The 144,179-nt window shown below is 38.5% G+C and overlaps 1 protein-coding gene across 6 annotated transcripts; it reads right to left on the bottom strand.

Moving 5' to 3' along the window:
* Positions 1-34,468: 34,468 nt before the first annotated feature.
* On the bottom strand, positions 34,469-114,749 carry LOC132322601 (transducin-like enhancer protein 1). 6 transcript variants are annotated; one of them, XM_059837204.1, is made up of 21 exons: positions 113,458-114,749; positions 113,038-113,237; positions 112,773-112,873; positions 111,141-111,204; positions 111,002-111,046; positions 92,822-92,884; positions 91,901-92,005; positions 72,749-72,953; positions 71,988-72,004; positions 65,230-65,346; positions 62,136-62,189; positions 60,367-60,519; positions 59,406-59,550; positions 58,519-58,709; positions 57,012-57,088; positions 49,310-49,559; positions 47,418-47,665; positions 45,540-45,687; positions 44,986-45,136; positions 44,488-44,564; positions 34,469-44,322 (listed from the first exon to the last, which is right to left on the bottom strand). In XM_059837204.1, the coding sequence occupies exons 2-21, from the start codon at positions 113,050-113,052 to the stop codon at positions 44,215-44,217; spliced, it is 2,334 nt and encodes a 777-aa protein (XP_059693187.1). In that variant the 5' UTR covers positions 113,053-113,237; positions 113,458-114,749; the 3' UTR covers positions 34,469-44,214. The 6 variants fall into 6 exon arrangements, with proteins under 6 accessions (XP_059693187.1, XP_059693186.1, XP_059693188.1 ...); XM_059837203.1 differs by lacking the exon at positions 113,038-113,237 and having other exon boundaries at positions 113,458-114,748; XM_059837205.1 differs by lacking the exon at positions 113,038-113,237 and having other exon boundaries at positions 91,931-92,005; positions 113,458-114,747.
* Between the last annotated feature and the right edge of the window lie 29,430 nt (positions 114,750-144,179).

The following is a 144,179-nucleotide window of genomic DNA, read 5'->3' as shown; positions in this document are numbered from 1 at the left end:
GTACAAAATTCAAAGGCTGTTTTGCTTTTATTTGAACAACGAAAGAAAAGCTGCTCGTTAATACAGCTGCCAAAAAACCAGCAAGAGTGCTGACACAAACCCCCCAAACTCTGACTTGTTCAAAACAGCTAAGTATTTACTCGCTCATTTGTAGTCCAATTTTTAATCAGGTAGCTGCTTGATTAATCCAGGCAGTTCAAATTGCAAAGGCAGCTGGTGCTAATATATACATAAGTAGATGATATGCTGGTTGCATTTCTTCCAGTAAATTGTTTAAAATCAAAAACTCACAGGTTTTTACACTCTCAGGAAAAACAATTTTATGAAAAAATAAGAGTCTAATGATTGACCCTGACTCTTCTCAAGCATGCACTTTATTGCTATGTGGACTGCAAATTTTGGTGTGATAACATAATTTGCAGCAATACTGGAGCAAAAGCTATTTTTAAAAGCATAACTTTTCTTGTAAAACAATCGGCTTTTTGAGATTCCTTGCTAAAACAAGTAAACAAAACCAGAAAAAGCAGAAAACATAATGTTATGAGACATACCAGGAACATAAAAAATTCTGCTAAGCTAACAGATACTGTTAAGCATAACAATTTGGCCAAGGTGATTTTTGAGGATAAGTAGGATTGATAGCACTCAGCACAATTTGGTGTAATAATGCTACTAAGCCAAATACAAGCCCAGTACTGTTAGGTTTTAGTCTGACAAACATGAACCTGTTGAAGATAAATTGTAAATTTAGTGGCTCATAGGTGGGCAAACCTGGTACCTGTCAGGCACAGACAACAGATTGATCTGCAGGATTAGTCCCAGTTGAAAAAAGAACAAAACTGAGGAGGCAGTTCCCAAAAAAAAGAACACAGTGTCCTGTGGCTCTTTAATTTACAGGGAAGTGCCTAGGTGAGAAAATGACGAGGTGTGTAAAAGCAAGAGGGAAAACAGCAGGCAACAATGACTAAGGAGCAGAGACCAATAGACTTGATAGAGACTTTATGAAACACTTTGCATCCATGGGACAGGATGGCAAGAGGAAGGCAGAGACAAGGGTGTAGAAGTGATTTGAGTAAGATTTATGAGCACCCCAAGAAACATTATTTGGATCTAAAAGAGCGGGCAAAGGGCTTGAATCTCATGGCCTGAAAGAGGCTAAAAGTTAGATACAGTTGAAAAGCCACTGAATTGGTTTCTCCAAGTGCAACCAGTAATTCAAAGGAATTAAGTATTTTAATTCTTTCACTGCTGTATCCTAAACCATCACCATAAGCAACATTCCCAAATAAAAAGCAAAGCAACTCAGCACAAAACCAGCCAGAAGGCTGCTGTATGTAGTCCCAATTGGTTGGTGCAGCTCGATTTCCAGTCCAGGCCTTATGTCCAGGCAATTACATTATTCCCAACTAGAGTGAAAAGACTGAAATAAGGACCACCATGACTGCTATTTTTTTCCCCCGTGTCTTCCTCTAAAACAGAGTTGGCTACAATGACTGAGAGAATGGCTGAAGCTTAGACAGGCTGAGTCTGCAGCTATGAAGACAATACATTTCTGCCACACAATGATTGCAAGATGACTTGCTGTGTTGGACATTTCTAAGAGGTTACATATGGGCACAATTGTTGTGCAATCTGGAATGTGACTTTGAATTAAGCAGGAATGTACTTTACTAAAAAGTAAGAACTGCATACAGCTCATCATCTGAGTTCCAACTCCCTGATTTGCAAGTCTGAGATCTCCACTCAGAGGCAGATGCTTGTGTACCTCTATCCAAAAAGACACGCAACACTGCACTTGCCCTTGCCTGCTTTTGCCATAACATATATTCAGGCATCTATCAGAGTTCTTCTTAGTAGACTGATACAAGGCTACAATCTTTAAAAAATCCAGTAAAGAAGACTTAAACCAACAAGACATTAGTCATAAGACAACAAATCCTAAGAGGATTGGAGAATTAGAAATTTACAGGGACAAGATCTTGGAAATGAGCAAAAAGAATATGTACAGTAAAAATTAGACTGGAAAATGCTTATATGAAGAGGGAATGTTGTTACAAGAATCAAACTTGAAAGCAGCTTGCCTGTTGATGCAGTCAATAAGTATGATAGGAATGACAGAGAAAACAAACACAATCAGTCTAGATTTAAGTGTTTAATAGTAACTCCTGTTAAAAAACAGGCTCCAGCTTGGCCTCAGTTGGAGACAAGGAAAAGAAAATAAAGTTTCTGTATTCTAGAGGGGTTTGAGCTTAATGGAACTAATTTTTGTCATGGGAAGAAGTAATATCTATCCTAAAAATCAGCCACCTTCTCCACTAATTTTTCTATCTAACACAACTCAAACTCTCAGTGCCTTCCTGAACTATAATTAAATCCATGCACTAATTTCTTCCTGTGAGAAAACTGTCTTCTTTCTAATGTTTACATGCAAGCCTAGTGTCTCCTGTTGTTCTAACCCTCCAGATAATTCCTGTGCTATATTCCATCTCCCATGGCTTATGTCTGCTACCTTTCTGAAAGATTTGCCAAGCTTAGTACCCTCTCAGGAAGCTATAGCATCTCTCATGTCTCCCACTCACCAAATTCTTACTTTCCTCTCCTTCTTTCTACTGTTCCATCCACAACATTGTCAAAAGCCTATGCATTTTGGTTGGGCTTGTGGTGTTTTAATTTTGATTGTTCGTTTTGGTCTTTTGAGAAAAAACTCCAACATATTATTAACAATTATCAGTTATGCTGCATATTGTACACATGAAAGTGAGATCTAGAGTGGTCTGGAACTTGACAGTTTGACTGATTAGGCTATTCCTGTTTTAGGTGATTGTGAAGTCGCACTGATTTACAAACAGAAATCAAAATCAGACCTTACTCTGCAGACAGACATTGAAAAAACTCCAGTAGGTGGATTTTTGTCAATATTGTTACTTTTCCTTAATTTGTTTTTTGCTATTGGATGTCCTTGGCTCCTGCCTAGCAACACATTAGAGTGCAAATCTATACCCTGAATACCAGCATTCTACCATAGCTTATCTTTTCTTTGGACTAAGGTCAGATAAAGAGCCAGGTCCACATGATCTAGTCTTCTAAAGTCAAATATCACATCACATAAACAAAAAAATAATTAGAAAAAAAATGTAGAGATACAGAAGTTTTCATCTCTGTCAAAAACTTATTTCTCTTCACTGTTAATCTTACTGTCTTCTGAACCAAAAAGCTAAGAAACTTGGACAATTTGAGAACAAATTTTACAAGTAAGCATTCGTTTTTCCTTTCTGTTTTTTGGTGGTTTTAAATTTTTTTGTTTTGTTTTGTTTTTTTTGTTTTTGCTCCATTTTAAAATATCTCTGTTTTGCAGACAAAGCTTTCAGTCCAAGTATATACTCCAGGACACTAAAGTACTCATGTTCACCTTCCTTGTATACATAAACCTTTCCTATATATGTAAACTATCATTTATACTAGGTGTGTTGACAAGCTTCAAAAAACAAGGGAAAAATATTTGTCCATTTTCATCTTAACTAAGAAGAGCACCTCTTTCCTTCCAAGACCTCATTCTGGTGAACATCAGAGACAGACAATGCAGCATGAACATCCAGTGACAAGTTTCCTCAACAATTACATTTTCTTCCCTTGTACACAATCCCAATGTTATTAAATGTTTGCAGACCGTTCACTGCAGGAGACATGGGCACAGCCAATTCAGACTGAAGCCTGGAACAGGGATAAGCACTGAAATTCTGGAACTCACCTAACAGCCCAGGGTCTGGAGCCAGGGCCAGAATACAAGCCAAGGCTGAAGCCAAAGACAGGAACCAAACAAGCTGCCAAGAGGCAGGACCTGGAGCCAGGGTATGATCCAAGGGTTGTGAGCCAAAGCCAAGATACAAGTCAAAGGTCAGGAACAGATGCCAGGGACTTGGATCAACAACAGGCTTCAACCATTCAACAGCTGAAGAGAAAATACAGACACCACTTTAATGCCCAGCAGCTAACTACATGGGATGGCCACGAATGTGACTGTGCTGCTTAAAAGCATCAGCCCTCTCTCACCCAAAAATTTCTACCAGACTCCCACTAGCACTGTGCTCAAGCCAAAGCCAGTAGTCCAGACTCAAATAAATTGCAAACTATTGCATCACAGCTAAGTGGTGGGGTACAAGCTAATTTCTGAAAGTGGCATCACAATTTACTTGCCTCCACAGCCCTGAGTCAGCTTGATAACATAGTTCATTGCACATGTCACATGCATGTGGTGCTGTATCCTTGTGCCTTTGGCAGGGTAAGTGAGAGCATCCACTACTGACAGGAGATGGGATCCCTAGATGACTGGAGATTGGAGCACAGAAAAGTTACAGGTACACAACTACTTTTGAGGAGAGTTTTATCAAAAACTTGTTGCTATAAAAACAGATATTTCAATAAAGCCAGATGGCAATCTGGTCCTTTTTTCAATAATCAGACTGTCCTACTCACTCAAACAAAATTTAGGAAAAAAGACAATGTGTAAATACATCCTTGGGTGCTGACATAGACAAATAGCCACAGCATCGTAATTAATTCACTTCCTCCATAAACTCTGAAAAGTCTTAAATGAGAATTAGATGTTTTAGAAATCAAAGTAGGAGAACAGTGTGAGCTACCTTATCACAATCTTTGGCTAACTGGAGGAAAAGAAAACCATTGCAAAAGTAATTGCATGCAAGCTGTAGATGTAACAAGAGTGGCTTATCTAACAAGTCAGAAAACAAGCCCTAGTGTTGGAGGAATGAACTAAGACAGATAATCAGAGCTGGTTGCACTGATGCCTCCAAAGCTTATTCAATTACAATGAGAAGCACTGATAAAATAGTGTTGTCTAATTTTCCCTGATTAAATACCTGACATTTCCCCAGACTTCATCCTCTCTGTATCATTTGAAATAAGTTTTAATGAGATACATATATATTCCTTTAAATCAGCCTTCAGTTTTTATTTTTCTAGATGCAAAATTTCAGCCTTTGTAGCAAGAAACAAGTTGTATATTATCAGCATCTGAAATCATTATGAGCCATGGTCTTCACACTCTTCATATTTGTATTAAACGTCCTGCTGACCCAGGTGAGGTAAATGACTGCTTATGAAAGCAAAAGGTGATGTTTTTCACTCCATTTTCTTTACAAATAGTTTTTAAATGCATGAAAAGGTGAAATAAGTTTGTTTTAGAGATTATGTTAGTTTCTACAGTAGCTCCTTAGGCAGGAGGTAGGAGATAGGGTTGTGCAAGATATTATTCTTAAATAGGTAGGATAAGGGAAAAAAAAGTAGAATTATTCACGTTTTGAAATATGTTAGAAAATAAAATTAATTTGGCATATAAATCAAATAATGGCTGTTTCTCTTGTCTGCTAAAAAAACCCAAAACATACTTCTCAGACTTCAGACCATTTAAAACTTTAGGTTTTCATGTGGCTGTGCTCACTGGAAAATTAGCACATACTCTAAGACAAGTTTTCTCAGTGAAAGAAGCTGTGAAATTATTGCAGAGAGGTTTCCAGCTAAAATGTGTGGGGTGAGGGGCAGAAGGGAAAGACAGACCCCCTCTTTAAATTTTTTTTTTTTTTTGGTGAGACTATGCTGAGAAGATGGTTGTAATTCTTCTCACCAAAGAAGCAATACTGCTCAGATACCATTACTGAAGCCCCTTTCTTTTCTGTCCTTGAAGGTCTGTATCTTTCTACTTAAAAGCTGAAAAAATGTCTACTCTCAGTAGAGGCAATACCAAAAATGATCACGCATTTGTTACATAGGTGTCAAGCATCTCCTGAACAGCACTGTTAGAACGTTTCTGCAGACAAAAGAAAACTCTACGTGTTGACAGGGACGAGTCCTGTGGAGTGCTAATACACTTTAGAACAGCTAGAAAGGATTTACTTAGGCCACCCATAAAGCGAAAAAGGGCAAAAGTAGCTTTTATCTTGTCATTTAGCCTGAGGTCTAAAAATACTTCCTGACAAGGTTATGACACATGTTCTACAAGCAGAAGCTCACTTCTCTACAGGGGAAGTACCTGGCTGTTATTAAAGCTGGATGGATTGTTAACAACACAGCTGCCCCTGTAATTTCAACAGCTGCCTGGAGGATTCATCAGGTATCTCTTCACTTAAACATCAGCAAGTGCCTGGAGGCAAAACCATATGGGATGAAAAGGCTCTCCCAGTAAAGTAATTTCTTACTTGTAAATCCTACTAATTTATGACCCTGTGTTAATTCCTCAAGCTCTTTGAAGAACTATTACATAAATCTTTTTAACTGCATTATCATCTCTTGCACACAAATCATAATTTATTCTAAGGACTTCAAAGGTCATCAGTTATCCTGACTGCAACTCCAGACTGACACAGCAATCCATTAAAAACAGAGATTTTTACCAACAAAGTTTTCCACTTTAAATTGCCAGATGACTGAAACTGTTAAGAGGTCACTTTCAGACAAATAGTCATCGTATTTTTATCATCTTTAAAATCCTCTGTTAAATTCTGCAGTTTATTAAGACACCAGCCATCTTCCCCATGGCCTCTATTATTCAAGAATTATTCAACACCCTCATTATGATATGTAAATGTATATTTGACCTTGATGAGTTCCATCCTCAGTATTATCCCAAACAAACTCTTAGAATGGAGCACACATCAAAGAATAAGCTCCTGCTTTGTAAATATATTCAGAAAAAAGGCATCCTTTTTAATGTATTTCAAGCAACATTTCTTTGGTGTTCAAAAAATATCTTCCTGTTTCATATCTGTTTATACCCCTGTTTTCAATATGCTTTCTGTATCAAAAGGGCAATATGTCTGTAAAAATATTTTGAGTGTTTATCATAAAAAGTCCAACACACCTCCAGAGGAACTGGAAAAATGTAACAATAAAAAAAAAAAAACCCAAACAACAACAACCACCAACCAGAAAAACCCAAAAATGAAAAAAAAACCCACCCAAAAAACCAACAACAAAAAACCACCAAACAAACAGAACCAAAAACCTAAACAACAACACCTCCCCCCCCCCCCCAAATTAAAAAGGCTTGAAAGCAAATCAAACAAAGAGGGATTTACCTAATGGAAAAGGCAGCTGTAATGGCTGAACTATCTTTATCAGTATTCTAACAAATAACACCTCCTGTGCTTTAAATATTTAATGTGAAATCCATGGATTTATATAGCTTACAAAATGCCAGAGGCTTATTATCTTTACAGATTGCATGACAGGAATATTCATATAATTTGATTCCACTTTTTAAGACAACAGGAATTCCTCCAGGTGCTAATAGTAGATAACTTGTGTGCTGCTTCAATAATCTACTAATTATAGAATCCCTCAGGTAGAACAATGTCATTAATCTGATTAAATTATTTATATTCTGGAAAGCAAAATCTTATTAGGTCCTTGGCATTTGACTGTGTATATTATGCAGCTGTCTTTGCAGTTTATGGTGTGGAGAAAAAATATCTATATTTTACCTAAACATCAACATAGCTGGAAAAGGACCAGAGTCTCTTATATCCTAACTTACATTGCTGTTCATAAATTCCAGAGCATACCCTTCATTGCATAGGTTGTCCATTTAGAGCACTATAACACTTCTGATAATGAAGGTTTGTTGTAGGCATTTATTAGGCACCTAGTCTTCTCAGGAGCAAAATAACAATAGGCATGGATGGATTCTCATCCACCCACTAGATGGTAAGCATGCTAACACTAGTGAAATTATCGGACACTCTAATGTAAGATCAGGATCAACCAATGGTCAGAATTAAAGTGAGGGTTTTAGTTTTCTACTAAATATAGCAGGACCAACAAAAGCAACATATGTTTGCAGAAAGCAGAGTCTGATCTCACTTCAGGAACTATGATTTTAAAACAGGAGGGAGCGTAGGGGATTGAGAGCTGGTATTAACTTGCAACTTAGCACATAATAATGACACTGAAACGAGATTAATTTTGAGTTAGGGAAAACAGAAATTTTGATTAGTTCTTGCAGCAGATAAGATACTTTTTGCAGCAAGCATCATCACATCACATGGGATAGATAATGTGGTTTTTTATAGAGAAGCAAAAATTTCCACTGTCATCTCTGTACACCATTGTGCAAATATCTAACTTCTGTCCTGCCACATGCCTCCATTTGCATCTTATCTTTCTAGATTTGCATGACAATTAAAAAAGTGAAACCAACATAGACATGTTCCCATAGTAAAGCAATAAAAACAATAGTAGATTTTTTTGTGATTTAAATATTAATATATTTAGAGATTTCTCAAGGATGTGGTTTGTTGTTGCAAACTGCTATATCAGACAACTTACACGTACAATAGTTTACTGAATAATATAAAGCTGTTTCAGTAGATCATTATTCTGGTAACATTTATTTACATTTAACATAAATTCACATCCATTTGCAGCTACAGACAAGCTTAAATGTTAGTAGTATCCCTTCAAGCAAAAGATTGCTGTTCTGCTTTTATGAAAAACACCAACTAATGATCATTTGTCTTCTTGCCCTTCTAAACTTCCAGAATATTTAAGTAAAAAATAAACTGTATAGAAGAAGTTGAGAACACCAGTGTCCCATTTGATGCCTATTAAAATAGATGATCTAACTGTTCCTTCTTGCTTTAAAAATATATGAACTTTTACATTTCAGATTTTGCCAAGAATTCAGTTTTGATATTGGAAATAACTTATACAGTACATACTGTATGTAGGCAGCCACTCTAAATATTGTAAAGCATTATTATAAAACATTGCAAGTCCTAACATTACTGAATAAAGTAGAGGGTTTTATTCCTTCATATGAATTACCAAGGATTCCTGCCAGTGCATTACTGTCCATCTATCAAATTTCTGAAAAGGGATTAGAAGAAGCATCTTCACATATTCAGCTGACTCTTCTGGCAAAAAATAGTTTCAGTTTGTGAGTCATCTCACTTTCTGGCAATGATAACTCAAAAAAAAGTGTGATAACATATTTCACCTCTGTACTACGCAAATCTGGTCCTATAAAATGTAGGATGTTCATCACAGCAAAAGTGAGAAAGAGTCCTCTTCACCCTTCTGTAGCAACTCCTGCAATGTGTAATAGCAAAAAGTCCCCTTGCATAAAACACAGTCTTTCTCTCAGTCCAAATTCACTCTTAGCTGATCTCGCACAGTAAAACTGAGATTAAATAACCATCAACCATTTGTACCACAAGAAAGTTCAGTGCTCTTTTTATCAACAAGTTTCTAATGTGTGCCTTTAGAACAGACTTTCCCAGGGGAAGGCAGTTTGCATGGGCCAGATCTGAATGACAGCACGCTCCTGTTGATTATCACCATGTTGGTAGACTTCCTTAAAATCTCTTAAAGTGACATAAATGCCCATTTTTGAGACACGTCCACTTGAGTGATTGCCAGAGGAAATTTACAAGCCATCCTGAAAAATGCTGAAGTGATGAGTCTTCCATCTGCCTTAAATCACAGGGGTACTGAGCATGTTCCCACAATCAGTTCACTGCTCAGTTGGACAACATTCTCAAGGTCTGATGCTTTCTTAGGCTTAAGAAAGTTCTCTGCAAAGAATGAGATATGTAGATACAAGCACATTTTTTTGTGACCATCCTCACCATTCCTCAGGCCAAGTATGTCTGATTCATGTTTGCTAGATAGGGCATGTATCTGTTAAATAGCCAAGTTTATAGAGAAGAGAAAAAGCATGCAATATCTCAACTTCAAGTTTAAATAAAAGTTTAGCAGATACTCTTGTTTTCCTAGATCCACTAGCCATCAAATCCCAAAGAAATGACTTTTTTCCACCTCTAAGATGTTATATCACACTTCAGAAGAAAAATCTAGAATCAGAAGGCACTAAAACCAGCATTAGTTCCTATATCTGTTAGTGGGAAGGAGAAGATTATAAGAAATTACAGAATCACCTGTAGATAATGCTGCCACATTATTCATAGTTCTCAGTGCAAAAAGGTTTTTGGCTTAAGCTATCATGCCTTCTTATCTAATGTGAATGGCTCTCTTTCAGTATTTTATAGGAAAGATAACATACTTCACCAGGAAGATAAGTACAAGAATCCTGTTATTTCAAAAAAATCCTAAGGCTTCATTTACAAAATTAAATTTGCTTTTGCCCTACACGAAGGACTGTTTCTGCTTATCCTCAAAAAAAAAACCAAAAACAAAAAAACCCCAAAAAACCAAACAAACAAAACAAGAAAATACTTAAAATACCTAATAATAGAAGTTTTGAAATATTTAATTAATATGTAAAATTATTTTTCTTTCACTACAATTTAAGTAGGTCTTAAGCTCTCATGCATGTGTATTCCATTACTGAAAGTTAAACTGCAAAAAGCACATCAATAGTTCTTCTCACCTGAATGCAAATAGAAGTGCTAACAGACCTCCTAAGACACCAAAATCTGAAGGAATGCAAGACAGAATTGCACAAGACAGGACTAACAGATAATCTATTTTAACCTGCAGAAGCTTCTCTAGCTCCAGTACACTACAATACAAAACTCTTGCACAGCTGAGAGGTCTCCTGGGATGAGAGATGGGAAAGAGAGACTGGACAGAATGAGGCATCACAACGCCTTATCGAAACTGGATTTCAGGTGTCAACCTTTAGTGAGAAATCTCTGATCTTCTGGCTGTCCATGATGTTACTTCTGTGGTGGTGACAAGAAAGCTAAGCACTCAAAAACATCTGCCTGGCCAGAAATACCCACAGTATTAAATGTCTAATCTCAATGGGTATTACAGTTGCATTCTTTGTAGGAGGATAAAGGTTACTCTTTTGCTTTTTTTTCTATATCACTATGTACTTGACTATGGTTTCATGGTTGCCATTATTTTTTGGCTGATTAAATAATTGTCTGTGTAAATGGAGGATATATAGAGTTGTGAATTTTTAAAAATAACTATTCTTACAACATCAGCAACAAGTACAAAATTCTTGTTCCTCCTATTCATTAAAAATTACAACCTCAGGTACAAAATCATTCACATTTTAGTTGCTGAAAAAAAAAATAAAATCTCATTCTCAGAGTTTAAATATGCTCAGACAGGTCTGGTGCCTCCAGCAAAATGACACCTGATGTCCTTTGTGGTATTTAACAACAATATCAGCAAGTGTGAATGAATGCATTAGATGTCTGACTATCCTTTTTGTTTCCATCATTCTTAAGACTTCTTTTCCATCCAGTAAAACAATAATATCAGCATCACTCAGATTCACCCTTGGCTTTGTGCGGGTTTTTTAATACATAATGAATAGTCCCTGTCATCTTCATTCTCTTGATTAAACTGGTGTGAAACTCATTAAAACAACAAGTACTAAAGAACACTGTCATCTCAGACACCTATAACCCATTGCCTAAGAATCCACCGGGTTATAAATTCGATGACCATTTACAATAAAAATCATCATGCCACAGAACTACGGAATTCATGTAATTCAGAGACAATACATCACAATATGAATTGTAAGTGTATTTGTGTATGGTGGGTAAGATAGGGACACTTAATTTAGTTCTAAAAACTCATCTCAAATGTATATTTTTATTACTTGATTTAGTCCTCACATGCTAGCTGAATGCAATGTTTATTAGGTTTTGGGAAAAGAAGGGCTAGTCAGCCGTGTCTGCCAAAGGAAAAAGAAAATTCTATAGAAGTAGAAATGTGGACTGTGTATATTCTTATTACTTTTTCTGTCTCTAGCTTTCATGGTTGTATGATCAACTATTTATAAATATTGTCTTTTCTCAGAATGCCTTCAGCAACATGTAAATACAATTTTAATGTTACAATTCATTATTGGTGCTTCAGATGATTAAGCAATACTCTAAGCCCCAACTCATCTTGGGTTGCTCAGAAATATCTGTGTTGTGTATACAACATAGAATTGTTCAGGTTAGAAAAACCTTTAAGATTGTCATGTTCAACTATTTTGCCAGCACTACCAGGTTTGCCACTAAACGATGTTCCTAAGTACCATGTCTATAAGTCTTTTAAATATCCCCGGGGGTGGTGACTCAGCCACCTACCTGGGCAGCCTGTTCCTGTTGTTTGACAACCCTTTTGGTGAAGGAATTTTTCCTGATATCCAATTTAAAACTTCCCTGGGGCAACTTGGGTCCATTATCTCTCATCTAGTTGCTTCCTACTTGAGAGTAGAGACTGCCCCCAGCTCACTACACCCTCCTTTCAGGTGGTTTTAGAGAGTGATAAGATTTCATGTCAGTCTCCTTTTCTCCAGACTCAACAATCCCAGCTCCCTCAGCCACTCCTCACAGGACTTGTGCTCCAGACCCTTCGCCAGCTCAGTTGTTCTGCCCGGAACACACTTCACCATCTCAATGTCTTCCTTGTCATGAGAGGCTCTAAACGCTCACGGTGTGGCCTCACCTGTGCTGGGTACAGAGTAGCAATCCTTTCCCTAGTCCTGCTAGTCACATAATTTTTAATCCAAGATGCTGCTGACCTTTTTGGCCACCTGGGCACACACAATGAATCATGTTCAACTCTGTCTGAAAGCATCCCCAGATTCTTTTCCCCCAGGCAATTTTTCAGCCACTCTGCCTGAAATATGTAGGGCTGCCTGGGGCTGTTGTGACTCAAGTGCAGAATCCCACACTTGCCTTGCTGAATCTCATACTGTTGTTCTCAGTCTCAGGCCAGCACCTCTGCAGGGCCTTCCTACACTGCAGCAGGTCCACAGTCCCACCCAACTTCATGTCATCTTCAAGCTGACTGAAGGGGCACTCATCCAGGTTGTTGATAAAGATGTTAAACAGAACTGGCCCCAACACTGTGCTCTCAGAAATCCCACTGGTAACTGGCCACCAACAGGATGCGGCACCATTCACCAACCCTCTCTGGGCCAGAGGGTTTTTAACTCAGTGAAGAGCACACTGGCCTAAGCCATGAGCAGCCAATTTCTCCGCAACAGTGCTGTGGGAAACTGTATCAATGACTTAAATAAAGTCCATGCAGTCACATCCACATAAACATGGCTCAGTGGGTGCTTTCACCAGCTCCCTCAGTACCCTCAAGTGGATCTATTCTGGCCCTATAGATTTGGGAGTGTGGGCAAGCAGGTTGCTGACCATTTCTTCCTGGACTGTGGGACCTTCATTTCCCCATCCCTGTCTTCCAGCTTGAGGGGCTGGGTACCCTAACTAGACAAAGAAAGCATTACAAGCCTTAGCCTTTTTTTCCATCTTTAGTTGCTGACATGGTATTGGCATGGTCTTCCTACATGGAATCCTGTAAAAGCTGATCACCCTGTGCTACAACCAAACATAAAGGCTACACTTCACCACATGAGTTATTTTCTAGTACTTCAATTGAAGTGAAGAAGCATAAATAAGGATAGTAAACAAAGCTCAGATAAGAAGTGAGGTTTAATTCTCTGACATTACTGTCCCCAATGGTGCATTATTACCACTTAAAATAGGTGTAATTCAGTCTAATTCAAATCGTGCTCAGAATTTGCATATTAGGGACAGGCCTAAATCGTCTCTAAAAAATATAATGTGCCATGTATCTTTATGTCTAGTATTCATCACATTAATGTACACTATTTTTCAGGAGTATCTGCACTGTTTGGGATAATTTCTGAATGAAGACTGTATGGTAGGTCTGTCTAGTTCAGAAATTTCCTGATAAATGTTCTGCTCCATAAACCACCGCAAGGCCTAAAAGTTTTATTTCTGCTTATTAAAACTGACGGCCATTTCTGAACACTACTCAATATCCACCCAAAGAACTAGAGAATGGAGCTCCCAGCCTTAAGACCTCCCTGAATTCTCACTGAATGTACTGACCAAAGTCTTACTTCCTGGAATGGAAAAATATGATCCTCTTCCCTCCGAATTATTAAAACTTTGAAATTACAGGGTTTTCAGGCAAATATATGGGAAAAGGAATATCAGTTCTTTGCTAGTGTGTGTGTGTTCTAGTGTGTGTACCAGTGTGTGTCTGTGTAACCAGGCAAGCAGGCAATGCCACTGCTGGCACAAGGAAGGAGAGCCGAAATCCCAGGGAAGGCTCTTCCCGCTCTTTGAGCACTTTGGGTGCGGTTCCGGTGGCAGCCGGCAGGGGGCGCTGCTGGCTCCCGGCGGGCCGGGCGGGCGCGGTGATTCCCCCGCACCTGCAGGGGGCGCTGTGCGCGGGCCCGCCAAGGCTCCCTCACGCCGTAATGGCTGCTCAGGCGAGGGGAGATGGCTTCCCTTGCAAACTCATCGGGAGCAGGAAGTCTCAGTGCCACTCTGGGTCATGACCTGGACTGTAGCAGGAACCTTGGAGCAATGGGCTGGAGCAACAGAGGAGAACACATCCAAGGGCAGCAAATCAAAGGGTAGCAATAATCGGCACAGCAGCAGAAACAGTGGCCAGGTAGACCCTGGGGAGCGAGGGTGGAACTAAAGTTTAGTGAAAACCTCAGTGCAGCAGCAGGAAACCATGGGGGCCAGACATGAGGGGAAGTCAAGCTAAGTGCAGCAAACGACCCCAGGACTGTGTCAGGAAACAGCAGGGGCGAGCAGGTCCAGTTGGGCAGCAATGAACCTTGGTGTCACTCACTGGCAACTGGCAGCAATGGTGAAGGTGGGCAGGCCCAGTCGAGCAGCAGCTGATGTCAGCAGCCAGTAGAAACAAAAAAAAGAAATAGACAGGTCCTGGGATCAAACCACAGCTCAGCCCTGTCAAGGGAAGGACAGGCACCCGCTCCCACCACCACACGTGGCTTCTGTCCCCTCTGAATGCAGAGAGGAGAAAGGGCTGAGCCCAGCCCAACCCACAGCCAAGTCTTGTTTAGACCTCGATATCTCATGATGTCACTGCACCTCCCAAGAGAAACCCACCAGCCAGAGAGCTCACTCCCCAGCTAAGAGACTGCTGCAACCATGTCCTTCCCCCACTACTTCCCCAGCACCATCTCAGTGAAATTTGAAGATGCTTAGCCATGGTTTTGTCTCTTAATACTGTCTGTTCATCATCTCCAGGGCAACAAATGGGAAGAAAAATTCCCTGAGAGAAAGAAAAAAAAGAAAAAGCCTAACCCCCAACACAAAGACATTTACTTTGCCATTCTGTAGGAAAGTTTGGAATTTGTGTTTCTTGTTTCAGAAAGCTAGAATTTTGACTTTTGGACCAGCTTTACCATCTTATGCCTGAAGTAGTCAAATCATAATCATAAGAAAATGAACACCATGAAGGAGTATTTTCTGTGCAGTTCACCTTCCTGTAGTCTCCTGTGGGTCCATTTGGTGTCCTTGCCATTAGAATTTTAATATAGCAGTCAGATCACACCCTTGCCATATTCTTCCTTCTAAAGACTGCCTGAATGATGAAGGCAGGTAAGATGTGAGTAGGCAACTGTTGCAAGGGGGAACTGGGACCTGTTGGCCAGTCACCATGTGTGCAAATGCAGAGGCAGGTTTTGCACAGGCAAGTTGGCTCAAGCAAGGCCAGCAGCAGCACCAGCTACAGCTCAGGCACGCAGCACTGAGTTTGCCAGCAGCACCATAGACCGGGGGGACCTGCAGAAGGTTTGCACAGCTCAGCTCTCAGAAGAAGGAAATATCTAGCTCATCTGGCTATACTACTGATTGCCCCTTGGCAAAAGGAGAGCACCCTTCCTTAAGGCTTTCCACAGCTGCTCACAAAAATCTGATGAAATCAGTACACTAACCTTGACAAGGGGTATTTTTGGCAGCAGTCACCTCATGCATGGGGTCACCTTGCTGTGGGGCAGAGACACCCATTTACATACTCTGGTCCCAGTTTATTCACCGCAAAAGAAAAGCATTATGCTGCTCAACTACTGCTTGTCCCTTGTACAACCAAGAGGGGACAAGACAGCTGCCAACTGGCAGTAACCTGATTTACATCCAGTGGTGGACATGAGTAGGAGATGAGAAGATGCAGGGTAACTAGATTCAGTCATAAGATAATTTTGGTGTTTTTGATCATATGTCTGTGATGGGCATTACTCAGAGGTACAAGCCATGCCAAAAGGAGAGAGATCAAGATTATTGCAAAGCCCCAAACAATAAAAATAAATCCATGCTTGAGGAGGGAGATGCACACATTTAATCCTTGCCTAGACATGACTCATCAGTACTCCTCACTCCATGCAGCCTGAGGAGCTACCCCAGAGCTTCCCTCCCTCTCCCTCATTTACAAACCATGATGGCCATGGATTTACAGCTATGTCACTTTCCCTGCACACAGACAGGCATATTGTGCATAGAAATTCAAGGACTACTGTTAAATAACTTTTTGTCAGCAAATAGGGATGCAATCGGATTAGCTTTCACTGCCTGACCTTACAGCCACACTACCCACCACTTAGAAACATTGCTTCATTTTCATCATAACATTGATGCAACAAGGAATTATTATAACCATTTTATAGAGACACAGAGTGATTAAGCTGTTTGCTCACAGTCAGCAGCAGATTCAACAGCCAAAGTCACAAAATTTAAAATCCCACAACTTGAAAAGTACAGAGTTATTCCGTCATCTGTTTCCTTGATTACTTTAATGCTACATGAGAGAGTTTCCATGGATGGTCATCTCCCACTGCTTTCTGAACTTAGTGACCATTTCCCAGATTTGCAAATAATGGAATAAGAGACAGAAGACATTATAGGACAGGTTTATCTTTAAGCTTAAGAACAACATCCAGATTAATGCACAATAAAACCTCAGGGGATTATGCAAATAAGTACCACATTGCATACATTAAGCAGAAAGTAAAACAGCCTAGTACAAAGGAAAAATACTTCAAAACTACAGCTATGGTCAAAGAACTGCAAATATATTTATTTAGAAGTTTCTACTGGAAATCTTAATGAGAGATCTTGGCCACAGTGGACAGAGCCTCCTAGGTGGAGTCTTCATGCTCCTCTGGCCTTTAAAAGCAACTGTATTACCATTGCTTCAAATTCTCCCACCTTTCACTCCTGCCCTTGACAGTACATGTAGTTCTGTAAGACATTTCCCAGATGCCAACTGACTGTATAACTTCCCTCTTAAAAGAGCTAATTTAAGTACTAAGACATCTAGTTTCCAAACAGAACCTTAACCCTGAAAGAGGTATTTCTTAAAGAGAAAGGTGTAAAAATTCAGCCAGAAAGTTGCTTTTCCAGATATACAGCGCCTAACTTGAAGACTTCTGCTGTTATATCACATCAAACGAAAAACACTTCCTTCCGTTCACTTAACAATTAGAAACTATGTGAAATGAGAAGAAGCTACACATGAGCTACACAATTTCAAAGTATGTGTAAGGTAAGAAAAAGAGTTTCAATGCTCTTTTCCTGCCTTATACTGCGTACAGAATTTTTAAATCCAAATAATTTTCCTTTTATTTTTAAGGGGCTAAACTTCTGCTTTGTTTCAATGTAACAAGTTCTTTGGAATGTTATTAAAAGTTTGCACCATTTCTAATTGTTGCATAGCTACATGATAGAAAAATAATCTTTTGACCATTTATAAATTTTTCCTGCCCCTCTGCTCTACTCTGGTGAGATCTCACCTGGAGTGCTGTATCAGCTCTGGGATTCCCTGCAAAGGAATGACATGGATCTATTGGAATGAGTCCAGAGGAGGCCACCAAGATGACTAGAGGGATAGAGCATCTCTCCTATGAGGAAAGGCTAAGACAATTGAGATTATTCAGCCTGGAGAAAAGAAGACTTCAGTGTGACTTAATTGTGCCAAGGAAGCTGGACAGGGGCTTTTTGCAAGAGAATGTAGAGAACAGGACAAGGAGGAATGGCTCCACACTGAAAGTGAGCAGGTTTAGATCAGATATTAGGAAAAAGAAAATTACTGTAAGGGTGGTGAAGCAATGGAAGAGGTTGCCCAAAGAAGCTGTGGATGTGTTATCTCTGGAAATATTTGAAGCCAGGCTGGATGGAGCTTTGAACCACCTGTTCTGGTGGAAGGTGTCTGTACCCATGACAGGGGCATTGGAACTTTAAGGTCTCTTCCAAACTAAGATATTCTATTATATAATAAGTAAATTATACTGATAGATCTATAATTTTTACATACTTACTATTGCACTTGGTTTGTATAATATGGAGGTATTTCATTTAAACATTGGGGTACAGTGAATAGTGTTGGGTGAACTTTAATGCAGAGAGTTTAGCCTGGCTGATCTCTAGTGATTCATGAAGATAAGCTCATTATAATTTCAATAAAGAAACCATATCTCACACAAAGGAACAAAAACCAAAGGAAGATATAGTGGAGTGTCAGGGAAAATTGCTGTAAGTATGCAGAATAACTGCATCATATGCTTCAGAGGAAAAAAAAGAGAGCAAAGAAAAAATACTTTTCTCTATTAAAAACCCCCACAATTTTTAGGATATTTTTAGGGGTTAAAAGCTAGAGAAAAAAAAAAAAAGAGAAAAAGATAGATAGAAAGAAAAGAGATAGAGATAAATAATCTATTTCAAGGCTAAGTGAAGTTTTGGCAAATAGGATAAAGATTAATTATCTCCCTGCTTTATCATAGTTATTCTCTATGCAGACAGCTTTTAATTGTTTGTGATCTAGAACCCAGAAACCTTTTTCTGTGTCTAAATATCTACAGAGAGCAGCAGTTTCTGGAAAAATACTTCACAATGGAATAACCTAGAAAGAACAATGGAAAAGATATCATAATCACTGCCCTTTTAGTGAAGATTCTTATATTGCTTTTGCTGGGAGATGAAAAATATCAGTATATGAGGTTTATGATGTGAAAGGAATCCCTATTTTTGCACAGTTTCACTATTCCAAATGAGCCCCTCTTAGTTTATCATACACATCCCCCTTATAAGCTTCATTCTTTTGCTGTATGAAAGAGCTTTCTCCGTACTCTTTTCCAGCAGTTATGCACAAACCATGTTTTACCCTCCAAACCCAACACAGTATTACTGAGACCCTGCCTGGTAGTTTACAGACTGCTCACACACCTCTTGTCTTTCTCTTTTTGCCCACCATCCTGTCCTTGTTCTGCAGCTGCATGATATTACCACCACCCCAAGCACCTTTTGCTGCCTGTCATATAAGGACCTTTCACCTTCTTGGAGTCACTAGTACTAGCAAGGTACTTGTTTGTTCAGTGATTCCTCAGGATGTGGTTGACATTTTGTACTTTATTCTAATTTGACATGAGATTTTACATTATTTTAACACCTTCCACATGGAAATCCCATAGATAAAAGTCATTTGAAGATAATGCACTTTCGCTTTTTCTGTCTCTCTAATTTTTAAATGAAGATTTCCAAATCTCTGCAATTGTCATTGCTTTCACTATATACTGATGGGGCCACCTTTCAGCACTATTGTGTACAGAACTTCCCACTCAAACCAAAAAAGGATATCATTCTAATAACATGTCATCTTAAGAACAGTTATCTCTTCCTCCCCCCAGACTGGCTTCCTCTTCCCATCAGGATCTTTTGTGTCCATGACATAGACTTGTCAGGAAAATCTCATTAAAGTGATGCTCAAAAATGAAGTTGTGCTAATGAATAGGTCTTGGTGCTTGAGTATTAGCTTATTTCTTTTCCCATGGAGCAACCCACCAAATCTTACCCTACAGTTTCCTTCTCTTTGTCTGGAGAATAAGAAATGCTTGCAGATTTCAAACATATGCAAAGCATTTTTGCCCTAACCTCTTTTAAAACAAGCATTCATCATTTAATCTTGAATCATTAATGCAACATTTTTATTTTTCAGGTAAAAGCAGCCTGAGATGCCCAGGTAAAAGCAGACTGAGATGTTGTAACCATAGACCTCAGATGTCCTTAGGAAATTCAAAATGCTTTACTAAGCTGTTCTCAGTTTCAGGATTGTGGGTGTTTGGAATTAGCACTTGTCACATTTATCGTATGTTAGAGTTGGTACAAATGCATCACCATGACATTTTAACAAGCTGCCACTATAGATTAGCACTACCTAGCTTTTACATGGCATTTTAGATGTGAATCTCAAGCACAATACAGAAGATGGTAAGCAACGTTGCTGTCATTAAGCAGACAAATAAGAGTGAGAGACAGTATGGTTAATAAGACTGCAAGAGGCTGCTCACGAAAGCCATTCCTGACAACTTACACAGGGTCAGTAACAACCTGAGCCAGAATAATCTGTCCCTGCCTGTCAGCAAAACTTCAGAAACAACTTGGAGATATGGGTTCAAAGAGTAGGGTTTCCATGCCACGCTATGGAACTTGAGCCCTTGATGCTGCAAAAGAGTAAGGGCAAGGCACAAGGCACCTTGCAAGGCTCCACTTCCACAGGATGGCCTTCTCTGAAGATGTATTCTCAGTTGCTTTTTCCCCAGGAGAGCTTTTTCTGTTCTAGCATGCTCCAGTGCCATATTTTCAGACTCTATTCAAACCAGATCCTACTGCTGAAACCACTTGAAACCTTCCCAAATTATACATGAAAAGCATGTATAAAGAAACTAATCAAAACATGCTTCCATATGAAAATGTCAGCAACCATCTAAAACTGCAATGTATTTCTTTAGCAGATGATTAAAAACAAGCTGGCTCTTAGCCAGCCACTCTGCTCTGCTGTGCTGTACCATGTCTTCCTTCACTAAAGAACATCGAAGCTTTTTTTACTGATCTCTAACATTGATAAAAAACAAGTTAGGCAGCAGACAGAATAAAGGAAAAAAACATGTTCAAACACCTTTTTGATAGAATAAAACAAAGGTAGTTTACGCCAGTTTAGAAACCAGGTGGCAAAAATAGCAAACTCCTAGCTTTTAAAAGACAAAAGTTTTTAAAAGATTTATTTTAAAATATCCATGGGAAAAGTCTTTGGCTTGAATAAACAAAATTCCAACTACATGGTTCAAGAAAGAAATCTGTGAAGCAGAGCTAGATATCCAAAGCTGAGTTTCTTGGTTACTTCCAGAAGGAAGCAGATGCATAACATGCATAGAGAACCATGCTTAAGCGTCTCTGAATCTCTTTCTGTATGACATAAAGTTTTAATACTACTCAGAAGACATCTCAGAGAGGTAAGGCACTAACACTGTTTACACCTGTGTGTGCCTCAGCACCACATCTTCTGTCTCAGTGACAACTAAACATTTGCCAGTGTTGGCAAAGGGATTGGTGTGACACACCATAAGTTTTCTGCTGTTTATCCTCTCTTTGTGGATCTTTTTCAACACTTTGAAGAGTGGATTCATGCTACTTCAGCTATATTATATGGTTTAAAAGCAACTGGAATGAGAATAAATTGCAATTTGCGTACCTTGAGTGCAGCACTCAAAACAGAAAAGCACTTTGAGACCTACTTTTGAATTGTTGGACTTGCATGGCAACTTCAAGCTTCAAAAGAGGACTTATATTTTCCATTTTAAATTATTTAAAGTATTATGAAGAAAGGGGCAAGATGGAGATAAACTTTCAAGGGGTAAGAACAAAATTTTAAAAATACGTTTCATAATCATATTACATGGGGCTTCTAATTTGAAGATTTCCTGTCCATATTCTTCCTGTAGATAAATCTTCCCAGTTAAACCATGTTTGCTTGTGATGCATTACTTGTATTACGAGTGGTTGTATTTCCTCCAGAATCCCCATAATGAAACCTGGTAAGAAATTTTAAGCACTAGGAAAAAGAGGAACCTGAGGACACAGAAGACTGAGGCATCAGAATCAGAAAGAACAGAAGGAATTCTATTTTCAACAACAGAAATAATTTTTCTATGGAAAAGATAACATGATTCTTGAAAAGAAACCAGATTTTCAATTAGCCTTAGTTACAACCCCCCTTTTCATTGGTAGAGAGGCAGCAGATATTCTAATTGAATTTCTGTAGTTAATCATTACAACAACAAATAAATTATCCAGTTAGATAGTGATATAAAAATAATACACACTTCTAAAGGAATTACTTTTCAAATGAGCTGATTAGTATTTTTCTTTTACTACAACTTTCAATTTGCTGGCCTCACAAATACTGCACACTGAGAGAAAATGATGAATTTTAATGTCCAAGCCATTCTGTCCCAACCTTGATATTTATTGTATATACACACAAGGGTATGAATGAAATGGAATAATTCACTAAATCAAACTTATATTTGTAGACAGTGTATTATATTAAGCAGTAGCTGTAGAAATAGTAAAGATACCTATTGATATTTCTAGGAATTGGTAAGTTTATGCATTTGTGCATTTGCATCTTCCTGGGTGAAGGGCTTTTTGTTTTGATTTAATAATGCAATTTATTTTTTTCAAAATGAAGAAACTGGCAATAATACCATAGTTTTTGGTTAAGAAAGGAACTCTGTATTGGTTAGAGGAAGAGCTGAAAATAAACAAAAGATAAAAGCAAGAATGTGATATTCGAAACCTTTAATGGTACATAAGGGGGTACTCAAACCATCCCAGTCAACTTTATTTTTTTTAAAAAAAAGGGAATGGAAAAAAGAACAAAAGTATTCACAAGGACAGCGTAGGACTATTTATTTCAGCAAACACGGGTATTCACAGGCATCTTATTCCCTGAGCCAATATTTGGAAAACACTGTATTCTAGAAGCAATTTCTGAAGCCCTCTACATCTTAGCAAGAGAGAAGATGGTAAGGAAATTTCAGTCAGTATTATGACCTATATAAAAGAAATACAGTAAGTAAAATTACTAAAATGATACCCTAGGGATTACTATACAGAATAGATGTTAGATTTTTTTGTCTTAAAAGGATGCTGGTTAAGAAAAAGTGGTTTCAAGCTCACAGGGTAGCATTCATGCTACTTTCTCAGTTACAAGCTTCATTTTTGTTTCTAATCTAAATCTTGTTCTATAGATATGCTCAATTTTTCATTCCTAGTTTCTTCTTTGAAATATCAAGGCTGTTTTCCTCCTTCTCAATTTTTTTTACCTATCAGGTTCTTCAGATCTTATTAGAGATCGTCAGAAAGCAATTATTTTTCTGCTGAACTGAAAGTTGGAAACATTATTCAATAGAGAAATGACAAATTTACTCTTCAACACAAAATTTAAAAAAATGAAATTAAACCATATGTATGTGCAGTTTGTTTGTCAAAAGAAGCTTTTTTCCTGAGCTTTCTTTAAAAAAAAATTCAGTGCATGCTTTCCATTGAAGACTGGCCTTTCAAAAAATTCAAAACTTTTCTATCCTAAAAATCCTCAGTGCACAAGAGACTAAAAAAGTTTCAATACACAAAAGACTAAAAAAAGAAGATAACACAAATCCCACAAAAAACCCACATAAATAAAAAACTTGCCTTTTTGAGAACATAACCATCTAAAAGAACAAAGTGGCCGACATCACTCTCCTTCAGTTTCTCCCCACTGCCTGCATAAAGAAATCTAGTCCTCTGCCTAGTGTCTTTCTTCTTCTCTCTCTCTCTTCCCATAGTCTTTCTTTTCCAAAGCCATTCAGTTCTAGTTCAAACCTGTTTAACCAAAGATTAGGGCAGGCAAAGATTATGTGCAGGAAGTCACATCTGGGGCTCACTCCCTCCAGAAACATAGATAGGATAAGGCAACCCTCTTTCATCTTCAAAATTATTTTCAAAACCATAACATTTAGATGGAAATGAAGATGGGTGGCAATGATAGGGGTGACCCTTTATTCATATTTTCTCCCTTTTTAAGCCCTTACCCAACCTTGCGGAGGGAAGCATATGCGTAAGGAAGCTTTGTGACATATGCCTATGCTCTCTGGGTTGGCAGTGGCTCAAAACCAACGCAATCACCAAAAGTGGAAGACATTGTATTTTGGTTTCCTGGCCTCTGGGAAGGGGTGCTCGGCAGGACTCTGATAATTTCCATGACCCCTACTCCTTGGCCATTTTCAGGCAAGGAGTAGGGGATGTGGAAATGCCCCATTTTCCTCTTTGCAGAAAAGAAGTTTCTATATCTGGGAACTTCTTCCTGTTCCATCATCTCCCACTGTAGCAGTAGTTACATATTGAGTATATTAAAAACAATTTTCATGTTGATGTGGCACCCTCCTAGCTAGCTTTCACATATTACTAAATACAGCCCATCAGGTCATTTCTGCATTTGTTGTACAAATGAAATTTTCATATGTATTTTCATTATTTAAAAAGCTTGTGTATTTCTGGTGTTACTTAGCCTTGGTTTTGTCAAATGCACCTAAAATAATATACACAATCCCTATCACATCCTTGTTCCCCAATTATCACACATTTAATTCACAATAACAGTTCTTGCCTTTTGCCTTATGTTATCTTCAAAGAGCAGTAGAGGCGCAATTAGCAAAATCTTGTGAAAGCAGAGCCATACCCATTCAGCTTTGGAAAAACAGAGCTAAAGTTGTACTGTTGTGATTCAGCTTCCATTCTGGAAGCTGACAGCTGTGTAAGATGCTTTTCAGCACTGAGAACAAGGATTTCCCCTCCTCTCTCGTACTGAGTAACCTGGAGATGTAATTTATGATGAATTCACACGCAAAATGGTCAGTGGTTCAGTACAAGCCAAGCATAAGCAGACACATTTCTAAACCCATCCGTCATGCTGCTTACACAATCTGTTGATCCATTGAACAAATATATGTTGAAAGATTAGGCGGGAGTTGACTGCCATTCAGTAAAATAAATGTGGACTAGACTAATTTTCTGCCTGACTTGACACTTAAGGATTTGCATTAAAGGGGAAGGCGAGGGAATTCCAGACACCTAGATTTTTGGAATGAGATTACCCTTCCAAGAATCTCACACAGAGGTCTCTACCAGCCCTCTTTCACATACCGAATTGTCTGGTTTTTGAATAAAACTGCTAGGCAAGCAATGAACTGGTACTAAAGGAGCACTAATTCTGGCTATTCAGGTTTTTTTCCTTGGCAGAGAGAAAAAAAAAACCAGAAGGATGAAGTTGTATGGTGTACAGTTGTAAGTTAAAAGTGCTAGCTGTGCTGTCATGGTCTTTGTTATACTGTTGTTGCACAACAGAATTGCAGAAAACTGAAGATCATTAACTGAGGAAAAGCACTCATGCTGCCTAGGGCCATCCCCTAGCATGCACTAAACCTTGTCTTTACTCAGCTTATTTTTGGTGACAGTCCCTCTAAACCCAACAGCTTTCCTAGAGGAAGACTCATTGGTTTTTGTCAGAAAAGTCCTTCACCAAAAGATATACTGGTTTTTGGAAATTGTGTCCAAAGACTGCATTTAAATCATGACTTGTTGAGATTAGAAGTAGTGTCTAGAGGGAAATAAGCTTGTTTTATGATTCAGGTTTCCCAGGAGACTTGGGAAATACTGGCATCCCCAGTAAGAAGGGCTACTGAAAGTTTAGGTGAGTGAGCTGACAAGAGCTCCAACAGGCATAAACCACCTCAGGTAATTCATCATCACAAAGCATCACCTTTTCTGAAAAATAAACAAACAAACAAAAAAAAACCCAAACAAAAAGAAATCCAACAAAATAAGAAAGTTTCTCATGTGTTTTTATACAATTCCGAAATGCAATTATGAATATTTCCACTAGGTCTTCAACAGATCCCTTAAGAAATATTGAAAATAAAATAGATACAGCTGTTTTGTCAGGCAGACCAGGCTTTTAAACACATAGCACAGAAAAATGTGCGATAAAATGCCAGATTCACTGCAGTTCATGACGGCATTTCTACAAGTTTGAATGACTGTATGTTTTCAAAAGCTTACCCAAAACCCCCTCCATCTTTCCATTGTGAGCCCAAAGTTTGAATCCCACATGATTCTGGGAATGTGTCTTACTGCAATGATTCCAGCAACTTGTACCAGGTGTCTGTCTTGTGGGCTGCTAGGTCTCCTGGTAGCATCTCAGAGCCTTTTATCCCATGATACCTGAAATGCATTTGTAAAGTTTTTGGAACAGGTGATAATTTTCTAAGCATCTTGATTCCAACCTCTAACTCTTTCTGCATTCTCACACAAGACAAAATTTGCCAGGCTGGATATGAATATCATCACACAACACCTTGTTGCACAATACTCTTTTGAACCAACACCTTTGCTACTTTACAAATAAAAACACCTTGCAAGCATCAGTGGTTGCTTCTCTTGTGTTATAAAAAAGCTACCCCTTCCATTTATTTCTTTTGTTTTCCGGTAAAAAACCACAAAACGTTGCAGTGCTTAACCTGGTCTAACACTCCACTTTTCTGCCAGTTTGTTTAATTTACTCTAAAGCAGATCCTATAGTCTTTAGCACAAGATGTCATTTCAGTTTGCTTGTTTCAACGAGTGGAGCCTAATGAAATGCTGATTCCTACTGGACACTACAATACTGAAAGCAGCATGTCAGCAAAATAAGCAAGCCCATTGTTCCAGGTACAGCAAACACTGTCCAAACATTACTATGGTTGATTGCATCTCACTGACTCTCATGTGCAAGCACTAGTCTCTGAATACTAAAGTTCAAGTTCACTGCAGGGATGGAAGCATCTTAGAAAACAGAAAAGGCTTAACTTAATAATCACCTAATCCATATGATAAAAACTACAGGCATACTCATTCATCAGTGCTAGTAGTTTGGGGTTTTTTTGGGGGTCTTTTATTCAGATGGAATTTTTTCCTCTACTAGTAGTAGCTATTAGAGTGTCTTTAAGATTTAATTCTACCAGAATCAATTCACATAAAAACATTTTATTTAGTTCCTCAGAATTACTTCAGCTTTAGCCTAGTTTTAAACTAGATTAAATAAGATTAAATTAAAAATAAATTCTTAAATAAGAACCTCTGTCTCAAATTTTGGGTACTTTCGGCAAATCTTTGAAATAGTTAAGAAGGAAATCCAAAATAACAAAAAGGTATAGGAAGAAAGAGTCTGAAAGATGTCTGGGTAAAGACATCTATCTTATTTAGGACCTATGATTCTTATTCAATAAACTGATCCAGCCATAGGTAGGAACAAGGCAGCAGCATTGGCTGAATATTTTATAATTACCGCTGAATAGCATTCAAACATCTAGATTAATCCCAGACAAAACACAATGTATTAGCTGTCTCTAGATACCCTAAGCCAATAATTCAGTGTTGTACACTGGTGTACTTAAAAAAAAAAAATAGAAAAGGGAAAGAAAACCTAGATGAGAAAAAGTGTGGGGGTGGGGGGAGAAAAAGATTAGTTGAATAGTTTAAATCCCTCAAAAATAAAATAATCGGGCGCTTGAGATTAGTTTGGCGGACCAAGGCTTTTTAACCTAGCTGCTAAAATTATACTAGAAAAGAAAGCTACAATATGGTTCTAATGAATTCACTGGAGACAGTTTGCATTTTAAAGAAAACATAAACTTGACCATCTGGATTAAGTTATGGCAGATTGCTGAGTATTTTTCTTCTTCCAGTCCCACGTTTATGACTAGCAACATCATATTTGGCACAGCAGTAATCTGTGATAGGCTCCATGGCTCTTTTGAAAGCCTGCTGGTACCTGCTCCAAAATTATGTAATCGAATGGGAATCATCATGATAAATGTCAAACAAGGAAAATTTGGTAGCTTCCTTTCCTTCAGACAGACAGTATTATTCCTCTTTCTTTTCATGATGTAATAACATATACTCAGCAAGTACCATTTACAGACACTCAAATCAGTGTATGAGGCCATTAGTGTCTAAAATGAGTATTTTGTGCACATGTGAATACATACACACAAGATTAGCTCCTGACCATATGATATATGTTATTCATGAGCTCCTAGGAGTGCAAAATATGCCAAGTTCAGAATAACTTCTTTGAATTTGTCACTCTTTCTCCATTCTCCTCAAGATAGATGGATGTTCCACTTTTTCTCCCTACTCCCCTGAAAGGAGGAACAGACAAGCTATATTTGTTATATTAGGGTTAGCAAACAACAATGCAGAAACCAACAACTAAAAGTACACAGACAGCACATAGGAAATCCTGAACTAGGAGAAAGTGTTCAACAGCTACTGAAGTAGCCCAGTTCTCCATTCAGCACAGTGTACTTGCTCTTCAAAAAGCACAACAAAATTATATACAACTGATACCCAGGTCATGCTCACCTCTAAAAACTTTTAAACTTTCTGCCCTGGAAATGAATTTACCAGCTTCTAAACCCAAGAATTTTACAACCATTTTTTAAAACAAAGATTGATGTTTCAAACACGCTTGATAATTAAACACACATTTAATTAATTATAAATTAATATTTGCAAGGATAACAAAATGAAATCCTGTTTGAAAGACAGGAAGTGGAGACTTGGAGTTTTTTCTCAAAGAGAAAACTCCCATAGTGAATTAAAATACCAGACCTGGCAAAGGGTAAGCAGTGGCAAGAAGAATGTATTTACTATGTCTTGGGAACACAGAACAGGTCGCCCCTGATTTCTGTTTGCGCTGCAGTGAACCTTGAATCTCCTGGAGCAATTTGTTCACCTGTGTCTGCAAGCTACATTACTCACTGTGTTTCATCTCGTAGGGCACATTTTGCATTAGCACCAATATCCTCACATAGTTTTTGTTCTATGATTATTACACTGGGAAAAGAGTATTTCTGGAATTTTAGAAATAGTATTGCAGGAATTTTAATTTACACTTGACAGCTAGCAAACATAATCTGTACATCTCAATGCCATTGTAGAGTGTATGGTGGACGAGAACACGGTGGATTTTATAATAGCTGAAGCAACAAATAGATGAATAAGGAGCAGAAAAGAAGGTCTCTTCGGATCTCCTCTGGTCCATCATACTGTGCCCTGGACACCTGTGCACATCAGACAGCACCAACAGGAGTGATCAGTACTCCAAGCTCTTCTCCATTAAGCATGCCTGGAGGAAGATGACCATGAAAACACTGCTATCCTTTTGATTCTACAGTTTGTATTATTATCACTAGCCAAGCTCATTCCAGTGTTCCAAGCTCATTTCAATGTTCCTGTGACTACTCAAGTAATATAAAGACCTTTTATGACAACTTGATCACACTAAGAGCTTTCTAGTGCTTTTGCAGTTCATCTGCAAAAGAATAAGGCCTTCTCCATAAAGTCAATGCTGCATGCAAGTGCTGCATTTGAAGTTAAGGTAGAGTCATCTCAGCTGCTTCATGGGAGGGAGTGATTTAGAAACAGAAGAATTTTAATAGTTCTCAAGGATGGAAACCACAGTGGCATTTTTAAGATAAAAATTCCTTTTTCATATAACGAAAGGGGAAAAAAACATAACTTGATTTTACAGCCCACTCAAGACTGAGTCATAACCATGGAGGAGTTAAAATTACCAATTTTTTCCCCTATTCAAGAGAAAGAATGGTCCACAAATCATTTTTCCCCATCAAGCTGTTTCTATCGGACAGGACAAGGCACATCTCTTTGATCTGCACAGCAAATGAAAAAGAGGCAGTAGTCCAATAGCATTTTGAAAAACCAAAAAAGAAACTCAAGCAAAAAATCCTCCCCAAAAAGCAGAGAAGCCATAATGTGAATATCTAGGCACTGAAAAATGTTATCCAGAAAACATTTAGTATCTCTATTCTTAGAGTTAAGCAAAATCCAACTGGACAAGTCTTAACTATCTCAGCTTTGAAAAGGAGCTGGCAGGAGGTGAGAAGCCTTTAAGATAAACATCTACATAAGGATTATGTTTCCTCCTTGGTTTTGTTGAAGTAATGAATAGACACAAGGGAGCAAGAACAGTATATGGACATAGGGGCCTACACTAAGTAAATGAGGTCGTTTTATGGGACAAATACAAGAGAATTGGCTGAAAATTAACTACATTTTAGCAAAGGCCAGCATTGATGTATAATAGAGGAGACCTACAGTGGCTGTGAAATGTGTCATCCTCCCATTGGTGGAGCAAGTAGGTCTAGAGAGAAAGGCTTTTTTTCCAGTCAGTTGTTTGGTTTGGTTGTGGTGGTTTTGTTGCGGTTTTCTCCCAGCAAATTTCCTGCTGGATGCCTGAATTGGTAGTTATGAGACGACCTCCCTCCACCCACAGCAGGAATCAAGCACATATTGATTGCACAAAATGACATTCATTGCAAAGCTAGCAGAAATGACAAGAAACCTCCTCCTGCCAGTACAAACAGATATTACCCACTGGTGCTTCCTTAGCTGCCAACATCCAGCAGATTGAGATTTAAAACTGTTTTAAACTAGTTTCGTCTAAAGAGGTTAGTCCTAATTTACCCATTCATGCAGAATAGTCCAGCAGCCCAACCCAACAAACTCACCACACGGATTCCTCAGAACTGGATATTTTGCTTATGTGCAATCCCAAGACAAATAAACATCAAGGAGAAAAAAGAGTAGAAGAGTTACAGATGTTAGAGAGGTCCTTCAAATCACCAATTAGAGACACTGGAAAAAGGAAACACTTCCTTTTAAAAGCTCAAAACTGAAGCAGAAAATAAATCAGTGAAAGTAAGATCAAATTAAAGCTGTTCTTCTAGAAGGGAAAAGCTGATTGCTGTGAAATACTCAGAGAATTGCTCAGAGCTGAAGCTGCTTTTATTGTTTAATTTCTGTTTTCTTTCATTTTACTTTTGTAATATGAATTTCTTCACATTGGAGTAGCAGCAAACTACCTCCCAAGGAGCTGGACAGACAGTCAAATAGCTGGCAATGTTTTCCTTTTGATTTAATGTCTTGCTCGAGGCATATTTTCAGGCTTTGGATGAAAGCATGGGAAATTGCTATTATAAGTCTTTGACTTTTAAAAGCAGTGTAGTGGGGAAGGCACTGCTATAGTACATATTGTGAAACGTTTCAAAGCAACATGGCAGAACACTATTCTGTCACGACACATGAGCATAACGACTCACATAAATATAAAACCCACTTCCAAGGATTTCTATGGTAGTAGACTTAGAAAAGCTACAATAATTTTGAACAATACCTCTGGTTTTCTGAATTATTTGCCAGATTTCAAAAAATTAAAGAGCAAAGAATTTTCAGTAAGATTCCCAAAGGATATTTTTTTTAGTCTTGGAGTAAATGCCATACAATGTTCAGCACTTAGTGACATGGGCCTGTATTACATCAAAACAGGAGCTTGTAATGTCATGCTATAGTTATGTCATGCTAAAAAAGGAAGAGCCTTCCTCTGCGCAAGTACCTGATCTGTTTCTTGCTGTATATATCCAGGTTTCAACATCTCCAGCTTGACTGATCAAGAGTTAATAATCAACATACTTGCTCTGGGTGTTTTCAGTCTTTCCTGGATATTGTGTTCCTGGACAGGAAGGTGAAATTCCTTACAAGTAAGATGCTTTCCTGGGAACAGAGAGGACCCCGGTGGTATTTATGTACAGCTTGTTTTAATTAGAACAATTGCAAGCAAGCTGTCTCAAGCAAGAATGCTGAAATCTCTGCCACAAGCACATTATACTTTAACCTGGTTGGTAGCCATTGCCTGGTTGGATAAGACTATTTCTCAGGGACTTATCAAACACACAGATAAACATTTGCTTGGTTATTTGCTCTTCCACTGCCCTGCCCTCTCCTGAGGTTAGTAAGAAAAACTCAGAACGCTCCAGCTTTGCCACATTTTGTTAAACACAAATGTAACATTCTTCCCGAATACCCTCAATCAAGTAAAAAGTCTTGGCTTACCTTTTTGATGTTGCATCTTCATTGCTGATCAAGTGTGCTATTTCTAATGTATCTCCATTTCTTCTGTAAATGGAAATCTTCCCTGCTGGCAGAAAAACAATGTTCTTTTCTGATCCAGCCACAGCTACCTTCTTTTCCAGTAAAAAAGTCCCACATGAAGTCCTTTGCCCTGGCTGGAGAAATGCAGAAGAGCCAGGGTGTGCAATTCCTTCCCCTCAGGCACTTTGAATCTACTGCACAGCAGCTTGCTGCAGGGAGGTGATGGAGATGAGAAGTTCACTATTAAATTAGTGGACACTCCCCAGATGGAAGTGGCTATGATCAGCCAAAGACTTGGTGTCACCCCACAAACCTTTTCACTCCTGGGCTTTTTTCTTCACTTGTCCGTGGATCATCTTGGACAAGCCCAGACCCCCAAAAATACTTGATGATGGGGGACTGTAAGTTATTTATTTAGAAATTTTGGGGTTTATCCTCATCCAAGAGATTTGATCCCATTTTCCCACTGCTGGCACTCTCCTCTCTTGAATTTCTCCCAGCAGTGCTTCTCCCAGCAGTCCTCAGACACTGGTCCCTCTCCTGCACCTCCCCATCCCTCAGCTTCTGAATTGCCCAGCATTCCAGCCCCAGCTCTATCTCTAGCAGCACCGGGGCTGCCTGGGCAAAACGGAGGCCAAACTACAGACACCACCCTGTGTGCACACTGTTGGTTACATTTCTCCATGCCCAACTTTATGAGGGGTCCACCAGAACATTGGCACCTCTCCTCCTTCAGACCTTTGCTAGCCCTATCTTGGAGGGCCACTGGTCTCTCCCAACTTATGGTCCAGTTGTTTCTAAGGGAGGCTTTGGCCTTCATCTTCATTCCCTCCACCCTATTTCAACCTACCCCCACACCATCCCAGCATGAAAAGCCTTTAGAAGGGCTGTAGTTATGCTATATGCTTTCTTAGTGCCTTTTTATAGCAAAAAAAATTGAATCTTTGACGGAATATAAAATGAAAGTGTTGGGAGAGTTCATAGAAATAAAAGCTTTTTTGCTAAATGAACCAAGTAATTTTGGATTTTTTTTCAGATTCTTCAGAGAAAATGGTGGGGACTCGGTTTTCTCTCAGCTAGAGTATCAGAAAGGGATGGTGCAGGAGAAAGGATATTATCACAGAGTTTAGGAATACTCAGACACAATTTCTTCATAAAAATTAAACACCCAGTAAATGCCATTGATGAAGAACTTGAAAAAAAGTTGTGAATTGTTTCAATGAATAATCATGAATATGATGCTGTGTACAATGAAAAGTTAAAAAAAAAGGTAAAAATTTTTGCTGGGGCTAGAAAAAATGACACTAGCAAAAAAATAAATGTTCACCAGCATACTGCAGTAAATTAAGACCATTTCATGGTTCTGCACTTGGAATATTGGGAATTTGAACAGAAATGGTTAAGAAAAAGCTGTATTTTCCTAGTGTGGCAAGTGAGAAGCATTACCTAGGAAGGCATAATTAAAATATAAAATCAGACTAAAGAACTTGGATTTTGTTTTTTCTGATGTGTTATTGGCAGTAATAATGCATTATGAAAAACAAGGTCTGACCAAAGCTGGACTGACCAAAACTTAGATTGACAATAAACTCTCTTTGAACTAACTACAGGAAAAGGAAGCAAGCACAGTTTAGTGTGCTGTCTTTTGCTGGAGCTCATCAAGTGTTACAGGATAAAGGGTGCTATTTATGGTTCTTTTCCAGTCATTAAGTGTTGGCCGAGAACTGGTTTGTCAGAAGCTGATTTTTTCCCCCCTGCCAGTCCTCCTTTAAAACAACCAACTGTCCAGAGCAGCTTTTGGTGCACTCCAAATTCCTCACAGCCAAGTCTGAATTTTGGTTCTTTCCATAGAAAAGCAAGAGCTTGAAGCTTTGAATTTATGGAAAGAAAGCTTCTGCCTTTCATACAGAATGATTAGTTACCTCCTTGCTCTGTGTAGAATAACAGGCTTGCCCTCAGAGTATGCATGCAGGTAACAGTGTGCATAGTGCCATCAGCCAGAAGAAATGAAATTCTGAATACAGCATCACCCAATTTAGTTTGTCTGTTTGTTACAAGAGGCAAATTCAGTGATAGCCAGGGAAGATTTTCTGTGTCCTTAAAATGTTCTTTGCTCATCCAATATATGTATTGAACTATACAAAAAACCCAGTTTGTTACTAAATGGCAAGGTTTATTTTGAGAATGCAATTAATATGTAATACCTTGGAAGATGAACAGCTATTGTAAATACAGAATAAAGGCTCAAGCACCACAGCTCTTCTGTTCCTGTTATTTGTGATCTACAAGAAAAGACACGCAGCACTAAACTGCATAACTTCCATAAAAGGTGCTATAACTAATTTAGAAAACCAATGCCTCAAAGAATTAGTATTTCAGACTGACATATGTGTGCATTCAGGAGCATAAGAATTCAAAACAGCAGTCCAGAGAGCCCCACGACATGAAGTTCTCTTGATCCCCTTCAGCTTGCTTTGAACTATGTGCAATACCTTTTTTGCCTCTGCCTCAGCTCCATAAGGCAGGACACTAATTTTCTCTAATCAGCGGTGTGAGTGTTCGTAAGCCCTGCTAGCTCATTTACAACAGTGGACACTAATACAACAGGAAATGAACCTATTGGTTTCACTTAGATCCCTGGGCAGCTGCCAGTTACCAAGAGATCTTGTCTGAGTTTGAAAACAGCAATGCTCTTGATTGCAAAATGATTTTTTCCCTGCTGCTGCCGCCCTCCTCATACTCGCTTCTGATCAATACACCATTCTGATTCACAATCACATCTTCCTCAGGAGGCTTTGAATCAACTAAATACAATTGCAAGCTCAAAGAAAATACTGACATTTATTTTTATGTTTCAGAAAAACCTAACTATACATACCCCCTCTCTCAGAATTCACAGAAAAGTTGAGTCTTTTATTGAAAGGCCCTATAAAACTGAGGTAAAGTACAAATTAGAAAGGTAGCTGTAGTAGAAATGACAGAGGATGAAACTCATTGTATATCACATCATAAAGAACACATGGGAATTGGTTTAAACACAACAGAAGTGAGCTTCCTAGCAGCAAGGAATTTAATGCTAAAATCTTGATAAGCAATGTGTATCCCATGACTTTTTACAGTTCACAGTTACAGAACAAATCTGGTCCTTTTCATTGTAACTGCTCCAAAATCAAATGTATAATATGTATATACAAATAGAATTAAATAGCCAAGAAGTTCCTAGTCTGACCAAGACTCGACTGAGCAGAGGTACCTATTTACTTTTTTTCCAATTAGCTTCATAAATTACCTTTCAGCTTTGTCACTAAACCTTTGAATTGGATATGTACTAACATCATTTAAATACATAATGGGGTTTTTGCCCATCTATACAATGAAATTTGTGTATAAGGCTCCAAAATGTCTTCTCCCACCTTCCAGGGGGAATGAGCTTGGGAGCAGCAAAACCTACTGCTCATACTTAGGCTTCCTGGAACAGGCTGACTGCAAGCATAGCTAGGATAATAATTCCTTCCCTCCTTCAACCACACATAATACAGTCTTTATTCAGCAAAGTCGTTTCACGCCATGCCAAAGGTCATCTTTTGCTGTATTAATAGCTGCTCTGGGAGGATCAGTGTTGTGCTATCCTACATTTTTTCCCGGGTCTGGAGATGCAATTTCCTACAATCTGCAGGCAATTTCCCACCAATTTTCTTGGGGAGCTAATAGGCTGTGACAGGAGATGGAGCTAGCTAGCAGCAGGCGGCTTCAGAAAAGACAAATTGCATCTCTGCCACCTAACTGGGCAATCTAGAAAGACAGAGTTTATAGCTTTGTAGTGTTATTGGGCCCCATGCTAACAGTAAATTGTTCAAGCTGCTATCTGAATTTCATATTCTTTTCCTTCCGAATTGTTACCACCACATATCACTTTGTTGCACTTTTTCTATGAATGACAGACACAGATCATGTGTGACTACTAGTTTAACTGCCTTTTAACTAGATAAGCCCTGCTAAACAACATCCACATCAGAAACAGAGAAATATACAGTGTCTCTATCAAATAGAGATATTTTGATTATTTTCATATTTGTTAAGGTTCAAAGCAGACACCTATGGAAAGGGATTAATTTTTAAGCTAAATTCAAAGGAAACAGATGGAGCAAACTATGGCAACATTAAAACCAAGCACACCTACTGTGGTAATAAAGTACCACTGATATATATAGTACAAAACGAAAGCAATAAAAAACCCCCAAATATAACTGGTAATTTCTCCCTCTACTCTAGCAGGTTTTGAAACCTAAGAAGTTAACCTGAGCAGTCAAATCAGTTCAAAACCATCCATGCAACGATTTACCGTGCAGATTTAAATTTAGTAAGACTAGTAAAGCTCTAAGAACGTATTGTCATATCCACTTCGCTAGAAATGAAACTGATTTAAAGCTGCTCACCTAAGATTACAAAAAAATTTAACAACTAAAGAAAATTATTTAAAGGCACATTGCACTAGCAACTATTGCAAGTGGTATCTGTCACTGTACTTCCCCTTACTGTTATAGCTAACCCAGGGGATAAATACTGTAAACACATTTTATTACAGAACCCTGTATATCTGTATGTTTTCTTCAAAATATAGAAGAACAAATTTCTGAAGGCATGGAGGTTATTAAAAACAACTAACAATAGCAATGAAATTATTATAATTAGCAAAATTTGCAAGGTTAATATTTTTCCTCTTCCCCCCTGCCCAAGAATAAATTAGGTAGAGTAAAAACAATCCCATCTAAATTATTGCTGTCCACTGGGAGACAAAATTAGTATTGAGATGTATAAAATTTTACTCTAATTCAACCCTAAGGATTTTTTTTAATTACTTAAGTAATGAAAAAATGTAAAATTACAGTGAACAAAGTGTTGAAATATTCTAACATGCATTTTGAAATTCTCACATTAAAACCACTTGTCATTAATATCCCCATTTCATAATTGTGGTTTTTAATAAGTTACAGCTAGATAAAATACTGAAGAACCAGGAAGAATTATAAATAGAATACCAGGTCAATAATTTGTACTCAACAAAGAAGAGTATCTACATAAACAAATAAAAAAAAGCAATGAAAACCATTCAAAATCCAGAAGTATTTCCTTTAACAGATTCACTGATAAAAATACAAGAGTATCAGGACTTGAAAATCTTGGATTTGACAAATGAAAATCAATGATTTATCTATACAAGTCTATAAACTTCTTGAAGTACACATTCAAAAATTCAAATATATCATATATTTGTGAATATTCACTCAACTGCTGTCAGAAATACACATCTCACATATCTAACAATCAGAAAGACAGAGAAAAATTAGAAGCATTATGTATGTATAACTCATTAAAATATCTCTAGAGATCTAATGTATATCCGGGAGGAAACACAAAGGAGCACGGTAGTAAACTGATTTCTGTATGAAAAAGGAAACTTATTCCAGTAAGTAAATTTAATGTGGTCACAAAACTTGAATCGCTCCCAAGTTTTGTTGCATGTATGGCATGCTAAGCAAAAACCAGGTGGACATTAAGGACATTTACATACCTAACAAAAGTGTTTGGCTGATTCATCAACAATTAGAAAATACTTCGAATTTGCAAAGCCATCAGATTGTATATTTATTTGAAATTTAATTTTTAAAAAATCATGTCCAACAGCAAAAAAACCCCAATAGCAGACTATTTTTTAAGAATAAAGGGCATCTTTGCTGCTCTGCAAAACTTTATGCTACAGCAAACCACAAAATAAGAGTTATTAGCTTATCATAATTGCAGACAGGTTTTAAAGTAAGGGGTAATCCACTGTGGATCACTGAAGGAAATGTGACAAAGACTGTGAAATGAGCAGATGGATTTTATTTTAAACAAATCAGGCTCACTACCAGGAAAGTAACAAGGATTTCTCAGTTTCCAACTGCTGTGGGTTAACTTTCATTTATGACCCCTTCATTCTGCTTGTTAACTTTTTTTAACTGCCATTAAAATCAGTGCTCAAAGGAAAAACAGCATTTATTGTTTGCAGTTACAGGCTATCATCTCCATTTTCTATGTTAATGACAGAGTATACAAAAGGGATAATGATAACAGTATGTTTGATTGCTTAGTCTCCAGACTATGTGTTATCTTCACCTCAAACTCATTTTTGGCAGAAAACAGGGTTTTGAAACAGGGTTTGAGAGATACCTTTGTGCTGTGAACACAGCAAAGGCAATCCTTGCCAAGCTGTACACAATAGAAACATTGAGTTCCTTGCAGCATCTCTTCTATGAATCAATATAACCTTACAAAATATGGGCAAAATCACATGTGAAATTATAGGACAGAAAAAATCTCATAATTTTATGTTTTACCTCAGAAGCCATTACAGAACTTTTTCTAGGAAGAGTCAACTGTGCCAAACCAGGAATTCCATAAACAATAAAAGTATGAGTATAGAATAATGCAGCTATCTTATATCTGAGTGCTTTCTTTAGTAAGGGAAATCATTACAGCAGACACTGCCCAATATAATTATGCAGCTATCCACTAAAATATTCAATCAGATTTTCCTGTGTATTATATATCATTAGCAGGCAACTAAATTCTTACAAATGCATAGTAGAGCATAGAGCCAGAAAGAACATGGACTGTTGTTCAGCTTCTCGGAGTGAACTGTGAGACCCAGATCTAAGAAATATAGGGGGGAAACCCCAAACAACCCAACCCCCCAAAAAACACTGCTCAGATTTAAAAATGGTAACTAACATTTGTCCCCACAACAGACATTTTTTGGTATTCAGTTTTCTGAGCAGCACTTTTAGCCTCAAAGAAATAGAAATCCATCACTCTCAAGAATTAATGTATCATAGAAGCAGTAGGTTCTTTGCGTCTTCAACAACATTCTGCCCTCTGAAGACTATTATTCATTCTTCTGATTTCCCTTCATGTTTTCTTGTTGTATTCAATTCAAAGTTTTTAAAGTAATGTCAGAAGAAAAAAAGAAATAAATCAACAGAAAATAGTGAAAAACCACAAACCAAACGAAGAAAAAAAACCCAAGCCCACCCATGTGCTTAGAATATGTTCAAAACACATATTTTTCTGATTTAGAAGATGTTTCAGTGAGTGTTTGAGCTCTCCCATATAGCTGAACAGAAATCCTGGGTAAATTTCTCAGAAATGTCAGTAAGATAGACCCATAGGACAGATTTTTCAAGCACCCAGTTCTTACATGTCTGGTTTCCTTAGCAAAATCTACCACACAGCACTAAGCACTTAAACTGCAGTGGGACATTTGGGAGCATGTTGCTGAAAATGGGATTATCAAGTGCTTGGAAGCAGATCTTGAGCTACAGAAATAAAAGGTAATGGTAAATGTTGAGAACTGGCTGAGTTAACTCCCTTTCCTCTTAGGATGAGATGTCTACATATTTATGGATATCAAAGAAATGTCCACTCCCAGTTCAAACACACAACTCAGGTGTCCTTGAATAACTGCAGAAACATTTGAACAACTTTACAGAGAAACAGACATCAGTGAACTCTCTGACTGAAATCTCATTCTAGGTGAATTGCATAGTTGGCATGTTAGATTACACCTACAACGTATGTGCTTCTATGTTCTCATTTTCCCTTGTCCTGCAGTGTGACTAGGTGTCCAAGGTGACTCATGGTGTCCTCATTTGTGTCAGCAATAGTGTGTCTAGCAGGAATAGAGCTGGGATTTTCCTTGTCCCTGTCCCTGGTGCACTGTCCCTGCACCTCAAATCCTGTGTTCTGTTTTAGGCCACTCATTACAAGGACATTGAGGTGTGTTCAGAGGAGAGCAAAGAAGCTGGTGAAAGGTCTGGAGCACAAGTCTTTTAAGGAGTGGCTGAGGGAGCTGGGATTGTTTAGACTGGAGAAAAGGGGAGACTTCATCACTCTACAACTCCCTGAAATGAGGTTGTAGCAGGTTGGGTGTCACTTGGCCTCTCCTCTCAGCCACAGGACAAGAGGACACAGCTTCAAGCTGAGCCAGGGGAGGTTCAGGTTGGACCTGAGAATTTCCTCAAGGATAATATTGTCAAGCATTGGAGCAGGCTGCCCAGGGAGGTAGTAGAGTCATCCATCCCACAGGTGTTCAAGAAATGACTGGATGCAGCACATAATGCTTTTGTTTAGTTTACACATAATGTTCAGTCAAAGGTTGGACTAGATCATCTTGGAGGGCTTTTCTAACTGAAGTGATACTGCCCATGAATTTCCCTGCCATAACTCTCCTGCATTCTGGTGTTTGTCAGGTTCAACTCTGAGTTACTTCACCTTGCCCATCATGTAATGAAGTATGTCTGTCTGGCAGGACAGAATGAATTGGCTGAAGTCTTACATAGACCTACATTCTCAAATTCTTTCTGTGTGCTTGTGGTAGGAGAAAAAACCAAAATCCTTCAAAGAGACAGCAGAGCTGGAGTCAGTCCAGATTATCCAGTGAAGTTATTTAAGGGTAAACACTTTATCAGTAGTGCGAAATCAGAAGTCTGTACTCCTCCTTAGCCCAAAAACTTCAAAATCCACCTTTCTTAATTAACAGAATGGTGGAATTTCCCCATCAACTCAAAATTGCACCAATATAATAGAAAATATGAAAGACTATTTTAACTAGACTACATAATCCCATGGGCTCCTAAGTGGGCCAGTCATTCCACAAAATTACAAACAAACAAAAAACCCTATCAAGAATTAAACACCAAAACAAAAAATCAGTTTGTCAACTGAGTTAAAGCTACTTTAGTAACTTAGAAGCTACGGAAATTCTAGTTGTATCACCAATGCAAAAATGTAAGCCAAATCTAGGGTCAATCATTCATACATAGAAGTATGTATGAGACTAGATGACAGATTCTACATTGATGTTTATATTAAAAAATAACACTTAACAGTCTGTGAAAATGATGCTCATTCAGTGCTCTCTCTTTTCTTTAAAGGAACAAAAGCCTTTGAAATGCCAAATGAGTTAGAAAGAACTAACGTAGATGATAACTCTCTCTCAAGATACCAGTGGCTTGTGGGCTAACATGGGGAACTACCATTGCTTGGAATTACAATCAAAAAGAAAGTCTGACACACTGACAAACACATTGTGTGGAATGAAATCATTACTTTCTGCACAATTGATTTATGAAGGGTTATACCAAGTGCACATATACAAAATATACATATTAAAGCTGACAAAGGATTTTGCTCAGTTGAACTGGTATTACCACAAATCCCCTCTTCATCAGTTATTGTTTGCACTGACATCCACAATGTCTTTTGTAAGGACTCCCTGCTTCTATCCAGAACTGGCATTTGCCAGAGTGGCATTGAGACATCTCTGAATACTGAAGGCCACCCAGCACACAAAGACTGTCTCAAAAGGGGCTAACCAAAGGAATCTTTTAGGACTGTGTTTAAGTTGACCCCCCACAAAAAAAAAATGAATTACCTATACAATAGTTACTCGTGCACAGAAGGATATCTGGATCTCTTGCCCACATGGTTTTCCCAGCGCCTTTTCAGTTACTGCTGATCTTGGTTAGTCTGTTACTTCATTCAATAAGCAATTATTTCCACCCACTACTTTACACAGGGCTACAAGCTTAAAACTTAAAAAAGTTTTAAGCTTCACAAGTTTTACATCTTTCAGGTGATTGTGTAGACAGACATGCTAGGAGTTCAGCAAATCTATCTTGTCATTAAAAATTATATCTGCAAGTAGAATATGCTTTACTGACAAATGAAAAGACTCACAATTTTATAAACATTAAGTGAAATCTGAAACAACAAATGGAGAGAAGTACTCTTCCACAAGTATGGATGATGCATCCACAAGCTTTAAGATGTATCCACTAATTTTCAGACCCAAGGCTTAAAGATATGGGGGAAAAAAGGAATTAATTTCTTAATTACAATCAAGAAATACATGGTACAAATATGATTAAATTTGTACACATAAATTTCTGATTCCAGAACTGCTCTGACATACTGTACATTCTAGAAGCCAAGAAAATAAAGTGTTTTATGATTTTCCTGATGCTATGATTTTGAGCCTCCTGATTGACAAGTGATCTTACTAGCAAGCCCTATGCCACAACATATAGCAGACCAATTACACTTGTAGGGTTTTTTTATATTGACTTCAGAGAACAACAAAAGGATGCCTATAAAATAAAAGCGAAGGTGATACCAGTTTGACAAAAATCCAAAAGGTCCTACCTAAAGTAAATTTCCCAATGCTGCTAAGGCCAAAGATTACTGCCAGAGCCAGATGTTCAGAGAAATTTCAATATGAAAATGTAAAAATCAAGTAGTCTTGTAAATACTCTTGTTTTAAAACTTTCCCTTTTAAAAATGGCATAGCACTTCCCAGTATTTCAGTGTAGCAACTATAGTTCATACTTTGAAAAGCCTGATGATTCTGCTTTTTGCCCCACTACGTCTAAAGTAACATAACTCGCATCTAAACTCATCTGTCATTTTCATACAGATACAAATTAACAACTTTTCAATCAACAAAGATATATATGGATACATATTGATAAAATGCTAATTTTAAAGGTCTAGGAGACCAGATTATCCTGAATGGGAAATATTTTGCATTCTGAATGGAATATTGATACGTTAAGACAATTACAGTTTTAGATGCCACAATTTAGTTTCAGTAAAATGGTCATGTAAATCAAAAGGAAAACCTGTGTCTCTTCAGACTAGAAATTTAGATAAAATTTGCTCCCAGACAAAAAATTACTCATCCAATCAATACATCTGTCAGTCAAGCTTGTTTCTTCTTAGCGACATGTCTTTGAAAGAGCAGGGACATAGGCCATTGTCAAATGCAAGCAAAATGAGAAAGCAGCTCTTCTTCTGTCTGCCAGTTTGTGTAATCTAAATTAATTGTTCAAAAATATCCTGTTCATCTGTACTCTCCATTAGCAACCAAATTACAGAATGTAGGAAATGTATGCTCTCACCAGTGCAACAGCAACGTTTGCTGTCTAGCACACAGTGGTAGAACACATTAGACTGAAAAAATAATAGTTAAATAAAGTGAACACATTCTTTTCTCATCCATTGCTCTTGAGTACACCAAGAAAACTTGAAGATGCATAGCTTTGGTAACTGGCTGCTTATCATGGCTCTTCACAGATGTCACACAATGATGCGACAATGTAAAGGATTCAAAGATTGCTCAGCATGAATACATAGAGCCTACAGGCCGGCATAACATGGGACACTCAGGAAAATTAATTCTAATTAATTTGTAGAGTGGATTAGTTAAAAATCAAATTATTCCTTTGTCAATATTCTCACAAGAAATTAAGAAGCGAGTTTAACTTAGTTTAGGTTAATTCTCTTCACTTGCAACCCTGCAAGTATTTAACATCTTTAAGCAATCCCCTGTAAACTCACACTTTTGGTAATTTAGTTAAATTTACCTGAGTATCTAAGTATAGACAAGACTTTAAAAAGGAAATGGTCATTAACCACCACTTCTCTGTAAAACATGAAGGATGAAACTTATCTAATCACAGACATCCTCACATAACAAATAAAGGCTCTGATGTACTTAGTTGAAATGTAGTCTTATGTGAATTCTGTTCAGCTGGGGGGAAAAAAAGGACAGGGAAGTCACCTCCCCTTCCAGAGAAATGACCAAATGAGTTATGATCAGGCACATATTACTGTATCTGCCAAAGAACATATACATGGGACATAAGAATAAACTTAAACTGCACAGCTTTATGAAATGTTCAATTTTTATATTTACACTATAATTAGTACAAAACTGCCTTTAAGTTTTCTGTAGAACAAGACAATATCTACTGGACTTGATATCCTCATATGTCAAATCAACTACTTTGAAGTATGATAAAGAAATCTAAGAACAGTTATAAAGAATAAGACACCATTTTCAAACTATACATAGTGTTTGCTTTTGTTTCTAAAAAGGTACTTATATCCCCAAAAGGTTTTTAATTTTAAATAAGCAGGGCAAGCAGGGAGGGGGCAAGGGGGAAGACTGGTTGTTGGTACTAAAGCCTTTACTGTAGTAAACTAAATATATTTACAATTTATACAAATGTTTGACCTTCAACAAAAATACAAAAACATATCACAAGATGCAAAACCAGGAAACAAGTTCATCTGAGACACTGCTGCTCTACCCAGGACAGAATGTAATTTGAACTGCAAGGAACAGAAAGGTATTTATCCCCCATATTCAGGCAATGAGAAAAATTTGCATGAGGTCACAAAAAGAAAAAAATAAAAGGCTCCAACATTCTTCAGTAGACTTGGCTTTTAAAAATTATGTCAAAAACCTAGGCTACATTTGTCCATCTTGCCTCTGTGCTCCGTCTGGTCCATGTAGCCAATACTTGGTTGCTGGATGATGCCTTCTATTTTGAAAAATCGGAGCAGTTTCATGGCAAGGTCTGGAACCTCAATGCTTTTGCTTCCTTTCAAAAATTCAAAACCCTTCTACTTCTACAAACAATTTTGGCCCAGTTCAACCTCTGAAAGAATATCCCCGTCATATTTTTCAGTAGATAACTTCATAGACTGTAGCCTTTTTGTCTCCAGAGCCAGTGACTATGTACTTATCATCCACAGAGATGTCACAGCTAAGCACTGATGAAGATTCTTTGGACTAGAAGAAAAATAGAAATATATTACATCATTAAAAAAAAAGTCTGTTTACCCTCATTTCATCATCTCATTCTATGTAGATCACATATGTGAAGATATCTGAATCCACTCCTGGAACTCTGCATGTTTTATTTTTTTTTTTCATTAAAATCAACATCATCCTCACCTGGAAGATACTGGCTCCATAAGGAGTTCTCCATGCATTAAGAAGGTTATCTTTCCCAGTACTCACAAACCATTTACCTAGAATATAAACCAGAAGGATTACAGAAACATGAAAGAGACATCTGACAAACTTTGGGTTTTCAATTCACATCAATGAAATCTGTTAACTAATTGCCCTTATAAAAGCTCTTACTACAAATCAATACAGTACTTTTGCTTACAATCAGTGTGGATGCTCAGCACGTTTGCAGTGTGTTACATACTAGGAAATCCCTAAACTTCAAACAGAAATAGCTTTTTACACATGAATCAATCCTCACAGCAGCCTCTAGACAAACAGATGGTTGTTTGTAGATAAGGGCATTTGAATTCATGAAGCAGAGACATTTATGCATTACTTAAGAAACTGAGATGTAATAACTCATGACTATGAAATAACTAATCAGCAAAACATGAATTAAGAGCCCTGACCTCTAGTTCTATGTTCAGGGCAACTTACCACAGTAAGCAAACTTGAGTGACAATACACAGCTCTCATGAAGGTGCAGTTGATACTTGTCTGGTTTATTTACATGTAGCACTTCGACATTGCTACTCTCCATTCCCACAGCCAGCCATTCACCAGTAGGACAATAACCAAGGGAAAATATCTGAAAATTATACCATATTTATATATTTTAATATGTTTTTCCCTATAGATAATTTTTTCTGCAGTTAAAATTATTTGGGAAAGGGGAAGAGAGAGAGAGAGAGAGAGAGATAAAGGCAGATTTACATAGTTCAACAGAAAAACTGCAGTTCAAAATTTGAGTAATTAAATAACCCCTGTTTTTACATATTAACTTAGAAAAATAGGAGAAGAGTAGTGTCAGGCCATCATTTTCTTCTGTAATCTAAGCACATAAAAAAGCTTCAAAATATTGTGTTGAGAGCAGCCAAAAGGAAGAGCGGGAACAACCTGCCACAGTTCTACTGGGCTCAGCCTTACCTTTGATCCTAAGGGTTTCCTTCCCACCCCACATATTGCCACAAGCTGTAGGAAAATCCAGTTACCTGTGATGTGAAGTCATGCTGTTGTAGCTGTCTCCCTTCTCTCAAGTCCCAGGATCTGACAGTGTTATCCAAACCTCCTGTCCAGAGCTTGGTACCATCATTAGAAATGTCAATACAGCTGGCTCCATCTGTGTGGCCCTGGAATTGCCTGATAAAACAAACCAGATTGAATAATGATTTCCTGCCAGAGCTCAAGGTAAACACTGTTGTGGTGTTAGTTTTGGACTCTGTACATGTGTCATCTGTTCTGTGTCTGACGATGAGCAAGAATCAGCCCCTCCCTCTCACTGAGCATTAAATACCATTATTAAAAAAACCATTTTCCAGGTGCTAGAGAAATTATCTGCATCACGGTTAGCTAAATAAAGTCAAATATTTCTTATCAGGTTTTGAAAAAAGAAAACAAAACAACAAAACCGACCAAAAACCCATACCCACTTGGGAGAATATTAAAGCCCAGTAACTACAGTTAAAACCACCAAGGATAACTCAGATAAAATCGAAGTTGTCAGAGAATAAAACCTCCAATTTCAGAAAACAGCTTCTGTATTTTTCTTTGGCTGCAAGTCAAGAAGATAAATAACAAGCAGATATACTAATAGAATGGGATCCAGATAAAGATCCAGATAGTTAAACACAAGCATTTCTGAGTCACAAAGTTGCATTCTCTGTGGCAGGAGATTAGAAAAATCTAAATGGAGCAGTTTGTTTTATAACCATCTCATTAGGAAATCTCAGCTTTCAACAACCAGAAGGTCATCTCAAGTTTTTCTTAATCCTTTGGCTAAAGCATTCTGAAGCTCCTGCATTTTTCATCAGCAATTAGCTTTAGAAAAGTCCTGTGCCTCACTCAGTGTGAAAGGTGGAGGACGGGTGGGGAAAAGACAGCTAAAAGACCTTCCTTGTGAAGGAAAGGTATGAATCACCAAGAGCTGCCACAGAAAGGCCACACGGCATATTTTGTTTAGCAGCTCTGGTCTCAAAATTCCATGTGCTATCAACCAGCAAGAACAGCATGCAAGTGGTGGGAACACATACAGCAAACATTTTAAAAGCAAGACATTCACAGATGTGTATAGATGCAGCAGAGTGCAACTTTACAGGGACTAAGCATGCACATGACAAAGTGAAAATTTTATATAACTAAAATTGTATTTATTGATCGTAAGTTCAACAGAAAGTAAAATTTGCATGCACATTAACATGACTGTCTATGTAATTTTCAGCTAATTATACAGAAGTTTAACTGAAACACAGTAGACTAAGCATATTCTTTAGTTTTTGTGTTCAGAACTTTCAAGGTATCATGGCCTTTTCCAAATTTGACCCATTCTTCTCAAAATATTGTAAACCATCACTACTTTGGTAAGCCTGAACTAAATTTATCTTATAGTAAGCCCCCCTTCCTTCCTAAAGAACTGAGAGGATCCAGCCTTTCAACCACTTTAATAAGATTAATTTTACTACTTATCCTTGCTAAATAAGAATTGAAAATACTCTTTTTTTACTTAACAAGGCTTAAGACAAAGGAAAGGAACAAACCTCAAAGTGTTCCCTAGAAGGCATGTTCAGCCCATACCAGCAACAAACCAGCAAGAATGCTGCCTGTAGAAACCTGCAGACCAATCCCAAATAATAGAGACCTGCAGGAGCTTTTACACTGATTACAGCAGGTTATGGACAAACCCTGAAAGCTTATCTTCCGAGACTAGGCTGAAACTACCAAAACTAGTTTCTGCCTGACTTGGGTGTAAACCACTCCTCTGAATAAGAGACACTATTTACTTTGCTGTTATAAACCCTATTCAGGGAGATAAATATTTATGTAGCTGTCCAAAGAGAAACTTCTATTAAAATTTTCTGTAAACAACGACTCACCTGACCAATGTCTGGTTATGCAGGTCCCACACTGCAATGTTCCCATCACTGCAGCAGGAAAAGCACACCTTGGAGTCAGGGCTGATAGCCAGAGCATAGCAGGCAGGTGCTGAGGATGTCAGCTCTGCTTTTATACGAGGAGTTGGAGCTGCCAGGTCCCATATGGATAATGTGCTGGCTTCCCCGCCAACTATGAGGGTGCATCCATCGGGCAGCAATTTACAGGAGCGGATGTAGTTATCTCTGTTCTGTACAACACAAATCACCTCAGTTACGTGCCTGCCAGTAATGACCACTAATATAATTCTGGCTGCATCAAAGTTTCAAGCAGTTTGGTACTTTTTCCATTACCAAAGTACTGAAGAGGCGCCAGCAGATCTTAAAAGGTTGGAAACACCTACTTCTCATCACTAATTAGAAACTGCAGCTGCAGAAATTAAAACTGCAGACTCCTGTTGCCACTGTCTACTCTGTTTCAAATGTGACAAATGGCAAGTTTTCTATCTCATTACACAAAACCAGAGCCAAAATAAACTTGCTTTTCTGCAAATGTACTCCATCAGTGAAGGCCACCAACAATAGAAATATTAAAGCAAATGACCTTTCATTTGGCATTTAACAGCCCTATATGAAAATGTTGTTCCAGTCTCAAGCGCTTCAGATTTTTGAATTTTTCTTTCAAACACTATTTCGCATTCGCAGTGGTAAAGTTGAAAGATTAAGGATTCCTGTATTGGTCCTGTATTTATGTTGGTCCTTTGCTGTTCAACGTGATATATTGATCTCTCGTTCATGATGTTTTTGTTGATTTGAGAGGTACTGTGGGGGAATTAGTGACAGAAGACACTTCTGCCTTTCCTTATTACAACCTTGCTTGACTGGCAACAGTTTTTTTACAAAAAATTGATCATTAAGATGTGTAACTTAAGACAGAAAAAACCACTGCAATAATTAGTTAACAGCATTCCTACTATGAGATATTTTTTTAATTTGCAGCAAAGGAGCAGTAAGTAGGGCAGTGAAAATGTTGACTTAATCAGTCATTACTGCACCCTGACTTAATTGAAGGCTCTTCATCCAGACAGACATACCTGCCACAGAACAGAATATCTATTCAACTTCACTATTACTACTCAGCAATTACAAAATGATAGCAGTAAAGAAAGGATAAAGGGTAAAAAACCTCACCACATTTAATTGGATCTACACTGTAGCTAGAATTTTCATTCACAATACATATTGCTGTGCTTGACAATATTAAGTCTTCTCAGTTAGCACTGCACAAACCTCTACGCTGCTTCTAGTGAGAAGCATCTCTTATTGAGCCATCACTTTTGTTAACTCTTCACCTATACTAGCGCACCCAGTCCCTTTTGTATCCTGCACATGTGAAAATAACTGGCCTATATGTATAACTAGTGGATGATGAACAAAAATCATAGCAAAACTTTAAGTGACCTTTGGTACTATGTCATGTTATTCCAGTATGTGGTTGCTATCATCTTACAGAAATGATGTTTTCACTCCTTGTGTGAGTGAAAGACCTAGGAAGGTTCTCTGCAGCCCTGCATAAGACAAGCTACATTCCTTTTAAACTCATATACAAAAATCATCACTATAACTAGAAAGGGAAAAAAATATTATGCTTTATTCAAAACATGACATACGCGTTCTATTCAGAAATCTGATCTGTTATTTGACTCTTAGTGATAATTATCACTAAACAAAGCAGCACTATTCTCTGCAACACCGTTATGTATTGAAAAAAAAAAGACACCAGGAAACAGATCTGCCTGCTATTTCCTTCTAATATGAACAAAATCCAAAGAAGGACTTTTTTTTTGAGTCTCTAGGGAGAAGTTACCCTTGTGCATAAATTCCTGTTCACCTACCAGGCAGTCCAGTTGAGAGACAGGGCTCTTGTTGCCAGGCTGACTGATGTCCCAAACCTTGACACACCCCTTCCCACCCGTGTACACGTGTCTCGTGGGGTTGCTGATGGTAACTGCACACACAACTTCGCCGTGGTTCAGGGTGTTGATCTGACGGGCATGGCGAGGGATTCCTGGGCCGATGAGGGCATCAGGAGGGAAAGGAACTGGCTGCATCTGACCATCTGCAGTAACATGAAAGGAGTAGGCTCTTTTGGGGAAGGGAAAGAGAGAAGACAAAACAATTTAAAAAATCAGCCATTACAAAACTACAGTGTGAGAAAAACACAGTACTTTTAATTTTAGTTCTTTGCCAATCATCTCACAAAAAAAAGAGCTATAGTGCCAAGTAATGCAGGCAGATGAAACCTCAGATGGAGACAAAGATTCACAATAGAAATTTTCAGCATGACTCAGCTTAAATATTTGTGTAATGGGAAAGCAGGTTAAATTCCACCCTTAACTCTACAGACCAAGGTCATGGCTGCTATCCCTCAGACACTTAGATAATCAAAAGACCTTTCAGCCCCTGGTTTCTAGCTAGCAGCTGCAAGTCTCATCCCCACAAGCACTACCCCAGCAGTCCCTCACCAGGCCCTACTCATCCTTCCATAAGGCTTGCACCTGTTGCCTTGCAGTAACACAAGACAAAGTTTTGCTTGATTCCCGCACCTCACATCTGTAACATCACTGCCTGTGCTCATATACCCCTCTTTCCAGCTGGTAAGTAGTGCTTTAGAAAACAGAAACACTGAAAATAGAAACACAGAGTGGTTGCACACAGATTTAGTGAAAAAGCTGATATCATCTTCTTGTAATTATATTTCCTTGAATAACCTGAAAGGCTCAGTTTTCCAGGTACTTTTTGGTACTAAAAAATACCTTTTATGGGTATTCATTGAATGATTTCCAGTTTGTGGAAACTGAGGGTTGAGGAAGTGACATTCTAGCACTGAATAAAAACATTCCTCAGGGAAAGGACATGAAATTATTTTTTCACAGTCACTGAAAAGTAAGTCAGCTCTGCTCAAGGACAAGGGCACAAATACCAACTAATAAAGGTTTCAGGTGCAGGGGGGTTCTTTGTTTGCTTATTTTAACTACTAATGAAAATGCTAATGTAAAAGGCTGGTTTTTGCTACACTAGTGAGTTACTTCTGTTTTAAGTGCATTCACAGCTCATGCTTTTGATGCTGTTGTTACATCAACAACATCCTTCAAGAGGCCAAAGTGGATAAAAAACGGTGAGAGATGAGTATTCTTTTTTTATTTTTTTTCCACTAATAAGATGCATCTCCCTACTGAAACATTTATTTCTCTAATATATTCTTTTGTTCAGAACTTCCCTTTCTTTTCCAAATCTACTTTCTTCCTCAGAAATCTTCAATCACTGTAGTTCAACTATTAATATCCCATCCATCTTCCAAGAGCCCAACAATAGATATTTCTATTAAATCTTTTGTCCTGAATAATAAGCTAGTATTTTCAAGGTATATTATTACATGTTTTCAAGTATCACACAGTTTGAAATGAAGGAACAAGGAAGATGCCTGGTTCTGGAACAGACATTACAGATCAACTGAATCTGCTCAGCTCCTGGGCATAAGATATTCCTTTGGAAATCCATAAGGAGAGATGAAAGAACTCCACAGCTCTTTCATACAGAAACTAAGACTGGAAACAGTCAATCTATGCAATATCACAGTTTTTTCTTAAGTGAAGGTAAAAACTAGTTAATAGTAACTGCTCTTAAACAGAGGAGAAATGAGTAGTACATATGTATGCAATTCCTGTTGCATACATATGAACAAACTCATTCATGTGTCATGGTTGGGTGTATAAGCAGAAAGCTTACTCAGAGAGGACACAGAAACAGAGAACGAGCAAGTGCAAAAGAGGACATCTCTTTTGGCACAGAAATGTCAGGAATGCGAAATGTAAGGTAAGAAAGGAAGTGCAATGTTCACTCCCTTAGGTGTACACAAGTCACACAGAATAGCAAGTGTATTTTGTCCCACGGGACCCTTTCTGGCTTTTTCTACAAAGAATTACAGTAATGATAAAGGCTTAACTAGAAACCCATTCCTTTCTGTGAAGAAAAAGAGCGACAAGATTGTAGGTAGGTCCTACAAATCCCTCCTTTGACTCCCAAAGTAGGTATTTGCTAAACAGATCAGACACAGGGCAGGAGAGGAAGCAGAACAGGAGTGGCAACAAGGCTGTTTGAGGCTGAACTGCTCAGGTTCATCTACAGAATCCAACAGAAGAGTCACAGCATTAACACACTGAAAAGCTCTTCCCCATCCTGGGCTCCAGATCAAAGTCAGTTGCAGAGTATTTGTTAGCATTAAGTGTACACAGAACTGCAGAACTTTGAAGTTTCAGCCCGCCCTTGCTTTTATCACGGACTGAAGCAAAACAATTAAGCACGTATTAGGCAATTCTTTCCAGCATGTTCAAGATTAATAATCTACTTGTCATGACTTTTTTTTAATCTGAAGGTTATAGCTTAAATGTTCTGTTCAATTCAAAATACCTAAATAATTAGTGTTTTGAAATGCTTAGGTGCATACACAGAGCTCCTCAGCTCTTGCTGAGAAGGGGTGTGAGGAAGACAACAGAAACATTTTTCAAGTACTTCCTGTTTACTGTAGAACTGTAGTGACTCTCATGCTTTAAAAAATCAGAGGCCTACCCACTGTATTTTTTAATCATGTAGAATTTTACCACTATGTCAATGTTTAAAGTGGGGCTATACTAATCATAGAAGCAGTCCCTCTTTTTTTAGCATTTGCTTCTAAGACTGGTTGATCAGAACACAGGATGACTGAGTTTGATGGCCTAACAACCAGACCAGTTTCTTACAAGCCAAGACATCTTTTTCTACAGTGCAACCTATCTTCAATCTACTGTAGAAAGGAATGGCTATACTTTGCCAAATCCCTCTGCCAAGACAAGCACAAAAAACAGTAAATGTTCCTGTCTGCTTGAAGATATGTCTCATGTAATGCTGACATCACCACTGCCAGCATACTTACTGTATGGTAGCCCAGCGACTGTCTCTGCTAGGTATAATGGTGTAACTTTTGTTACACAGTACCTTTTAACCTTGAAAAGGCTTGCATGGTTTACCAGGCTGACACATCAGACACTCCCTGGACAAGGAAAAGTGTCTGTCTCCCAAAGAATGCAGGACTGGAGACAGCAGGAGTGCAAATGACTACGTGCAGCTCAAAAGCTGCAGCCCTTGGCTTCCTCTTCATCATGAGAGAGATCCTGCTACTTCTGGGAAGGACTGTACTTATAGTTCCCCACCTACAGAAGATTCAATTTTTAGTGCACTAGACATATTCACAGGCCTCAATTCTCAAAAATTACAAAAATTTTCATTATCTAACCTTAAAGGAGTCAACAACTAGCAAAATCTTGAGTTCCCTAAAGCTCAGGATTTCTTAACAGGCACCACTTGACCACCCATTTTTCTTTTAGAACTGACCATGTATGCTAGAAACTGCTGCTTAGTCTCATGACTAGCACAGTTTTCTGTCTCGCTCATAACATTCTGTCTGTAAAAAAGATGGCTATCCTACCATGGACTCCATGATTATCCCTCTTTGGTCAAAGGAGAGTCCTTCCTCGTGTTGGGCTAACAATGAACAAAATTATCGAATTAAAATGCAATTAAAATTTAACATAAAATAAGCTAAGTACATATCAACTAATACATATTAACAGAATATTATGACAAGAACAATTTCAAGACAAACGTCTGTGCTTTTGCTTAGAAGAGTTCTGAGAAATAGTATACTTATATTATTTCTGAATAATGGAAATAGTCTTCTGAATTACTGCATCCAGAAACTTCTCTCACGTGTGTCAAAGCAGCACTGAGAACCTTCAGAGTTCCTATGCATAGCAAAATGGCTAAGTGATACTAACACAAACCAGTTTCTCAGCTTAACTCTCAAATTCCCAAAGAAGTATACAGCAAGTATCATCTGACATGCTGAGGAGAGTTCAGGATAATTAATTTACTACCCAAGAATACAGCAAATTACCTAAACTACCTGCCAGCTACTCTAAGTATTCAGACTGATGTACAAATGCACACAATTCCTGCCTACTAAAGTAACGTCTTAAAAAACCCCTCACAAACTTCCACTTCATCCCTTCAATTCAAGCAGACTTCTTTAACTAGCAGAACAATACCCCCAACAGCAAAACACAAAAGCAAAAAGTTCCTTCCATTCATGACCGCATTTCATTTTCAGCTTTCCTTTGGACTCCAGCTCATTTTTAATTGTAGTTATCACAAGAAACACTGAATATCTGAGTGTTTTGTTTCATCATACAAAACAAAATGCCAAGAAATAAGGATAGACATGTTTGTACAGAAATGACTGAATTTTCATCTTCATACATGTCACCAAATGATTCTATTTAGAGATAGATGTCAGGGATCCACATAGGCCTTATTCTCCTATAATACAGTAAAATTAGCCTTCCTTTACAATACCTCTCATGGTACATTCACTGTGAAAGTATGAAGATCTGAAGAACAGAACAGAACTGAAATCAAGCAATTCCAAAAGAGTACAGTGTTCCTCTCCACAAACACGGTGAAAAGTCAACTTATAAGTAGAAGGAGGAAGATTTAACATTTACCACGTTAAGTTCCCTTTCCTACTAAAATAAGAAACATATATTTTCAGCTCTTTTCACTGTCCAGCAAAACATGCTGAGAAATATATTTGTTCTCAATACTACCATTAATTCAGAATTTTAGACACCAGGGAAGCAGTATTGTGGACATAAATCTTACCACTAATCTTGAAACTCTGTATTTAGTCCAACATCCAGATATTAGAAGGCATGGTTCACATAAACCAGAAACCCCTAAGAATGTTATTTCAGCAGCTATAGAATACTAAAAGCTAAGTACTTGTTAGAATTTTTTTTTTTTTGCTTTGCATAATTATTAGAGCAACATACCAAAAACTTACAGTCCAGGGCATATTTAAATGCATCAGAACAAAAGCATTCAGGACTCAGACACCACATGTTCACGTCCAAGTGGGTTTTTAACAGGCTACACATTTTTCTAACAAGAAGGTCATTAACAGACCTCAGAATATACAAGGCTTAAAAAAAACTGGGTGCTATCAGAAGTGTCTGTCCTTTAGAAAGAAGGGAACATAATTTTCTCTTGGGTGAAAAAACAGCGTAAGAATAACCATTGATAAAAAATGTGCAGCCCAAAGCACACACACGAGTGGGGATTCAATAATTCAGTTAAAAAATTGTCTGTACCACTTGCAACAAGACTCACTAAAACTTCACATCTAATAAAACAAATTCAATGGGTCACCATATCGGAAATCAAGAGAAAGGCTGACTTTGAAAATAAACAAGGCATACATCACCAGTCTGCACGACTGTATCTGCTCTCTACATAAACTACAGGAGAAAAACCTGAAGTAGGTGAGATACTTGTAAATGCTGCAGGTAGCAGACAGCATCTAGCCAATCAAGACTAGAACATGAGATTTTATAGCTGTCAATGGAAAGACAATTCCATGAGTTTATGGAAATTTTAGACTTGCTTCACTAAGATAGGCAAAGAAGTAATTTTAGAAGAAATGTACAAGTAACATGACCACAAAAACTCCCAAACATTGCAGGAAGCATTAAATGAAGTGGCGACTAGGGAGTATGTGTCAAAGTAGGCAGTATATGAAGCAGTGTGAATAAAGTGGTGAAAACATTAAAAAAAACCAAGCAACCCTCGCAGTTTCCCCCTGCCACACACAGTAATTTAGCTAAATTACCAGGATACAAAGTAGAGCAGTATACATATGCTGTCCTTGAACAGCGTAACAACTAGAACTCAGCCACAGAAAACTTCAAAATTTCTGAACAAAAATAGGCTTCACTAGATTACAATATAAAATATTGCCAGGCAATGAAATATGTTACTGAAAGCTTATGAACACACTTGTTTAGAAGTAAAATCTTAGCGCCACTCAATTATGCAATTTTTAAAATAATTTAATTTAAGTATGCCTAATTTTATGAAAGTCGGCAAGACTGTGTCTGAGTTTTGAGTACAAAGCCTAATTCCTACTGCACTAAATTTAAATACACCACATTTGATACACAACACCAACTCACTGGGCCCTCACTTCACCAATCTTGTCAACACACCACCAACTTTAAGTTCAACCAAGATTTAACATGTTTCTCACACTGTCAACAGATAGCTAAGCCTGTTCCCAGCAGCATAGTGGATAACCACACAAACATATTCAGGATGGCTTTCCAAACTTATTCTGCTGCTTTCCTATTGTTATAGGAAAATATCAGAATAAAACATACATTTTTTTTGGCCTGTAATCTGGTATCCTTTCAAGGATGTTTGCAAGATTGACACTAGAACTTATCACTAGTCCAAAATGAAAGCAAACAGAAATAAGTATATAGTTTTCACCACAGCCTGTCTGACAACTTAGCATCCTAAAAGTAATAGTTTCTAAATATTTCCTGAAACTGCAAAAGGAAAAATTAAAGGTAGATTGATAAATAGACATTATGAAACATGAACATCCTGCACAGAAAGTCCAATGTGTTAAATAAGTTTCAAAATTATGTAAGTAGCTAGGCAGAGAAAAACTACTCTAATTGCAAGTTCCTGTTGAATGAGAAGTCAGGACTGACTGCCAAGTGTGAACAGAGAACAGGTTCTAACAGAGCGTTGAAAAAACTGTTAGGAGTTCTCTCTGCCTCATTCTCTCCAGAAAAACAGCTGAGTTAAATTTGCCCTGTTACTACCTGCATAGACTACTTGTTCAGAAATACCTAAACATAAATTGTGTATTTTCAGAGGTCATACACGCTTATGAGTCTACTGCATTGGTTAAGTTCAGGGTCAATGGTCTACCAAAGCCAAATTACTGAAACCTTTCATGTATGCTGCTGAACTTATTTATTGAAACATTAATAAGTCACATCATCACAGAACCATTTTACTCAGTAACTGCTTCACCAATAACCAAAACTTTAAAATAAAAATACTTATTGTGGAATAACATAGTAAAAAATACTTATTGTGGAAAATACTTACTGTTCCACAACCTGCTTCATCATCCTTTTGCTCTCCAGCTGCACTCACACAAAACTTCTAAATAGCTTGTTCCATTATGCAAAATGTGTGTAATCTGTTGCTAAAGTAACTGCTCCAGATACCTACTGTCATCAGTTGCAGACTCCCATGCCTGATAAAACAAGTGCCAGACAAGGAGTCTGCAAGTTTGTAATACACATTTATCCTGGTATAGTGCAAATTTTAATTTCAACATATCTAACACATTTTACCACTATTTACTGTTTAGTTTGTCATCCCCTTAACTTCCCCCAGAAAAAATGAAATTAAAAAAACCTTAACATATACCTTCACAACCTGGAAATAGGTATATACACACCTGTTTTGGAATACAACAACCACCATTTGAGAACTTTTATGCTGCAGATTTTACCTAGAGAAGTCTAAAACACCCTCTTAAAAACAACCAGACACTATCCCCTTTGAAATCCCTGTTCACTGAGAAATATAACTTCATTCCCTCTAAATATTGCAGATATTATCAAAATGTTAAAAGTTACTTACGGTTTTCCCCCAGGAATCCCTGCTAGATTTGGAGGAATTCCAGGTACTCTCATGTGAGGAGGAGGATCAAACCCAACCTGACAACAAAAAGTGAATTAATTTCACGCTTGGAATTTCTCATCCATTTGTCAGCAAGTCTCTTTTCCCCACTCCCAAGATCCCATGCATTTAACCAAAAGGTGGCTTTTACCCACAGTATTGGATAACTGCATGACCCTCCACTGGGGGGCAAAGCCCAGACCTTTTCCCTGAGCATTCTTTTGATAGAAGCACTCAGACGAAAGCAGAAAATAATTTATTGTGCATTCACACACTGAGCATTACCCAGCAGTCCTGGTTAGGAGGGAGAGTCCTGCGTTAGCCCTGGAATCAGAGTCCATGTCAGCAACAAGCTATGCCAGTGCTTTTCACTCCTGAGAGAGCTAGCACGTACTCAGGCTGGCACAGTGTGGTGCTGGAAAGTAGCTCTGGTCCCCAGCTAGGATCTCAATGCCTCCACAGCATTCTGTGTGGGCACAGCAGCTGAGAGATCTCTCAAGACACATTGTGGGGTGCAAACAAGCTCGACCTCAGCTTAAAAAAAGCAACATACTGCAATTCCACTGAATTTTTCTATCTTGATTATGTTTATCAAATAATCCAAGCAGAAAATGCTGATTAAAAAGACTTAAGTTTTTCTTCTGAACATTATACTAGAATAAACATTGTTATTGCTTTAAAAGGAGGGTGTAGACTATTTAAAATTTGCACATTTTCACACAAAAGCCCTATTTACCAGTTTGAAAAAAGTGGTCACAGAAACATTAATGAGAAGTTGACAAGCATAAATCCAACTTTGCAAATTTGCAAGTAGGTAAGTTTGTCTATGCAGAAAGCTGCCATCAAGCTCATGTTTACAGAATCAGGCCCCTAGGTTATACTGTGTGACAGCCACTATAACTACCAGGTTCCATTTACTTACTACACCCACAACAGCAACTATTCTTAACACACCTGATCTCAGAGCTCCAAAATAGGTACTGACCAATTTCTCAGGTTGATTTCCACAAAAAAAAAACCCCAAAAAACAGGGACAGAGACCCAGACAAAAAAAACTTTACATGCTTCATGATTAATTTATTATGTCTATATGGAATACAAATGTGGTTCAGCAACAAAAAAGCAAATGCCCACAGCTACAGTGAAATACTTTGTGTGTCCCCAAACAACTTTTTCATTTACAGCAGCACAAAAAATTTTTTTGGCCTTTATTCATCAGTTAAAGCCCTGATGAAGGTGAAGGACAAAGAAAATAGACATTAATACACTGAAATTCTTTGTTTTCAAGGTGCAAATTTGTTTCTTCAGCCACACAGCAAAGTGAAGCAAGCGGTGAAGCATGCAGTGAAGCTGTCAAGCCTCTGGCACTGTTATGAGTTGGGAATTCTGCAGTGCTAAATGAAGCATGCAGCTTTTCTCAGTGAACCACAACCCACAGGACTGAGATTGCATGCAACGTATGGCCTACCATAGGAGATCTTCCATAGGCAACCACGGCAGCTGCAGCAGCAGCAGCACTCATCTGGGGTGACATATTGTGCAGACTGGCATAGGCTGCCCCTGGACTGGTTAACTCTCCATTCATGCCAGCATGAGGTACCATTCCAAAAGGAGCAGGGTATGGTCCTGGTACTGCCAACGGTGTCCGCAAACCTGCAGCTACAGAATAATGGAATTAGGTGGGTTTATTTATGTGTTCCTGCATACAGGAAGGAAGCCCCTTTTTTTCTCCCCTAAAACACATTACCTTCCCCTCTCACATGCTGTCAAGAAACATTGCCATAATCTGTCAGTACCACCAGCTCTTTTCAGTGTAAATAAGATCTACTGAAGTCTGAACTTGCTGATTACTTCTAGCAATCTCTTCTAGCATTACCTATTTCCATTTCTGTAATATTCCCCTGTTTACATTAATCTCTTCTTTGCCAAATTAAGCAGTAAAGCTGACAGACATGGTTTACACAGCTCATGTCTGAAGCAACTGTGTGTACCAGCCTGAACAGCAAAAGTAAACTTCCCCCAGCATTTGTCAAGCTGTGCACTGCAGCAAATATTAGTAGACTCAGACAAAGACTGTAGAAGAGATTCCATGCAGAATAAGTACCAGAAACTTCTGAGAAGTCTTTTTATATTACATTCAGTCTCTGGATTATTTGCAAAAAAAGATAAAGACAAAAGTAAACAAAGAAGACTAAGAGACAGAAAGATATTCAGACTCCTGATAATCCAAACATCTGCTTCTCATCAAGCCCTCTCTTGATATCAAGAACAAAGCAATATATTTAGTTAGCAGTCACATGTGTAAAAAAAAGATTAATTCTGGAACCATAAAAAGCCATGAGGTAATGCATTTACCAGCTTGGTTAACCAGAGGGTCCATTGTTGGAGGTTTGCCAAGGCCTGGACGGAGTCCTGGAGTTGCACTAGTGCCTGGGGTTGGCACATCACCTCGAGGAGTTGGTGTGCTGGATTTCAGAACAGGCGTGCTGGCTTTTTCATGCTGGTATCATTAAACAAATTAAATGAGTATTATTTTTAATCCAGGCCATATTATACAATTTATCACAACAGCAGCTGGGATGCTGGGCACCTACTACCTAGTCCCTCAGCCAATTTTCATAAATCCACACAATGCTGACAACATTAACTCGTGAGAGAGAAATGTTGACCTTTTTGATTCCTGCCAAAATTAAAATAAGAAACGTAGAAAGTTATTTCCCCTCTTCTACTGACATATAAAAAGGAATGCTTGAGCTCATTTTTTTCTTCAGGAAAATACAGTATGCATTACTAAACCACTTCAGTTTGAAACCATTAATATCTCAATCATTATTTGACACAGAAAATCTAACTGCAAAACCAAAATACAATCATAGTTGATAGTATCAAAAAAAAAAAAAAAAACCCATCACAGAGAGAATCAAATTATTAGGGATACTACAAGAAAAAGTCTCCAAGGAATAACAGCCTATTTAGAAGAGTTTAACAAAAAAGCCTGAAGAATTTCTTAGTCACTACATACATGCCATGTAAAACCATAAGTTATTGCTTCCAAAAAAACCACCAAGCCAATGCTTTTCTGTCAAATTTGCAACTCATTTGACAGAAATGTAGGAAATACAAGAAATCAAAAAAGGGGAGAAAATACTGCTGAGGAAGAAAGCTCAATGATACTTAAAAGATCAGGGAAAAACAGAAGGCAATTTCAGCCTCAAATGTTTAATGAGAGGCAATCTGTGCCACAAGTAGTTGCAGAAGGGTGAAGAGTCAGATTTTACAAGAAAGAAGACTAGCTGGACCACTGACTGCTACCTACCAGACCCATTTCCTTGGATTTGAGGGAAGTGGAACTTCCTGAAGAGGCTGTAGATGCTGGGCTGCTGGAGGCATCCTTCTTCAGTAGGCGGGCTTTATCGATGCCGTTTTCGCGCGGTGAATGAGTGGGACTTGCCCGCGGGGAAGAAGGATCCTAAAACAAAGGGAAGGGAAGAACAGCATAGAACTGTGTCATAAACTGGTACACAAACACCACTAAGGAGTCTATGGGGGAAAAAACCAAAAAACCCCACCAAACTAGAAGAATTTAAACAGTAAGTGCAAATGACAAGATGTTTTGTTATCTTTGTAGAAAAAAGCTGAAATCCCTTCATCAACCTAGAGAAGTACGTAAAGTCATATAATAAGCAATCTGTTTTTATTTTACACCACATGTAATCATAAATTGTTTTCAAGCACCAAGCTTGCAAAGCATTCCTAAGTACAAACTAAAGCAAGTGTGGCAAATGTGGTAGGAGCAAGGAAGACCAACAGAAACTGCAGTAACTTGACACAGTTTTTATCACATACGTTCTCCGTGCTCTGTTAGTTGCAATAAACATTTCAATAATCTCTTATAGGTGATAAAGACCTTGCTTATGTCTACCTTCAGAAGAAGAGGCAGACTCATGCCTTCACAGATTTCACGGACTATTTTGAGCTGGAAGAGACCCACAAGGATCATTGAGTCCAGCTCTTAAGTGGAATGGCCCATACAGGGATCTTTATATGCCATAATAGCTGTCACATTTTTGCTAAACACCATCTGTAATTGCTTTGCCACTTACATCTACAGAAAAACTGAAATCACCTCTCAGGTGATTATTTTTCTCTGTTCCAGAGGCACTCTCTGCATTTACTTTAACTTGAAATAGCCAGCTCCATGAGTTACAATGCTATCAGAGCTCTGCAGGTTCTCCACGCTCCTCTGGCTCATAAGAATAGCACCAGGGAGAAATCACACCTCACAAAAGGGCACTAAGTCTACTGACTGATTATTAAGCAGTTTCATTGTAAGCCAACCTTCTGAAAGGATTACTAAAATCACTAGTTGGACACCCATTTTTCTACTTGGCTGACATCGTTTGGGCACCTCGGGCTACTGAGGGCACTTCTCTCCCTACCAGCTTCTCTCCATGTGCTTTTCACAGACCTGAAGAACTTCATTACCATATTCAGGCTTCCTAAATCTCTGTGTTCTATGAAACAAAAGATGAAGAAAAGGGAGCACCCATCCCTTTACCTTGATGCCATTACCAAATCTCAGCCCTAGAGAAAAAAAAGTGTCTACAATCTTGTAAAAGTATCTACAATCTTGTAAATGGATCTACAATCTTGTAACCTAACTTCATTCTAGAAAAACAGCATTTCTGGAAAATGTAATGTAGGAGATTAAAATACAAGCAATTTTTAAGTTAATTTTTAAATAACAATCCTACTATGAAATACAACATTAGATGTCTTCGTTTTTCATTCAAAGACAGGAGTTTGAAAGCCTCAGCCTTCCACATGCAGTTCCCTCTACACTACAGAGCAGCTGTGAAGTGTCAGAATGTTAACAGTGGAGAGTACAGACCTGGACAAAGTAGCAGAAGGAAAAACTGAGAAAGCAAGCAGATAAATCTCAGAGGAAGACTTAGTACTAATAAAAAGGAGAAGGAGTGAATATTTTAACATATCCACAGAGGATTATTTTTCTTCTAACAACTAAATGTACTTTTCCTTTCACCTTTGGGCAAACGTCAAGACTACAAAAATGAAAAAAGTTACCTCATTGGATACATCTACAACCAAGTTATCGTCACTCTTGTCCCCATCACTGTCCTATTAAAAATAAATAAATATAGTGTTCATTTCAATTAGTACAATAAGAGCCCAGACAGAAAGACTACGCATCTACTCAGACATTTTTTGTTTTTCCTAAACAAAAAACAAACAGTCTTTCAGTAAGTTATTAGCAGTAGGGAGAATAATTAAAAAAGAAACACAACACCTTATTTCTGCTATAATAGCAAAACCCAAGTAAGGTAGAACTAGTTTAAAATGGGGATCTCACCATCAGTGTAAGATGGTCCAAAACCCCTCCTTTATTACCATCATAAACAGTGTTATTGCTTCTCCTAAAAGGGAAAGGTACTCTGTTCATACACTAATATTGTGTTACTTTAGAGAAAGTTCTGTTTGTGCATGCCTGGAAAAACACCAAAAAAACAGATCTCGGGAAAATAGAGCTTTTTGGCATGTTTGGTGAATCATCTTCCTTAAAGTGATAGTACCATTTTTCCTCTTCTCAGAAAGGCAAGTATTGAAATCAAAACTTCTGGGAAGAAAAAACTTCAGAAATGCCAAGGAATTTCAACATTTCTGCCCAAGGAAAGCAAAATACTTGGATGTTTCTAAACAGAAATTTTCTACTGCAGCTTGTCATACTGCATTTTGACTATTTCACTTTGATTGATGTTCACCTGAGCTGGTCTACTAATGATTGCTTTTACTGTAGTGCCTCCTGATCCCTCTCTCCAACAGAGGCCAGGATGCCCCAGCAGACACATTCTGATACAGAGGTCTAGTGATTTCCACAGCACCCCAGAGTGTTTCAATCAGAAGGCAAGTCTTGACTCAAAATCAAACAAAGAAATGAAGTGAATGTCAAAAGTTTAAATTTTTGTGGGAAGCAGTTTGACATTTCCAATAAAAGTACTTTTAGTTAAAAAGCTTCTACACAAACAAACCAGACGTACAAGATTGCTCAACTATCCTCCATCTCTTGCTTTCAAAGTGTCTGAGCTTTCACACATAAAACCAAACACTTTCTCTCATTTCAGGCCACAATGCTTTATAAAAACAAAACCAAGCCACCCAAAACCAACCAATCAACCAAAAAAACCCCCAAAAATCAAGCTGAAAAATACTTCCAAACCAACAGGTAGTTTCAACCCTTCCCTTCTGCTAACAGCTGAATCTTGCTCCAAGAAATACCAGAAACATATTCGGGATCCTAGAGCGCTGCTGGACACAGAATGGTCACTCTATTTGCTACTCAGGGAGCTATCTAATCAACAGGTGAAAACAAAGGACATGGAAGCTGTAGCTCGGTTTATCTGCCACCTCTTGAGAAGCATGAAGCACCCAGAGTGCTAGAACAGGTGGGAGAATGTGGGAGAATGCGGGAGAAGGGATACTTCTTTGCCAGAAACGCCCCTCTGGAGGAGGACAAAATTAGTTGCAAAGCAATGTTTAAGTGAACCCTAGCAGCTCTGTCATCTTAATAAATAGGAACTTCCTGGGACTATCAAAGGCATCTCCAGTAACTTCAAGTAGTATCAGAAGAGTCTCTTCACTAATAAATTCATGCAGTGAAACTACGTAGGTACTAAAATGAAAATTAGTCAAAAGTTAAAAAGGGGAAAAAAATTCACTTTTTATTCATATTCCAAAAGCTACAGGTCCTACAACTCATTTATGTCCCTTTTGACAAGAGCAGTATTTCCTTGTCCCTACGAGGGATTAATCTAAAACGAGCTCAAAATCAGCAGATCTGTATTTGCTTGATTGGTGGACCTTCCAAAAAAATAATCTTCAAGATCAGAACAAATCTGTAACTTTCCAATATCCTTGCTTTGCTCCATTTTTAAACCTGATGCTGCCTTTAGCTGTAAAATCCATTTCAAACAAACAGAGGGCAGAATCATACTTAAAATGTGGATTAAAAACTGCTTCTACTGTGCAACAGCATCCTTTACATTTCTCTATGGTAGAAACACAAGAAAAACTAGTAAGTTAAGCTTTTCCTTCCTTTTATATCAAGCATAGCTTAAGAATGCTTAATCTCCAAATATTAAAAATGAAAAATGCCAATAGAGTATCAAACCCTTAAAGCTGAGGGAGTAACATGGGGAAATTTTCCAAACCCTTCTGTAATCAAAACATTATTATTAGAAAGTGGTGAAAATACAACTTGTAAAACCATTAACAGCACTAAAATATCTAATAGCTGCTCAAAGACATTATTCAAATGGAGAGAAATTAAAATTACCCTACCAAATACTGAGAAAATAAAATGGCACATAATTTTCTCTTGAGTTTCAGTAACCAAGAACTAATTAGTGATCTGAATCACATAAACCAGACAATTTGCCACATTATTGCTGTATCAAAGTACAGTATGTTCTAATAGATTTAAATTTTGCTTTTTGGTACTTTCTCACACCAGTCCTACTTTCTTAGACCTGTTTAAGTACCATCCTGTGTTTTGGCTGAGAATTTAGACTTGAAGTCAAAAGCCTATGTGAACCTTCTGATGTTCATGTACATTGTTGTACTGAAGTGTCTCTTTAAAACAAAGCAACAAGCAAGCTAGTTAAAAATGCAGAACACAAAACTCTGAACTTTCAATATTTCAATTTGCTTTCTGCTGAAATTGCCTTATCAGCCAGAAGTAAAATTCAGTAAGTTGGTACAGCTTGACGGCATATGCAATTTGTAATGGTAATTATAACTCAGCATGGTAATAACTACTTATCATTAAAATTTACCAAACTCCTCTCAATACCAAAATCCTCCATTTCAAGCAAACCTGCAGTTTCTAGGAGTCCAGAAAGAATGTCACTCAAACTCTGAAAAATGCTCCAATGAGCACATGTGAATCCCAAACAGCTACTCCTATTGAGGACTATTACTTCACAATGTCCCAAACTACTGAGTCACTACTCTTTCCAAAATTTGAATCTTGTGCCTCTCTGGCACATATATCTATGTACTACTTCAGCTGTAGGAAAGTTGCCTTGGTCTTCACAGCTCTTTTACTCCTCATACAAGCACAGTATGTGCAAATAAATAATTTCCTTGACATAGATTTGCTTACATAGTGGCTGGAATCCTTATCATCCACCTTTCTCTTTTTGATGTCATTGGCATATTCAGGGCCATTCCTGCGTTTATCTGTGCTTCGCAGACTGTCAGGGACCAACAGAGAATTACTCTGTAAAGACAAAAAAACAAGGTCAATCAAAGATTCCTTTCAGGATTCCTCCATATATTCCTAAAAACTCAAATTGATGTGATGGATGTTTTAGAAATGTGATACATACTTAGTCTTTCAATTCAATTTAATTTGAAGCAAAGTCCTCCAGACAAACATATACAGCTCCACTCATTCTAAAAAACTTGGCTTTTCATTGTTCAACTTATCAAAAGTTTAATTCACTTGTCAGTCACCATCTATTTAACTAATTAATTCAACTGAATTTATTGTTTAGGAGAAGAGGAAGGCTTGCAGTTTATTCATGAGCAAGTAACAACGATTTTATTGTCTTTTTAATGTTCAGACTACATATAATAAAAGAGATTTACTACACAATCTGATTGATCAGCCACTTTTCGAACATCATAAATAGATGAGGCTTTGGTACCCATGCCTGTAGGTGTGGACAGATAAACAGCAGCTTGCCTTTAATACCTAAAATAACAAGTATGTGCTGAATACGGTTATGCAGTAATCAACTGTCAGCTGGAGTAAACTCCAATTGGATTGCTTGAACAAATGTATTGCAAACAAACATCAAATATTTTTACTTCCAGAATAACATTCACTACTAGTGTGAAATTAAGGCTAAAGTGTTGCTTAATCAGACTTGATCTGAAAAACTGAGGCCAACACAGCCAAACAAAAGACAAAAGCAAAGACTAATCTTTTCCTCAAACTACATGGACTGCTTTCATTCATGCTAAGTTATGCTAAGTACAAACTGTTGACCCAAAGAGCATTTTAGACATTTTTCAGTCACATGACAATTTGATATGCTTGTGATTCCCGATTCTCATCTCCATCTCAGTTCCAGCTAAAGCATTAAAATGTGTTACAATGAGTTCTTTTAAGTGCAGGATTAGCATATGCAAGAGGGCAATTTGTTCACTGATGTGTTAATGCTGTGAACAATACTGAATGGGTTGAGAAAAAAATCTCCTTTCACAAAGACCTGGTAAGCCTAGATCCTAAAAGCCAAGTACATGCTTAGATAAATAAATATAGGCTCACATAAATATATAAGTAAACAAGCGTTTACATCCATACACATATATCTCTCAAGAGAGAAGTCTAATACCGACACGAACTTCAGTGTAAGCCCTCAAAGGACATATTTAAATCTACCCAGGAGACATTTACTTATATCATAAACTTATACAAATAGCCAGTGAACTGTGCACTGAATAGCTTCCCCTTTAAAACCTGAAGACATCAAGATAGTTTTGCTCAGACACAAATGTTTAGCCCCAAGGAGAAGGACAAGGAAACAGGGTACATAAGGCAGTCTGAATCCTCTTTTTCCTAATTCAGAAGCTGCACTTTAAAGCCAACTCTAAGCTCTTTTATTCATGACTATTCAAGCTAAACAAATGCCAAAGGGCTTACATAAAGCATATAGGAGGGTCTATTGAAATTCAGTATAAAGAAGCTCAAAATAATGTCTTTACCGAAATGTTTTGTGGCTAAAAGGTGGGCTTGTTGGATCATTGAACTAATTGCCTTGACAAATACATTCGGAATTTAACCCCTTATCTCCTCCCAAATGCACACAAATTCAGGGATTCAACTGACTTATTTTCAGAAGTTGGACAAGAATTTTTAATTTGGCTGTAATTTTTAAAAAATAATTCTACAGAAATGTTCAGCTGGGATAGCTCTTCAATAATGATTCAGCTTATGAAAAAAGGGCAACAATGTGTGTGTGTGTGTGTGTGTGTGTATATATACACACACACACATATACATCTATATGCATAGTTTATATCATAAAGAGAAACTGCACAGCACCAAATTTAATTTTGTATTAATTTCAACAGTTTAGATACATGACTGAGGATACGCCTTTCATACTTAAGAGTTCAGTTTATTAAGGATTACCAATGCAACATTTACAAATCATGAAGCTCAGATCAGAGGAAGTGGTCAAAATCAGTTTCATGTGTTTTCCTGTCAGAATTATCAGACCGCATAAATTCTGAACAGGAAATTTGTGACCCTAAAGCAACTCTGCTGCCAGCAAAAGTTAAATACTGAAACCACCAGAAGAAAAATGCGAAACAAAAACCTAGTCCTGATGCACAGAAAGAATGTAAGTTCCCTACTAGGAATATAATGCACGTTTTTCAAATGCACCTCTTTGACTGCCACACTGCTCCCCACAGGAGCCACCTCTAAACCTCAACTATGTGTGCTAGAGGTGCAGGCTGAGAGTACCTCATTTATCCCATTACCCCACTTATAACACAGCACAGACAATTCACAGAGAATAGTACACAGAGAACTGACAACTGACTTTATATGCTGATCATTACATCAATTAAATAACAGTATTTGCATTACATCTGTGCAAATGGTTGAACTGCAACTGGTCCCAGTTAAGACGTTCTCTAGTGCTGGGCTCCCTAGTACTCTTGCTCCCCTTTTCCCCAAAGATGTGCCATGGCTTGCTCTGTGCTTGGCCATTCCCTGACTCGCTGTGCATCCATGCCAAGGACAGCCACCAGCCATCACAGCCAGCTACCACAGCTAACAACTTGGGCTTGCCTGCTGTGCTCAGTAGAGCCTCTGTGTTTATTTTATTTAGCCATGCATGGGACCTCTGCCCTGCTGCTGCACCACACACGAGTGCTATCTACAGATATGCACAAATAGACAGGAACAGGAGCAATTCCTTGCTGAGTAGGCAAAACAGGATCAAGTCTAACAACTACACCCAAAACATCAGTTGCTCTTTGTCAGGACTCACTGGAAGATGGACTTTAATATCCCCCAAATGGGCAAAAGAAGATTGCACTCAAAGCTATTCTACTCCAGAATCACTAACTTCAATTTGTTCAATATACTTATTGCAAACATGCATGTCAAAAACCCAAAAGCTGACTTCTGAAATCAGTAGGTTTTAAGACAAATTACTCCTGATGGAAAGCTAGTTGACCTCACCTTTTTTTTAAGCATCATTTTAATTTACGTTGATTTTACAATCAGAAGACATTAACAAGGAATAAATGGATTTCAATATTTTTGAGCTACTGTTTGTCAAAACCAAGGTATCCATAAAAAATTTTACCAGACCATCTCAACCCCATTGCCCTTTGTCATCAACCTTATGCTGCCTTCTATCAGCTACAAACTAAACTGTAACATAGCAATCCAGAGCTGTTACATTTGAGCAACCTCTGGAACCATTCTTTCTTCAAAAAGTCCAAGAAACATACTTGTGGTATGCTGATCAGTACCACAGACTTCTGTGTAACAACTTTTATGAATTTCTTCCCCTCATTAAAAGAATTAAAACACAAAACAAAAACAGCTTGCCCATAATATCTTCCAAAAAGAAGCACTCAGTTGTTCATGCCCACCTTCTCCACGACTGGGAGGTGAAGAATAGCATAGAGAGCTCAGGGCACAGAATATTTCTCAACTGTAGGAAAAGAGCATTTGCTTTACAAAACAATAGCAATATTTACGCTTAACAATGAAGGCAAAAAAAAATGTCTGGAAAAATGTATGAATACTTCCTAGGCCTTAGAAAATAAGCTCAGTATTTTTCATGAGGACTAACGATAAATGCCAACTAAAGTAAATCCTAAGTACACAATGAAGCAAGATTTCACTGTCTGAAAATTACTACTGTTATAACAGAGCACATCAAAAAAACATTTGCATTTCTGTGCTGGCAAAACAGGATGCTAGCATAGAGGGAAGACAAGTGATAAATGAACACCTACAACGAGTTTGAAAAGTGCTGTAAGCATGTTTCCTAAAGAAAAAAAAAGTGGACATCAAAGTTCTTTTCTATTGATATCTCCCAAAGCTTTCAGTTTCAGTTGCAAAATTTGCTTCCTTTGCCTGGCTTCACTACCTGCAGCCAGAATTTGCCACATTAGAAGGGATGCCTGCATTTGCACAATAACACAAGCCCAGTTTGGGATGGTTAAGAGATAAATCAGCCAAAACCCACCAGCCATTACCGAGGTAGGCATGCAATTTAAATCTGACAACATAGTTTTAGCATTCATTAATAGTATACTTCTTTAGGAAGTATACTATTATTACTAACTTATATGTTACTCATTACACAAACATGCATTTACCAAAAAACTTTTCTTCGTTTTTCTTTCTGGAACTTGAGCTAATATATAAAAGAAAAAAGTAGCCCTTGCTATTTAAATATAACAAAAGTAGTTAAACTGGTCAAAATAAAAAATAATGAAACCATGTCTGTACACTTCTTTATAAATACAAGAATTTCACTAATTTTGGTGTATTTCTACACATACAATACATAATAGCTCATTACTGCTTATCTAAGGAGACTTTAAAAATATAAATCCACATCTAATTGTAAAATGAATATAGTCGAATCTGTCACAGTATGCTTTAAATTAAAGTTGTGTCACAAAAACTTAATTTAAAACCCCATAGACAGGCGCTAAATTTTAGCTTTTTAAACTGACATTTTGAGGTTTTAGCTTCTACTGATAGTGCTTGAAGCTCATGCTAGACATATTTGATGGAAATCATTCTGTAGAACTGCACAGTAGTACCAAACACCATGGTGGATTTAGCTAACTTACAAACTTCCTGGGGTTGGTGTCTTGGATGATGAAAGCATGCCTGTCAGGATTTTTAGCAGCACCATTACTTTTAAAATGTTATTCTGAAAATCAAGTTGATTTTATCTTGATGACCCAGATGTTATAAAGTGATTTCAACCACACATAACAACCAAACAGACCTGCTGCTACCCCTTGTGTACTTGGGACCCATTTCCTATTATTCTTAAAACTATATTTTACGTTCAAAGAAAATTCCATTAAAAATACAAGAGAATTAGAGAAGTTTGAAGAGCCCATAATTCCCAGCTGATCCTTTTAGCCACAGAGTTGAACTTAACTATCTCTTGGATTATTCTTTCATTGAAGGTGCCCTTTACTGTTAAGATTTTGAGGTAACAATGCATTTAACCAATTTTAAGTTCAAGTTCACCTGTATTCAGCAATTGAAGTTTAAGTTAGCTGTGCAGTATAATCCTGCACTGAGACCAAAAACAAACTAGAATGACCATAATGTAGTATTCAAAACTCAAAAGATCCACATGGCAAAATTCCTTTATGATATAAAGCCTCAGATTATTTAGAAGTTAATTTTTATGCTGGCTGATAAAAACAGTCTGCTTCAGGTAATAAGCAAGTAATCATCAGTTAGATATATGGATACAGAAGCAACCGCAGCAACAATTTTACATAGTTTAAGTAAAATTTACATCTACAGTAAACTAAGAAAGTGATCCTGCAACTCTCTCACAACCCAAAAGTGAGGTTTAATTTTTGATCGTTTTCCTTCCATAGGCAAGAACTATTCTCAGCTGCAAGATTAATTGAGAGTCCAAATTTCACAATGCTAAGCACCTGACTTTAAATTCAAACCCTCGACCAAAATTACTTAAAATTAAAATTAATTAAACCAAACTGCATGACAGACAGGGCAGGGGAAGCTGGGACCAGGACAAGGACCTGAAACATAACAATCAAATCAAAACACAGAGCCATCACTAGCTGGGGATTCCTGCAGTCAACTAACAGCACTCAAAGAAGTATGTCCCACATAGAGCAAAAAGTCCTTAATAAGTCAGAGACTTCATAAAAACCCAACTTAAAATTATTTCTGCAGATACACTGTCATTAATAACATTAGGCAAGCTGAAATGAATGCTTCTTGCTTAGTAAACTAAAAGACTGCTGCAAAAGATATGCAAATAGTTTGCAGTAAATAACTGTCAAGCAAGCCTTCTACATATATTAAATAAGCAGCAATAAAAGTCAGAAGTTAGTACTGCACAGCTGTCTGTCAAATAATTTTTCCTATTCTTGTCTTTTGCAATTGAGAAAAGGCACAAAATAGAGCTCAAATTCACCTCTGACGTAAACAAACAGAACGAGCTTTGTTACTTGAATTAAGTTGCACATGACCATCTCTAACAGATTAATACAGCAATATCACTTAAACAAAACAGCATGAAAAGCAGCAAGCAGTTCTTTAGAGGGATTTTCAGGCAAGGCCAATTCTATAACAGCTTATGTCTACAGGGAAAAAAAGTATTGCTGTTGGAGTTATACTTGAAGCACAAATTAAGCAGTAATGACATTAGTATGGCTTAAACAGATGCTGTTAAAAAAATCCCCTAGGGCCAAACACCATCATGACACATTTAAAATTCTCACATTTAAATTTCTCACCTGTTCTCCAACTCTAATTCCTGAAAATCCAGAGACTAAAAATCTTAACTCTGGACTAAAAATGCTGTATTTGCAACTTTCTTTTTGATTTGCAGCTTCGTGTCCACTTTCTGCCTTCAACAAGCAAACTAAAGTTCAAGTTTACCTAAAAGTGTTCTGCTCATAAACAATACTTCTTCATACAATCCATCAAACAAATGATCTGGTGTTCTGCATAAACCAAGACATAGCTTAACAGAAAACACATACACCTTGTATCATGAAAATAACTAAAGGAGGACAAAACAAACAAACAGCACATCATCTGATTATTACATTGTTGGAAATTGAAACATTAGCAGGAATGTTGGTACTTACTGTGCCTGGCTCTCTGTCTGCTCCCGCAGTAACCAAGAAATGGACAGACATGCCCGTTCAGACACAGAGGCAAGAACAGAAATAAAAAAGGGGGGAAAAAAATTAGAACACAAGCCACAAACAGTTTTAAAATGGCTTTTATTTATAGAAGTCATTGCACATTCCTAATACAGTGATTTCCTGAAAATTACAGTATTTTGTAAACATGATTTACAGTTTAACCATACACAAAGCCTAGTTTTATTTCATGACAGAATAAATTATTTTCTTTTCAAAAATTAGTCAAGTGCAATTTTGCCCAATATTTAACTGAGTACTAGAATTTAAGCTTATGAAACTAAAGTAACAGATGCAATCATCTAAATCTTTTGTTTGAACACATTCACTTCAAAATTTAACTTCTTGTTCCCCCTACCTTCCCACCCACCCATTTAACAACATTACTTTGTTTGAAAAAAATCACCATTATGCAGTTTAACAATTTTCCACAATATGGTGCAGGCCACTGCTATTACAACTAAGCATTTACCAGGATGTCAAAAGGCCCTGCAAAGTATAGAGCAGGTGACACCTAGTGATCCCCTTTAAAATACTGAAAAATTCCAAGCTGAATTTTTCTTCAGTGGTTTATATGCAGACATTTTAAAGTTTGCCAACAGTTTTTTTTCGTTCTATATAACTTGAATTCTTTAGAGATGCACATAATTTGCGGCAATGCGCATATTTGACAATGTCCTAATCAGGCCTGCCATGCCTCTCACCTCTGTGGTGGTCTGCATCGTGATGCTTCTTGTCATCTTTTATTGCCAAGTGAGACTGCCCACCCAAAGCACTGGAGAGGGCAAGAAGGCCAGCACTGCTTCCAAGTGGAGGGATTCCCGGAGGCTGAAGTCCTGATGGATGCGGCGTTAGAGGCACTGGAGGTCCATGGCCATGGGAGAGATGCTGAGCCTGCAACTGCTGCTGCTGTTCCCAGTGGTATCATCATCCCCAGAAGAAAAACGTACAGCACACAGTTTGGGAAGGATAAGGCAGAAATTTGGTTAATTATTGAGAATCTGTAGTCAATTTATTTGTTTCCTCTTAATCTAGCCCCTCCCCTTTCACCCACCACACTATATACACTGCACTGTATCATGCTGTCTGAAGACAATTCTGATCACATCCCAGAAAAGCTAGCTGGATACTTATTTTGCAGCCTGACACATAGATTCAGCAATTATAGGTTGTTTCAGGTGGCTACTGCCTGCCACAGCATCTCTGGCAACAAAGAGCAGCAGCAGAAGAACCAAACACCTTTCCCTTTCTAAAGAAAGTCATATCACTGCTCTGAAAGAAGATGGGAAGATTGATTTTAACTCACATCCCTATCTTCCCCAAGTTTGGAAGCAGCAAGTACCTTTCTATCCTGAATATTAAAGAATGTAGAAGATAAAATTAATTTCATATTTAGTAAAGTTTAATTTGCATTTTATTCTAGCCAAGGTTTTTAAGGGAAAGAGGGGAAATTATTCATGACTTAAGACTGTTTAGGAGCTAGCTTTGAGCTGAAAATCCAGCTATTTTAGATAGCATTGAATTCTCAACAAGAAACATGGTATTAATGAACACCTCCACCCTGTTTTAAAAGGAGCTTGCAAGATCAAAATCATAGTGAGTGGACGTATAACCCTGTAACCAATCTGCTAAAATAATCTGTAAATAATTTTAGAAACAGAGTTTTTACATTAGAATGTCTTCCCCATAGTTTAAATATTAAGATATTTTCTAGTTAAAGCTTCCACATGGTTTAATTAATGTTTACCAATTTAATTGGCCTAAAATGCTAAGCATAGGGTTTTTGTTTTTTTTTTTAATGAAGCTTCAAAAGCACCTTTAGCTTAGTCATAGCTCCCATAATCTGCTCCAGGTTAACAGGTATTCTGCCTCTTTCTCCTGACTCCTTGTGTCTGGACATGTGACTAGAAGACAGAACAATCCTCTCCAACCCTGGCCACTCTCCACTCTCCCTCTGCTCAAGGCAGATACCAGGAAAAAGCCAGAGTGCCATCCAATTCATGAGATAGAAAAGGAGACAAATAAACATCCTGTCTGAACGGGATGAACTCAATTTTGGCCAGGTGAATGCTAGTGGTCCTGTAATAGCACGCAAAATTTTTACAGTACTGCTGGCAGATACTGAAGTCATACCTGGACTGCAGCTTACAATATTTCATGCATTGCACCAAAAAAACCTCAAAATAATACAGAAATATTTAATCTGTTTCTTTTCAAGACAACCTTTCAGAAATACCTGTATAACATCTACTGGCATATGAATGAACTTATTTATTACTGTTTATATATATATTACTACTGAACTCCTACACTTTTACTTCTCATAACCCCATCCCAAGACTTGCCTTGAGCTGTTTATAAAATTATGCAGACACAGGGGCTGACATTCAAGAACTCTGTACCACACTTGCTAATTTTTCACTTTTATGCTGTCCCAGCTGTCATGCAGCATTCATTTACTTATTTCAAATTACAAGACAATATTTAAATTTACCACAATCCATTTAGTCAATTCTCTAAAGCCCCATGTTTACCAAATCCTTCTCACACCACATACCAGGAATTTATTTTTGAATGCTGCATAAAAAGCTGTGCTAGTCTACTCTTCAAAACGTACATCTGATCATCACCCTTTTCAGTATGTTTAGAAAACAAGGTAAAAAGAAAACTTATTATTCTTCTTCTAATTTAATGTGCTTACAAAAGGCAACATTTTGAAGGAAGCATTAGGAATCATTTTGATTTTAAAGTAGTTAACACAGTAGACCACTTTCTACAATATCAATCAGTTTTTGCTAGTGAAGCTACACTTAACTGAAGAACTATCAGTAAGGAGCACTGTAAGGTCTGACAGGTCTACAGAGGTTTGGTTGGGGGTTTTGCTTGTTTTTTGAATCCAGCCTTTTAAGAACAATCCCTCTCCACACAGACTTTAATGAGACTTCAGTAGTTTCCACATTTCCTCAAAGTAGGTGATAATCTGGTATTTTGGCAGTGTCTCTCAGAGATGGTGATTTAGTCACCTCCTTCCTCATTGACCACTTCAGCCAGGCCAGTCATCTGCACTCTAGCTCTGAGGCAACTTCAGTCAGCAGTACTGTGCAGCTTTGTTGGCATCGGTCTTACTTGTCCCCAGCTGCACTATCACCCCACATTACCTAGTGTTATGTGCAACTGTCTAAGAATAAAAAGTGATTTATTTCTTCCAAACTTGTTTCATAGCGAAAAGCCTCCTCCCTTCTCCAGCAATAAACTCAAACTAGCTTCTTTTGCAGAGACACCACGGGAAGGTTGAAACAGGGAACAGGAGTTAAATTGTTTCCATTCTAACCCCTACCATTTGGGAAGTGTATGAAGATAACCCTTATTCATCTCTCTCCTGCTTGGTTTAATTAGCAAACAAGTTAACTCAATTTCAGGAAGCACAGGTTAACATTTTAAGAAATGTCAGGGGCATGTTACCTACCATTTCCCTGGCTCCGGTTTGTAGCCTACATACCACACATTATGAAAGTCTGAGAAATGAGGAACAGATTAATGCTCTATAAAAGGTTCTGAAGCTGAGAGTGGAAGGGTTGTGCTCTGTGCTCTCTGGTGGTATTGCACACAGTGGGAGCAATGGGCAAGGTGTGGTGTGAGAGCTGCAAGTGCATTGCAAAGCTGCTCTGCACGTTTTTGTAGCTTTGCAAATGGTTACTTACAGGCATGGTACACAAAGATCTGTAAATATGGCACTACATGAAACTGACTTAAAACTGAAATCCTGATCATGGTCTTTTAAGCCACCAAAGTTATGTCATGATTTCATTTTTATTGTCTGATGTTCATTGCTGTTCAGGGCTTTAATATACTGATTTATTGCTTATGTGTTATTTATTCATAACAGGTTTGAAGTTCTCCCTAAGAGACATAGGATCATCCATATAGATGATGCTTTCCAGAAGTTCATATTCTTTTATTTAAAAAACTTAAATTTTTAAAAGCATATTCTATTATCTTTGTAGAAGGGATAAAAGGAATATGTGCTGCACACAAAGGAAGAAAATAAAGACCAGGGAGAGGGATAACAGCAATGTTCACCAGATGCATTTAGCAACTAAACATTTGCCATAGTAGATCCTACAAACAATTATGTTATGCATATAATCACTTTCCCATCACTTCAAAGACACTAATGCCTGCTCTGTAACCTTTTAAGAGCTTAGCAGCAGTGAGATATAAAACGGAGTAGGCTGGCAGCAGTATCATGGTCTACTAGGCATGTTCATTAGCAGTTAATTAAAAACTAGACATCTGCCATAAGAAATGTGCTCAAAAAAGGATGAGTAACAGGTCTGTCTTAGTACCAATTATTATCATTACTTGCAGAGCAAAGGCTGTGTCCACTTTCAGAGGAAAGTGGGAAGGTAGAGAAGAGTGCAATGATGCATACTTAACTGACTGCACTTAAGATAATTAGCCACAGCAGTGATTTTAAAAATATCTGTAGTTCACCCACCATTTTGGTGCAAACCCAGAAGTTCTCCATATTTGCAAAGGGAGAAAAGGAATTACAAACTCATATTACTGTACTGTTTACATGTAGGTTTTATTGCCTCAGATTTTTATTTCCCAGTGTCTCCATAACTAAACCATAAAGACCCAAAAACTCAGCATATAATAAACAGCATTACTCTCTCTGACCAAGCATGTCCTAACAATTTTAAAGGTAACACAGCTTTTTATCTCCCACATTTTAGGAAAAGTCTAGCTATGAAGAGATCTTTAATCAAGACTTAAAATGTGGAATTACATTTTCAATCTCCGACAAGGACTTCCAAAGACAGAGTTAGTATGTCTTTGTGAAACAGAGCTCCTATAATTAAACAGTGATAGGTCTCCCTTAGGCTCCTTGCTCATAAAGGTAGAGAACAAGCTCTTACAATCCCACTCCTCACCAGCAGCTCTGGTGAGGTCTCAAACACCTGGTTTTACTTTGACACCTTTTTCACCTAAATATATGGGTTTTAATCCTTATCATTACGCACTTAGAGCATTCCTCTGCTCTTAAACAGATGTATGATGTACTCTTCTGTGTCTCTTGAATTAAAAATTCAGATGTGATTATAAATGAACAGTGGTAAAAAGATTATGCTTTGTCTCAGACTACAAGAGCTGTCTTCTCTTATGCTTTTCTAAATAAACACAGGAAAAAAAACCACAGAAACATAAACACAGAAAAATTTTTCCAAAATCTTTTCAGTACTACTATCAGTACTACTTATCAGTAATACTATCAACAGTTGCCTCCAAGTTCCATAGAGGTGTTCTGAAAAAATATCTGCAAAACACAAGTGATTTAGGGACCTAAAACGTAAAGGACGCTATTTCATGTCAACTTTTGTAAAACAGAAGAAACATGATTTTGTTAAACTCAAGCAGACAGAAAGACATGAGAGAAAAACACATATTACTGTGTTCAGTTTCATTATCATATTCACTTCCTTTCCAAAGGAACATCTTCCGGTCTTTCATTTGCTTCCTTGAATTTCTTAAGGAAATAAGAGTCTGCATCAAATATCTGCACCCAACAAGCACAAGAGGGACACTGTCTGAGCACATACAGATAGTTGATCAAGGAATAACCTTTTCCCTCACTGTTTAGAAATATTCTTAAAACCAGTATTGCAAATATAACCTTTCAAAAAAGGAAGTAACTCAAGACTATGCTCCTTTCACATTCCATTTTTTCCCTCATCCTAAAAAAACCAAAAGCCCTGTATGTACAACCCGCAGTCAAATTTGGCAGGAGGAAACTCAATAGACACTCTAAGCTGTGAATTAATACTTACATTTGAATTTCTGTAAGTACTTTCCAAAGAGTATTTCAGCTATAGGGAAGAACACATTTCAGGACAACAAACAATCACTTGGAAGAACATATTCACATTCTTCTACAAAAGTGACTACACTCATGGACATGGGAACAGTAAAAGATACCATCTGCTTAAGGCTTCTGGCATGTCTTCAATATGGCCCCTCACAAAATTCTTGCCACTCAAAGAAATAGTGCATTGAGGGATGATGGATTATTACATGGATGAGGAACTGGATGGATGACTGCATCTGAAGAGACAACGAAACTTAACCCAAAGAATCAATGGCTTCACACCTCTGTGGAAAACAGTGTGCGGTGTCCCTCAGGAGTGCAAAATGCGACCAACATTGCTCAACACCTTCATCAACAACACAGGAAATGGGACTGAAAAAACTGTGCCTTCTGCAAGTCTGCAGATGACACCAAGCCGTGCAGTGCAATTGATTCACTTAAGGGAAGAGGTGACATCAAGATGGACTTTGACAGGCCTAAGAAGTGGGACCATCTTAGGAGGTTCTGAAGAGGTTCAAGGCCAAATGCAATGTCTGGCACTGACTTGTGACAATTCCTAGACTGGGGGGGATGAAGGGCTTGGGAATGGCCCTGCTGAAAAGGACTGGAGGGTGCTAAAAGATAAATCACTGGATTACTGCATCTGAAGCCCAGAAAGCCAACTGTATCCTAGGCTGCATCAAAAGAATTTGGCCAGCAGGTCAAAGGAAGTGGTTCTGTTCCTTTTCTTCCCTCTACATCATGAGAGGCTTACTGGAGTATCATGCCCTGCTTTGGGGTCTACAGTGCAAGAAAGACATTAACCTGCTACAGCAGTTTCAAAGAAGGCCCACAGAAATGATCCGAGAGGGCTGGAACACCTTTCCTAAGAAGAAAAGACAAAGTTGGGGTTGTTCAGCCTGAAGGCTCCAGGAACACCTTACTGTGATCTTTATACACAAAGCGGGTCCATAAGAAAATGGAAAGAGACTTTTTACCAGGGCCTGTAGCTACAGAACAAGAGGCTGTGGTTTTACACTGAAAGGTGATAGGTTTACATTGGACACAATGACAAAACTTTTATTTTGTGTGTGGTGAGACACTGGATGCCCCATCTCTAGAAGTGCTCAAAGTCAAGGCTGGATGGGATTTTGAGCAACCTGTCTCGTGGAAGGCATTCCTGTCCCCTTGGCAGAGGAGTTTGGTTTGATCTTTGAACGTTTCTTCTAATGCAAACCTTTCTATCATAGGTAAACAGATTTATTTATGAAATACCAAATATGCACTGCTTACTGCTCTATTTCCCAATTTTGCTCTGGCAGCAGCTGTCATGTTTCCTTCTTGATGCTTCTACATGTTTACTTTTCCTTGATAATATCACCACACAAAGAGTGTTAAAAGTCCCCACAAGACACTTCCTTCTGACCTATTTCAGCCCTAATCTTCAGTACCACTGCAGCAATTTACAAAACTAAGGTCTGAGTTTGATTTCTTTTGCTGACTGTACACAACTGTGAAGAGTGGCTGATACACCAGACAGCTGAGGTAACATTCACAGACAGCTCAGCAGGCAGGAAAAATGGACTCACAGGAATCTCATGATGTTCAACAAGGGCAAGTGCAATAACCTGCACCAGGAGAAACAATACCATAAACTCATATATGTTGGAATCCACACAGCTAGGAAGCAGCCTTGCAGAAAAGGCTTCCATACCAAAATGTGCATGAGCCAGCAGCAAGCTCCCTTGTGGAAAAGCAGGAAAATGGCATCTTAGGCTGCATTAGACAAAGTATTGCAGCAGGTCTAGGGAGGGGATCCTTCTCTACTTACCACTGTGGGAACTACAGCTGGATTACTATTACCTGTCCTGTTCTGGGTTTCTCCTTACATGAGACATGAACAAAACAGAGAGCATCTAACAACATGTCTAGAAATGGCTTAATAGTCCCATGTCTCTCAACCCCTCCTCATATGACATACCCCAGTCCCTTACCCTTATAGTCCATCACCAATGATGGCCCAGTGAAAGCCAAGAGGCAATGGGTGCAGACTAACACAGAGGAAGTTCTTGAACATTAGAACACACTCATTTCTGTCCGAGCCCTTGCACAGGCTACCCAAGGTGCTTTGGAGTTTCCATCTTTGAACATACTCAAAAGCTGTATGGACATGGTCCTGCATAACTAGCCCTAGGTGATCTTGTCTAAGCAGGGGCAAGTAGATCAGATTACCTCCAGTGGTCTCTTGCAACCTTACCAATTTTATGATTTGCAGACTGCAGAATCACAGAACGCCTGAGGCTTCAAGGGACCAGAGGGGGACATCTGGTCCAACCTCCCTACTCAAGCCAGGTCATACCAGAGCATGTGGCACAGGATTGTGTCTATGTAGTTCTTGAATATCTCCAGTGAGGGAGACTCCAAAACCTCTCTGGACAATTTGTTTCAGCACTAGGTCACCCACAAAGTAAAGAAGTTCATCCTTATATTCAAATGGAGCTTTCACGGCATCAGTTTGTGACAGCGGCCTCTTGTCCTATTGCTCAGCACCACCGAACAGAGTCTGGATCCATCCACTGACACCCTCCCTTCAGATACTGATAGACAATGATGAGGACATCATTTTCATCTCAATCATCTCTTCTTGAGGCTGAACAGGCCCAAGTTTGTAAGCCTTTCTTGGTAAGTGAGATGGTCCAGTTCCTTAATCAACTTTGTAGCTCCCTGCTAGTGACAGGCCTGCCACGAGACCATGTGCTAATTCTCACTGCTTACTGTTTTCTCCCTGTTTAAACAAGTTTTAGAAAAGTAAGTCAGGTACTACTATAATTTCCTAATTTTCTAACTACTTACTTTGAAATATTTATTTTGGTCCATTTTCCTTGCTTCCTCATCTTCTAAATCCTTTATTATGACAGGAAAAAAGCCACACTCTCTGACAGTAAACAACCTCTAGACTGCCCACCACGGCATGCCTAGCTAATGAGCCAAGAATGTGGGTTTGTAGAAGTTTGAAAACTATCCTTATGTGCAAAAGCCACATTGCCTAATGTGGGAAGAGAATGCCCTTTCGGAAACAAAGAATAGTGTCTTCGACAAGTCTCTTCCATCTATAAACCACATGAAATGTGATTGTACTATAGAAATTTAAGTCCATAAAAGGACAACACTGGCAAAAGCTAGTCAAAGCCGTATATTTCACACATACAGAATTTGTGCGGCAGTGGCATGATTATGTAAAGGCCTAACTGTCTCATGGGTAAAATCCTCTTCCTTTTTCATGCTTTATTAAAGGAGATATAGGGTACTGTCTTAAAGGAGGTATAGGGCAGTGTCTTGGGGTCTTCACAGTGATTTTCTACTCCCATAAAAAAAGCAAATGAAACCCCAGAACCTTAGTGGGAAGAGAATTTATGTCAGAAAGCAAATATCCAAGAAAATATCAGAAAGAAGATGTAAGTTAACTCAAGTCTGTTAAATTTCTGAACAGAAAGCTCTTCAAAGTTTTTCCCATTTCCTGTTTTTGCTTGTTCAAACAACGCAAACCACATTAATAAGCACCAATTGCACAACAACATTTTTAAGCAGTAAAGGGTTGCATAAATTGTCTCTCATAAAACAGAAAACTGATGCTATACTGGGATTAAAGCAGCTTGCCACATACATCCCCCAAACAGTCCTTTTTTCACAAGTTTCAGCTCTAAGATAAGACATGAGACAGAGAAGCTGTATTTCAGTGCCCCACTGTAAGTACTCCACTGTAAGTAAGCTCTTGTGTCACTAACTATTGAAATAAAAAAAAAAAAAAAAGATACAGAAGGGCCAGCAACATGCTCAAAGGAGTGCATGAACCTACTTCAAAACAACATGAAGCCCAACTGGAAGCCTGTACCCCAAGACTCAAAATGACCCCGCTATTGTTTAACTTGCTTATCAGTGACTCGGACAAAGGGACAGACACCTCCTCAGCAGGTCACTGATGACACAGAGATGGAGCAGTGGCCATACCCCAGAGTGCAACCTTTCGGAAGGGCCTCAAAAGGGTGGAGAAATGGGCAGAGAGGAATCTTCTGAAACTTAACAAGGGCAAATGTAGGGTCCTGCACTTGGGGAGGAATCACCCCAAGCACCAGCACAGGCTGGGAGTGGATCTGCTGGAAAGCAGCTCTGCAGAGAAGAGCCTGAGGGTCCTGGTGGACAGCAAGCTGTCCATGAGCCAGCAGTGTGTCCTGGTGGCCAAGAAAGCCAATGGTGCCCTGGGGTGCACTGGGAAGAGCAGTGCCAGCAGGCTGGGGGAGGTGATCCAGCCCTTCTACTAAGCCCTAGTAAAGCCTTCACCTGGTGAAGTTATTAAGGTGATTTGGGAAGTGGAACACCTCTCATATGAGGAAAGGCTGAGAGAGCTGGGCCTGTTCAGCCTCAAGAAGAGACGACAGATGGGTGCTCATCAGTGTCTGTCAGTATCTGAAGGGAGGGTGTCAGTGGATGGATCCAGGCTCTGCTCAGGGGTGCTGAGCAATAGGACAAAAGGCAGTGGGCACAAACTGATGCACATGAAATTCAACTTGAACACAAGGAAGAACTTCTTTACTGTGCAGATGACTGAGCACTGGCACAGGTTGCCAAGAAAGGTTTTGGAGTCTCCCTCAAGGGAGATATTGAAGAACCATCTGGACACAGTACTGTGCCATGTGCTCTGAGATGACCTGGCTTGAGCAGGGAGGCTGGACCAGATGTCCCCCTGCAGTCCCTTCCAACCTTACCCATTCTTTGATTCTGTACATATGTATTCTTTGGCTTGCATTCTGTAATATTTTCTACTTTTACGAGAAATTTCGAACTTTTCAACATGAAGAGAAAAACAACATTCTTCCAACAACAGAAAGGCCTGGGCTGCTCTTAATTACATGGCCAGTACATACACAGTACTTTTGCTGAATCACAGGATCCCCCCACACCTAAATTTTAATACTGTAATTTACAGAACTAAGAAACAGATCTTCAATCTTCCCAATGTAATTAAAAAATATTTAAAAATTAACATTCAAGGGTAATTTATTAATCTTTGATTAGTTTCCACATCACCATTGTATGTGGCAAGGGATAAAGGACTCTTATCTTTCCCTTTGTACAAATCTGAGCAGCAACTCTTATGGTCTCTGGCCTTCCTGTCTTATTGTAAACAGCTAGGTTTCACTGCCTTTCCTCCTGGCATCTTTGAGGGCAAGCCCAGGCACCATAATTAGAAAGATACGAGATAATACACTTCAGATCACTTTTGTAAACAGTAAATGACAGGTGTGGGTGGCCCCTCCCAAATCATTTCCCACCACGCCCAGTGAATAAGCCCATTGGCTGTTTTCTACTAAAGACCAGCAATGAAATATTTAACAAATTTTTAGTGATAATTCTTAAACGGCAGGATTTCCCATTATCATATGGGGAATAATCATATAGCACTGCCAGCAGGACTGGCATTTTCACCGGAGTGAGCACAAGGAAGGTCTGCACTAGCAGCCTCTCTGGGCTGGGGAGCCTGAGTGGATCATCCCACCACACGCAGGCAGAGCCCTGCAGCAAGGATGCAGGGCATCGCCAGCAGATGGAATTCTTCCAGTTCAGTGACATCTTCTCCCCAAAGTGCAACACTCCCCTACCATAGCTGCACCCACACAAAGGCTTTTGCCAACATTAAAGGGTTTTCTTCCTTCCCCTGTGCTTTTAGGCAATGCAAGTCAAGGTAAAACTCTGTAGGTTGTACTACACGCAGACCCAGAAGCACAAGCAGAGCAACACAAGCAGCCCACAAACTTAAGAAGCCCTTTTGCTTGTCTAACCTTTTTTGTATGTACAAACACACCATACTTCATATGACATATATACAGTATTTTACATCTTAATGTATCACTAACATATTGCTACACACAACTCTTACTATATATGTACTGTGTATGTTACATATATTGAGTGTTTATACTTCTATGTAAAAAGGTAGCTCTTCGGTGTGTTTGTACGTACAAAAAATGCGTATTCCAGGGCTCATTTAGAATAATTCCTGTCTCAAACACTTCATAGCAAAAGATACCCCAAAAAAACAAATAGAACTGAATCACAAGACCATGTTTTTAAGGGTTCTTGTATTAATTATGTTATTTACCTTGTTTTTAACTTAGATAAAAATTTTGTTGATGGTTTCTCTTTTTATTTCTTAGCCTAAATTCTGAAGAAATAAGGGATAAACAGCAAAGCCAAAGGCAACCAGAAGAGAGGGACTACCCCAATGGAAGAGCCAGACAACCTTTTGTAAAAAACAGATGCCACAGGACAGGAAGGGTAGAGTCAGAGTCACCACAGAAAAAATGATCCTTACTCAGGAAGACATGTCTCCTCCAAAGGACTTCCCAGAATCTAAAACAAAGTAACAAATTCAGAACCACAGCCTAAAAATGGCAGAAGATGACCTTAAAATCTCCTGGTCCAGACAAGACAAATGCTGGTTCTCTGAAACCATTCATGTTCCTCCATCACTGTCAGTGTAAGTAAGTCAGTTCAAGAACAAAGCTTTTCTTTAATTTTAGACAAGTACACGTTGCCTTCTCTGAAGGCTCAGATGCAAGCCTGAAGTCTGTAGAATGAAGCTGTCAGCACACACTGCTTCTGCTCTGCAGAAACTGCCAGCACATTTCATTTCTGCGGCAATCATAAATTCTTGCTATTACTCACCTCCTAACCTCAAATCTAGTATTTGCCTTTTTAGCTACTGTTAGCATACCACCACCATCCAACAACACTTCAAAAGCATGCTCCTACTGCACAGTTGCCAAAAACAACTAGCTCAAGCATGCACCAATTTGGAAATGACTTACAGATATTACTCTAGAGGGTTTTATTACTGACGTATGATTATCTTAAAAAGTATTTATTTTCCTTCCAGGCTCTTTTAGTCTCCAGAAATTTAACTCTTGCTGAACATGACAGAAATTATTAAGCAGCAAGGCTTTTTGTAAATTAAAATACACAAGTTACATAGAGAATTTGAAATTATACTCACTATCCTTTTGTCCTGGCCACTACTAACTACAAAAACATTTCAGAGACACCAACAAGTGAAGAATATGACAGTCATAAGAAAAGCAGTGCACCAATCTTTATTCTGTGTTCTAAGCTAAGACCAGAAGCTTGAATGTTTGCTCTACATTCCATAACAACTTTGACACACCAAACAACAACTACTTCTGAACATGCATTTAAGCACTTTTGCTAATTCTTGCTTTTACTTCCTCACAACTGCTGCATGTACGTACTCAGTCTGAAAAGCCAGTTAGCCAGCACCTTTATAAATAGTATGAGATACTGTTTCAGGCAGTTGAGTATTAATTTCAGGCAATTAACTGTTATACAAGATAGTGACCTTGGTAGTTCAGCAAGTACTCTGAAAAATTAAAAAATAATGCAGTTACTAGAGAGCAGAAATTCTGCAATTGAAAGAAACTCTTATGCATATTGAAGAGTTACTGTGGGAAAACACTGTGGAAAAAACACATCTTTGTCGTGCCTTTAAGATGTCCTAAAGTTATCCTAACTGCCTATGCTAGCCTCTCTCTATTCAAGAGTAAGGAAAGCAAGCTTCTTGTCTAGTCCTCCCACACAGTCCCTATCTCAAGTCTGTCTTGCTCTTCTTCCATGAAAAACACAGCAATCAGGTTGCTGTTTTCTTCTACAAGTCCCATGTTTAATATTTACAGTACTTGTGTCCCCCTTTTCTTCCTCCACCTGCATCTTCCTCTGTGCCTTCCTACTCTCAAGTGACCCCATTATTGACACTGGCACCTAGTTAGAGGTGTGTTTTGCCTGTGCACTCCACATCACTCCCAGTGGCAATTAGTTCACCTCTGTTTATCAGCGTTTCCTTCTCAAAATCTGTATGGTTCATTCTTTGCACCACTTTTACTGCAAAGCAGGCCAACCTGCAGCTCTACATTGTTCAACATACTAACTCCCAACAACTTTCTCTACTCATACTCATGCTGGGATGGGACAGCTCCATGGACATAACCATCCTTCGTCCTTACTCAACTAAATTCTTTACATTTCATGTCTCCTCATATGCAGTCCAAGCTGAATTTTTCTTGTCTGCACCAACCAATTCAGCTCTCCCACCCAACTCCTCCCTCCTCCCAACATACCACATTTCCAATGGCTTTCCAGACAAGTACTGAAGGTTACATCATATTTTATCTCAGGCTACTCACTCTTTATCTACTCCAATTCCCCCACATATCTCACTAAGTATGAAAGCAAAGCAGACATTTGTAAGAGAGAAAAATTATGTACATCTCTTCATTTTGTCTCCTTTTACTTGGAAACTTCATTTTTATGAATACCATCCACTTTACCACTATGTTCAAAGCACACAAGCTATTCTGCTTATACACTTGAATCAAGAGAGGTGAGTTAAATCACTTTGTTGAGGAAGTAGTACTTCCCTCTAGGATTAAATAACTTACCCTCTGTGCCAATTACATATATGAATTCATACGCATACTGCTCCAACCACATTCTGCAAATTCTTGCTTTCAACTGCACTATTCCAGCACTTGTATCCAACTTCAGCCCCTTATATTTCACCAAAACCATTCTTTCTAACCTAGCCAAACCAAATAATTTGGAGCCAAGTACACAAAATGAATCAATCAACTCTTCAATATCAAAACCTTCTATCTAACCCTTCCTGAAACCACATGCTCCAATTAGACTTCTTTTTTTCACAATTATCATAAACACATTTTACCACCAAAATTACTTCACCTCTGCTGAGAAACAGATCAGTTTTGAGATCTATAGCATTCATAGTGTACACATTATATCCCCAACACACTCAATAAAAGGAATCTAGCAAGAGGTACCAACTCACATTTGGTACCCCACATGTTGTCCTGTAAGAATCTGCCTTCTCTCTGCATTCACATTTGCAGCTGCATATCTCCAGCTTTTAGAAACTAGTTAGCAATGTTTTTGTTCAACTGTCATACTTTCACTCCTTTCCCAAAAGCTCTTCGGCTTCACAAATCTGCAGCTGTATACTTGGTCTCACTTTTGACTTGCAGTTTAGATACTAGATCTTGATGTGAGCCACCTGAAGTTCTTTTGTTTTTCTTTTTGGGCAAGAACCAAGGCGAAGCTTTTTCCATTCAACTCACATGAAGCCTTGGAAGACAAAGGAGGTCTGGCCTGCCACTCAATTCCATTTGACTTTTGGATGCAATTTTGCCCTCTCCAAAATTACTGAGAATACCTTCTTCTGCAGAAGATTGTCTTGTTTAGATACTACCTTCCTTGTTTAGATACTACCTTCCTCTATGTTGCTGCTTCAAGATTCTTCATTTCCCATCAGTCCACAGAGAGTGGGTGTGTGGGGGTGAAATGTCAAGAGGAAATCAAGTTTGATTAATACCATTCTTTCATATTTTACCTACCTTCTCCCAGATTTTCCTTTTTGAGTAGGTCAAGCTACCAATATCAATACCACCTCCATATTTTTCCTCCAAGCGCAGTGGCACTAATAGTAAAAATCTGACCATTGTTTGGGGACTGGTATTTTGAGAACATTCAGTATCATGCTGACAAGTACCTTCCTCCCTTGCTTTCTACTTTAAACTGATAAACTAAGTTGAGAGCCTTTCTATTCTAAAAGTAACTACCATGAATCCTAGGATAAAACTAAGGTTTCTATATGTTCTAAAATATGAAGAATAACGCAGGATGTTGCTACACAACAGAGCTCCTATTGCAGAGTTCAGTAATTTAGACTTGCAGTTATGGAGTTTATGCTAAAAGTGAGGAGAGTGTCTTGTGCTTACTAGATCTCATTTTATTTAATTTAAAAGAACTAGGCAATTTCCCCTCCCTCAGCACATAATGCAGATCATGCCTGAGAAGGATCTAAAGTAATGCTACAGCTGCTTAGCTCTTCCCCTGCACTAAATTCTGCATTCATTTCTGCTCTAGTCTGTATTTCTATTTTATAATGAAACATACAGCCTAGTTATTTATAGGCTTTCTAAGGATTAACTACACACTCATAAGAATAAACCCTCAAGAGGTTAACCTCATCCTCTTAAGCTTCACACACTACAATCCCAGAGATAGCTGGCAACCACAGCCAAGAGAGAAAAAATAATCCCACATCTTGCTAATCCTTTAGCCAATCACCTCATGCAACAGTGGAGAGGCCTCTCGGAGGCCAACAACTCAATCTGTCTCGGGAGAACTGTCAGTCCAAAAGACACACATTTCACTAAATCATAGGCAACACACCTCAACAGGAAAAACAAGACATACCTGGCTTCTCAGTGGTATGCTGAAATCATACATCAAAAATACTGCGCTGAAGAAAGTTTCCTGTTTGCTGCTCGTATTTCTCATTCAGATATTTGCATATTTGACTCATAAAACTAGTTTATTGATTGGAAAGTAAATCTAATCTTCCATTGTTCACACCTAGACATACCAATTTAACTGTCACTTATACTCCCTAACATGAACCTGTTATTTTCTAGACACATCTCACAAAAACAATCCCACAAAAAAACAAGCAAACAGTGAAACAAAACACAAAAAAACCCAAGCCACCCACAAAAAAGCCAAAACAAGCCTTTAAGTTATAATAATAGTCTAGCTAATTCTTTCATACCATGATCTAGAGTCTTCCTTAACTGCAGAAGTGGGCACTGCCTGCAGCTGCAGCAAGGCCAAGGAGTTAATGGGGGCACTTATACTTTTAGTTAGGGTTTCTGCTTTGTTCATTATTTATCTAGCAAAATTGCTACTTCGTTCTACTCTAATATAATAAATATTAAATGGTGCTATTTTTACAAAAAATTGAAAGGAGATTGTTTAGCCACATGGCTAACCCATGGCTGACAGTAAAAGCCTTCAAGAACACGTAGGATAAGTGTAAGGCCAGCAGTATGACTGCTAATAACCAAACATCATCCAGGGCTTTTTCCTGAAGTAAGAATTTTTAATTAACACAGAGGATTAGCACTGCTTGCAAGCTCACTGAGTCCAACTGTATTACTTTCTTAAAAAAATGTGTCAATTTATTCATTCTGTTTTGTACGTGCTTAATATACACCTATTCCAAAGACTGGCTTTTGATTTTGTAGTCAAATTCTCTGAAAAATCCTGGTCCTGTGAAACTCTAAGTCTCTATCCTCACAGTCTGTCCTCTAATAGGCTTCCCTCTTTTCAACTGGAAATAAAAAGTATAAAATAAATTTAGTTCAAAATCATTTTGCATTTCAAAACATTTTTCCCAGTAATTTAAAAGTCTTTGTTCTCTTCCAGAATTCATATATTGCACAGAAGTAACACGAACTTCTCTAACTGAAGGAAGCCAATTGGGAAACTCTTGAATCATCTGGTGTCAGGAAACAATGACCCTTAGGGACAGAAAGGAAGAGGGGAAAAAAAGGCAAATCCTGGCAAAAATGCAAATTTTATTTAGTAAAGAGAAACCAGGCAATTTAGTACCAGGTAGCAAAATGAAACTTCCCTCCTCTCCTCAAGAATTATCATATGCCTGTATTTTAGGTCGTGTGGCACCAGAAGCCCCTCAATTGCATCTTCTACTGTTACAGATTGGTCCAGCCTACTTGCACCCTGAAAAGAAGTCTGATGATCTTTCAAGCCCATAATAGGTGTCTAAACTGGTAAATTACTATATCTTTTCTTATCTTGAAAGACACTGCACTTTAGCAGCATGGCCCTTCCATTGTTCTTTACACTAAGTGGGGCCCCTGAACAATACTGACAGCTGCTATCAAACTGTGCCGTGCTCACCCTCGGTGCAGCTGCCGCTTGTAGGAACAGACAGGCTTCTGATGTGTCCTCCCCTCTGGGGAAAGGGCTTGACACCCTGAGTGCTCAGTGAGGGGGAGCACAGGTCCACTGCATTGTCAGCCTGATTTTATGCTATTCAGATTTTCCAGGACATACACTGTCCCTTTCAAAGAAAACCAAGCAAAAGTCAAAGCATGAAACTTACTGTGCAGCACAAGATAACTATTGATTAATAGGACTGTAAAAGAGCCCTGGAACATACATCTAATTTTGGCATTATGTAAATACATGGACCTACGTGGTCAAACAAATTTTGTGCCCAGCACGGTTATTTCTTCACTCACAGTTTTGGATTTGTATGGCATCAGTCAGGAGTCTTTCAAAAGACACAGTAAAGTATTTCTTCAGGTAAGTCTTAGATGATTATGAAACAAAAATGTTAGAGCCTACTATTTCTGCTTCCAAAGAGTTTCCCTCCTTGCTCCCCAAAAGCCCTAAAGATCTGAATTGCATGTGGTACTTGTAGATCCTATGGCTTTTAAGACTATTGTGTGGACATTAAAAAGAAGCAGATGACATGTTTGAAATAGTGCTACATAGACAAACCAAATTTTGCTATTTCAAGGCAAGAAAGAATCCTTAAAAATATGTTTTAATATGTTTCCTTTCACTGCATAAACTCTTCTTTAAAACCAGTTCATAATGAAGGGTTTTTCATTCCATTTTCATCCCTAAGAAGCAATTTGTTTTAAAAAACGTAAAAAAGTACAGTTATCTAATCTTTGCTCATCGAATACCACAAATGTACATGTGGCGCATTTCAAAGATCAAACCAGGTATTCATAAACTAATTCATTACACGAGCAAAGCATAGAGGAGATTCTGACAAATACAGATGTAATTGTGTGGGTTTCTAAGATGTGATTAGCAAATCAACTAAGTAACAGTCAAAATTTGATACGAAGGAAAAACAGCACAGATTTGAAGGGGGGGTATGTTTATGCAAAGCTAATCTGTCAAGTGTAATAAAGCAGCTTGAATAAAATTTAAGCTGAAAATCCACTGAAGCTCCCCATTTCAGGGAGGAAAAGCTATTAAAAGGAAATGAAGGTCACCCTCCCAGTTTATTTCACCTAATTGACTGCCAATAGCTTACCACAGGCAAACCGACTGCAGATCTGCAATTGAGAAACTGATGAAAGGAGCATTTTCAAGCTGAGGCTCATTCTTTTAATCCTCCCTCTCTCCTTTTTTTTTTTTCCATCTCCAGTTGGGATGTAATTTTAAGCACAGATGGATTAACTGGTTCCATTGTCTGCAGACGTCATTGGACTATGGCACTGTTAATCCGTACAGCAGCATGTCTAATTATCATTACAAAGTGTCTGAGGGAACTATAAAGACCAGCAGGGCATCTTCTCACAAGCAATTAACATAAATTGATAAATGAGTAATTTGAATCCGCTCAAGGCGCTCACATATGAATAAAATCAGAAAGGACAGGTTCTTGTTTCGGCTACTCCTTTCACTTAGTCGGAAGGGCAGAAAACATGAGAAATATTCCAGACTTAGTGGCAGGGGAAATGAACTCATACAGTGGAAGGAATGTATGGTTCAAAAAGTTCATTAATACAAAGCAAATGACTTGTGATTGACAGCCAGTCACAAGCAAGTAGTATTAACTTTTTTAGCATATTTAAAAGCACATTCTTGGTGAAAGGCTATTAGAACACTGTGTCAGACAATTAATACTACTTCAAAAGCAAGTGAAGTTTCTATTCAGTAGCTTGCTAATTTAAAATTCATGAAAGATTCACAAGAAAGGGAAAGAAAGAAGAATGAATAGTTGTATAAGCTCCAAGAACTCAAGTGTCACAAAAAGCATGAGGAAAAAGTATCTAGCTCAACTGACACACAATACCCATAAATAAACAAGCAACTCTCCTAAAACTCTATTTCTTGCAGGGAAAGTTTTGTTACATGCAGCACCACTGGCCAAAATTATGTTCTGACAAAGTAAACTACTACCTTTATCTCTGCTAAAATCCGTGTGAAGCAAAAACACTTCAGCAACATTGGGCATCAAAACAACCTTAGAAATCAAAATATTAAGTTTGTTTTAAAAATAGCAAAGCAGTAAGATATGAAAGCAAGTTATACACACTGTAGGAGGTAGACCTGGAAGGCCACGTACCCCGATGATGGCATTCAATTCAGCCATGGTCACTTGTTTGGCACGTTCTACAGCTTGGGCCACTTGTTGCTGATGCTGTTGAAAGAAGAAGGGGCATAAGGAGGAATCTGTGTTAAGGTATTACCACACCATATCAAACCAGGATCACAAATACTCGAATAACCAGTTTGTCTGCAGAAGCCCACAATACCCATTGCAAGATATCTCATGCAGGCAAAAGGTAACAATGCCCTATTTTTCACCTGCTCAAAAGGAAAGAAGAGACCTGAAGGCAGCCAGCTTATCTCTTCCCGTCCCCTAAGTCCCTTCATTATTAGTTGTCTGGCAAATGAATAATCATTTTTACTTGAGCTGACAGGACAATGTCAACTTCACATTAGTTTCAATTTTAGCATTCATTTACAGCTTCTGTTCCCACATAGCAAAACAAACTGAAATTTCAAACAAGGAAAAGCTGCCCACAACATGCTAAAATCACAGTCATTCAGATGAAATGTAGGTCTACAAACTTAAATAGTGTTTTGCATAGGAGCTAAACACTCATCATTGATATAAATTATGTAGAGAACATAAGCATGCTTATTTCACTAGATCTACACTTGACAACTGAATATCTAATAAACAATCACCATTATTAGAAACAAAAGCATTTTCTTGTATTGCTACTGTTTTACAGACTACCACTCTCCTCAGGCAATGAAAGGCTGAGCCATTGTCACTAGTTTGAACTCAGATTTGTTAGATCAAATTAGCAGGGGGTTTGCACACTTCAGCTATAACAGATGTTCCTTACACTTGTGTATTGTGATAAAATTAACATCTTAAAACTAGCTAATTTGCAAACAGAAAAACAACATAATCACACTTTAACAGCTGAACAGTTTTACTTACTTCCTGAGACAAAAATGGGATGACTTGTGCACAAATTGTATTCAATCTCTTCGCGATTTCTGTCTACAGAGTAAAAGTATTTTGATTAAAAACTGCATTTTAGGGGGTTTGACATATTAACTACTATACAGGATTATATTAAGTTCAGACGATGAAGAAAGTAACAAAATATTACCCATTTTTCATACTACTGCAAATATAAATTACGTAATATACAAGCCCAGACATGGAAAGAGATTTTGTTAGCTGCTCTAGGACACCTGCCATGTCTAAAGCACCTAATCTGTACACACATTTAGGCACAAATCTGGTCCTTGTATATAGTCCATTAATAAGCAGAGCATTTTTGAAATCCATTAATTCCAAGATTAAGCCTTTAAAAGGTAGATTTATTATTACTCAAATTATCAAGCAGCATAACATGAAGGCAGCAGGAGCAGAAGAAAAATGCTTCTTTCATGATCAATTAATCTGCCTATTAGAAGGTAAAACAACAGAAATGTACCATCAGGAATACGAAAGAAATACTAAAACAGAAGTGAGTACGAATGGAGACAAAAAGTACAGACTTCTAAAATCCATATTGAAAGAGAATTAAAATAATGCTAACAAGGAAAAAAAAAAAAACAGATCAAAAAATGTGATCTTGTGAACAGCAAATTTGTGAAACCATGAAAAGCTGGAGAACAAGGTTAGGAAGCAGTAAAGAACAGAACAATCCTTCGGGGAAATCAACAGAGATTACAGCAGGACAAAGAGTTTGAGTCCCATTTTTCAACAGCTTCATATATCTTCTACTTCTGTATCTCCCATTTTGTCATGTCAACCTAAACCCTGGATTCCTGGTGGGGTAAAGGGATTTTTTTCTCTCATTACTCAGTGATATCTGTGTTTACAGCCTTTCAGACCCATACATCTGACCATAATTCAGAACCACTATTATAATTAACCCTCAAGCTACCTACACCTATATAGTTTCCACAGTCTTCCTTAAAAACAGGAACTTCAGTCACTGTAGCACAGCTGCACAAAACCAAAATCAGCACCCAGACAAGAACACAGATTATGTAAGAGACACTAAACAGCTCCTGTCCATCTCTGTTGTACAATTAACCCATAAAGATATTTCTTGGTTAGTTGGGGTTTTTTTAATGTTTCAAGACAGAAGAAACAAGAAATGATTCACTACTATGAATCATTAGGCCTTCTATGAAATCACACGTATTGAAGCTGAACAAAGATACTCACTTAAGTCAGACGAAAACTGTTTACTCTCTGCCAAGCCTTTTCCCGAACCTTCCCATAATTCTGAGTTCTTTTAAGAAGACACTACGATATGCTGATCTTTCTACATCAGCCACATAATAATAGGGATACAAAATCAACCCTCTGGTTTTATGTCTCAGGAGACAGGTGATTTGGGAATCTAAGCATAATTAGCCAGCTTTAACACCTCCTTCCAAACCTCTGACAGACACATGGAAAATACATGATGGCATCTAGGCCTGTAAAACACCTCATCTCTCTTGACATGAAGCACTCCACTTGACCAAAGTCTGATACTTGACACACCCAAAACTATATAGTTTTGCAGAAGCTTCCAGAGAAGTTCTGGGATGGCTTCTTCCTAGGATTAAAAGGTTTCCCTTAACTAAGGGCAATGAAGTGACAGTTGCTTTACAAGAAAATCTTTGCTCCCTGCAATAAGGTGAACATGTCTCTATTCTCAGCTGAAACAGCTATCATTTCACAGAGTACCACAGTGGTCTTCATTCTGTCTGGGCCACAGCCATAAAACATCTATAATTCCATGTTTAGCCTTTAGTACTAGTACTCCATACCTAATAGCAAAGTCAGTACTTTGAAGTTACCAGCTTATCTATTACTCGTTATCAGTCTTGCCTATTACCAAATCTGTTAGTATTTCTCTGTTAAAGGAAAAAAAAAAAAAAAACAAACACCTAACACATGTACTAATGGGCATTTTTCCACATACCTAGTATATCTCTCCAGAAAGCAGGGTACATCAGCCATGGAAAGGTAATCTGTTGCATAGCAATCTGTTTGGATGATGTTTAGCTAAGATGTTTAGGATCCAAGGACTTAATTGCCCTAGACCAATGGGATTAATTTTGTTTTTCAAGGAGGAACAAGTATGAATCATAGCAGGTGACAAGAGAGGATAGTGAAAGAATAAAGTAAGAAACTCTCTTGGTGTCTACTGCCAAGTTTGTTGGCCCGTATGGGCCACATAAACGGCCTATACATTTACTGTATTCTAAGGTAAATGTCCTTATTGTTGCTATAAGGAAACAAAACGCAATCCTTTTTTAGTAGAGTCTGTAAAACATGCAAGTTGTCCATATTATTGGATTTTTCTGCTCCAAATCCCAAATATCTGAGCTACACTGTAAGAACAGCATACATGACATCAAACAGTAAGACAAAAATGCAGTATCATGTGCATAAGGTTATAATTGCCTTCCAATGAAGGTCAGTTAGATATTTAATTTATTTTCTAAAAATGAAGGCATAATCAACTTTCCCCCTTTCCACACCAATCTTCTGTTAAAGTTACTGTCTCATTATTATCACACCCGATTTGGTGTCAAAACAGGAAAAAAAAAAAAAAGGTGTATTTTTCTTAGTTTGTCTGGGCATCATTGATTACCATATATGAACAGCAACCTTAATTCAACTACAGTGCTAGATAAACTTAAATGTACATGCCATAAAATAAGTTTTTTTTGAGATTTCTTGCTGTTGTTACAAGTGCCAGTTAAGAGACATCTACACTGAGAATTGAAATTACTATTCTATTAACCAAAAAAAGGCTGCTTGCATTTAAAAGGCAGTTTGTGTAACAGTTTTCCCACACTTTTTAAGTACTTGAAATTATTTATCTACTATGCAATTTCATGCAGCTCCTGTTTGCTGTCCTGTAACATTAAGTAAAACAAAATTAATCCACAAACATGTTAAAAAATATTTTTGTTGTCTAGCAATTTGTCAAAGTTAAGTTTTAATGCACAGTTAATGTAATTTTGCCTATCAAGAGTTGTGAGAAAAAAGGAACACTTTAAATGTAAATGCTACATCAATAGACAATGCACATTTGCTTTTTAAGGTGAAATACCCTTGAGTATGCATGTGCTCGTGCCAGTAAGTGTGTACACATTCATTCTGGAAAGCAAAACCCCTTTCTGAAAGAGTCCAGGACAGTTTAGCTAATCAAGACTAGACATCAGTAACTGGTGTCATTAAAGTAAGCCCCCAGACCTGGGGCTCATGAATTTGAAAGCTTTAAAATAAAGGTACTTATCTCCTGTTTCTAGAGGCCTTCAAATAGAATATAACTATTACCTAACTGCTCATCTTAAGACATATAAAGAGGTCCTAAGGATGAATAAACAAAAGAAACTTTGCAGAAAGCTGCTCAAACATAGACTAACATGACTAATTGCTCATGTTCTGTGCCTCCTTGGTAAAGCAGGCTACAGAAGCCTGGATCTCTCATGAAAGTCCTCTGAGCTCTACAGCAGCTCTTAGCAAAGCATCTGAAGTGCCCTTAATTGTTTGTGTTCTTAATGCAGAGCCTCTTGAATACATTCATTTTTAATAGAGAACTTGAGCGTGAGGCCCATCAAAGAATAACAAAACTACATCATTCACTGGTTCTTGCTGCTGTAATGATTGTCTTTTGATTTATTTGCAAATGACTAGCTTGTCAGACCCCTGACTGAAGTGCTACCCTCCTTTCTGAAGTATCATTAAAAATTAACATGAAGGAATTCAGCTGCATTTTGTAAAATTAAGTTGAGCTGATGGATTTTTTTTCTCTTCACTTGTGTAATTTTTTTTTGCCTCTCTTCCATCGACTTAAGGACTTAAATGTTTTGACCTAACCATTGCCAAACTCAAGTGTACATACTTAAGTTTGTCTTGCACACTTGTTAAAGTGAATTCTTAACATAATGACAAAGAACAAAGCAGCCAGACTAGTTACTAAATACAACACTAATTTAAATAAGGCTTTTTACTATGGACTTAAGCTTGTTTGTAGAATTGAATTCTGTTTTCCTTCTGCATTGTTAGAAAAAAGTATTGACCTGTTTTCCTTTACAGCGGTCTGTTGCAGATAATTTTGCACCTTGATAGCCTGTGCTTTCCAAAGTTCCATGTAAGGTAGCATACCTAAATCACCACAATTTCTTGAAAAGGACAGATTTTTGCAATGAAATTAAAAGGAAGTATAATACAAGTATTTGAGTTCTATTTCACAGCATAACAAACACCCATGTGTATTTTAGCTCTATGTAAGAAGCCCTAGCTTATGGGAACCAGCAGTTTAACTTTTGAGTGAAGAACACAGAGTTTCTCTGAGGAGAATTAGTTAATCCCCTATCAGCTTCAGAGGTTTCAACAGGAGTAATTTTGAGTTTGCTCCAACCAGTGTCTACTGAAACATATCCCAATACTAACTTCAGCTATAGGATCCATGGTGATTTAAGACAAAAATTAAGTCTTGAAACATGTTTGTTTTAGCAATCACTTGCCCTGCAACAGCTGCTCCATTATTATTGCTGAGGCTTATCAAAGCTGTCCAGATTCTATCTGACAAAGCAATGCTTAGCTAAAAATGTCCATTTTATGTCAGAAGCTTGTTATTCATTCCTGCACTGAACTTCCAGTATCACAAAGTTATATCCTATCTGAAAGCACTGCTCTATCACCAGCTCTGAAGGATTCTCATTTATGCTATTATTTTGATCCAATTTTGAAAATAAAATTTGTAATAAATTCAGAAAAATACAGCTTAGGAACAACACGATTAAAAATAACACAAAACACACCAATGTTCTGATAATATCAAAGAAGCATGTCCTAATTCATTCCCTTCAAGCAAAAGAATCAGAGAATCAGCCTTTAATGCACACAAAGGAATATATGTGTTAAAACACATTCACTAAAGCTTTATAAGGTAATTCTTAAGCATTCTGCCTCTGCTTACACTTTCAAGACTTAGAAAGCCAAGTACAACACTGAACTCCTCCTGGAAGGACAAAATGGACTTCCTGCCATTTACAGCATGTAACACAGTAATCCACTGGGGAGGAAAGGTCAACGTTGCACTTCTGGTCATTGCTGAATCATTTGAGATTATCTGTGGTGGGGATGAGAAGAAAATCAAAGCCTATGAGAATGCTGTGAATGGCTTGACGTCAGCCCAGTTTTCATCTCCATCTGTCTATAAGGCATGTGAATAAAAGCCCTCTTTCTGGGACATGCTTGACCATTTTTTTTTAAATCCCTGCTGCAAGGCAGAACTCATTCAAATACCCAAAGACTTGTGAAATGCAGTAACAAACTGTATATTTTAGTCTTGTGCTGAAGTTTAATATCCATTTACTTTTTCCACCAGAATCACTGAAACGAGCAGTGCACTTAAAAGACAAATCCTTTTTTCTTTTTGTGATCAAAATCTTCAAAAACAAGACAAAGCAGACACATTCAGAGAGCAATTACAGGAAAATACGTATTTCACTGTGCTTAGCTTTCTGTATTTCACTGTATTTAAGCCTTCTTTGTGCTTTGTTAGTACTTGCTATAGCAAAACTCTAGCACCTCCAAAAATTAGTTGCTAAGAATTCAGGGGATGAGGGGACGTTGGAATTATAATTAAATCTCAAAACCTAAACACTCAAAAGCTTCAAATTATTAAGGCTAGCATTCTGTGAACTTTGCTATTCATGTTATTGAATCCAGGTTGAGCACAGAGATATGCATATATTATGAATGCCCTTTTATTTAAAATTAATACACTACATTCCATTTTGGCAATGGCTGAAAAAGGAAAAAAAGAAAAAACAAAGGCAACACGCCATTTAAAAGTTTAGGCCCCCACAGTATATCAATGTCAAACAACAGCGTGTCAAGCTAAGATTCAATTCAGGTAAGTGCCACTGCCAAATTTTCTTGTTCCCAGACGTGCTTTAAGATTATTTTATTGCTTAAAATTTAATTTGTTCCAACTTGCGTTTCCATGACAACGTTGGCTAACCCTGCAAATCATTTGAGTAATTGGATATCTTATCTTTCTATTGCTCTCAAATCCAATGATTCTGGAAGAACTGCAGCAGCCAATCAAATTTACAGGCCTCCTGAGTAATAGACTTGCACAAGTAGCCACATCCATCTCGCCTTTTACTGCCGTATTAACCAACCTGTGACAAACTGCGGAACTCGGCCTTCCAACTGTATTTTAAATTACAAACACTGTCATCACTAATACTCTCATCAATAGGAAGGAATGAGAAGGTTTACTCTCAACAGATACTTTATATTCAATCTGACAAGAAGCAATGGGTAGAATTCATTTCAGCAACAGAAATAATCTCTGTATTTTGGGCATAAACTTCAGTTTAGCATGACATGCAAATAATAAATACAGTTTTCCTTCTGCCCTACATTAGTACTACTCATTTTAATTGTGAAATCAGTCACCCACAAAATGATATTAAAATCCCAGAAGACTGGGATGAAAAATCCTTAGCAATAAAAAAAACCCAAAAGACCCTGTATTGCAAATGGGAGTGGGGAAAGGAAGAAGTAGCAGAAATATTAACAGAATAAAAATTCAAAAGCATAAAGATACTGAATACTACATAGTTTCCAAAGTGAAATTTAGAGAGCTTTAATTCAGTACCTAAACTACTTTCATCTGAATCCTCTTAGATGTTCATTTAAATTACAGAAAGGTCACAATAATTTAAACATAAGCTACATATGATGCATAAGACAACAGCTACACTTGCCAAATATCTACTACAGATTTGGATCCCATTCAAGTGTAAAGTGACTGGATATATTTCAGATGTCTAATTTCAACGTTTTATAAAAATAGAGAGAGGCTGTGTGTAACTCAATGAACCACTGTACACAACTGCCCATCCAATTTACAGCTCTAAGTCCTGTTGAAATAAAGCCAGCGGGCAACAAAGAATCTGTTGTCAAGATGTCGAAGTGCTCCTTTCACATATCTTCACTATGGCAAGACTCTTCTTAAACTTGGCTAAAGAGGGCAGTTACCACATTTCTCCTTTAATCTAACTTCAGCCCATCTTGCTTAAGCACTCACAACTACAAAAGGTGTGTTTATCTAAATTTTAGTTTCATTGTTTAGTTTCCAAGCCTAAGCTAACCTTAAATACACACAGAAGTATTTAAATCTCTTAAGTGAGCACACAGCAGTTGTTTTACTTTCAAGATGTTTTCCAGGACACAGAGTTCCCACTTTTATTTAGATTCCAAGAGAGGCCTAGAGAATCAAAGGCTGACTCCAATCAGGAAGAGGTCTTTGCCACCTTTGCCTCCAGGGACACAATTTCTCTGAACCATACTGCAGACATCTAAAGACCTGCCAAACATCTCAACAACTAATCAGGCAGGAAACATTACTATAATACAAACTGGGAAATGACCAGGTTGGTCGACCACTACATCAGGTAGCTAAATAAACTCACAGGAGATGTCCATCCAGTAGGAGAATAGCCCTAAGTATCAGGAGAACCAAGAGGTTCTTGGGAAAAACATAAGCTACCAATGAGTTCCCCTCTTCTCATCTGACTACACTCTAACGAGTTGTTATGGTGCTCTATAAGCAGCATGGTCTCCAAAATTATCCAGCACACTTTGCGCTATTTATCTTTAAGGTCACTAAGAACTTGATTTACTCTGGACAACTGAGCAACACTGCACTACGCAGTAAGGAGGAGACAAAGAGCACAGAAAGATAAAAAGAGCATAAAAAGTATAACCCTAACTGCTACACTCCTACCAGGAAAGAGCACCAGTGGCTCTTCATTTAATTTAGGACGCTATTTTAAAACTACTTCCTATTTTGCTCTTACTCCCATAATCCACATTGGAATTTCTGCAAATATCTTTTCAGTACTTGTCACTCTGAGCCACTTGATTGGGATGGCAGTAGAAAGTCAAAGCTCTTACACAGCTGGAGAAGTACACAGCTGGAGAAGTACCTGGAATAAGTTTCTAAAAAATCAGAGCATAAAGTTCTTCAAACAAAGCACAGACATTTACAGTATGAAAGTCAATAACAAAGCTCCCAGTCAGGATTCTGTCCTTATGAACATTCGAGGAAGACTAGAATAAGACTTGAATTTATTTACTAGAACAGTAAGTATGGCATCCAACAAAAGAGAAATATTGAGACAGGGGTCTGAATTATGGTGGGGGGGGGGGGGGAGGTGGTGGAGAGAATCTAATCATTATGCAACAGACTTTACAAAGTAAGCATACCAACAAAGTCACATGTACTACTCTAAATGTAGTTTCACCATTTAAAAATACTTAGTATAGTCACAGCTCAGTTTCAAAAATCTATCAAGTCAGAAAAACAATTTAAACACTTATTCGTATCAATGCTTCAGGTGCCATCAGGTGACTCACTAATGAATAACAAATTAAGAGGATTGACAACTCCTTTGATAGTAACTAGTGGAACTACGCACCACATAGGATTTGCAAGGAAGGTGAACAGAATGGATATTTTCACTGCATAGGGAAAAAGGTTCACAATTGTTTCAGCAAAACTTTGGGAACATGACACTAAATTCCTTACTCATTTTATTATTTTTATATATATTCTGTTGCTTACAGAATAGAAACAATAGTAAAAAGACTATCTAAATTGCATTCTATTAGACAAGAGTGCCATTGAAAAACACAGCTCAAATATTTTTCAGCAAAAAACATCAGAATTATGCAAAGTCCAAAAAGGTAAAGTAATTAGAGAAAAGAGAGAAAGATGATGTTAACATCTTTGAGGATGTTAACAATCTGACAGTCATAGCATTATTAGGAACACCAGCAGCACAGCAAAAACTTCATGGGAACAAGGACAAAACTGCTCGATTATTAAACCATGTACGGATAAAATCATTTGGGTTTTTTTGAAACAAAGAAGTCCTGCATTCATGATAGGTCCAGTATTTTTTAGTATTTCCCACTAACAAGCATAAAGATCTCTTCATTTATCCTAATCCTCAATTTGCAAAGAGTTTCAAGCTGAGAAAGACAAAATATGCTAGAGAATAGCTTCAGAACTCACTTTACAGTGAATGGAAAAATTGATTGAAAAGTAAAAAGGACAGGGATAAAGGCCCATAGCATGCCTCGACAGGAACATAAAAGAAAAGGAAATAATGGGCCTTAGGAATGAATCTCTCGGTCACAGAGGATCAGAAGTTGAACATAAGTCAATAGCAGGCTGCTCAGAAAAGGCTGCCACCGCAGTAAGCCGTATTCTAAGTAAGCCTTCTATGCCACTCAGCACGGCATTTCCTCCCCTGGAGTACTGTACTTCAGCTGGGCAACACCATTCAGAGAATGAACACTCGACTTTAGAGGTATGCAGCGTGGTTCTGGAAGGCAGGGGAATGATTTGCTCTCCTTATCGAGGGTGAAGAAAATGCATAGTAAAGAGCTGAAGCTACAAGAAAAAGACTGAAACTGTAACTGAAGAAGCACTTCAACAGCAAGGACATAAAAGCAATCTGTTACCTGAAGAGCTTGAGGGTTGCCACTACTGTTGAAGTCTCTGCTAACAGATAGAACAAGCATACTATCAGCATTGACATTGGTATAGCTGATCCTGCTAAGAGGACACAGGGAGGCACTAGGTCCCTGCTAGTGACATGATTCTAGAGTTCATATTTCAGTTTGAATAAACAACCTAAAAGCTTTCCATAGGTCTTGTTGAAAATTTTTCTTTTGTTTAACTGACAATTTGTAGTCACCATTTGAGGCCACAGACAGCTAGCCTAGTTTACTGTCTAAAAAAGTAATGGCTGGAAATCTTATAACCAACCGTTTTACAATAGAAATTTTACAACAGTATATTACAACAAGAGAAATTCAGAATGACCTTACACCCTTGCAGTTTAAAGAAAGATGAATGTTTTACCTTTTTTTTAGTGAAACAAATACTTTGTTGTAAATAGGAACTGTTGGAGCAAAAGTACAAAAGAATGATCCTTCTGTAAGTCATTTTTCCCAAGAAAGTGTAGGGTTTTCACCCCTTCTCCCCAGCTTAACTCCAATTTTTATACTTGAAGTTGAGATCATCATGTCTTGAAGCAGAGAGCAGGGCATTTCAAGGGGTTTAGAACACTTAAAAAACAAATTCATAAATAGGCAGACCTCCACAGATCATAAAATCCACCCAGTTTCAGATGCCCTTTCTTTTTCTTGAGCTAACAAAAGCAGGTTCTCATAGACTTAATGTCTTATCAAGATGCAGGTCAGCAAGCATTCCTGTTCCCATTCTCCAAAATGAAAGCTATCTTTTGTTTTTGCTTGCTAATCCATAGAAGCCTTTAAAATGGCACAAATAGAGATGGCAGCATTTTGTTCTCTAAATCAATTTTATCCTCAGCCATCAACTAGATGTTCCAGCACAAAGAAAGATCAGTCCTTCCCTTCTAATTCAAAAATCCATACTACCATTGCCCTTGCAAACTGCTAAACAAGCAGTATCGGCAATGCACTTGTGTTCTGTAATATATTTACTGCAAATCCCAACGGCTTCCCTCCTAATGCAGTTTTCTATTGTGTCTGTTCTTGTGTCAATACAGTGACTGGTCACCTTACAAGTAAGTTGCTTTGACCAACTGTTTACACAAACATCAAAAAGCTTCAAGACAAAAAAAAAGACCAAACAGAAAAAAGAACATGAATATTGCTAAGGGAGGGGAACAAAAAAAAAAAAAAAAAATCCAAAATACCCAAACAAACTAAGTCTTAAACCAAAACACAACTTAACCTCAGTTTTCTGTTTTGTTATCATATAGCCAAAAAGGCTAGTTAGCTGTTCAGATCATGTATAAAGTACAAAATACTTTCAGACAGGCAGCCCTGACACAAAGCTTACCTAACACCCCTCAAAGAACTTTAATCTGTAATTTAATCATCAGTGCTAATTTGTTCACAAAGAAGAAATGTTCTGAAGGACATAAAGAAAAGGTGGGAGCAACATAGCCAATCTCCAGTTAGTGACTAGATGCTTCTAATACACTCTGGGATTTCTGAATAGACACAGAGTATTATCATTATAAAAAGGTTCAGGGACACTCACCAAACACCATTAATTTCCTGAAGTGATTTCCCCATACTAGAAAGTGTATTTTATAAGTAGGCTTGCTAATAACTGAAATAAGACTCAACACTCAAAACAAAAGAAACCCAAACAGCCCACCTTGATGCTGTCAAGATTCAAATAAACCTATGGAAACAATATTAAAACTTCTAACTTGAACTTACAATCAAAATACTTTTAAGGGAAATTGTCATCAAAAAAGGCTTATAGTATTACTTCACAGGGTTGCAGTATTTAAAATTTTTGTTTTGTTGGAGGTTTTTGTTTGTTTGTGCAGCACTAAGGCTTCTTTCTTAAAAGAGACAACCTCAGGAAATAACTGATTTTAAGTCTAACCTGATTTAACTAGAGTTCAGTTAAGATTAAACTCAATTTCAGCAAGCACTAATCCACTTTTCAATCACCTCCAGCACTATGCCAGAAACAGGTCACTGGTGGAGTTTCACAGGGGCCTTTACTGCAATCTGTTTTGCTAATATGATCAGCAGCACAGCCTGGAAAAGACAGCAAGCGGTGAGTAAGAAAACTTGCTTCATAAAAGAATTAGAAAGAAAGTAAATACAAAGGCTGCAAGGAAATAGAAATACATTATTTTATCCATAAGAAAGTAAAAGCAATGGCTAAAGAATTGCAAAGAGACCTTACAAGAGGAAATGGGCAATGAAACAATTGCATATCAACAAGATTTACACATACTATGAGTAGACATCCCTAGTCACGTAAAATGATGGTCCCTGAGCTTACAATTATCATTCATGAGCAAGAACTCATATGTGAAGGGAGTCTCCAGCACATCAGCATTTCACGGCAGTGAAAAGGAAAAACTTGGAAATTTTACTGAAGAAGAAATAAAAATTAAAAAGAAAAAAAAAAAAAGCAATTCATTAATCAGCATCCTGAGAGCTGAATATAGTTCTAGTTCCCCTTTTCAAAAGTGTAAGTTAAAAATTCAAAAAGGCTGAGTTGAAAGAAAAGAAAGTGATCAAAGAAAGCTTCACAGCTGTTTAAGCTGAGACTGCCCAACCTTAAAAGGGATTAACACAGACCTGCAAAAGGTACAATATTTTGACTTCATTGAAAACACAGCTAGGTATCAACAGTTTCTGTCCTGAGAAGCAGTGACCATCTAATACAGTGGAAACCAGGTTCAAAGCAAACAAAGATGGGGGGGTTGTCCTAAATCAGGAACAACTTTCTCCCCACAACAACACAGCAAGTGTTTCTGGTGGAAACACACTAGAAATCAGTTTTGAAGAGGACTCTGGAGAAAAAGTTGAATATGCATCAGCACCACACCCATGTGCTGAGGAAGGCTACACCTCATGTGAAGACACAGGACTGTAACCAACTGGCTGAATGAAATAATTCCCCTTTCTGTTCCCTTGTTTGGCAAAAACGAAGATGCTGCTAAACTGGAGCAAGCCTCTAAGTGTCACAGTAAGATGATCAGGCAATCAGAGCACGCATCATACCAGGGAGAAAATAGATTTGATCAACTTCAGGAAGAAGGGGTTTAATGGGGAGACAAGACCTCATTGCTGAAAAAGAAGTGATTATGGAGAGGACTATGTCAGCTCCTTCTCTGCACAACAGAAGAACAAAAGGCACACAATGGTTACCAGTGCGGAAAGACAAACTCCCAGTTGGTGAAGGATAAAATTCTTCACAATAAGGGCAGGTCAAACACTAGAAAGTGTTGCCCTGACATGTCACAGAATATTACCTCCAGAAAACTGTTTTATGTAGAAATTTGATACTCATAAGAACACAGGTTGCAAATTCAGCTTGACTATAGGATCAACTAGCAAGAACTTTAGAAGTCGTAGCTTCCAAGTAATCATAAGGACTAATCTGTTAAACAAGCTGTTTTGACAATTAAATGCAGACAAAACTATGAATTCTCCCTGCCTTTGTTTTCCCCCTTTCTCAGAGGAACTATGCAAGTAACTATTATTCAAATACCTACAATTAAGAATCCAAGTAAGAAGTGTGACGCAGAAAGTGACAATAGTAGTGTTTGACATAATTGCCATTAGACGCCCCTAAATCTTACCCCAAGTTGAAAAGTAATTTCATTAGTTCCATACAAAGCTGTTATCATTTTTAAAGTAGGTACTGTGCAGTCTTGTGATAAGCGCCAGTTGATCCAAAATTGGTTTTAAAGGCTTTTACTGTATGCCAGTGGTGATCTATCAAGTCTAAAGGATCCTAATTTTCTATTCTGCATAGAAGACACTGAAGGTTTAGTATTTTGCTGCAAGTAGAGAGGGACAAAAGGCACTTCAGATGCTGAGCTTGATTTTGTATAACAACCAGCAGAAGGAGGAAAACCATTAAGCTTTCCCCACATAATCTGTTGTGACAAAAAGATACTGCACATTCAGAAAGCATCTCCCCTCCTACTTTTCCCCCTACCCCAAAAAGTTACCAGCACTTTTTTTTCCTTCCTTCCTTCCAACAGAACAGATATGCAAAGTACATCAACAGACCTTGCAATGCAAGCTCCAGCAATGCAAGGGAAATGTTAACAGTGTAGCTAGTAGGAATAGTGTTCCTCACTCTGGCTCTATGAGGAACCTGAAATCTGGTAGACTAAGTCTAAAATGAGAGATGATCAGGCCCTATTTAACATATGTACAGTGTTTACACTCTGACACGCTTTTGAATTAAGTTCTATATGGAGCTGACATAATAGATGGTATCTGACAACATGGTTATGTGAAAGCCACATGGAGATGCACTTCACAGTGCCCTGAATCTGTCAGATAACTCCTTCACAATAATGTTGGCCTCAAGCTTGAAACATGGTTCAAAAGTCACAAAAGTGGAGGCAATTACTCTAGTCTTTTCTCCTCTTTAAAACTGGCAACTCTATTTGTGGTTTAAATAGCTAGGCTGCTGACACAACTGTACTCATTTAGAAAGCAAATATTTGTAGAATAAGTACAATTTTTTCAGAGAAAAATACTGTCACAATCAAGCCTACCATTTTCTCTTTTAAATAAAAACAATTTTTGCATGTCTTTTGTGGCCGTGCCAACTGCAAAATGTTCTTGAAACATTCACTGCACACCACCAAAACCTTAAGGAGTTTTTCATTCCAATAATTAAAATGTAGGAAAAAAGATGAAAATTAATTTATCTTTAAATCCCTTTCAACAGCAAAGCCATCCTACTCAAGAGCTGCAGAGAGCTAACTAAGCTCCTTAATTCCCTCCTGTTTAACCCTCTCCTGAAGACTGATGTTCTAATGAGATATCATTAGAAGACTCTGTCCTTTGCCATGAAGCATTAGAAATGATTCCACAGAACAGTCCAGGATAAAACAGACATGTAACTCCAGTACAGCTGGTTAATACAATGCAGCTTCGGAGTTTGTATACTTTTCTACAACAGGCAAGCTACTGAATGACAGGTCTGCCTCCAGGCAGGTCACAGAGATCAAAAAGACCCACCCATAGAGACGGAAACCTTGCTATAACTGTTGGGATAGCAGAAACCCAGACACTGCAGTAGTTTATAAGTCTAGCACTCGGTTCAGCACTGCTGAATTTTTTTTTCCTGTGGCCACCTGCCAATGAACAAAAGATAATCTTGCACCTAACCAATCCAGACATTAAATGCACAGGAAACCTTATCTTCTGACTTATGACAGAAGATGACAAGCAGAGCTGGTGAAAATAAAGACGCAGTGCCCTAGGAGCCAAGGGCAGCAACTCTTAAGTACAGCAGGATTTTTAACACCCAACCAACTATTCATCTTGGCACTAGCACTTGATTCATCTGCTTTGCCAGCCACAGATGTCACATTGGGGAAAATCTCACTTGGACAGCATAACACAGAAAAGAAACTGAAGACCACACAATGTTCTTATTCATTCTGTCCTGACACATATGAAAACAACATCTAAATCAAACCACATCCTACCTAAACAAATCCTCAGGTGGTTGTTTCTGTTTCAGATATGCAAAACTTGGTCAGTAACTATTCACCTTAAATTAATTTCTACGAACACAGTATAAGTGTCTACGTAAAACATGCTCTTAATAAAAAAATCTCTGGAATTCTTAATTTAATGTTTAAAAACCTATGCAGAAAAAGAAGGAAACAAAACCAAATCTAAACCAAACATAAATGTGTCAAAAAGATTATTTCCTGACCACTATTCAGCCAGCAGGTTGAAACACAGCAGCACCTTGATTTAAGCACACATCACACTGTTAAGCACTGCAAAGGGCCAAAGCTAGATTTGAGAGGGAAGCCTTTCCGGGGCCATTTCTGGACTTAAATGCAACATATTCAAGGTAAAAGCTCTGCTCTTTGTGTATGCAAAGTTCACCTTAGTTAAGTCGGTTTATAATAACATTAAAGTCTTAACTAACTTTATTTTAGTTAAATTATAACAGATTATTAAATTAAACAAAGACAGAACTGCTGACACAAATCCATCAGTACAAGAATTCAAACTCATTTACATGCAGGCTAACTGCAAGCACTTCATTTTATCTAAGTGACTGTACCTTAACAGTGATGTACACACCACACTCCATAAATAAGCTCTGCTGCAGTGTAATTTTGTTTTTCAAACAGTAGCCCAAGCAGTCTGAAGAGTTTCACACAGAGCAAGTATAGCATCCAAACAGGAGAAAGACCTTAAAAATGTTAAAGCTTGCTCACTGGAAAGTTTCCCCATCATTGCATTTTCCAGTAACAAAGATGTTGTCAGAAATGACAATTTTTCGTGTCCCCTGATGATGCCTTGCTAGCATTTGGTTATAAGCCATAAAGCAGGAATAATTTCAGCCTGTCAGGAGTCTAGCTAATGCCCAGTTTCCCCCTAGAGAGAATTCCTGTCAAACGTAATGAGAGCTCCAAAGGCCCTTTCTACAACATAATGAGCACTTAGGCCATGCTGGTGATCAGCCAGCAAAAAGCATCAATTTGAGCCTGGCTACACCCTTGGGGGTAGACGTCACCAGTTAATAAGAATTATGATTACTATCTGTCAAAAGCCTCCTCAGAACTTATCGTTAGCAGTGGAAATTCAGAAGAATGACATTGTTAGGGTTTTTTTTTTTTTTTTTTTTTTTTTTTTTTTTTTTTTTTTTTTTTTGCTTCCTGTAATCTAAGGCCACCTACATACAGAACTGCAACACCATTTGGCATCCTCACTGCAGGAATCTAAATCAATAGCCTTTAACATGAAGGTGCTACTTTTACCAGAAATTAGAATTACTTAACATGTAAAAGCACAGTATCTGAGACTCACATCCAGAGAAATGTATTTATACCTTCAAAAGCCTATTATTTTCTTAACAGCACGCACAGAGCAAGTGTGCACTACTCTCCTCAGCTACAACTAACACAGATATAATGCTCTGTCATAAATCTTAAAAGCTTCCGAAGTATCACTGCCTACTGGATACATAATTCTAATTGCCATACATACAGAACATTAAACCTTTATACATATGTTAAGGTCAAAGTGGGAACCTTAGTTCTCACCCATTTTAATCCTGTGGGTTAAACTGATTTTACCTGAAGTTAATTCCTAGTACAGTAACTGAAATCACACATTATCTTCAAAGAATGAAACATCCATTTTGCAGTAAATGATCTTCCTATACTGACACTGGATTCCTCACAAGTTGCAGTATGCCAAGAAGTTGTTGAAGAGAAAAAATGCAAGAAAAAAAATCTCGAAATCACAATGCTATCAAAAGTCACCTCACAGAAAAACTGACATTGCTCTAAAACACAAGCCACAAGAAAATTTGTTAAGCTATAGTACAGAACCAAGTCAAATACTAAGCTTGGTGTTACATCTGGTTATTTGGGGCATTTTTTTTTTTAAAAAAAGGTTGTCACAATATGATTTCTTTTAATGGCATTTTGAATTGAAACAAGCAAAAACCCTCCAAAACCCTAAAGGACACCTACCCAGATTTGCAGATAGAAAGCTATCACGGAATTACAATGCCACCCTACCAAATATGGTATTTTTATGGGAAAACAAAACAAACAACAAAAAAAAAAAATTCAAAGAGTTTAGAGTTACAAAAGCAAAACTCAACTCCGTAATTCACTTGCTTAATGAATGTCTTTGAATATACTGAAGATCTGAAGCCTGAACTAATCAATTTCTTCGCTGTGCCCTAGCCGGTCAGCCATGCTCTTTAATTTAATGAAACAAGAGTTTTAGATGAAATAGCACATACACATCAAGAAAGAATTGTATTGTTGCACTTTGAAATGTGTCCAACTGTGCAACTTCATCTAATGATAATTTTTTTAAGAGGCCATCGATTTATGAAAGACTTATTGTACTAGCATCTTGATGAAAAAGTGAATGTCAGCATATCTACAGAATACTTACACCCTGCCATTAATGCTTTATTTGGCAGACAATGACTACTCAATTGAGGGTCCTCTGGGCTGTGCAATCATTTAGCTTTTCTTCTCTTATGAGGTCCTTAGTGTCTTGTTCCAGTTCAATACTCTTTTTATTCACCATTATAGTGGCCATAAGTGTGAATTTTATGGGAACTTGCAAACTCAGTCATAACTAGAGCTTTCCAAGTCACTAATCTCTTCATACCTTTACAAGGCAGGGATTTGAGTAACTATGACTACATATGCTACACAGACACAGGATCAGTTCTACATGTCAGCGCCTCTACCAGTGAAAAAACAAACAAACAAAAAAAACCCAACCCAAAAAACCTCAAACTTGCAAAGTACTGAACTGCATTTTTAAAACCACAGATACAAGATCTTTCCTATTTATGCCAAAGTCTTTCAGAACCAATATCAAAAAAGGTATTGCTGCTTAACCTAATCTACACCTCATCTGACAGGAGGTAGGCAAAGGTCTATTAATCAGGCTACAAATCAGGCTATTGATTCAGACATGATACCCTCATCTAAGCATAAACAGCACAGCTACATTTAAATGCTCCAGACAGACTGCAGATTTTGCATCTTAGAAAACAAAATGTCTTACCTGTTTGTGCATTTCAATGTTTAATCCATACGACATTTCATAGTACTGCAAACAAACGAGCACACATTATTTTCTTATACTGACTTACATTGTATTAGGAGATATTTACTGAACTAAAGATAAAAACAAATATACTTACCATCACATAATGCCTCTGCATTTCCGTCTTTTCGCTTGCCAGTTTCTCACATTCCAATTTAAGGCTACAAAATAGATCATGCTTTAATGTAACATGTCATTTTTTTGGCATCCACCCTCCCTATTTGTATTTTGACAGAAGCTGCTAATTAAAAAAAACTCATAAACTGACTTGCAATATAGAAAGACTTAATCATACTTGAAATAAAAAGGCCAAAGAAGAAATTTAAAGAACATTTCATGGGTGCTGTATGAGGCCTGAACTGTCTACAGAACCTAAACATATCCACTCTTGATACTTTGACAAAGAGCTGCTATTAAGTGCTGCAACTTACGAGTTAGAATAGGGTCTGAATTTCCCGTAAGTACTTCTCAGGAGTAAAAAAGATAAAAATAGAGGCATTTCTTTCTATACAGTGTTCAGTAAATGACGACCAAGTAACACTACTCACATTTACAATTACATCTTCAGTATAATTCTTACCTTAAATACATTCTAACAAATGTTACCTTGCCCAGTGCTTGAAAACTGGTAATTCTGACTATCATTTACTGGCAAGTTTCCATTTTTGTTTTCATAAACAAAAGTTCAGCTGCATTTGCATGTCTCATCACAAACTGTAATATAATTCGACTAATTTCACTGAGCCTCAATATTTCCTTTGTTTTCTATCAAACTGGTTTTTTTTTTACTGATATTTGCAGGCCATCCTATGGAACAGTTAGTGTGCAAACAGTATTTTTCACTCACAACTACAAAGCTACATGTTTAGAGTTTACATTGTATTTCTTAAGCAATAAATGGCTTAAGCAAGTTACGACTACAGTATCATAGGTAAGGGAAGACAGAGCATAACTAAAGCCAAGCAATTTCTGACTGGGAAACCAGTAAAGCCCCTCTCCGACTATTCCAGGTGCACATAAGCCCAAAATCAGTGAAGATTAATGCTCCTTAACACCAGATGACCAGGATCAAAAAGAACCTGTACCCTAAATCTCTGATAGGACCTCAGCAGCAAGCACACACCCACAAAGAACTTCTGAAGGGCAGAGCAGCAACGAGGAATGCATCCCGCAACTTCCATGGATTATAGTAAACTTTGTGTTACTACTCTGAGTACTTGCGTGTTTTAACCGTCCTCCCTGGCTCTTAACCACAGGACGCTGGCATTTTATTAATTTTTGCATTAACACCACACACAAACGAGCAAACATAAGAAGTAACCTCCTTAACGTGCTGTGCCACAGAGCTGGCGCAGGTTTTCTCGTGATATACTGAAATGACCCCTCCACATACGGGCTCCCAAGACACACTGTGTTTTTTCAAATGCACGAGGTACCGAACGCTCCAGTTTCGACAGCTCAGCTTCCGCAGCTGCCCGAGGAGCACGGGCCTGTTCAGAGCAGGGCTGTCTCCCCGTACGCACCCCGTCCACCCGGAAGCCCGCGCTCGGCCGCGGACCGGGGCTGCCCGCGCTCCCCTCTCGGCCCGTCGGGGTCCCTCGGAGGGGCTCTGCCGCGACGCCGCACGCCACCGCCTGGACGCGCCCGTCCGCTGCAGCCCCCCGCGCCCGGCCGGGACTAGTCCTGGTCCCGTAGTCCCTGGACCCGGGGGCGGCCCGCCGGCGCTCACCTGTGGTACTGCGCCTGGAGGAACTGGAACTCTTCTTTGATGCGGTCCAGGGACTCCGGGATGGTGAATTTGAAAGGCTGGCCCGCAGCCTGGTGCGGAGTCTGGCGCGGTGGCGGCACGGGAGAAAGATGCACGTTCAGACACGGCGCGGCCGCCCCGCGGGCAAGAGGAGGCGGCGCTGTCCATCGCGGCCGGGCCGGAGGTATGGAGAGAGCGCCCGGCCCGGTCCGCCCCCGCCCCGCGGCGCTGCGCACTTGTTACCCACCTTCCCGTCCCTCATCTGCGGTGGGGCCGAGGTTAACCGCGCTCCGGCTCTGACCCACCCGCTCCTGCCGCCGCCGTCTACACGAAAGCGGGATGTGCCGGCTCCTCCCCGCCGACCCCCGCCGCGGAGGCACAGCCAGCCCCATTCCGGGCGCTGTGTTCGGCGGATGCTGCCTCGCCCGGCGGCGACCCCCCGCCGTCCTGCCCAAAGCGAGTAAGTTGCCCACGCAGCAAAAGTACTGGGGGCCGCTCCGGCAGGCAGGATGAGCCGGTCGACCACGGGGAGAATGAACTTGTGAGGGCGCCTTCCTCTCCCTCCCCCCCAGTTCCAGCCGAGCAATCGAGCTGGAGGTGCGCTCCGGCCCGCCCGGCCCTCGCCCCGCGCCCCTGCCCCGCGGAGGGCGGCCCAAGCCGTACTTACGGGGTGCCGGCTCTGGGGGAACATGGCTCCGGCCGCGGCGGGTCTCCCTCGCAGCGCGGCTCTCACGGCGAGACTCCCCGCCCTGCCCCGGCTTCACACCCGGTGCGCCAAGGGGACAGGAGCGGCGACACCCGCCGACCGCCTTCCCTTCGCCGCCGCGGGCAGCACCGTGGCGAGGCGCGGCTCAGTGCCCCCGCCGCGGGGACATTCCCCAGCCGCGGCGTCCTTTGTTGCTGTTGTTCCAAGGAAGGCTGAAGGTGGCCGGGAAAGGCGTACGGGCCGCGCTTGGGACGGTCACCAGCGCTCCACGCTCTTTGGGCTACGCTTCGACCGGCGGGCGGCGCCCACAACGCCCGGGCACGGCGGGACGGGACCCGACGGGGCGCAGGGGGAAGGCAACAGCCGCCCCTCAGAGGGAGCGAATAATCCCCTTCACGGACTCGCAAGTGGTCGATGCGATTGTAAGGCCGGAAACCCCAGGCGAAGGCGATACCTCTCTCCTCTTCTGCCCCTTGTCAAAAGGGGAAAATCCAGCCAGAGGGAGCGGATCGTAGTGTCCGCGGCGGGACCGTCGCAAGCCGAGGGGGGCGAAAGAAAGTCTCCAGGCAGGGAGGCGTTGCTCGCGGGCGTCGGCGCAGGGGCCAAACCACCAGCAAGACACAGAACGATGAACAAGGGAGGAAGGCAAGAGGAGGAGGAAGGAGGCGGGCGGGGGCTCTTGCACAGCCTTCGCCGATCGGAGCAGCTCCAATAGCACATGCACGAAACGCTGGAGGGCAGAGGAAAGGGTACCACACACACAGCACGGACTCTTCCGTTAGTTGCAGAGAAGTCTCCAGGACAAAAGGAAAGCAAACCCCTCAAGATGCTCGCTGGCCTTAGCGTCCAGGCAAGCAGCCCAGTTGGGGAAAATAAAAAAAAAAAATAATAGAAATGAAAGCGTCCGTTTGAGGTTTAAATCAGACGGGAAGCTCCTTCGTGCAACAGCACCACTACAGCCTCTTACAGGCGGGCGCCTATCTGGGAGCTGCGTGTCTCACCAGAGCCCCCCGAGCGCGATACATCGCGGCGACATCAGCAGCATCATCCTCGCTCTCCTCCGCGGTGGCCCGCCGCTCCTCGTCGACCCGGGATATAAAGTTCCCCCTGCTGAAAAATCCGAACCCGAGCGTACGGGAACACCACCGGCTTCCTTTGCCCCGTCCCCTCCGCGCCGGCCAAGGGCAAGGGGAAGCCGAGGCGGCGGCCTGGCGGGCGGCGCTCGGCGGGACCTGAGCGCGGCTGTGGCCGAGCTGGACACGCCGAGCTCGCCCGCGCCGCTAACATTAGCACGCGGTTTCACACTCCGCCGGCTAACCAGCAGCGCGGCCCCGCCCACGCCGCCGCGCGGGGGGGCGGCCGCCCAATCACCGGCCCCGCCGCCAACGTGGGCCCGTGACGCACCGCGGCCCCGCGGCCCAATGGCGCGCATCGGAGTCGCTCCGCCTCTCGGCTTTCGCTGGGAAGCGTTTCTGTGGAGGAGCGGCGGGAGCGCTCGGAGCCGGCCAATGGGAGGGCGCGGGGCGCGCGGCGCCGCGGGGGGGCGGGGAAGGTCGGCGGGAAGGAGAGCGGGGAGGCCGAGCTGTCCATCAAAGTAACGTGGGGTCCTGCGCGGGCGGGCGGGGCTGCGGCGGCGGGCGCGCGGCGCCTGCGCGCGGCGCCTCTGCCTCCGCCGGAGTCGCCGGGCGGCCCCGTCCGCCGGGGGCAGCATCTCCACACCCCACACCGCAGCGCACCGCACACACCGCACCGCACACCGCAACGCGCTCTCTCCTCGCCGCCCGTACCAAACTGCACCGCACACCGCACCGCGCCCCGGCCCCGCACGGCACGGCGGCGCCTGCTGACAGTGCGGCGGGCGGGTGGGGCGCACCGGCCCGCCTCGCTTGCCAGACGACGGCGGCAGGGCCGTTGCACCTGCTGACAATGCACCACGGAAAACGCCGAGGGGAGGGATAAGCCCTCCCACGTACTTTCGCGGCTAAGGGGCACGCCAAGTGCTGTGTTGGTTGGCGTGACCCTCTGATCAGACGGAAGTTGTCCTTTGGGGAAAACTGGCTTCTTTTTAAGAGGGTCTTGATAGAGGAAAGCTGTCAATAACTTTGTTTTATAGGCCCACTTGAGATAGATGAAGGTCAAACAAATTCCACAGACTGTGTGTGCTTGCTGAGGAGATGACAAATGGTGACATAGCTTGCAGTGGGAAGTACACTTCAAAACATATCCTTTATTAGCAACCAACCACCTTATTCATAGCAGAATTCCACTATGAGGTGTGAAATACCTTTGGACTTAAAACAGTGCCTTAATACACACTTTTGCTCTTGGTATATATTTGTATGCTACCTAAAAAGAGGTCTTAGAAAGTTGAACCGCATTTAAACATGGTAATGTTTACTAGATACTGACTATTTCCTTAGAATTGTATTGTCCTTCATCTTGTATCCTAAAGAAAGAGCAGTCTGTGTTTTATGTTTGATAGGAAATTTAATGTTTTGCAATATCAAAGTAAAGCTTTACTCATTCAGAGTGATATTTTCCCATTATTATTCCCAAAATATTCTGTATTCCCGGTTTTACTTAAAAACATCCAACACAAAAGGGAGGGAAACTGTCTCAGTCTTCTGCAGTGAAAAGTTTGGACTTCATTCCAGGACTGCAGAGTTTTGTCAGTGAGCACTGATACATCTGTGTCTCCATGCATGTCTGTATACGTGTATCGGTCTGCGTGCAATGGGGTCTGTACTTATAGGTGTACATATGTATGTCTGTTTATGTATATGGTGCATATGTGCATGCATCCTGGGGAACACATAAATAAACATGTGGGCTTTTAATGGTTTCTAAGAGATGAGACAAAATACCCTTGACAGTGAGCTTTGGTAGATTGTGGTTCCCAGGACGAGAGTGTAAACTTGTCTGGTGTTCCACCTGCATAAGCAAACCTTAAAATCTTGCATTCTGTTCCCAGCTCTTCCCTTGTTGTCTCGGTCTAGCCAACTTGCTGCTCTGTTCATGGCAATGGAAAGCTTAATTACTTAATGCTTATTAAAGTACTTAGATCGTCAGATGAAAGGTGCCATAAAAATGCAAACCATGATTATATACTTTGTGTGTGTACCTAGTAGCTATGGAGTCTATAATAATGTAACACTTGCCTAACTTCTGTTGTACTTTGCTTAACCTGCTGGCACAAGTTGTTAATGAGATATTGACAGATATGACATTAAAACAACATTGTGTTTTGGAACATAAACAAAAGGGGTTTGGTTTTTTCTTAATTGCTCGCCTACATGAAAGTTGAAATGTCTTGTTACCTGTATTTGTCAACATTAAAACATCCAAGGCATGTTTTAACAGAGAGAGAAAGGCTCTGTTTTCCTGGTTCTTATTAGCAAGTGCTTTTAACCTACTTTGATTCTGGAATCAGACACTTAAGGGCATTTTGAATCTTATTCATTGTATTTGAGATAGACGAGCTGTACAAGCAGAAGTAGAATCAAATGTGCTGGGTTTTTTTTAAATGAAAACTACTGACATTACATAGCAGGAATAATAACTAACATGATCTGATGTTTAACTAATTTATAATGCATCATCACTGGCTCATTAAAGCATAAAAAATTATTTTTGTTGGATGGGTATAAATCTGGATGAATTCCAGGAAACTGAACATTCTCATTCTATGGCAATATTCACTACTTACACCATAGAAAGACAGCAAAATATGGCTAAGCATGTTGTATTCAAGTAGGTAGCATTTTATTCCAGATCATTCTGCCACAATGCTATATATCCTCTTCACAATTCTCCAGCTAGATTAAAAATACTTGTTTGTAAAAGTTTGTCTCATGTTTCAAAAATAAAAATATTTCCTTCAGTATTAACCCCTCCAATCGTTCTGCCCAGTCATCCATTTTACTCTGATGCTTGAAATCAGTTGGTTTTTTATTGTAAAAATTTTGGTGTCGTCTTCCTACCTCATAAAGCAAAAGGCTTAATCCTAAACTGGCTACTGAAAATTCACACTGGAAACAATTGGAGCTTTGGGTGAAAAAAAAGCACACTTGGGTCCAAAATGTAGGTTAAATGTACTGAAAGGGTTTCAGATGTAGCATCCATTATTTAGTGAAACTATAATGTTCTGTTCAATCCATTGTTTATTATTTTTTTTCTTCACTGTTCACAGTGCTTTTTATGAGCAATATTTTTTAACTTTGTGCAAACTGGCACATGAAAGAAAGATGTTGATGAAGTTAATCACTAGGTGTTAGCTGCAGGTGGGCAGTAAACAACTGAGTGTGATTTGTCCCACTCTTCTTCTACTCTATATCGTGAGAGCAAGTCAATAGAGGAAGCAATTCTAGAATTCAATAGAGTTTATGCTTTCAAAGTTTTAGATAGATCACTGGATTTTCAACTGAAAGAGAAACATGCATGTGTTAATGGTCTTGGGGGTTATTCTATTTGGTTTGTTTGTTTTAGGGTTTGGTTTGTTTGTTTTTAATGCCAGTGTGGTGCAGGTGAAATAGATAAAAACCCTGAATCATACAGTACATGTGGTATAGCAGTGACTGTCTATACAGTTGAAAGAATAGTAATTATTATAAGGACATGAAAAACAATATCACTTCTTAAATATTCATTTATTTGTGAAGTGCAAATGATGTGAACAGGGTAAAGCAATTACATTTGTAATTATTTGCTGTCTTTTGGCTAATAGCCATTGCATACCCTCTTAGTAATTTGATTTCTTTTTAATTAGTAGCTTTTCTTGTAGGCAAGAATGTTCAAAAATTTCACTAGATCATTTTACCATTATGACTGTATTCACTTCCCCCATTCCTTTACCCTTAAAAAATCCCTGAGCTGAATTTAAAAAAACCCAAGTCAGTAGCAGATCATGCAGCAGTAAAACCTCAAATAGAATCAGATCCAAAGAATCCTTTTTGGCTTCACACAATATGGTAAAATTAGAGATTGCAGGAAACAAAAAAAATTAAACTGGGAACATTTGAAAAGAAATGACCGGGCTTTACGAAAATGACACATTGACTGGCCAGTGTGTTTTTTTTATCGACAGTTTCTTTGTTGAGGCATAGATCAAAGAAACCTGCATATGTTTTCATTTTGTTCTAAGTCGAACTAGAAAATTACATCCAGATGTTTAATAGGCATTCTGTTGGTTTTCTGCATTGATTAGATATGTTGGTACTGTTTGCTTACAAGTGTAGCCGGATCATTAGCTAATGCAAAGAAATGTTTGTAGCGAGTTGCTAATTAGGTCTTTTGGAAACTCTCCATACTAAGGAACAATTTGTACAGTGGCCAGAAAAACTTGCAGTACTTGAGAAGTCGCTTTCCCTTCTGTGTCTGGGAAAAAACAGTCAGTCGCTTTCCCTAATCTTCTTTTGCCTACAGGGATTGCAGCTTGATCCCAGTGGGTTGAAGTGCAAATAAATTAGGAAGAGACCACACACGCACACACACACACACACACACACACACGCACACACACACACACACACGCAGGCATGCATGCGTGCACACACACACACATAAAAACACACACACACACAAAACTCCCCCCGCACACGCTCCCTCCTCCCTCCTCCCCCAATCTGCTCCTTTAGTCAAAAGTCAGTTGTACAATCTTAGAAAAAGCTAGCCAAAATGGAGTGCTTAAAACTAAAATGTGTTAAATTCTCAACATTCATGTTATCAAATACACAGCATTTTTGAGCATACTTTAGAGACAGATGGGGAAGCCCTTTATGATAAATGAGTGTACTTGAATTCATTACTGTGGTACTTATAATTAAAGTAGCTCTTTCTCAACTTCACTACTTCTGCAGGGTACTTCAAGACAAAGCCTGGGGAAAGTGTATGCATGAATAACAGAAGGGTGAAAGAGGAGCAGAAGAACTTTAATCATCTGTGTTTTGTTAAGTACAAAAAGAGGTCAGATGTATTACCTGTTTACAATATTGACAGAGAAATTGTTGTAGACTTCATGGCTCTGGCCTGATAACCTTCTAGGTGCAATGTCACTTTTCAAAGGCTGCTTGACAGTGTCAATAACCTTTCTAATAAAGACCACTTGCCAGTGTACCACACTTCAGCCCACAGCAGAATGAGGCCTCCATTGCAGGAGGTGACAACTAAAGGAGCAGTTTGTGTCTATTTTGTACGGTAAATGGGAGTGCATGATCATACCAGCTCCCTGATCCTGTCATCACACACATGACAAAGTTTTACTCCTGGAAATAGTCCCTTTGAACTCCATGACAATACTTGCTTGAAAAAAGATGTCTTTGTGTCAGACTTTGCCAGATCAGGGCCATGCATACAAAATAGTAGGTGTGTGACATACATATGCAAAACACATGTGTTTTTACCAATGATGTCATGCAAGCATAGAAGTTTTATCCTGCTTTTCAGGAGCTACCTAAAAGGGATGGTTGCCACAAAAGTACAGTTAATCCTTGCATCTCAGTGGACTAGTTATCGTATACTATTTTTCCTTGCCTGGCAAAATACTAAAACTTTTCCATCCTGTTTTGGTTCCATATATATAGTATTTTGACAGGATTAATAGGAGGTTTTCCCCCCTAAGCTGTCAATAACATTAGAAAGAGTCTACAGATCACCAAAGACTCTTAGACTTAAAACCACAGGGAAAATATCATTGAGGCAAATGGTCTTGTGGAAATGATGCTTTCAAAATATTTGTGGAAATGGCTGGTAGAAGTTTCATTGTATAAAGAAAGGGATTGTCTGAGAGGGAGAGATGGCTCCAAGTGCACTGGCATTTCAGGATTAGGAACAGCAACTAGCTTGCCGCTGCCAAGGTACATAAAGGTACTACTATCCTTTACCCTAGTATCTGTTCTCCACATATGAAAGCAACAGCCTTTAGGAATCTTTAAAGAACAGATGTGGTACAGAAATATTGTGTGGAACCATGGGTCTCTGTCAGCCATTAGGAAGCAGATTCAGCTGAAAGTTGGCTAGAGTTTGGCAGCTGTTTCTTATTATACCTCTGCCTCTCAGTCCTTCAGAAGACGTTCTTGCCTACTGAGGTTATAAATGCTGTATGAGCTGCTCTTATACCAACCTTCTACTCCAGACCTCAGATTTCAGTCTGGTGGAGTCTAGATGAGAGCAGATTGTCCTGTCCTGATGTCTCTTCATAATGCAGATGCTGTAACGGGCTGATGTGCTACGGCTGCAACATCTGTAGCGATGCTCTTCCAGTACTGGTGGCAAAAAGGCATTAAGTCTGTTTCCAACTTCCCCCATCTCCCAAAAGCTCTGGGCTCCCAGAGCTTATCAGAATGGAATCAACAATAATATTTTTTAGGACTCAATGAAGAGTGGAGAAATTATGTGAAAGAAGTATCCTCGCTGCACAAGGGTTGTGGTGGTAGTGATAGGGAGGAGAACTGTGGAGAGGAATTTAATTGGGAGGGAACATATCAGTACCAGTGTGATGCAGTTCGTAACAAATGTGGAAATTTCCTTAGTAAAACACCATAGAACTTCAGGCAAAATTGTAAACGGTAACAGTTGCTCACAGTATAAAAAGGAAATAATTAGCTGTCCGAGTCATCCAGCACTATCCACCTCTCTGTTTTTCTACTTCCTCTGCCCTTCCACTTCATTCAATGCAGGAGTCTCAGTTTTTATTCTGAGGACCTAACATGTAATGACAACTGTGATTATTAATAGAGTATATCAATTTTCCAAAATGCAAAATAATAAATTCCACCACTTGACATACACATAGAATTTTCATTAATATGTATCTTCTACTCAGTCATCAAGTGAATGTCTACATGAAGCATCCAATCAAAAAGGCATGACTTGCAACTATCCATCTATTCTGATACACTGGTATGTTCATAATCATTGGCAATACCCCATAAAAACTTCGTATGAAGGTAAGGAAAAATAGATCTATCCCATTCAGTTCCACCTACATATATGCCTCTAAAATATTGATATGCCTTCTGTTGCAGAAAACCACATTATGATTAGACAGACAGTAGAATAATCATGATATTTATCAGTAAGAAAGAATGATGAGGACTTAATACTGCTTGTTGGGGAGAGAGCAGCCAAAGTCACTGACAGGATATCTTTTGAAAACAAGAGAGTTAATGAGTGAGGTGAGGTGCTGACCATTGCTTGGGTGTGGAGGGAATGGTGGGGGCAAGAGAGGTTGTGTTTCATTGATTTGGGTCTCTGCTGGGGTTTTTTTTGTTTGTTTTTTTTATTTGTTTGGTCGGTTGGTTGTTGGGGTTTGCGTGTGTGTCTTGAAAAAGGATTTTTCATCTATCTGCCTGAGTTCAAAAGCCATGAAAAGTGTGCACATATTCATAATTTACTATTATAAATTCAATAGTTGGTAGTAAGACATTTTCTACCCAGCCTCTCACATTTTCTTCTGTAGTTTTACTGTCTGTTAATGTGCTTCTGCATGCTCAGGTGCTCAGCTTTCTGAGTTAAGTAGCATCCATGAAGAAAATCTCAATGCAACATGACTGTAGAGCATAACTCAGGAGAATGTCTATGCCCTAAAACTGGCAGTAGATTGTACTTTGGGAAAAGACTGAATCTCATAAGTGAAACCATTATATCTTCATTAATTTTGCAATAAAATAGTTTGCAAATCTCACCCATGTAAACCCCATAAAGCAGAGAATAAGCAGCACGAGGAATAGAGGTGTACATGCAGCATTTAGCATTGTTATACACTGAAGTAAGTATTTTTATATTGTCCATATTTTGGTTTTGAATAAGGTGTTTCACTTGATGCATTATTAGTTCTCTGAACGTGGAACAATACGGGAGAACTTTTAACAATTCTTTTCACATGTGCAAGTGAAATCTCTCCTCTCCTCTCCTCTCCTCTCCTCTCCTCTCCTCTCCTCTCCTCTCCTCTCCTCTCCTCTCCTCTCCTCTCCTCTCCTCTCCTCTCCTCTCCTCTCCTCTCCTCTCCTCTCCTCTCCTCTCCTCTCCTCTCCTCTCCTCTCCTCTCCTCTCCTCTCCTCTCCTCTCCTCTCCTCTCCTCTCCTCTCCTCTCCTCTCCTCTCCTCTCCTCTCCTCTCCTCTCCTCTCCTCTCCTCTCCTCTCCTCTCCTCTCCTCTCCTCTCCTCTCCTCTCCTCTCCTCTCCTCTCCTCTCCTCTCCTCTCCTCTCCTCTCCTCTCCTCTCCTCTCCTCTCCTCTCCTCTCCTCTCCTCTCCTCTCCTCTCCTCTCCTCTCCTCTCCTCTCCTCTCCTCTCCTCTCCTCCCCTCCCCTCTCCTCCCCTCCCCTCCCCTCTCCTCCCCTCCCCTCCCCTCCCCTCCCCTCCCCTCCCCTCCCCTCCCCTCCCCTCCCCTCCCCTCCCCTCCCCTCCCCTCCCCTCCCCTCCCCTCCCCTCCCCTCTCAATAATCAGTTTCACTCACCGAAAAAATAAAGCAAATAAATGTAGGGAGAAAAAAAAATCACAGACACAGATTGTTGAACTTTAGGTCAGTCTTAGTCTGAGATGTAATCGGAAAAGAAGAGGCTGTTTTCTAAAGGATTTTTCTTTAAGTGGTTCACATAGGACTCCTGCTGAACTGGTCAGATGGTGCAGACAAGGTCCCACGTCTTTAAATAAGTTTTGAGTATTGGTTGTTTCTCTTTGAACTAGCCAGCCAAACCACATGATAACTTTTGAATTCTCAGTTGAGTGAAACTCCCCACAAGCAAATTGCTCAACAAAGTCTGGTGTATTTTGCCCCTGTGTTTGAAAACACTAGGGGCTAGAGAGAAACGTGTTTTCTTGTGTCCCAATTTACTTCTATCCCAAGGTGTCGGGCACTTCACAGAAGGCCCTAGGAGTGCAACAGGTCATTTATGGAGTATTGCACCAGAATGGTTGTCTTCTAATGGTTTCCCTTGAATGTGGGCTGCCAGCTGCAGCACAGCCATAAACCTCATCACCTTAAACCTTACCGTAACCTCTGCCTCACACATTATCCTACTTTGTTTAATAGCATAAGTCAAGCTGATGTGTGTCCCCATTCCCTGAGTCATAAACCATGAAAGACTTTCAATGAAGGAGGTACAGGGCTAGCTATAGGGGTCTATGCATTCAACAGGTCCCATTCACTTCAGATGAGGTAGGATTTCATCCTGGGTGTCTGACATGTTTAGCAAAATACACTGAATGCCCTAAGATATACTGAGAATTTTCCTTTCTCTCAGAGAAAAAAACAACTGTCCAGAATTACCTGTGTTGACATAATTTGCAAGCACAGCTTTCTTTACAAGGAACCTGGGCAACTGTAGAAATATTTCTGGGTGCAGAATTTTACTGTAGGGAATATTTGTCCCTCTTTGTCCACTCTTTCTTATCTTAAGGTCTTTCATAATTTTGCTGCTCTGCATTAATATCTTCTTTTGTCTATGAAGAACATGTGGGACTGGTTTACTTTCTTGCACAGAGAACTGCTAGAATATGGTTTATCTGGAATACAGTACTAAAAATATTTTTAAGCAGCTCTTGAGTTCACAAAATACTAATTCTTTCTCAAGGTATCCTTCTGTCACTTGCTTTTGTTTGGGAAGGGTTTTTATGGGGTTTGGTTGGTTGTTTTTGGGAGGGTTTTTTGGGGGCTGGTTTGGGTTTTTTTGTTTTGTTTGGTTTGGTTTCTCAATAATTTGTTTGAATTTTTTATTTAACAGAGCTTTCTAATGGGAATGTAACAGAACTTTAAAAATAGAAATCTTCAAGTCAATCAGCTGATTATATTGATAGGGCCCTGAACTTTTTTATATCATTACAAGACATCTACAGTAAATTTCCAGTAAAAATGAAGAAAACATTATTGGTATAGTAAGTATTTGAAAAGCATGAGAGAGTGGAAAATAGAATTTAATTTAGGTGCTGCTTTAGATATTTGCTTTGTTGAATTTTCTTTTCCATTGAAAACATTTGAGAAACCATTTCATGATGTCTTGGGCCTAGTTAGATAGTTTCTTACTGAGTGACAGATTATTACAGGAAACTGGGCTACTAGCATCTGGCCCCTTCCAGGAAGATTTTTCCTTTATAGAAGGCAGAATGTGCTGTCTTAAGCCTCTGATTGAACTCCATCTCCCATCTACTACGTGACTATTAGTTGCCTACATAAGGCAACTAATAGTTGCCTTATGTAGGCAACTATCACTTGAATAAAAAAGTGAATATAAATGGTTTCCCACATTTTTGGAAAAGTATATTTTATAAATATCCTGAACATATGAAATAATAGTAAAATGTTTAAATATTATTCCCAGCTTTATCTTGCATTAGCTGAACAAAAAGGTCAACTCACAGGTACTGTTTAGGGCACTAAGTGTGATATATACAAAATTATGGCTAAGACAAAATATTATACAATACCGGCTTTAATTTTGCTTCTTGATTGTTTTGAAAAAAACAATTTACTGTTCTTCAGTAAATAAGAAAGTTGTTTAGGCATATATATATATACATGTACATAAATATACACATGTAATTACATCAATGTAAACATAGACATATACATGAGGTAAGAAATTCTGATCTGTTTAATTCCCAGGCAGGGCATTCAGTGAACCTGAAGGGTTAGGAAGAAAACCTGATTCACAGGTATTAAACTTTTAGTTTATGCTGTGATCCATTGAAGTCAAACCAAAGAAACCAAAGTTACCTCACTTTTTTTTTTTCCCTTCTTTTTTCTTCTTTCTTTTCCCATTCCAAATGATTATTCAAAATGCATGTTAGCAGTCTGGTTAAAAACATTCCTTTTAAGAGCATCAGATGCTAGGAAATGCTGTTGTCTTCTGTTTTCAGCATTTTAGATCTTCTGTTCCTTAGAATAAATGGCAAACTAAACTGGCACCTGAAAAATAGCATTAAAACGCACTGAAATTATTGGCATGACATTGATAAATGCAAACAGCCTGCTGGAAGACATATCACCTTCATTTAGATCATCTGTTTGAAAATGTGTGTATCTGGGAAAACAGACATATTAATGTAGCTTCTACCACAAAATAAATACATGGACAGTAATTTAAATTAAATAATACATATATGTTGATATCTTGAGAGGAAAAAAGCTCCTGGAGATAGTTCTGTAATTAAGAGTACAAAAAGTCCAAAAGATGTTAACTTGTTATTCATATGATAAGGAAATGGTGGAATATTCTTGCAGATTGATTTCCTGCTGCTTTTTTTTTTTTTTTTGCCAAAGTTTTATACCAAAATAAGGAAACATATTAAAATTCCTTTTATTAAACAATTTGATTTTATTAAAATCAAAACCAGTGGTAAAAGTGACACCATATTAAGTGATTCAAAATTGTGCTTTAGACACTTTGTGGATTTTTTTCTTACAAGTCACTCTGTCCATTTCTGGGGCTATATGATTCAGTCAGGTGACACCCATGTTTTTAAATATGAGACTCTGTTCTTCCACCTTTTCTCTTCCTTTGTATACACAAGTCTGCACACTCACATGCATTCACACAAACAAATACATCACAAATCAAAAGATGCTTAATGAGTATGCAGATGCAAAGCCACTGGATTTGTGAAAAATTTATACAGAATAGAAGAAATTACAAAAATATTTTGGTTGTCTTTTGGTGAAAAGGATGTTCTAGTTGATATATATACTTGGTCCTTTAGCTTATTGGATGGGAGGCTGACATGATGTTTTACATTTATAGATAGGAACCAAACAAGCTGTGAACTTGTCTTTGAGTCTGGTTAAAGGAGAGTATGAGAAGAGATTGTACCTTTGCTAGGTACAAAGGGCAAACTGTGAGACATGTGGATATCTTTTGTGTGGTTCCCATTGGGTCTAGTCACCAAGAAAAAAGCTGTACCCAGTACCAGACTAAGATTTTTGTACCGTGAAGATTTTGTATATACCAGACTAAGATTTTCATGGAATGTTGGAGCTCATATAGAATTGTGATATGTCTGTATTTTTTATTTTCATTTAAAGCTCTCCATTACTGTTTTTAGAATATATTATATTCTTTTCCACACACCATTCTCTCTTTTCCCATTTGAATTACCCCTGCTACCTACTTACTGGGGGAAAAGATGTGTCATTCAAGGATGCAGAAAAACCTGGCAGGACATACTCAGAAGTTACGTCTTGCTCTTCAGATGATGCACAGCAAAATGAAAGTCAGTGGTTCACTAGGGGAATCCAAAAACTTCCTCTGTGATGTAGTCCTCAGGTTTTATGAAAGAGCACTGGAGCCAATAAATTCAGACAGTCCTACACCACTTCACGTGTATAGTGGTGTTGGTTTGGTCCCACAGAAAAATCACTGGTTGGCTTCTTTTTTTAACATACCAAGTAACACCCTCAGGTTTCAGGGTAAAAACAACCACAAATATGAAACCCTGCTTCATCCAGTCTTGTAATTCCAGACTGGAAAAAAAAAAAAAAGTCTGGCTTGATGTCAATCCCATTTACTTTAAAGTGAAGTCAGAATGTTTCTGTAAAGCAAAGAATAAATTAGTCAAATAACATTTTTTGTTATATTAAAAATATTCTAATTCAAAATTTTGTTTTAATCAGTCTAGATCAAAGTGTCTGTTGTTTTGTTACCACTTAAAACTAATCTTTTACATAAATCAGCTGAATATTCATGTGTTAGAGATATTTCAAGAAAAAGCATTTAGTCAAGTGGAGTTATTATTTTGTTGTGATTCAGACATTTCTCTGCTATTAGTAAACCAAACCTTTTATCCATGGGTATCTGAAGGACATTGTGGGGGGTTTTGTCACTGAGGATAGGGCTGGTTATGTGTCTAGTGATTCTTTTCAGTTTAATAACAACTTAAAGATCCAACTACAGCTTCCTGCTAAAAGACCTCTCCTTTAAGTTCAAAAATAAGTCTGTAGGTTGTAAATTAAGTATCAGGGTTCCATAGGTGTTGAAGGTTATTAAAGGGAAGCAGTTACAATAACAAGGTTGAGGTTTATTCCTTTTGCTTTTTCTTTTTCCCCTAAAAGGAACCTCATAGAATTTTATTCTAGGGCTGTATCTCTTTTAACTAGAATATAATAAAAAATTGACTAAAAAACCCTGAGTACTTCTTTTAAAGTACTTTTTAAATAATTGCTTTGGAGTAGTTTGCTGAATGCCTAGGCTTTATCTTCAATTACCTGATTGTTGTGTGATCTTTGTAGGAACACATTTATATTTTTCTTTCATGTCATCAAAGATGTGTTTTTAAGGGGCAGAAATAAAGATTCATGTGACCAAACTATTCTCCACAATTTAAGATTATTCATCAAAATATGTGGGTCTATGCTCACATATTGGTTGTGGAAAAGATTTAAGATGGGACTGGAAGGATGCCAAAATACAGTTAAGATACATAAACCTGCTTTTCAATTAGTGGTCACAGCTAGGTCCCTTCCAGTGTCCATGCTATCTCATCTAGAGCTTGTTATCAACCGTGTGCTGGGTATTTTGGTGGAAACTGGTCCTTGAAGCACTTCTGCAAGGAAAAAATATTCTGTAATTACTTGTAGTTTTACAGTACACTGACTTCTCTTCTGGAGTAAGGGTGAAGTAGTTCAACCCATTGCAATGGGGAACTTGCTGTAATAACCACAAAACAACTTTGAAGAACTGAAGAAATATAATTGGGTTCTAATTATGTATTAATGTAACTTTCAAAGAGCACACTCAGACCTCCACTGGAAAAAAGCAACTGTCAAAACATTGAATTTTTCACGTAGTCAAATTTTTTATTTGGCATTTACAAGTGCTGAAATACAGGAATAGCAACCATGCTTTATTGATCAATACAAACTGCTGAAATGGCACTAGCACAACAAGATAAAGTGACAACATGAGAGAGGACCAGCAACAGCCATTGGGAACACTGTCTTAGCTTTCCACAAAATATAGGGATAGGAAATAGGTTCACCAAGAGGAGAAGCCTGCTTTTTCAGAAGAGAGTGGTGTTGACATTCCTTGTAAAGGAGCGCTGCAAATGGTTCCTATCTCCTTGTGTCAAGGGGGGTGCTATTATCAGACACTTTCACCTGGTTACTGCATAAAAGTGCTTTTGACGTGGAACAGTTCTGTGCAGGTTCCTCTGTACTGCCCCAATTTAATCTTCCTCATGAAAATTTTCAGGTGTGTAGTCCGATGTAACTACAAAGATACCTTTTGTTTATTTGTTTTTGTCAAATATTAAGATTTTAGTTAGAAATTCATGGCAGAAAAGAGGTGCAAGTGAAAAAAATAGTAAGAGGCATCTGGTGTACCCAAAGATTTAGCAAGTAAGCCAATATGAGAAGAAAGAACTCCAAGCAACATAAGTCACAGCTTAGTGTTCTTAAACATCTAAATCTAATAGAGCTGCAGTAACTCTAAAGGGAAGGAGCCACATCCACAGACAGATGGATTTCATGCTAGCCACTACAGGCTACATTGATAATGTTTGGTCGTAAGCCATGTCTTCTTTCTGGTGGAGTTTCTCCTAACCTTTGGCCAAAAACAACTTTAAAACAATCTTTTGCTGGAAGTCAGAGCGCTTTGGGGATTATATGCAGATATTTCTATACAGAATGCATGGTTTGGCTTATGTAATACTAAGAAGCTCTGTTTCATCTGTACTTAAGTGATAAAAACTATGGAAAGTATGAAAAAAAATCAACTTACATTTTTAATCAAATGTATGTTCAGCTTTCTCGTGTGTGTTTGAAATAATAAAACTCATTTAATGTGATTCTCTTTATGCTGTAGTTCAGGTCCTACATTATTTTAAAAAGTAACTTCTGTAATTTTTTTCTTTGTATTAGCCATTTTATAAATCTTGACTCAGTTTTCTTAGACCTGTGATGTATCTTAGTGAGAATTAATAAGCCTTTCTTAACTAAGAACAAAACCCAATGAGTTGCTGTTATGTGGTAGAAGTCAAACTAAATTATCTTTCACTTTGACAATATCTACCACAACGCTCTTTTGAACCTCTACCAGGTGTCCTTCTTCATCTAGCTCCTAACATCTGAAATGTAGTATACTGAGGAAAAGCAAAAACCTAGTGTGCTCCTAAGAAAGTCTGATTCTTTTTGGTGGGCAAATAAAACACCCTCTGTCAATCACATATGGTATTTCCTTAGGACTGAGACTTATAGCAGTCTTGACTGGAATTAGTAGATTGGTCAACAAATGGTCACAGTATTCAGCAATATTTCAGTATTCAGCAATCTTGATTGTGTTTCCTGCTATATTATTGCTGCTACCTTAAATTTACTTCCTCGTCTTTCAGAAATCAGCTACTTTCACTGTTTTTATTAAAGGAAAGGAAAAAAACCCCACAAACAAAAAACTGAATGAAACCCCAACCAACCAATCAAACCAAAAAGAAACATAAAACCCCACCAGAACCCAACACAGAGGCTTGTTAAAGAAGTGCAAGTGCATCCAAATTGAAAAGAGACATTGAAGTTCTGCATCTTTGTAATGTCATTGCTTCTTTATAACCTGTCCCCATGATACCTACCAGCAGATATGCACATTATGCATATGTGCATATCTGAAGTTGAAAGCACTTACAATTGAAAAATTGTTTTTAAAAATATCTATTTTCCTAAAGGACAAATTTATTTTATATTAAAGTGGTCTGGTAAACTTCTCTGAAATTTTTATATTCCCTTGAGTTATCATTACATGTGAGAACCATTGATGCACATTGATATGAGGAAATACCTGGGAATGACTTAGTAGCACAGAAAAGTTGCAATGTCTGCTATGCAGTAGCGCAAGAAAGACCTTAACTTCTGAAAGATCTACAGCATTTCATGAGCTAAATCTTCTGGAAATAAATATTGTGATTGGAAACACAGGTTACTTCTATGTCTTCCATACATTCTTGAAGATTTTTTTTGCCATTGTTCAAGGTTTTGAGTTGAAAAGATTCACTTATTGTAAACTTAAAAAAAAAAAAAAGTCTCTCTCTCTTTTTATTTTCTTCTAATTATGAGAGGAAGGAAGTATTGAAAAGCAACAAAAGAGCAAAGTAAGTTATTTCTGAGAAAGCACACCATGCTTCTTTTGTATCATGCTATATTCCTGCCTAGTAAATGAGGGAAAGGCTGTGGGTGACGTCTACCTGGACTTCAGTAAAGCCTTTGATTCTGTGACCCACAGTATTCTCCTAGAGAACAGGCAGCCCATGTCTTGGACGAGTGCACTCTTTGCTGGATAAAAACCAACTGCACAGCCCACACTGGGCCCAGAGTGCTGGCGAATGGGTTCTATCCAGCCAGTCACTAGTGAGGCTCTCCAGGGCTCTGTGTTGAAGCCAGTTCTGTTTAATATCTTTATTGATGACCTGAACGAGGGGATTAAGGACACCCTCAGTCAGTTTGCAGATGGCACCAAATGGGAGGAGAGTGTTGATCTGCCAGAGGGTTAGAAGGCTCTGCAGAGTATCTGCACAGGCTGGATCAATGGGCTAAGGCCATGCAACAAGGCCAAGTGCCCAGTTCTTCACTTTGGTCACAAGCATGCCTCCCAGTCCCGGTCCCCTGGGGGACAGGTCTCTGAAAATTTCAAAGCAACAGCTGTCAAGAAAGAAGGTCATAAAAATATGGCCTTATAAAAATAAAAAGTATTCCCAAAATCCACACCTAGTTGGTGGCTGATTAGGCAAGGTGATGCACTTTCCTGTAGACCTTGCCTGTTAAGTGGAAACACCTCTTAAGACTTAGAAGGGCTTATGCAGAGAGGGCAGGTAAGTCCTAAAGAGAAACTGGAGACTGTGTAGGCAGGTCTCAAAAAGTAGAAATATAAAAGGAAAATGTCAAGTCCATCATATAAATAAAAAAGAATTCATACATTTCTCATAGTGTTGGAGAATACTTAGGTGCAGTATATACTCAGGCACATAGCTGGCAGAAAAACAGTCTTGGTTTCTCATGCTAGATCTGTCAGATTGCAGCTACTGACCAAGGTGATGGAGTGGCCTCTCATTCAGTTTGCAGATGACTCCAAGTCAGGCAGGACTGTTGATCTTCTGGAGAAAGGAAAGCTCTAGGCCAGAATAGATCTATGGGCTGAGGCTATGATATGAGGTTCCTAGCTTGCATCCAGCATAGTGTGGCCATCAGGACTAGGTAAGGGTTCATCCCCTACGTGGCACTGGTGAGGCACACCTTGAGTCCTGGGCTCAGTTCTGGGCCCCTCATGACAAGTGACATTGAGGAGATAGAGCACGTCCGTGAAAGGGCAATGGAGCTGGTGAAGGGTCTGGAGAACAAGTCTAATGACTAGGCAAAATTGCTTATTTGGAGGTAATGTACCTGAAAATTCTGGCCGAAACTATTTGTTAGGGCAAGGAAAATAATTATACTGCAATTAAAAGAGAAATGTCCACAAGTAGACAAACAGGCAAATGATTGCTGCTGCAAAACCTGGAGCACGGATTGCATTCCTTTTTATCCAGTAGCCTACCTATAAGAATATGGTTTATTATCTAGATTGTCAACTTTTATCCTTTGTTTGTGGAACGTGTGATTTGATGTTTAAATAGAGTATTTTCTTTCAGATTTTCAGATGGTGATAACTAGGGTATAATTTATCTTATTAATCCTTTCAGGTTGCCTTGTTTACATGACTAATGTTCCAGCATCATGCATATCTGATGTCAACCCATGGCTCTGTTGTCTCTTTGTCTTCTCAACTAAGCTTAAAATCAACAAAGAGCTTTTCTATCTTTTCAATCTTGCATTTCACCTTACATGCCATTCAGATTTTAGAGGGTGGGTGAAACTCTTTTGGAAACAAAATAGTAATTCATGTTTACCACTGAGAGAAACAATTACCTGTCTCTCATTTCCAGTAATCTGCTTCTATGAGTAAATACTTTTTAAAAAATCCTGCCTACATACAAAAAGAATTACCTTCCTTACTGCTCAAACCTTTTTATTAGTAATAATATCTCTCTGTTATTATTTGTTGTAAGATCCATCTCAGAGGACAGAGGAGATGGAGAGGAGAGGAGACTCGAGGAGGGGAGGGGAGGGGAGGAGACTCGAGGAGAGGAGACTCGAGGATACTCGAGGAGACTCGAGGAGAGGGCAGCAAAAATTATAAGTGAGTATAGAAAAGGACTTCTGGATCACTGAGTCAGTCCCCTGCTTCTGTTTCTGCCACACAGTGAAAAAACATTACATAAATAGTAAGATTAAATTGTCTGTCTTGAGAATTCTATATATAATAGTTAAACAAACTGCCCTTGTGCACCTTTAAGTTCTGAGTATTGCTTTTACAGCTTGGGACTTCATTATGTTATATTACAGTAGAGTTTTGATTAATACTTAAAGTAAGTTCAATTTACTTTAAGAAAAAGAAAGTCCTTGTGTCTTGGAGATCATTCAGTTTGTAACAAAACATTTAATAGATAAAAGTTTCCTTATGAGCCTTGTATTTACCTAAGATATTTTTCCTGATCATAGTTTTAAAAATACTTTTCTTTTAAATATTACTACTTGGGGTTTTATTCCATTTGGAAATAACTACTAAAGCATTTGTTTGCCTATTTCAATTGCATGGAGCCCATTTTTCATGAGTTTGAGATTGCTTATATTAATGTATATTTTCATATTTAATTAATGAGGTTGTGAAAATTTTACAGGCATTGAAACATTCTTCACCATTGGCTTGTTTCCTAAAAATAGAAATTGTTTAATGCTGTAAAAATAATACATTCTTACATGAACGATTGCCATTTATACTGCAAAATCTGTGCTCACCTGATTGTGCTTCTATGTGCATTAATGTCTCCTTTTTGTACTGAACTGAGGTGAGGTTTGGGATCCCTTTGTGATAAACACAACACCACAACGAAAAGCTAAAACTCACAGAGACTCACAATCTGAAATTAGACTTTACATTCATCCTTCCTGGTAAATTTTTTCTCTTTTAATAAATAAATAAAATCTAATCAGCATTAAAGATGCAATGCAGAGGAAGAGAAGGGAGCAGGAGGCTTCCCCTAAGTTCTTTCCATGCACTGCACAAACCAAATGTATGCCAAAATTCCACATCCTGCTGTCATGGAATATTCAGCAATGCACATAATGAAGAAATTCTGGGTAAGCTCTACTTGAATTGACAACACTGTTGACATCCAGATCAACCATTATTGTGAAATCCAGTGGCAAAACTTAAAGTTTGTAGTTACAATGTGATTATAAGTTTATCTTTATTAGACTTTATGGAGGAGTGCAATTAATTTAAAATGGGAAAGAAGTAGGAAAGGAAAAAACATTCTGAGTTATTCTTATGTCTATTCTGACTTTGTCTTTTGATGCTTTTACATTAGTTGGTCAGCTACTACGTGAAGCCTAAAGCTCTGCCGTTCTAAAGGTCATTGCTTTTTAACACCAACTTCTAGTGCAGCAGATACTATGTGGGAAATTAAAGGTCTATGCAGTCAAACAGCTGATGAATAGTGTACTCTCTGATGAATAATCCAATACATTGCTCTTTCTATAATTACTTTTATTTGCACACGTATGCTTTTGCATTGTTTAGCCTACGAGAACTAGTTTAAGACTGTTAAGGAGATTTTCCTCTTGTGTAATTTTGATTTGTCTCACTGCATGGAAGGAAAGTAGTTTCCTAATTTTCATCCTGTTTAAAACAACTTTTGAAAGTCATTTTATGTTAGGGAAAATGTGAGGATACTCTCACATATAGAGCAAACCTCTTTGTTTCCTTCCCATAGTAAACACCCAGTCTGAGTAGTGTCATTATAAGGGCATTCTGGCAATGAGAGGGAGACTGAACATCATAATTTTCATTTCTGTTTGTATGTCAGCCTATCAGGGTCATGTCAGCAACAGTGCTTTTCTTACTATATGACTTGTTCAGAAGAGGAGTGGCAAATGGAAATACTGCTCTGAATCAGAAAGCTGACACCTGGGAATGAATTTCTGGCAGATACTAGAAAATACATAGATTTTTAAATTATCTTCTGCAGGCAGGGAGTCTTTTGAATAGAGGGACAACATTTAAACGTCATTGCACACACCCCTTCAATTTTGTCACCACCCACTTTCTCATGGAAAAATGTCTTTGATCCTCCTAGGGAAAATGACAACAATGAAAGTTACTTTTAAACACAGTAATGGTATTAGATATGAGACTAGGTGTCCATAGTTAAAATGCACTATTTCTTTTCTGAGTAGAACACTGTTACACTGTACCAGGGCTGCCAGGTGGTTATTTTTCACTATGACAAGGCTAATCTTGGCTCTGTGCAATGTAATGCTTGGTGTTAAGATGAAGGCCACAGTTACAGGGATTTTGAAGAATGTCGGAAGGAGGATGATTTAAAGGGCCTTCAGATTTTAAAAATTGTTCCAATATTTTTTTGGTTACAATTTCCACCATTTCAAGTAAAATTGAATCCTTACTCATACTGCTGTGTGATGCCTTGTTGAATTGTTTAGGGATAGGGCCAGGCCCTGAGCTGAGGCCGCAGTTCATATGGGGGTTTGGGACTTTTGACAGCCCTTGGGCTTATACCATAAACTTGGTGAATATGCAGTTTTGTGTTATGCTTTCCAGCTACTGGTACAACACAAGTGAAGGGTGATGCCTATGGACAGCCCTAGAGAGAAAACAGAGCTGCCTGAGCTTGGTTATAGGGAAATTTCAGGATAGTCTGATGTCTTAATTTGTAGCTAAGTCCGCTGCCTAGCTTTTGGATTGAGAGGCTGTATTTCTCGCAAGGAGCACGTACATACACAGCTGAGGACATTAGTCTTTTCTTAAGACAGCTAGGAAAGCCAGAGTCTCTGAAGTGCATTAGAGGAATAGAGGAGAGAGGGAAAGAGTGGAATTTCATTCCTTGTTTTTCCAGCATAGCACTGTTTCTGTTGAGCACCAGTCATCAGAATTTCAAATCTGTTCTCAGGTGAGAATACTTTATTTTTTCCTTCTTTGCTTCAGCATATGCAAAAGGTCTGTATGACACTATGTTTGCAGGTTATAGGGCAGGAAGGAACACCTTTTTTTCCTTGTCAGTCATTAAGTTATGAGACTTCACTTAGTGTGTATATTACGCAATTATAAATAATTAAAAGAGTCATGTACTTCAGAAGTAATGAGGGACACCGTCAGGCTTTCAGTGAGAACCATGACTTGGAGCTTCTTTACTTCTTTGGACAAACAGAATTTCCACCCTAATGTTGCTATAATGTTGCTTTCAAGGATAATTCTTATACATATTTCATTCTACCTTGTCATTCTTGGGGTGGATTTAAAGAGATCCTGGCTACATTTCAACCTCTATAAGTATTTCTGCATCTTCTGATAAAGTACTATTTCATAACCACAGCAGCATTTCTCTGAATATGCATCTTACCCTTCCACAAATAAGAATATATTTCACAAGACTTTTCTTATTCACATAAGCTCTAGCCAACAAATAAACTGTTGTATCAGAGCTGGTGAGCTCTACCTGTCTACCATATTATTAGCAAACTTCTGAGAATGCATTTTGTTATAAGCCTACTCATAAAACTTTGATGACGAATCCTGTTCAATGTCCCCATTTTCTGGGTAGAAACTGGTGCCTCAGATCTTCCAGGATTTCACTAACAGTAAATGTGGAGGTCCAATAACAAAGGTAATGATGGAAATACTCTCTTCCAAAAAAACCATTTTTCCGCTTTCTTACCATGCTTGTTTATATCTTTTATGACTGCAGAATGAACCAAGCAGTTGTTAAAACAAGGAAATACATGCTGAAATCAAATTTCTGTGGGGTTGTACTGAGGCTGCATTTACCCTGAGTATGCAAACTTCATGCAAATCATTCCGGTACTGAAGGACTGTGGATGGTTTTAAACCAACTTTGTCCTATGAGCTACATTTAAGTAATAGCTTTTCAATCAGTCAAAACTAGTTCCCCCTTTTTCCCCTTGAAAGCATATTGGCAGCATTATAAAACTTAATTTTGTGAGCTTTTACACACTCTAAGTATTTTAATGTTTTCTTACAACAAGAAGCTGAAATGCCATCTGGTTCAGCCAGTCTTGGTTAAATATCAATGATTAAGAACTTTTGTGACATTTCTTTATGAATTATATACTGATAAAACAATTCCAGCAAAAGTGGCCATGTGGGACTTCTGATCCCATGACTGTCTTTTTCCACACTTCAGCTTTAGACTGGCTGAGTATTTGTTGTATTACAACAGCCATGAACTATGAAGTCCCTTGCAACTGATACATCTTATTTGTCTCTGTAGTGGCTTACTGATGTTGTTCCTACATCTCTCTCTCCCTTAATCTTTCTCCCCTTCACTCTCTCCCCCTCCCCTTTTCCCCTTCTGCCTGTGGCACGTAGTAGTCGAAGAGGAGAACTGGTTACACAAAAGGCAAAGATCATGGCTTGAGATAAGACCAATTTACTGGAAACAGCAATGAGATAAGAAAGGGAGCAGTAACAGCAACACAATCAATAATGAAATCTACAGGACAGGGGAAGGATTTGCAAATGATTGCTTGGAAGTGGGATCCTCCTGTGCTCCCTTTGCCCCATTTACTTAACCAGAGGGACTCTTCCCCCTGGAAGAGATTCCCTTTTCTCCATCCCTGGCAATAACATGAGGTGGTATAGAATAACCTCCTGTTCCTGACTCCTCTGGGGGAAAAGGAGCTATGAAAGGTGCCTACCACCAAGAGATCTATCATTCTTTATCTGAGGGGTGAGGAAGGGAATGGTGTAGAGTCCCCTGAGTAGAATTTGAGATGGAGTTGATGCTGAGAACACTAATTCAGAATGAAAATTTTGTCCTGGAAATTTCCATTTGCAAGGCAACCTCTCAGGTTTCTCTCAGAAAACCTGTAAACCTGTACAGGTTTTTCTCAGAAACCTGTAAATTCAGTTTGCATGCCACTTTATGCCAAAGGGGTGCCAAGACTGGTGTGGCTCTTTTTTCTATTGTTGGTTTGCAAGTTCAGTCCTGAAAACAAGAATTCAAAGAAGTAATAAAAGGAAAGAGCTTTGTTTCCAGCAAAATTCTAGATAATTCCATGAAGAATAAAGATTTTTGTTCAGAGGTGGTTAAACTGCCAATGAGCTCCTAGCTAAAATCCAGACAGAAATGCTGTCAGCATCGACCCTGGATCAGAAGATTAACTTTAATGGCAAACTATTGTTCTGAATTTGTGCTTTTACTGGCCAATCCTATTAAAAAGCATTATATTGCAAAGTCCATGTTTGCTTAGACCAGCATCTTTTATTATGTGGGATTTGCCTATTTTTCTCTTAGAAAAAATTTTTGTGGCAAATCTTTTTAACTGTTTTTAATGTCTGTGCTTTTATAGAGTCCACGAGTATACATATCTAATTGTATCCTGCTTTACAAGTTACTTCAAGTTAATGCTAAATTTCTGTGTCTTTTGAAATGGAGATCCTCTTTCTTTGGTTATCACTGTCAAGTCTAGGGCGTACATAACTGTGCTAGGATACAAAGAAGGAATTTTAGTAAGTTTTTAAAATGGTGTTATTTTTCAATAATATTATTATGCTTTCGGTACCTCTGTTGTTTCACATGCAAGATTTTACTGATATAATCTAATATTATGACAGTTCCATCCTACCTCCCATCACTTTAGGTCACAACACGCTGAAAGAAGCACCAGACCCGTTTTCAAAGAAATAAGAGCCGTGTGGAATCTGAAAAACATTTTTAGTGTTCCAAGTCTTAACTGAACAAGTTCTTTTAAATACTTTGTTATAGTTATTCTGACAATCATTCACCAAAATACCATATGTTGCCAATAAATAAGCCTTCACTAGATAGCCCCCTACAACAGACATAAGCACTTGTTAATTAAACCTAATTAAGCCAATAGCATGCATAGTAGAAATACATGCTGACTAATTTGCTAGCCAAAGTCAGCTTGGGCAAGTCTTCAGCTTTTGGCTGATAGCTGACATCTTAAAGCCATGTGCATTAAGGAGAAAAAAAGTCAGGCTATTTGGGAAGAAAGATGTGAAAGAGATTTGTGTACACAGACATAACCCTTATGTCTGTACAGATGTAAGTCTAATTTTTTCTATGGCCTGAGAGCTACCCATCCAATTGAGAGAATTCAATTGAGAGTCATAGAAAGCGTCTCAGAGAAAAGAGAAATCATTCTTCACCACTTTTTTGATTGCTATAGGGAAGAAACACCAATGGGTGTATGATCAGAAGTACTGCGCCATTGCAAAACTCACAGACAGCCATGCTGCACCTCCCAGTGAGACATCAAAGGCTGGTTCACTAAAAGAACCTACTCATCAAATACTGTGACCCATTCAGAGAATGCAGAAAGCTTCTATGAAACCATATGCTCTTAGTTCACAGGTGAGCTTTCAAGATCACTAGCAGGTCTCTTTATATATTTTACATAATCTGTATCACCTGTCAACACATTAGCAGGCCACTTTGACATGAGGGAAACATGCATAAAGCTATGCCACAGTTGTTATTTTGCTTTAGAGTTAACATTATTGACAAAAATATGACTCCACTTTACACTCATTTTAGTTCCTCCGCCCCATTCACCATTTCAGCTGTCTGGTTAATGTCTTATTCACCCAGGTATTTCAGCTAGTACTTTTGCAGAAACTCTGTCTGAGCTCTGTCACCTGGGGCTGTCAGTGTGGAGAAGACACCTGCAGTTACAACTGCCTGTGCACAGTGGTGGAAAGGCTGTCTTAGGCAATAGGACACATTTGTGCTAGGAGCATTAGTGGCTTTTCCTACTTATAGGTAGAGCTGCCTGATGGTTCCCATGAAACAGTGCTTCTTCCTAAGCACACATTATATAAAAGAGTGCAGTGGACTTACAGTTTCATGAGGTTATGTTCCTACTTTTAAATAATTCTTATTTTGACTAGCAAATTTACTGGTCCCATTCTATACCTGCTACCTTTTGGAAGCTGTGAGCAGCAATACACCACGAGCAAGCTGAGAATATAACTTTGAATGCAAAAGGTAGCCATGAAACAGAGACAAAATTAGAAACATTGACATGAAATACATGATTCTGTTTTGCCACCACCAATCATTGCAGTTTCTTATCCAGAGGCAAATTTTATGGTATAAATTGTTAATAAGACAGAAGAATACCTAAATGATTATGCATCTTCTGATATTATAGTTGTCTTAATCTTTCTGTGTGAATTCACTCATTTTTCCAAAGTCTAGTATGACATTTTAAGCCTAATTCAATAAAATGAAGGCTTTTTTTTTTTTTAATTCAAAGCAAAATTTAATTCAGATGTCTCATATGCGGCCAAATATTTGTATGAAATATCCTGGGCTTATGAATATTATATTAGGAACATTTATTAGTTGGAAATTTCAATTAGCCTATATTTACATATGCAATATTAAGCCACAAAATTGCATAAGTTTCCAATTACTGTAAAAGAACTAAAATTATTTACAATGTTTAAAGTAACAGCAGGGAAGTTATTGCACTGGAATAATGCGACAAAAGAACTTCTGCTGTAGCTCTGGATTCCTTAGAGGGCTGATTTACACATAATTCCCTTACTCAGGAATCAAAAAAAGCATTGCAGTCATTTAAAGTTTAGAATATGGTGCCAAGAGATGGTGAAGTAATGATCAGATGATGAATTTGATCACAATACCATCTCATACAGAGTGATAGAAGTTTGTAGAAAAATGTGCAAGCAATTCCTCTACAGAAAGTAATTTGAATTATTTTCCCTTCACGTACAAAAGGGAGAATACAACAGATCCAGGAGTTTCCACTGCAGTTCTACCTTTCTAGAAGTTTCTGAGACACTAAATGCATGAATATACTGCATGAAAAAGTTAATTGCTAATATTTCTTGTACCTCTACTGATTTTTGCAAAGCAGCAAATGAAATAAGTTTTCCAAACCACATATTTCCCCTCTGGTGCAATTTCAATAGACATAAGGACAAGCTTAAGATGACATAATATGTATTTAGGGTTATAGGAAAAACATTAGTACTCACTGTTTTCTGATATTTATTTTTTCTCAGAAGGGTAACTGCACGATAAATCCTTAGCTCTTTGTTCTGCAGATTATAGCAAATCAGCATTTGATATGGATGATCTAAAACAGACTCTTGTTGAAAGAATTAGTAGCTAGTTACAGAAGATTGTAATTTGTAATATTTTGGAACCAGGTGTTCAAGAAAGTTGTGCTCCTCAGTTTTTCTAATGAATCTTCCATGAAAGGTTCTATCATTTACTTCATCACTTAACTGCACATCATATGCTTACACAAACTATTTTACAACAAACTTTTTTTGAAATTAATTTTAAAACAGGCTGCATTAGCTTGTGTAAAGGCTCTGTGTGCAAACTGTGTAGGACTATGTTCATGAATACAGAAACTCTGCTTGCAAAAGAACAGGATTTGTTTTGGGGGGGTTGCAGGTACAAGATATGCTTAAAACTATAATAATTTTACTAACCTCCGAAGAATTTAAATAATATGTGCTCACACAAAATAATTTCTTGCAAGCAGGTGCAGGTTGAATATAGTGGCCTTTATTCTGCCATTAATGTAATGCCCATTCCAAATCTCTGATGGATAAAATTGGATTGGCATTAAAATAGGGGCTTCTTCCTCCTCATTGTATCATTTTTATTTTGAATCTGAAGATTTTTCAAAGAAACTTGACCACAGATTTAATCAAAAATGTCCTTGTTTCTGGTCAAAATGATCATTCAATAGAAACCATTGTAAACAAAACACACATAGCATATGGATGGATAACCAGAAGAGTAGAGTCTAATTTGAATATTTTGGCAGACCAGATCCTCATCTTTTTTTTCCTTCAGATTTTCAGTTCATAAATGTTTATATAATTCCTGGTTTTTATCCCAAGATGAAGGCAAAAAGAAGTCAAAACTTTAAAATTCTTGTGGGAATTATCTTCCAAGCACCACACAGAAATTTTACTCTTCTTCACAATAATTTTCAATTTTCTTGAAAAATAAGATAGATATTCTAAAATTGGCTATTACAATTTTCCAGATTTTCATACTAAAGAATGCCATACCAGCCTTTTTCATAGTAATCCACCTGAAGATGCAAAAGGATCACTGCTGTATGATTAAATTTAGCTTGAGTGAAGCCGCTTGATCTCCCTGCTTGACAGCAGTTTCACCCTTAAAGTAGGGTAGTCTTTATTTAATAGATACTTGTAAAAGCCCGGTTTGGTCACTAAGACTTTGAAGATTTTTAAGGAATGCTAATAGATCTTTGTACTGTGGAAGTGAAAACTATTCACCTAGTAAAGCCCAGTCCTTCAAATTCCTGCCTATGAGAGCCTATTTAGTTCTGTAAGAATGCTTCTTTGAAAAGAAATTTAAAAGGCCTGGTTATAGAATCAAGCACAACAATTTTTAAAGTACAGTTAGTCTTTAATTATTTATTTCCCAAGATGAAAATATAACCACCCACAAAGTCTGTGCTTTCTAAATGATTCAGTCAGTATAAAGAAAAGGCAGATTTTGTGTGTTAGGGTTGTGGAGGAAGGTGAGGCTAGAGGCATGAATTATCTAATAAAATTAATTTTGCTTAACAAACCCATTTTATCATCAGTTTGTTTTTGTACCTGTGATGATGCATAAAATTATACAGGGATAATCAAGAACTTGATTTGACATGACTACCTTGATTACTGGGGCTAGAATAGCAAACTGCTTTCTGAAGAAGATCGTCTTAATTGTAGACTTTCTGTTACCAGCCTCTTTCAACAAATCTGTTAACCATTTTGAAGTCTTCCTTAGGTAGGAATGTCAACGTTCTGACTGCCAGGAATAGGAATTTTACAAGGAGGTAAATAGTGAGATCAGTTTCCTTTCCAATGAAGAATATGTTACTCTCTGATTATGCTTCTGGAGCTGACCAGGGAAAGACAAATACAGTGTTTAATGTAATACAGTCCTTTAATCATTACAGTTTGGGTACTGGCAGCAATCTTTGAACCAAACAGCTAAAAAGCTTATCTATTGCAAAGCAGTATTTTTAAGAAGTTTTTTCCTAGTATCACTGCACTGAAGAAAACCAGAGTCCTTTTGAGTGTAACATGTAGTATGACATGCAGTAACAATTGCTGATAAAAGTAATCCGACTGGATTATAGAGAGAAATTATTTGAATGCATTGCACAGTATGCCACGTAACTGCTTCAATTTGTATGGGTCTGGCTGGGATGGAGTCAACTTTCATGTTGGCAAGCATCATGGAGCTGTATTTTGGATTTAGGACTAAGACACAACATTCTTTTGTTTATTACAAAGCAGTCCTTGCACAATGTAAAGGCTTCCTCTTTTTTTTTTCTTTCTCTAACTCCACAGCTAGTAGGCTGAGGTCAAGCAAGAAATTAGAAATGGTCACAGTCAGACCAGCTGACCCAAACTGGCCAAAGGGGTATTCCATACAATGTATTGTCGTGCTCAGCAATAAAAGTGGTGTAGCAGAAGAAAGTGTTGCTTGGGGTCCTTATGTTTTCTGGAATACCTGCTACTCAGACACCGGCTGTGCGTCAGTCTGTTTTTGGGAGGTAGTGATTGATTACCTTTGCATCACTTGTTTTTTCTTCCTCAACCCATGAGTTTTCTTGATTTTGGTTTTTGCTCTCCCTTGGCCTGCTGGCAGAGAGCAGTGAGCAAGTGTGGGTGCTTGGTTACTTGCCAGGGTCAGCCCAACACAGTTATACCTGCAAAATAGTTTTCTTGCACTCTCAGTGACATGCATTTTTATTGGAGAAATAGCAAATGCTTGTCTTTTGAAAATATGTAATGTACTTCTGTTATAAGTCATGGCACATGAAGATTACCTGATTACGTTCACAAGTGTGAGCCTGGTGCCTTCTCCCTAAACATCACACACAAATATATGTATGTATCTTCAAACAAATTATTTAGTCAAGCTGCTTATAATTCCTATATCCCTGCCTCCAAGTTTCATTAGAGAAGAAGGAGATTCTGGGCCTACAATAGTAACCCTTAATCCCGTGAGTATCTTGACTGTTGCAAAAAACCCTGATTTTTACCCACTAAAATCTACAAAGCTGGATAAAGAATTACCTGGCCTTTTTGGTTTTCGATCTTGAATATTGACTTGGTTTTTTCTAACTAATAAATTGACATCATAACACTTGCCCATATCTCTGAAAACTCATATGTATTTTCCCTGGAATCAGGAAGTGTTCTAAGCATGAAGAACATTTATTTGATTTAGAGATTTTATTGACCATAACTAGTTTGCTGTGTTTTGTTTGGCACAACAGCCTTGGTGTGGTGGCTTCGCGGTTGAATTTTGCAGGCTTTGTGCAACCAGATCCGCAGTTAATGATTTAGTCTGGCGATGTTTCAAACAGACAAAATGTATCCACTTTTATTTTAAAGTCTTCTTTTCCAATTTGTGGCTTTCATTTGGGAAGCATTTTTTAATAACACAGTACTAATAACATATTCATTTTACATATGAATAGCAGCAGCCTGCTAGGAATGAAGGCTTTTTTACAGTATTTGATGTCAAGAATATGTTTGCATGTTGTTGTAATAATTTTTGGACTTTGAGAGTACTCTAACCTGGGACACTGCAGAGT

The sequence above is a fragment of the Haemorhous mexicanus genome, chromosome Z, assembly GCF_027477595.1.
Source record: "Haemorhous mexicanus isolate bHaeMex1 chromosome Z, bHaeMex1.pri, whole genome shotgun sequence".
NCBI lineage: Eukaryota > Metazoa > Chordata > Aves > Passeriformes > Fringillidae > Haemorhous > Haemorhous mexicanus.
Note: the sequence above shows the minus strand (reverse complement) of the source record. Positions and strands in the feature narration are given on the sequence as shown.

What these genes read in the sequence shown, in the direction of transcription:
- LOC132322601 (XM_059837203.1), bottom strand. Translation starts at nt 113,481, where the DNA reads ATGTTCCCCCAGAGCCGGCACCCC. An exon ending in CATAACCAGACATTGGTCAG is followed by an intron (nt 45,688 to 47,417) that starts GTGAGTCGTTGT and finishes TTGTTTTATCAG; the next exon opens with GCAATTCCAGGGCCACACAG. An exon ending in ATGGAGCCAGTATCTTCCAG is followed by an intron (nt 44,323 to 44,487) that starts GTGAGGATGATG and finishes TTTTTCTTCTAG; the next exon opens with TCCAAAGAATCTTCATCAGT.